General features: G+C 35.6%; 5 protein-coding genes across 7 annotated transcripts in view; 4 read left to right on the top strand and 1 right to left on the bottom strand.

Moving 5' to 3' along the window:
* Window positions 1-22,045: 22,045 nt before the first annotated feature.
* LOC125682027 (uncharacterized) lies at window positions 22,046-39,809 on the top strand. The gene is made up of 15 exons (XM_048922403.2): window positions 22,046-22,301; window positions 22,940-23,086; window positions 24,831-25,983; window positions 26,093-27,296; window positions 27,381-28,705; window positions 29,278-29,983; window positions 30,081-30,197; window positions 30,279-30,592; window positions 32,624-32,722; window positions 32,890-33,046; window positions 34,843-35,026; window positions 35,111-36,702; window positions 37,018-38,376; window positions 38,749-39,279; window positions 39,375-39,809. The coding sequence occupies exons 1-15, from the start codon at window positions 22,099-22,101 to the stop codon at window positions 39,644-39,646; spliced, it is 9,363 nt and encodes a 3,120-aa protein (XP_048778360.2). The 5' UTR covers window positions 22,046-22,098; the 3' UTR covers window positions 39,647-39,809.
* Window positions 39,810-41,029: 1,220 nt separating this feature from the next.
* Window positions 41,030-99,714, top strand: LOC125678195 (uncharacterized). 2 transcript variants are annotated; one of them, XM_056155676.1, is made up of 21 exons: window positions 41,030-41,207; window positions 45,983-46,150; window positions 46,280-46,390; window positions 50,152-50,268; window positions 50,391-50,528; window positions 51,902-52,021; window positions 52,527-52,784; window positions 52,986-53,136; window positions 87,469-88,627; window positions 88,758-89,964; window positions 90,191-91,521; window positions 91,621-92,326; window positions 92,404-92,520; window positions 92,645-92,958; window positions 93,107-93,214; window positions 94,660-94,816; window positions 94,906-95,089; window positions 95,389-96,974; window positions 97,191-98,546; window positions 98,625-99,155; window positions 99,258-99,714. In XM_056155676.1, exons 1-21 carry the CDS (start codon window positions 41,138-41,140, stop codon window positions 99,527-99,529), a joined length of 10,161 nt encoding a protein of 3,386 aa, XP_056011651.1. In that variant the 5' UTR covers window positions 41,030-41,137; the 3' UTR covers window positions 99,530-99,714. The 2 variants fall into 2 exon arrangements, with proteins under 2 accessions (XP_056011651.1, XP_056011650.1); XM_056155675.1 differs by lacking the exons at window positions 41,030-41,207; window positions 45,983-46,150; window positions 46,280-46,390; ... (3 more) ...; window positions 52,527-52,784; window positions 52,986-53,136 and adding exons at window positions 76,618-76,728; window positions 80,400-80,567; window positions 80,812-80,925; ... (3 more) ...; window positions 85,706-85,963; window positions 86,705-86,855.
* LOC125678196 (uncharacterized) lies at window positions 56,933-65,928 on the top strand. The gene is made up of 11 exons (XM_056155677.1): window positions 56,933-57,803; window positions 57,903-58,608; window positions 58,686-58,802; window positions 58,927-59,240; window positions 59,388-59,495; window positions 60,942-61,098; window positions 61,188-61,371; window positions 61,595-63,180; window positions 63,398-64,753; window positions 64,835-65,365; window positions 65,468-65,928. Exons 1-11 carry the CDS (start codon window positions 56,973-56,975, stop codon window positions 65,737-65,739), a joined length of 6,162 nt encoding a protein of 2,053 aa, XP_056011652.1. The 5' UTR covers window positions 56,933-56,972; the 3' UTR covers window positions 65,740-65,928.
* A 3,785-nt stretch (window positions 99,715-103,499) lies between the features above and the next one.
* Window positions 103,500-118,648, bottom strand: LOC125678723 (mitochondrial import receptor subunit TOM40 homolog 1-like). The gene is made up of 7 exons (XM_048917374.2): window positions 118,283-118,648; window positions 109,705-109,871; window positions 107,392-107,493; window positions 107,183-107,285; window positions 106,780-106,911; window positions 106,340-106,525; window positions 103,500-104,346 (listed from the first exon to the last, which is right to left on the bottom strand). Exons 1-7 carry the CDS (start codon window positions 118,488-118,490, stop codon window positions 104,198-104,200), a joined length of 1,047 nt encoding a protein of 348 aa, XP_048773331.2. The 5' UTR covers window positions 118,491-118,648; the 3' UTR covers window positions 103,500-104,197.
* A 12,956-nt stretch (window positions 118,649-131,604) lies between these two features.
* Window positions 131,605-138,011, top strand: part of LOC125678722 (coatomer subunit delta-like) — a 12,622-nt gene continuing 6,215 nt past the window's right edge. Inside the window, exons 1-4 of one of the 2 annotated variants that reach the window (XM_056155678.1) lie at window positions 131,605-131,751; window positions 133,058-133,097; window positions 134,800-135,023; window positions 135,187-135,366. In XM_056155678.1, the coding sequence (XP_056011653.1) occupies window positions 131,749-131,751; window positions 133,058-133,097; window positions 134,800-135,023; window positions 135,187-135,366 (447 nt within the window). In that variant the 5' untranslated portion in view covers window positions 131,605-131,748. The remainder of the gene's footprint in view (window positions 131,752-133,057; window positions 133,098-134,799; window positions 135,024-135,186; window positions 135,367-138,011) is intronic. The other variant, XM_048917373.2, reaches the window with a different exon arrangement.

The raw sequence follows: 138,011 nt of genomic DNA, 5'->3' as shown, positions 1-138,011 counted from the left end.
CATACTGTAAGTAAAGATCAAACGGCATACACCAAAGATAGATTTATTGGCACAAATGCTCGGCTACTGTTGGACACCTTTGAAAAATTAAGAGGGTATTCTTTTATTTTTAGATTTTCAAGAAGCTTTTAACTCTATAGATTGGAGGTTTTTATTCAAGACGTTAGAAAAAATAAAATTTTAGTCTTCATTTAAGTGAATAAAAATTCTGTATGAAAATCCGGTCATTCGAATAAAAAATAATGGTTGGATCTCTAAAACATGCTTAATGAAAAAGGGAATAAGACAAGGATGTCCAATTTCAGCAATCCCTTTTCTGTTTTGTTATGAAAAAAATAATGTCACTAAAGATTAGTCCTCTTAAAATTTAAAAGGCTTCACGAGCGACACCATGGACACGGCTAAAACTACTACGACAAGCAGAGGATGCCATCATTAAATGTAAAACGTATGGAAAACGCTATATAGGTTTAATCAACTTCAGTCGAGCTTCAGCCATGCAATTAAACATGAAGAATAGAGAAGGAATTTTACTTAAACCCCTTAAAATAGATATGAAACTTTACACGATGAGAAAATTACAAATGACCCAGTCTTATGTCTTGGATATTGGCCATGATCTTGAAAAGTGCTAGGAGGAAAACTGAAATGATAAGGTGATGAAATTGTGTGTGTTGGGGGGGGGGGGTAACATGTGGAAAAACAATAACCTTACTCTCTTTGGCAAATGCATAATAATGAATACATTAGCACTTACACAAATATATTAAAGTGCCACGATTCTGAATTACCCTACTGCAGAAACTTTGAAGACTATCAAAATAGGGGAAACATGGTAGGATTAAAAGTAATACTTTACTTGGGATATCGGCTGATGGTGGAGTCGAGGATGTCGATGTGGAAAGTAAATTCAAATCGTTAAAAGCTGTGTGGATAAATCGCGTATCCAAAAAGAATTCTACAATTGAAACCTTTTTTGAATCATGTATAAGTAAAAGAAATCAATAGATTTAATTTATCTGATGAAAACTACATGTTTGTGATCTAAAAAACACCTGCCAACTTTCTACTGTAAAGATTTGTGTGCTTTTAATGAATGCAAACTTAAGGAAAAAATATATCTCTCAGCAGAAAAATCTTTATCTGGTTTAATGAAAATTTCCAAATAAAAAAAGGAAGGATTCTATAATAACAAGAGGCCCATGAGCCACATCGCTCACCTGAGTCACCTTCGCCCATATTCAAAAATTTTCCCTATATATTCGCATGTAAAACTTGGATCCCTTTTGTGCCTCAAACCTACCGCCAGGGGCCATGATTTTTACAAACGTTTTTCGCTCTTTTATTTGCAATATATACACATAACAAAACAAATATTAAACATTAGATTTTTCTGTCACATGACATGAAAGTATACAAATCATAATGTATCGCACAGAATAATGTTCGTAATAAATAATAAGATTTTTTAGGAGAGTGTACAACTTTTTTCCCCTGGCTGACCTCCCCCTTTCGAAAAACGATGCTACGTGCCTGTTTTATTAGAATGTAAAATACAAGTGAAAGTAATATTTTGTTCCAAGTTTTAGGCGGCTGAAGCTTAGTTTACGATATCAGTGGGTGGGGTCGCTTAATGACGTAAAAACCAACAATCGACGTAAAGAAATATGACACCTATCAGCGAAAGCAGCGTCTAAAGAAAACAGAGAAACCCTACCCCCATAGCAGTATCCGACAAAGCTTTCTCACGGATTGGTATGGATTTGATTGGACCATTAAAAAGGTTAAAGACAGCTTATTTGAATTTCAGGGGTATACCATTTTGAGTTCATATTATATCCTATATTGATTGACTCAAAATTGTGTGTGTGTGTGTGGGGGGGGGGGGGGGGGGGGGGGGGTAATCCAAGGAACGTACACAATACATGTATTATCAGTTTTCCATTATTATTATAGATTAAAAAATTATTATCTAGCATCACTGGAACTCATGGAACTACTAGGATATTTTTTATCATTTGAAGATCGTCACTAATATCTATCATAGCGCGCATCAATTGATCGACAGTAAAAGTTCCAGCAGGCGATATCTGTCATCATCACTACCAGATCCTAGTGGACTTCGTTCAGATGTCGTTGATGATAAAATGAGTTATGTATGCGAGACTACTTTCTGGATCTGTTACTCCAGGTACTAGCGCCTATGGCCAGCTCCCTTATTATACCCCCCCCCCCCCCCCCGCGAACTAAGTTCAGGGGGTGTATAAGAATCACTCTGTCTGTCTGTCCGTCTGTCTGTGCAGATTCGTGTCCGGGCCATAACTTCTTTGTTCTTTGACATAGGCATACTCTATTTTGGATCACCATGAGACGATGTGTCGAGTACCTTCATGACCTCTATATGACCTTGACCCTTGACCTCAAGGTCAAAATTAAAGGTTGTTTTACAATGGATTCGTGTCCGAGCCATAACTTCTTTGTTCTTTGACATAGGCATACCATATTTGACACATGAGTGTATCAACATGAGACGATGTGTCGGGTACCTTCATGACCTCTATATGACCTTGAACTTTGACCTCAAGGTCAAAATTTATTATAGGGTTTTGACATAGTCATACCATAAGACATGGGTGTGACTTTTAATAAAATTACTTGCACTAATTAACAAAATCAATTGATCAGATTCCCAAATTATGAAAATATGTGATCTCTTAAGCCCTTAAAATTTCTTATCAATTTCAGTAAGTTTTAACCCAGTTAAATTCCAAATGAATAAATAAACTTACATCTTAAAAATTAAGTTAAACCCCACAAGTTTCTATAAAACCCAAAGTTGCAGACTAACTTTAAATCAACAGCTTCGTCTTATCTGTACCCCGTTAAAATCCCTTTAACCAAATCACTCAAAAATTTCGTCTGCTAAAAACAGATTTCATTTACGGAAAACGTCTCGTGCAACATATTTCCATTGTTGAATCTAACAAATGATTACAATTAAACAATTTAGATACTACTTTTCATTCAACATCTCATGTATCAACCTAAAAATATATTTGATTAAGAATCCTGGATTTTTGCATGATAAATAGACTTGCTCACCTACCTCTCTATGTTTAATAATCAGTGCTCTCTTTAATACTTTTTTTTTTAAAATGCCAACCATAGATGTGGTAGAGAGGAGATAAATTTGGACGTAATAAAAACAACAGAGAGACTTGAGCAAGTCTATATCACACAGATACAATACAAATCGGTAAATGAAGTTAGGTTATAGACATACACTATCTACATACACTATCTACATACACTATCTACATACATTTAATGACATGAAGAACTATCGTCAGGAAATGTGACAACTGAAAACAAAAACAAATCTATGTTTTTGATTTCCAATGTGAAAAAAATTCTAAGATAAGCGGATTTAAAAGTTTCCAATGTTAGGTAATATCTTAAAAATTCTAGCATATTATTCCATAACTGTGAATTGTAAATTGTAAAAGATCGTTTAAATATTTTAATTGTCTTTGCTCTCTGGATATGAAATGAATTACTTTGAATTACTTTGACTTGATGTGGTAGATCTACTGCTAAATCCTGAAAAATATAAGTAATCGGGAGTTAAACCATGCGAAACTTTGAAGACAAGAATGGTAGTTCTATATACCAAATAGTCGGACAGAGGCATCCACCTAAGTTCCCGTATCATTTCTGTTGTAGGTGTGTAATAATTTGTCAAGACCGTCCTTTTTCATATTGGCCCAGACAGTAATTGTATCAGAAATTCTCAGTAATCAAATGATCTCATGGGGATCCGGGTTAGAATAGGTCCTCAGTACCCCTTGCTTGCAGTAAGAGGCGACCAAATGAGGCGGTCCTTCGAATGAGATCGCAAAAACCCGAGGTCCCGTGTCGCAGCAGGTGTGGCACGATAAAGATCCCTCCCTGCTCAAAGGCCATAGGCGCCGAGAATAGGCCTAGACTTTGCAGCCTTTCGCCGCAATGGTGACGTCTTCATATGAGTGAAAGATTCTCGTGAGGGACGTTAAACAGTATACAATCGATCAGTAATCAAATGAACTAGACAGCACACCTATTTTGCTAGCAAGCTACCACGTGAGACATCTGTCATTATAAACACCAATTACATATAGTTGTGTACATATCTTTACGATGTAGTCGGATTATATAGGATAGTTTTCTACAATTTCTTATCCTTTGCTCTGTACCAATTATTACGCACTGTGTTTTTTTACAATTGAATGCAAGTTTGTTTTAATCCATCCATTGCAAAGTTATTTTTAAGATCACTATGTACTAGTCATTTGTTTTCTATAATATCTATACTTTTATCTGAAACATCTCAGTTGTATCGTCCGCAAGGCACTTATAATAAGATGTATTTATATATATAAAATTATTTTTCTTCTTTTTCCTATTTATATCTATTTATTGATTAAAATTCAAATACTTGTGCTCATATAGATCAAATTCGAAAACTTTATATATATAATCATAATCACCCGCTCATGTCTGTCGTTAATGCATAAAAAAAATAGTTACTAATGAAGGTTTGTATACATATCATATAAAGTAAGATAACGGACAAAACATACAAGGATTAAAAGTTAAATTGCTGTATAGATAACACAATAACTTATTTACAAGTGTTCTCATCTTACTTCTATCTCTATAGCGTTACCCTATCTGTGTTGCATTCAAAACTGACAATAGAAAGATCGGTAAAGTTGGCTACTAGTAACCAGCTACTAGTAAATGGCTACTTAAAAAGAGAAAAGTTGGCTACTAGTAGCCAGCTACTTAAACCAGGAAAGTTAGCTACTAGTAGCCAGTTACTAGTAGCCAGCTACTAAAAGTAAGAAAAGTTAGCTACTCGTAGCCAGCTACTACAAAATATAAAAGTTATAATTACTGATACACCAGCTACCAGATAAAGGTTAATGAGTTTGAAAATTATTATCTATCAGATTTATTTCTAAGAGAAGAGGAGTCGTGTGATATTTCAAGCTCATTATCCCCAATTACATAACGTTGCAATGCAAAATACGAATAAACTTTAAAAATGATACGGATGAATTTCAGACCTTCATTCATTTGATAAACCATCCATTTTGAGATATCTTCTACTTTTACAATTTGATTCGAGTTACCCTGAAATTTCAACATTTGTGTGAATACCGTAAGAAACTTTATGTTTGTATTAGATATCTGACGAATTTTACGACTATACATATGGCAAGGAGTGATAGATGGTGTTTTGATACGCCACGAATTTTCAGATATCGCTCTTTAGGAAATCAGTTACTTATACATTTTGATTATCGGTACAATGAAATTTCAAGATCTGTGTGAATACTCCGTGTTTATATCATATATTTAACTAACTTACAGCGATACGTATGGCGAGTAGTGATATTGGGTATCGTGATATGTCATGATTTTTCAGATATCACGCTTAAGGAAGTCAACTACTTATACTTTTTCATGGCAGGTAACCTGCAAATTTCAAGTTTTTCGCAAAATATCTTAAGGCACGTTATGTTTGTATTAGATATCTCATTAATTTACCAATATTCATGTGAAGAGGAGTGGTATTAGATATCTTCATCAGCCATCAATTTTCAGATATCCCATTAAAGAAGTCAGCTACTTATACCATTTTGATTCCTGGTAACCTGAAATTTCAAGATTTTCGTAGATATCTTAAGGAAATTATTGTGTTTATATTAGATATCTGACTAATTTACAACTATCAAAGTGAAGAGGAGTGATACTAGGTATCTTGATATGCCATCAATTTTCAGATATCACCCATAAGAAAGTCAGCTACATATACCTTTTGATTCCGGGTAGTCTAAAATTTCAGGTTTTTCGCAAACATCTTAAGGAACTCTGTCCTTGTATTAGATATCTCATAAATTTACCATCTCACATATGACAAGGAGTGATATTAAGTATCTTGATATGCCATCAATTTTCAGATATCACGTTTAAGGAAGTCGGCTACTTATACCTTTTGATTCCAGGTAACCTGAAATTTCAAGTTTTTCATAAATATCTTAAAGAACTCCTTGTTTGTATTAGATATCTGACTAATTTACAACTATCCATGTGAAGTGGAGTGGTATTAGCACAGGCACTCGACGTTTTAAATATCTATAATTAAAAAAAAATTGTCTTCCTGTAAACATAATATTGACAATATTATGTTTACAGGAAGACAATTTTTTTATTATAGATATTTAAAACGTCGAGTGCCTGTGGGTATTAGGTATCTTGATATGCCATCAGTTATCAGATATCACCCTTAAGGAAGTCAACTACTTATAATTTTTTATTGCAGGTAACATGAAATTTCAAGATTTTTATCAATATTTTAAGGAAGTCTGTGTTTGTATTAGATATCTGACTAATTTACAATTATCCACGTGAAGAGGAGTGACATTAGGTATCTTGACATGCCATCAGTTTTCAGATATCATCCATAAGGAAGTCAGCTACATATACCTTTTCATTGCAAGTAACCAGAAAATTCAAGCTTTTAGAAAATATTTTAAGGAGCTCCGTGTTTGTTTTAGATATTTGATTAATTTACCAATACACATATGACAAGATCTGATATTAGGTATCTTGATATAACATCAATTTTGAGATATCACGCTTAAGGAAGCCAGCTACTTATACCTTTTGATTCCAGGTAACCTGAAATTTCAAGTCTTCCGTACATATCTTAAGGAACTCTGCGTTTGTATTAGATATCTGACTAATTTACAATTATCCACGTGAAGTGGAGTGGTATTAGGTATCTTGATATGCCATCAGTTATCAGATATCACCCTTAAGGAAGTCAGCTACTTATAATTTTTGATTGCAGGTAACATGAAATTTCAAGATTTTTATCAATATTTTAAGGAAGTCTGTGTTTGTATTAGATATCTGACTAATTTACAATTATCCACGTGAAGAGGAGTGACATTAGGTATCTTGACATGCCATCAGTTTTCAGATATCATCCATAAGGAAGTCAGCTACATATACCTTTTCATTGCAAGTAACCAGAAAATTCAAGCTTTTAGAAAATATTTTAAGGAGCTCCGTGTTTGTTTTAGATATTTGATTAATTTACCAATACACATATGACAAGATCTGATATTAGGTATCTTGATATAACATCAATTTTGAGATATCACGCTTAAGGAAGTCAGCTACTTATACCTTTTAATTCCAGGAAACCTAAACTTTAAAGTTTTCAGCAAATATCTTTAAGGAACTCTGCGTTTGTATTAGATATCTTATTAATGTACCTATGCACATATGACAAGGAGTTATATTAGGTATCTTGATATGCCATCAATTTTCAGATATCACGCTTAAGGAAGTCAGCTACTTATACCTTTTAATTCCAGGAAACCTAAAATTTAAAGTTTTTAGCAAATATTCTAAGGAACTCTGTGTTTGTATTAGATATCGTATTAATTTACCAGTGCACATATGACAAGGAGTTATATTAGGTATCTTGATATGCCATCAATATTCAGATATCACCCATAAGGAAGTCAGCTACTTATACCTTTTGATTCCTGGTTACCTGAAATTTCAACTTTTTCGTAAATATCTTAAGTAACTCTGCTTTTGTATTAGATATCTGACTAACTTACAACTATCCACATGAAGAGGAGTGATATTAGGTATTTTGATATACAATTAATTTTCAGATATCACCCTTAAGGAAGTCAGCTACTTATACCTTTTGATTCTAGGTAACCTGAAATTTCAAGTTTTCCGTAAACATCTTGAGGAACTCTGCGTCTGTATTAGATATCTGAATAACTTACAACCATCCACGTGAAGAGGAGCGATATTTGGTATCTTGATATCTATTATCACACCTCTTCACGTAGATAGTAGTTAACTAGTCAGATATCTAACACAAACAGTTCCTTAAGCTATATACAAAAGAATTTAAATTTCAGGATGTCTGGAATCAAAGGGTATAAGTAGCTGACTTCGTCGAACGTGATATCTGAAAATTGATCGCATATCAAGACACTTCATATAAAGCCCTGTAATATCGGCAAAAACAATTAGTCAGATATCTATCTGAAAATTGATGGCATGTCAAGATACTTGATATCACTCCTCTTCATGTGGATAGTAGATAATTAGTCTGATATCTAATACAAACACACAGTTCCTTAAAAGATATCTACAAAACATTTGAAATTTCAGGTAACCAGGAATCAAAAGGTATAAGTAGCTAACTTCCTTAAGCGTGATATCTGAAAATTGATGGCATATCAAGATACTTGATATCACTCCTCTTCACATGGATAGTAGATAATTAGTCTGATATTTAATACAAACACACAGTTCCTTAAAAGATATCTACAAAACATTTGAAATTTCAGGTAACCAGGAATTAAAAGGTATAAGTAGCTAACTTCCTTAAGCGTGATATCTGAAAATTGATGGCATATTAAGATACTTAATATCATTCCTTGTCATATGTGAGATGGTAAATTAATGATATATCTAATACAAACGCAGAGTTCCTTAAGATATGTACGGAACACTTGAATTTCAGGCTACCTTGAATCAAATGGTATAAGTAGCTGATTTTCGTAAACGTGATATCTGAAAATTGACGGCATATCATGATACCTAATATCACTCTTCTTCACGTGGATAATTGTAAATTCGTCAGATATCTAATACAGACAAGGAGTTCCGATATTTATGAAAAACTTGAAATTTCAGGTTATGAAGAATCAAAAGGTATAAGTAGCTGACTTCCTTAAAGAGGTTCGCACCTAGCATTTGGAGTAATGTCAATTTTTTGGGAAGTGTATTTTTGATTTCTACATTGAAGAAGAATTTGGAAATTAAAAAGAAAAAAATGGGGTTGCAACGCTTGTTATTGAGCTATAGTGTTCTAAACATGACCTTTTTGCACTTAAAATTTATTCAATTAAACTTGATTTTTCTGTTGGTGTCAACACAACATAAGCAACACAAATCAATCATTACATAAAATAGATATATAATTATGTCCTTTAACACTACAGATAAAAAAAAAAGAAATTAATACTAGTAAAGGAAATAAACAATGACCTTTTTGCACTTGATATACGAAAAACTTCTTGATATCAAAATTGAGAGTTTAAAAGGACATATTAGGAGTAATGTCAATTTCTAAAATTTTACATAATTTTCAAGGTCTGGTCTTCCAATTTAAAATGCAACTTTAAAAAGTGGGGGTTGGAGATCAAATATTTTAATTATTGGCGAAAATACTGAATTTTTGTACAAAATTTCGAGTAAATTAATTAAAACTTTTTTAAGAATCGGTGTTTAGTTTGGAAAAATATATCAACCAAGTTAATAAATTACAACATTTGAACTAGTTTGCGAAAAACCTGAAATTTTAGACTACCCGGAATCAAAAGGTATATGTAGCTGACTTCCTTATGGGTGATATCTGAAAATTGATGGCATATCAAGATAGCTAGTATCACTCCTCTTCACTTCGATAGTTGTAAATTAGTCAGATATCTAATATAAACACAAATAATTTCCTTAAGATATCTACGAAAATCTTGAAATTTCAGGTTACCAGGAATCAAAAGGTATAAGTAGCTGACTTCTTTAATTGGGATATCTGAAAATTGATGGCTGATGAAGATATCTAATACCACTCCTCTTCACATGAATATTGGTAAATTAATGAGATATCTAATACAAACATAACGTGCCTTAAGATATTTGCGAAAAACTTGAAATTTGCAGGTTACCTGCCATGAAAAGGTATAAGTAGCTGACTTCCTTAAGCGTGATATCTGAAAAATCATGACATATCACGATACCCAATATCACTACTCGCCATACGTATCGTTGTAAGTTAGTTAAATATATGATATAAACACGGAGTATTCACACAGATCTTGAAATTTCATTGTACCGATAATCAAAATGTATAAGTAACTGATTTCCTAAAGAGCGATATCTGAAAATTCGTGGCGTATCAAAACACCATCTATCACTCCTTGCCATATGTATAGTCGTAAATTCGTCAGATATCTAATACAAACATAAAGTTTCTTACGGTATTCACACAAATGTTGAAATTTCAGGGTAACTCGAATCAAATTGTAAAAGTAGAAGATATCTCAAAATGGATGGTTTATCAAATGAATGAAGGTCTGAATTCAATCCGTATCATTTTTAAAGTTTATTCGTATTTTGCATTGCAACGTTATGTAATTGGGGATAATTGAGCTTGAAATATCACACGACTCCTCTTCCTCTTTAGAAATAAATCTGATAGATAATAATTTTCAAACTCTTTAACCTTTATCTGGTAGCTGGCTATCAGTAATTATAACTTTTATATTTTGTAGTAGCTGGCTACGAGTAGCTAACTTTTCTTACTTTTAGTAACTGGCTACTAGTAACTGGCTACTAGTAGCTAACTTTTCCTGGTTCAAGTAGCTGGCTACTAGTAGCCAACTTTTCTCTTTTTAAGTAGCCATTTACTAGTAGCTGGTTACTAGTAACCAACTTTACCGATCTCAATAGAAATGCTTGTTTTACGTTTCGTTGAATCAAGGTGGTCGATTCCTTATCGTGATTAATAGTGCTTTAAAAACAGCACATCTTAAATAACATCAAAAGTAAGCAAACAGTGCTAAGATACTTGTATCGGCATTTTAACAAAATATATAGCAGGAAGATTGATAATGCTAGCGCTCTGTAATTTCATTGGTCAGTTACAATTCCATATTTAACAGTGTCCTTAAACGTCTGGTATTCTATATAGTTTGTTACAGTAGTGCTTAAAGTTTCTAATGAAAAATGTGATGATGAGGACCTTTGTACCTATTCTCCGTGGTATTTTATTCTTTTCTTCATGTGAGTTACAATATACACAGTATGTTATGAATTTGAAGGAGATGAATCGAAACATAAGGGATATTCTTCACCTTTCAAATTTTATTCAAGAAGGAACCTATGCTACTATAGTGCTAAAGGGAATGGAATCGATTTCGTTGTCAATCAACATAGTAAATTCGAAATTATATATCATAAAAGAATACGACCAAAGTCCATTTACTATAGATATTATCCATTAGTTTTATTTGATTAGTCATTGTTGACAATTGATATTTTATTAGTCGTTGTTGACAATTGATATTTGATAAGTTGTTGTTGACAATTGATATTTGATAAGTTGTTGTTGACAATTGATATTTTATTAGTCGTTGTTGACAATTGATATTTGATTAGTCGTTGTTGACAATTGATATTTGATTAGTCGTTGTTGACAATTGATATTTGATAAGTCGTTGTTGACAATTGATATTTGATTAGTCATTGTTGACAATTGATATTTGATTAGTCATTGTTGACAATTGATATTTGATTAGTCATTGTTGACAATTGATATTTGATAAGTTGTTGTTGACAATTGATATTTGATAAGTTGTTGTTGACAATTGATATTTTATTAGTCGTTGTTGACAATTGATATTTTATTAGTCGTTGTTGACAATTGATATTTGATTAGTCGTTGTTGACAATTGATATTTGATTAGTCGTTGTTGACAATTGATATTCTATTAGTCGTTGTTGACAATTGATACTTTATTAGTCGTTGTTGACAATTGATATTTGATTAGTCGTTGTTGACAATTGATATTTGATTAGTCGTTGTTGACAATTGATATTTGATTAGTCGTTGTTGACAATTGATATTTGATTAGTCGTTGTTGACAATTGATATTCTATTAGTCGTTGTTGACAATTGATATTTTATTAGTTGTTGTTGACAATTGATATTCTATTAGTCATTGTTGACAATTGATATTCTATTAGTCGTTGTTGACAATTGATATTATATTAGTCGTTGTTGACAATTGATATTCTATTAGTCGTTGTTGACAATTGATATTTGATTAGTCGTTGTTGACAATTGATATTCTATTAGTCATTGTTGACAATTGATATTCGATTAGTCGTTGCTGACAATTGATATTTGATTAGTCGTTGTTGACAATTGATATTCTATTAGTCATTGTTGACAATTGATATTCTATTAGTCGTTGTTGACAATTGATATTTGATTAGTCGTTGTTGACAATTGATATTTGATTAGTCGTCGTTAATATTTTCGGGTATTACATTATTTTGTTTGTTTTATGTCCTTTCGAGAAGTTTTCACTCATTTTACCAGCTGTAGGTAAAATACACGACTTTAGACCTACAGTACCTGGCCATTTAAGTGATTCATCATTTTATTTTTACACTATATATTTCATTGAAAAATGATTTTTGAAAAAAAAAACTTATTGCAGCATTACTTGAAGATCATTTTTATTGATATGATATTTTTAAGAAATACAGAATTATTTGTAGTTTCTTCAAATCATTTAAAAAATAATAAAGAATTTTATCTGTAGGTGTTGCGGTGAAATCATGCGTCAAATGCAAAATTGAAATTTTACGGCACAAAGTTAAAAAATCATAATATTTTGAGGGTAAAAATTTTGCCTTGATGATTTCATAAACTATTCCTAATGACCATGATATCACAATTTGCTTAGCATCATAGGAAAAGAAAATTTGACAATTTTGCATGAGTGAAAAAATCATAACCTCCGTTTTTATGGTAATATCCGAAAGACTCATGATTTTCACTTCTAAATGCCGAGAGTTTGGCGAAGGAGCAATCACTATCTATGTTTACAACTTAGGTTTGACGCAACTATGGTACGAGCAGGGCTCGAACTCATGATTTCCTTATTACGAATCGAAAGTTCTTCCACTGAGCTTCCGGGACCGGTGTGGGTATTACATGTATCCGGTCTGAGCTTCCGAGACCGATGTGGGTAATACATGTATCCGGTCTGAGCTTCCGAGACCGGTGTGGGTATTACATGTACCCGGTCTAGTAGCTGAGTCAGCAAGAAAATGATATTTTGTAATTTAACATCACAATACCAGGTATTTTGGTTCGTAACCTGTCAGCATTTATCGAATTTCCTCCATCGCAATCACAGCATAGGGCTAAGCTCAAGGCTTTACGCATACTCTTTAATTCGTCTTCAAACTTTAAAATTACAGAATGTATGTGAATTCTCTTTTAAAATTTCTATAGGTTTGTGATAGTAAACTTGTTTGGCTACTAAACATTAATAACTTGAAAGAATGGCCTAGCCGTTAAATTCCAGGAAACAAAACAAGCTAATGGTTTTATATTATACATTCTAACCGAAGGAACCCGAATTCATCGTTCCTAAATATTTTACTTGATGAATCGATCAATTCCATTAAAATTAGACGATTGACAATTGCCGCTTTACACAGCTCAAATAAAATTTAACCTAGCATGCATTTGTGAACTAATTAAATGCACATTTTGGAAAAGAAATATATCGGTACTAAACAAAGGCGCAAACGAATAATGTGATGAATTTTGCAATTTTATTAACTTATATATATATATATATATATATATATATATATATATATATATATATATAATATAGCTTTTCAATTTTTGTATTCACCTGAAGATGGATGTTAAAATCCAGAAAGCGCTAGTGATTTAAATATATTTTGAAACTGCATATATTTTCCTGTCTTTTTATTGAATTATTTTGACTGTGTGATATCAACTCTTTCTATTTGGATTATATATGTGTGTGTGTGTGTGTGTGTGTGTGTGTGTGTGTGTGTGTGTGTGTGTGTGTGTGCGTGTGTACGATTGATAATTTGCTTTATTGTACTTTGTACTTAGTCCCCCCCCCCCCCGTTTGCACGAATAACAACATGTAGTGATCATAAATGTTAAAAGTGTAATTATTTTGAAAATTCCTCATCTCTTTTGTTTGCACCTTTGTTTAATATCAATTGATTTATTCCTAAATTGAGCATTTAATTAGTTCATAAAGCAAGTAAAGTTTAAAGGGTTTTTTAGAGCTGCACTGCGAATGTCTGTTGTCTTCGTGTACACCTTTCAACACCTTTAAAGTATTTGGGTTTTTCATCACAGGTACAGCTTACAACTTTGTGTGTAAATCGGGATGGGATTTTCAACATGAAGATTACTGTTACAAGAAATTTCTCCATACTTCAACCAACTGGAACACAGCTCAAAGGACGTGTCGGGGGAACGGGGGATATCTCGTAGGCATAAGAGATAGATCGAAACAAAATCACGTACAAGGTAATATACATATAGAATATCACACTCTAATGTTGATCTCGGACCTGGGATTGGCGCCGAGAGTTGATCTCGCCGAGATCACTCGAGGGGCAATCCCAGGTCTGAGATCAACATTAGAGTGTGATATTGTTTATATCATATGCCTAAAACACAACAAGTTGATCAACATTTTTTTTAAATGGGGGGGGGGGGTATTGACCCAAACATAAATACATGGTATACTGTACAACAATATTGGACTATTTTATTCCTTCAGTGAGTTTACTTTAATGGTTATGTTTCCAGTACTATTGGCATTGTGAAACATGCTAAAGTCGATCTGGGTTTTGTAGCTTTATTCCATTGCTGGACACGACAATTGGATGATTAATCATGGACATCCCCTCATGTGGTCTAAAATCTGGACGTTTCAATTAACTGAACTGCTTGGCTGAGAATGTGTATACTATTAAGCAGCTCCTAGGGGCTTGCTAATTAATACCAAAATTGGAAATAAGTGAATCTTTTTTCGGATTTACCAAACTCGCCCGTTTTCATTATTTCGTATAATTTGTAAGAGTTGTAGAATTTTGTTTACGTGGCGTCATCATATGAACGGGGATGTTTTCAGATCTGATGCTGCTATTTATTTGCTTCGGGAATGTTACCTTATTATACTAAAGTAAGTTTTTTTTTTACCGTTTCCCATCTGTTTAGCATCTATGCATGTAAGTCGTTGAAATACGTCGGAAGATAATGGTTCAACATTTTATCTCCATTAGGACCGGGAATTTCTGAAAATGCTTCAGTATCACCCTCCATAATCCTCCTACTGTTTTCTGTCGCCAAGAACGTTGATTGTTTTGCAATGAAGTTAAACGTGCGTTCTAAATAAACAATTGTTACTTGGGTTACCCCCCTTTGCTTAGATACTCGCTACAATTTAGCGCTGTTTTTGAAAACGTTTTTATTTAATTTTTCTGCTTAAATTAAATTTTGTCGTGAAAGAAAGTATTATATTTGAAAAAAAAATGTGTCTGACATCATTTTTTCATGTAGTTATGTTAGATTTCAAAAGATTAAAGAAGAAATAGCCATTTGAAATTTGAGGGCGAGACAACCCCTTGACAACGGGCCGAGACAGAGATATCTCGGCCCTTAGGGCGAGACAGCCCTACCTACTTGCAGCTGTCTCACCCTAGCCAAGATAGGTGTATCAGGGCTGATATACTACTAGGCATATGATATAAAATTATACATGTATGTACTACATCCATGCCTTTCCGTTAGTGATTAGTGGTTAATATGATATCATATACTGACAAAGAAAAGAAACGTAACTTCTAATTTTCGGTAATGTTTTCATTATTTTGTTCAAATATTGAGTTATTGAATTCCTATCAATGATGACCAAGTATGTTTGCGATCACTAGATCCCGCTCCGCACCATGATGCTACCGCCACCAAACCCGTCACATTACATCTTGCAGTATTCGGTATAATGTTCACCGCGACGTCGAAAAACATGCATGCTGACGCTCATCTGGGATGTTTTGATTCATCCAAGAAGGGTACACAGCGCTATCTTTGCATATGAAACACATTTGGACGGTGTCGTCGCAATCATTTGAGTCTGACCTCACCCTCATAAGTCGTTCTGAATAGCCAGTTTCTACTTTCTGCAAGCTTTTGAGATGGCCACTTGTGATACTAATGTAACGTGTAGCTGTCACCCAGCCAAGTGCTGATCACACTCGCCGTTGCTTAACTTGCGTTTTCAAGAAAATGACTCTACTACATCACTAGAAAAGCTAGCTCTATAGCGAGGCAGTATAACTTCCCTCTTATACTGTACGCTACACTTCCCCCCCACTCGGGGAAGCCTCGTCCCGAAGCTTAGCGTGAGTCCTCTCTGAGTGTTTGGTACCTGTTCAGCAACGGCAGACGACAACCAGTGTCAACCACCGTCGTTCCCGGACGAATCCATGTCCGTACGCAGAGCTCCGAAGAGACTTTACCTGAAGAAGACCCACCAAACACTAGAGTCACTACGCTGCCACGAATTTGTGCCGTGTAGTGGTCACCCAACCAATTGCTGATCATGCTCGCCGTTGCTTAACTTGAGTGATCAAGAGAGACTCTACCACTTTATTAGAAAAGGTAGCTCACTAGCGAGGAAGTACAAGTTCCCGCTTATACTGTCCGCTACACTAATATATGTAGTGGTTGACGCGGTGGTCTAGAGGTAAAGCGATCGCTCCGCATGCCGAAGGTCGGGGTTCGAATCCCGGCCGCGACAGACCTAAGTCGTTAGAAGAGGTAGTGATAGTTCCATCAAGGTTAACACGATTTGCTTTTATTCTTTAAAATTGTATAAAACGAATTTCAAACTTATGCTGTTGGGGTTTTTGTTTTTTTTTGGAGGGGAGGGGGTTGGATTATTTCACAATAGAATTGATAACATACTTTTGAAGTTGTTGTATAATCCACATCAACGTTCAAAAGAGCATTGAAATAGTTATTAATGAAGCCATAATGATGAATCAAATAATAAATGTAACAAAATATTCTGAGTTCAAGAGGTGTACACAGATCGACTATATCCCTATTACATCTTTTACAGAAACAACACCACGGTGCATAAAAATCTTTTTGTAATATACATTGTAAATATCGCGACATCCGTAATGTGCACGTTTCGATTCACACCAACCCATGATATGAGATCATGAAATCTACAATGTATCTCATTTGTACGGTGGTATATTTAGGACATGGATATATTTTTTTTCCTTCCTATGTTGGAAAATATTATCTCGTTCGCACGAAATATTATTTCGTTCGAACGACTTATTATCTCGTGCGCACGACTTATTATCTTGTTCGCACGAGATATTATTTCGTTCGCACGACTTATTATCTCGTTCGCACGATTTATTATCTCGTTCGCACGACTTATTATCTCGTGCAAACGACATCATTTCCTTATTATTTTTTTAAAAACTTTTATTTTGTGCAGTCTAGACTCGTTTTAGTTACCATGGTGTTAGCTGCAGAACTGTAACTCTCTGAAAAAAGTATTGTGAACAGCTACCAAGGTGTATGTATATTCCTGTTTTATTGGCTTCCAAAGTATTAAATACAGAAAATATGTTGTTTTGTGTGAAATCGTCGTATGAGGGACATAAACTATAACCTATCAATTGGTCAATCATGATGTTCACCACGAAAGTGCAAGTGAATTCATGCACATCTTTTATGCAGAGAATGAATAATTTTAAGGATAATTCAAGTTGCAGAATTTACACTCTCATGACATTTGTTTTTTAACTTTGACGCCACCACGCTCGCTCAAAGAAATCATAGAACATATATTTGATAGATATTTAGATGTGTACATGTACATGTAGTTCATTTCTTTTATTTTGCAATGATTCTTTTTTATCGAAGAATTAACTAGTTAATTCCATTTACACAAAGAGTACTATTAGAGGCACATGATTAAAATTTCAAACTTTTCCCTCATCCATATTATATACTGAAGTCAACTTCTGAATACTATAGACTTTGGTCAGTTAATTATATAGTAAGTGTAAAGTAAAAAAAAAAACCCCATAAAGTTATCTCGTGCGAACAACTTAATAAGTCGTGCGAACGAGATATTATGTCGTGCGAACGAAATATTATCTTGTGCGAACGAGATATTATGTCGTGCGAACGAAATATTATCTCATTAAAACGAGATATTATCTCGTGCGAACGAATGATGAACTTCGAATACTGTTGTTGTCCAGTAATTTTTACGACCGGTAGGGGACTATGTATTGCCATGCAATATTCTCAGAATGCTTGTACATTTCGAATATTATCTCGTTCAAACGAGATATTATCTCTTGCGAACGAGATAATAAGTCGTTCGAAGAAGATATTATGTCGTGCGAACGAAATAATATCTCGTTTGAACTACATAATATTTTTTAACGTAAGAAGGAAAAAAATATTTGCATGTCCTAAATATATCACCGTACATTTGCACCAAAAAAACGGTACATCTTTGATTTTTGAAATATTTTATTAGTCCCCTACCGACGAAGGTTTCATACCGATTGTTAAGCCGTTCTTGGCACACTGAATTTGACTGCGGATAACTCCGTTTACCTGATCAGGATATAGGGCTCACGGTGGGTGTGACCGGTCAACAGGGGATGCTTATTCCTCCTAGGCACCTAATCCCACCTCTGGTGTGTCCAGGGGTCCGTGTTTGCCCAACTATCTATTTTGTATTGCTTATGGGAGTTATGAGATTGATCACTGTTCGTTATCTTCACCTTGCATATCAAGATCGAATTTCGTCTCGGTCCGTTGATTTTTAATTAAATTATGGCCTTTGGACTTACAAAAATAGCATGAATTGTTATTTTACATCCAAGTTTCTTATCTTTGTAGATAAGAGTACTACACTCATTAAAACTTCTAGCGTAGAAATACAGCGATATAGCTAAATTATTCATGATCACCTACATATCACAGTTTATTGACTTGGTTAAAGATAATTATGAGTTTCTCTTTTTTCTTGGTCTAGTCTCTACTTGAATAGTAGTTGATTTCCAACCATTTCTATCCTGGTTCCCCAATTTTTCCTTTTTACCATAACCTACATAATGAAATTTGAATATTGTTGTGGTACAGTAATTTTTGCAACCGGTAGAGGACTATGTATTGTCATACAATACTCTCAGAATGCTTGTTTTCTTTATCTAACATTTTAAGCTAATTAATGACGTGTATTTTGTTCTGGACATACCGGTTTCAGCTTTACACGTTTTTCAGAATCAAAACAAGACGGTCTGCGAAGAAAAGTACATATAGGTGATGCCTGTTCACTACTGTAAAGAGTATAACAATGGTGATCCTTGATAATGAACGGTTCAGTTAAAACATGGGATAACATAAAGGAAATAATGAATACAATATCAGTAATAGGTCAACTGCTGCACATAAGCTGCTTGAGAATATACAAGTCTGGGATAAATTCCACAGGTTCTAATTCATTCAATGACAAGGGTAAAATACCACAAAAGACAGAATATCGTTGTGAATTCAGCCTGGCTACATTATGGACTATCTAGGTCACGTAAACTGCTTGCGGAAACAATATCCAAATAAAAAATCATAGATACAATTAGCATTTCATATCATAATTTGATACATATTGGTTGTCTTTGATTTCCAGGATTGGCGACTGGAGTTGGCCATCTCTGGACTGGCGGAAATGACATCCAGAGAGAAGGACAATGGTACTGGGATGAAGGCGATTCGCTCTCGCCTTTTAATTGGGATTCAAGTAAGCAAGGAAATATTCCTCCATTTTGAAGGGCAAAATAATACATCGAATGATGAGATCTCAAATGACGTGTGTAGGTCAATATCGGACGAAGAATATATCGTTTACAGTCGCCATTTCAAAACTGATGTTACGTGACATCACTCAAGTATTTTGCTACTAATAACACAACCGGAAGTTGTCTTGATTGGTTTTAATCCAGGAGCAAAAACCGCCAACTTTGAACGGGAATAACTTCCTTGTTGTCGATTGTAAAAGTTTGGGATATTGACTTTCATGTTATTCTGTACCAATTAAACTAAACTTTGACTTTGACTTGACGGAAACTTTAAGGAATATAATGTCGATTTAAGGGATACAATGTCGACATTGTAGAACACACTATTTTCATCTTTACGCAGCATTCTACTTATCATTGAATTGCTTTGAATAATTTTCAACATCTTTTCTCGCATAGATGAACCGAGCAACAGTGGAAACGAAGATTGTTTAGAACTTCGAAGCGAACATTCGTGGTTATGGAATGATGAATCATGTGGTCAAGAGAGACCTTTCATATGTGAATTGCATGGTAACATAAACTTTAGAAGTGATCTACCTTAATGCTTGTGTTGCTTAGAAACAGTAGAAAGCTACCGATTGACCAAATGTTCAAACTGCTTTTACTGAATGCTGTTGTAGCATGCCACCTTCCTGAGCATTGTGTAGCCACAACTTGTACTAGATCTGATGACTATCAATGTACAAAATGTCAAAGTGAAAAATCAACAGCACAATACTCAGTTTACTGGCCAAACCCCGACAAGAAAGTTTGCGAAGGTATGTTTTGTTTCTCTTCTTTATGTTCTTCTCTGTATCTATCTAACAGTGAACAATTAATTTAAGTAAAGTTTAATAACCCTGCTCATGACGTCTGATTTTCTTCTGTACCCAGCTACATGTTCCTGGAAAGAGAACTGGTGTTGGCCTGGAGTATGTGATGACTACTTGGCGAAGAACTGTAGGTGTAGTGACGGTTTCTTCAAGTCCTCCAGCGATCCCGCACTTTGTCAGCGTATGTAATGAAGACTGAAAGTTTTCTAAGTGTGCGATAGACGAATGCTATGGCGAGACCAATTATTGGGAGCGTGAAATTCAATAATGATGTTAATAATGATTCAATAATGATAATAGTATTAATGATGATAACATTTCAAAGTCAGACGATAAATGTTGCCATCATAGACTGATATTTTTTTCGCAGCACAAGAACACCAACCAAAATTTGTGGGTTCAGATCCCACTGTTTGAAGCGAAGACCAGTCCTTACGATGTGATTTCGTTTCACAGCAGACGTTGTATGGTACAATATCTTACTTCCTGCAAATTTGTAATTTCATCATTGGTTTACATCGATCACGTGAAGAACACAATCCTATACACCGTCGGTGGTAGTCATTAGTTTTTATACACGGTTAATAGACAAGTTGTTTCCCTTGTCACACTGGCTTTGGTTTCAAAGTGGCGGACTGCTTAGTAATACAGCTGAAAACTCCTGTCGAAGAAATGAATTTCCAAATGTTAAAAACGGAATGGGGACAATACATTGAACACAAATACGTAAGCTACGTAGTTTCTCGCGAGATATGTTGTTTCAGGTCATAGTGTATCCTACATGAGTGCTCAAAATCATGCAAGTTGTATTTCGCATACATCTATGCTATTTTGATAAAGGCAGTCATTGAGATATATTAGTTACATGGAATTTACTGATCACGAATACACCATATCGGGTATATCATATCCTCCATCTGTTAGGGTCCTACCATGATGCACTGCTCCTGTCGTGAGTGTTGCAGAAGTATGAGTGGCATGTCTATAGAGGGGTGTTGGTCATTATCATTCTGTATGAACACTAATCTGAAATACCTTCCGGACAACAAGAATAATCTATCATGAATATAAAAGTCATCGATAGCATTTTCATCATAGGGTATGAACTTCTTTGTCAGTGTAAAAATGCTCACTATTTAGTCTTTAGAGTGTGTAAATTTTTTATGTACCAGACAATTATGTGACTGGAGATGATACTTTTATCTACCACTGCTATATTGCATCGAACAAAATTAAACTCTGCAAAAAAACTCAACAACAGACCGAGAATAATTTTATAGTAATATAAAGGTATGGGATTTTAAGACTAAATTTAGTGCCAACACCCCCATGTTTTGTTTGGTAAGTTCAAAATCCGTCATTGGTATTTTGCAAATTTTGCAGAAAAGCACCAGCATTTCTCGAATAGGTGATAATGGAAAATTCATTCGATGTTGCAGTATAAACATTTTCCTTCCATAAACAAAAAGAGATTTCTAGAACAAAAATCTATAAAGTAGAAAAGGCTAAAAAGTTGTATACCTAACCATTTATATAAATGAATCGAAAAATTATATTTGGTATGCTAACATTTTGTTATACATTTTATTTTCTAGTGTCGAAAAAACCACACATTCTTACTTGTCGATTGGGCGCTGAAAGTGACAAAGGCGTGATGAGAAATTCCACTTCACATGGTGATTGTGAGAAAGAAGAGTCGACCTACATCAACTTTCAACCGAAATCACTGTCCTTCAAGTTTGTTATGCTATTTGAGATGCCAAAGAATTTACCGAACACACCAATACACATTCACGACTATCACTTTGGGGTTGTTCAATCCGAGGTCATTGTTTACAAGGAAAATCTACACCGTAAGTAAAGCATCAACTGGTGGTCATGCTTAAAAACACTGGACATAATTGTGACCAATCCAAGATGTCTGCCTTCACTTTGTACTCTGTAGTGCGTCTTTATCATGTTATTGTATTTCCCTTTGGAATTTGAAATTAACACACATGCCAGCTCACTTGTAACGAACGGATGATAAGTGGACGAATAGTATGAAAAAGAAAACGCCTATTCGGTCGACTGCTATTTTCGACATGCATATTTTATATAGAACTGACAAATTCAATACAATGTTTGCCGTAAAAACAACTGCATACAAGGTCTGAGAGCATTTAACCGAAATTTAAAGGTGGTGTGTTCGATACTTGATGTTCAATTTACCGTTCACATGACTACCTTTTAAAACCTTTGACCAAACTGGATTTTAAAACCTATGGGCAAGGGAATATGCTTTTTAGTAATCATACATAAAAATACATTTTCGATTCAATATTAAATATCATAACAGATAAAATAAAATATGATAAAATTAAAAAAACATGTTTCAATATTTCATTGGGGTGCCTGCCATCTTGAATCGATGAATTAACCCAGTTTAGAATCGGTTAAATCTATTCATGACCGAAGTCTTTCTGGTGGTACATGTAGAATATGTTTTCAGAAAGCAAATCAATCTTACACATGGAACATCTTACAAGTAAATCAAGGTGTACTGCAAACCTGGATGACCTAGACCCAAAACCTGACAGCCCTATAGAGTGTAGCTACGTTCTATTTAATCAATCTGCATGGTTCCTGAAAAACGGAGAACGGTTTGTATTACTTTAGTTTCATACTTCCATATTGATGACGATTGTTATAACAAATTTTAGCTCACCTGGCTGAAAGCTCAAGTGAGCCTTTCTAATAACATTTTGTTTGACGTCCGTTGTCTGTCTGTCCGTAAACGTTTCACATCTACAGCTTCTTCAGAATCACGGGGCCAATTTCAATCAAACTTTGCATAAATCACCCTTGCATAAAGTGTAAAGTGGATTCAAATTTGTTCAAATGAAGAGTCATACGCCCTTCAAAGGGCAGATAATGAAGAAAAAGTAAAAACAGTGGGATCATTTAAAAATCTTCTCTAATACCTTGGGGAAAGAAAAGGTGTTAACATGAAAGTCTCATGAAATCTTCTCTAGAACCTTGGGAAAGAAAAGGTGTTTACATGAAAGTCTCATGAAAGCTTCTCTAGAACCTTGGGAAAGAAAAGCTGTTAACATGAAAATCTCCTGATATAAAGTAGGTTCAAGCTTGATCAAATCAGGGCCTTGGGGGTAGGTTGAGGCCAAGATAGGAAATCAAAATTTTATATGTGGGTATAGAGGAAAATTCGTTAAACATCTTCTGGCGAAGAACAAGGCATGGTTAGTTATATTGAAATGCAATCATCCCCACGTAGTGTAGATTCAGATTTGTTCAAATTGTGGCCCCCGAAAGTAGGGTGGGGCAACAATATAAGGATCAACATTTTACATTGGAATATTAAAGTTTTCATCTCAAGAACAGCAGGGCCATGATTAGTCATATCAATTTACAAGCATCTCCAGGTAATGCAGATTCAGGTTTGTGTTTGTACAAAATAGTGCCCCCCCCTCCCGGAAATAGGGTGGCGCCACAGTACGGGGTCAAAATTTTACAGGTAAACATAAGAAATAATCTTTAAAAATTCTTCATCTCAATAACAGCAGGCCATGATAACATGATAAATCATATTAATATGCAGGCATCATATTCAAATGCAAATACAAACGTTTCAAAGTTGTTTGGATTCAATTTCTATTTCAATTCAAGTTATAAACCTTCAGCAAGTATACAGGAAAGAAAGTATTCTAAAACGTTTTCTTTTCCAGAACAGCAAGGTCATGCTAGTCATATTGGTATTGAGATATTCCCATGTTGTGTGAATTCAACTTTGGTTATGTCGTGACCCTTTGGGGATAGGTTGGGACCACAATATAGGGTCTAGATTTTTTTATGGGAATAAATATTTATGGTTGGTTAGTTGTTTCTTTGTTTTATGTCCAGTCGAGAATTCTTTTACTCATAGTGAGACGTCATCAGTTGTGGGTGAATACCACAAAGTTAGACCTATGCTTAGCGGTTACGACCGTAGCTGTGAAGGTTCTTTAACGTGTCAATACCGGTCGCGACACAGAACCTCCATTTGTCAAGGTCCTATCCGAAAGACCCGTAATTCTCATTTATAAATGCCGAGCATTTGGCGAAGGAGCAATCATTAACTATGTTTACATCTTGGGTTTGACGCGGCCATGACACGAGCAAGGCCCGAACTCACGATCTCCCGGATACGAAGCGAATGCTCTTCCACTGAGTTCCTGCAACTGGTAATAATGATTGAAAAAAATCACAACGGCTGAACAACAGCTTGGCCAGAGTAACTCAAGTGAGCTATGTGGCCCATGGACCTTTTGTTTACAAAATAAAATACTGTTATATTGGTTTTTACAAAATAAGATTACGTTATATTGTTATTTTATGTTATTGTTGAAGGCTCTGTCTCTCATACAAAGCAAACAGTGGGGGATACATGAGGTACAAAAACTTCGATGGTCACGTCTTCCCTCCAGTTACCTACAACAGAGTCACAGCTTCGAAAGATGTATGTCTTCTATTCGATTCCTCCCCACCTGTGCATTGTAGTGAAAATTCGTCTTGTCCCGGTATGGAGCCTATATTGATTTTACCTGGGAGATTGACAAGGGATGAAACTTTGAACATAAAAATGCAAGGATGGGAAGATCCCTATCTTGGTAGACCTGACCAAGCTTCTGGTATAAAGAGTTATATGATAACTGTACATGATACGAAGGAAGTTGACAATCTTACACTAACAATGGATGAAAAAGCTCTTCAAACTTATAACGTTTCTGATGGGGAAATCAATTTAACACTGCCGCGCCAGCCAGCTCTTTATGGCATCTCAGTGGAAATTTTGGATCATGCCGGAAATGTGAAGTCCGCAAGAAGATTTGTTATGTTTGACAATTCGTCTGAGATATTGATCAATCATGATAAACGCATTAAGGTTTATTCGGCGAGCTCACAGACAAATTTCACATGGCAGACTCGTAAAGGAAAGACATGTTTTTCTTGGAAAAACCGATACTATAATTCGTACAATCATGGATACAATCTGCTTCGTAAAATACAAAAGGATTATCACGGAGTGTATCAGGGTGTATACGAACAAAATGATGGGATTTTACCAGTTTCAGGAACTGCCAATATATTTGGAATAGTGTCATTTTTTTATTCGTGGTTTAAGGAAGGTAGAGAAATGTCGTCAAACGTAGTAATACCTAATTTTCCCACCCAGTACTTCTGTACTGATCTTGGAGTTCAGGATGGAGAAACACACACTATAACGCTGACTTCGAAAGACTTAATGAAGAATATGCTTTCTGAAAATGTTACCTTTTACATCGACACCAGTGTACCTGACATTGAATATATGTGGCTTAAAAAGGATGGGGTGCGTCAGTTGTTTGTTCATAATTCTACGGATCTTTCTAACATGGTTCTAGAATTTAAAACCTTTGATTCACACAGTGGTCTTCATTCCATAGAATATTTCCTTGGTACATCTCGTGGTGGGAACGAGCTTGCATACAAAACGACTGCAGTACAGACATCAGACGATAAGGTAATTCATATGTGTTTGGAATCTATTTCAACTGTTGTTTATTGACAAACGTCTCTTTTACAGTTATCAAATTGTTAATTAATTCATAAGCATCTTATTTTATTTTCAGACTTGCAGTTCCATACAACATTGCTACTGTCCAAGTGTTGGGCTTTGTGAAAATTCCGTTTATAACATTGAATTCAATCACCTGATAAAGAACAATACAAATATTGGACAGCACAATAGGGAATATTACTTTACAGTCAAAGTAACAAATACGGCCAGGTTAGTAACTATCCAACATGTGGATATTCTTTCTGATGATTCGCCTCCTGTTAAAGGCGTTGTCGTTGAAGGAGATGATGGATATCCAGATATTGATTACACTAGTGAAAAATCAGTCAATGTCAGATGGAATGGCTTCATAGACCATGAAAGTGGAATAATGAAGTATCGTGTAAGTATCGGCGACCACTGCCTTACACTTGACGAAATGAATGCCTATTCCCACGACTCACCGAAGATTCATGACACATATGAATCTTTAGAACAATTTTTAAAAATAGATCTACCATATGATGGTCTGTATTTTGTTTCTGTGATTGCCTATAACAACGCCTTGGAGCCATCTGATGTCGCTTGCTCTGATGGAGTAACACGAGATTCTTCACCAGCCAGAGTCACTGACGTTGTTTTACAAACATCAAGAGCAAAGTCTGTGATTGGATGCTATGATAACAAGACTTGGTTCATTCAAGAAAATTTAACAGCATTCGAGCTTGAATACACTGGAAAATGTAAAGAGATTTGTAACGGTAGCACATCTATGCCACTTGTCCAATACCTTCCAAAACGTAATCGTTATGCGAACCATTCTGCATTTTCTGAGAACATGTGCAGCAAATTTCCAATTTTCACAGAAAACTGGTTTATCTATCTTCCGTTTGATAAAATCACATTAACTTGGACTTTGGAAGAGCAAGAGTCACAGATTCATAGTGTGCATGTAGGATTTGGCTCCACTGCATCATCGAGTGCAATGCCAGATTTGATATCTTATTTAGAAACTGATAAATTGGATGAATATCACAAGATGCATTCGGGTTTAGATCTGGGGACGCCAGTGTTTGCTTTTATTCAAATTATTAACAAAGCTGACTTGAAAACTACTGTGCGTTTTGGTCCATTAATCATAGATGAAACACCACCGATGTATAGAGGTAAATTGAACGTCTTCACAGAACCCGAAGACGTCATTGTTGCGTGGAATAGTGATACCTTTTTAGAAGCAGAAGAAATAGAACCAATACACTCAATGCTCTTCCGTATTGGTAAGAAAATTTATAAATATTTGTGTGTATGAATGTTTTGTGATAATTGTACCTCAAGTTAATAATTACTGATTTATTTTTAAGGAGCTGGACAAACGATCCAAACGCCTTACCTAGAAGCTAGGATAGATAAAAATTGTCCAAGGAATTCTTCGGCTTGTTTTAGATACCCACTAAATCGTGTATACAGGCTTAACTCTGGAAACGATCTCAAATACTACTTTCAACTTTATGTCTACAACACAGCAGGACATTTTGTTGAAATTCGAACTGACTCGTTTCAAATACCAGCCCGGTATCCTCCTGCCTCTGGGACACTCATCGAAATGGATTCAGAACACTCTCTTAAAGCCGAAGACGTTGATTTCTTCTTTCAAAACAATAAAATATGCTTTGAATGGAACGGTCTTTGGCATACCCAGAATGTTTCTTTAGAAATAGGACTTGGTTCATCAACAAATGTCGCAGATGTCGTATTTTTCCATAATATAACAGAACATACTAAATGTCTTTATGATTTAAAGCTGTTGCCTTTCAAAAAGTACTACACATTCGCACGTGCCACCATTGGTCATCACTCAACTGTGATAGTGTCGGATGGATTTACTGTTATAGACAACTCAAGTATCTCAAATTCTCTCTCTGTTCAAAGTGGAACTCCATGCAGGTCGAGAGCCAACAAACATTCAGTCAATATTACAGGAACTCCGAACTCATTCTCAGTGGAAAGCATTCTGCAAGAGACTAAAGTTTATACAATTGTGGGAGACGTGAATTCGGTAGTTAGTAAAGACGTGGTATGGATAAATAGCTTACGGCACCAGTTCGTCCCAATTGTTCCCCATCCTTCATTTCATACAACTAATGTTAGCAATCTACATAATGTATCCATTTTGTCTTGCCAAGAAGGAAAACGTTTTCAGACGAGCAAACATACTTTTGACGTATTTTGGACTATTGATGATGACAAAGCTAACCTTATTACCCATTATAAAGGAGGTTTGTTTAAACTTAACAACGATGGATTAGAGACTCTCGTAGAACCACTAAAAGCATTGAGACATATTTCACATTTTCAATTTAATAGCCTAAATTTACAAGGAAACCAAGCTTATTATGCATATATTCAACCCTGTTTCCAGAAAACGTGCTTACTTGGAAAGTCGTCGGAATCTGTTGTAATAGAAGACTCTATCAAGCCTCTGAGAGTAATCGAAGCCTCTATGATCGTGAGAAAGAGTGACGAAAACCGAGTAGTTGATGTAAACCTTAAATTTGATACGTTAGAGTGTGGTGCATCTGGAAGAGCCTTACGATATGCGACAGCTTTGCTTGACACACACAAGCATAAAAACCAAATAACGCCATGGATTCCATTTTCTCCTGATTCTCTGTTGCATAGCATAAATGTAAGCGCATCAATTGGTTTCTTTAAGATATTGAAAACAGCTGCAGTACTTGTAATTTGTCATCTTATAAAATCGACATTATACTTTCTGTTCTGTGGTGAAGAAATCATAACCTGATTTGACATATTTCATATTACTAGAAGTTATCAGATTTAGAATGGGATGTCCTCGAATTCTAGTGTTTGATTTGGTTTGCAAATTGGAAAAAATCGAAGATATAAAAAAGCATTCCTGTAGACATAAATGTTGATAAAGCAAGAGCTGTTTGCTCAGTGATCTAGATATACCCAGTGGTGTTCAACCCAAGTTTTACAGTAATATTTCTGCATTGTTCAGATCTAAACAAGATGTAATATACGCATATAAATCGATTCCGTTTCAAACTTAAGATGAAAAAGAAAAAACAACAACAACGATAGCTGCAAATTGTCAGTACATGTCTTCTTTAATTTGTTAAATAGAAAATACATGTTGGTAAGATATAGTGTGTCTTTTCTCTTTAAGAAAAAATTACGTAACATTACGCATAGAATTAGTGCAAATTTTAGTAAATAATTCTTTTTTTTTTCCAGTACAATCTTACAATCGTATTGCCTGTTTATGGGTATAAGGAAATGGATATTTGTGTGAAGGGAATCTGTACATCAGGACGATCAACCACCTCCTGTAAACGTATGGATATACTATCAAATCCAAATGAATTTTCCGGATCCACCCTGTACGAAATAGATTTTAACTCTAAAAACTATCACGATATTGCAAAACTAGCAAACAGTCAATTTCTTGGAGATAAATTACAACTTGTTCACGATAGTGAGATTGATGTGACGTCAACTGATAGAAAGATATATGGGTTTCTCGGCGGGGGAGCGGGAAAATCCATCCAATGGTATCTCCTGAAGAAACCATCGTTACCGAAACTAACCTGTGAAGCTGATTTAGACTGTCTCCAGTCTTCAGAATCAACAGACGGGATAGGGAGGTTCAACACACAGCGGCTTCTACCCAACAAAAAATATTTCATATGTGCCTTTACCAAAAATTCAAGTATTAGTCTAGAACACACGCTGTCACATTTGAAAGGCGTTACCCTGTGTGGAAATGGTTTTGTTATAGATGATTCACCGCCTAATGCCGGAAAAATCGACATTCTAAGTAGTAATCAAGAATTTATAACAAACAACAAGGAGTTGGAAATACATTGGTCGGGCTTCTCTGATATTGAAATGAAAGTTAAAGATGTGGAATCTGGAATTCTAAGATACGAGATCTGCATAGGTAATGTTTCTATTCGAGAAACAACGAAGTAATTTATGAAAGCAAAGTTTAGTATAATGATGAATTTTATGAATTACCTAAGGAATTATTGTTGCAGGTTCTTTTCAAGGTGGTCAAGATGTTTTACAGTTCAGAAATGTTGGTTTGCAGACATCATTTATCAAATCCGATTTAAATTTGACTAATGGAATGACGTATTTTGCAACAGTCAAAGGTAATATAGATTGCAAGAATAATCTTATCATGAATTTTAACCTTTACATCTCTTTATCATGAAAATTTTCAAATTTAACAGCATTTGACCGGGCTGGCCATGTTACAGTCGTGTCATCTTCTGGGAAAACATTAGATATCACCCCACCGGAAATTGGGATGATATCAGTTGAATATCCTCGACCCAAAATAGGGGTGTTATCAACAAAGGATCTGTCAGTAAACTGGGAGGGATTTTTGGACGAGGAGAGTGGTGTAAAAGAATTTTATATGGGTGTTGGTTCCACGAATACTTCTACAGATATTTTGGACTTCATATCTGTGGATGGAGAGTTTGCTGAAATCAAACATTCGGATTCTATGGTCGATGGATATCAATATTATGTAATCCTGAAGGTAATTCAAATGAAAACAACCTGTATAGACAGGGTGTATTTTCATTATGTTCATTCATGGAGTGCAATTATATAAAGCTATGTGTCTTCTAAAACATAACTTATATATCTTTAAGTTGGGTGGTTGATTTTGAAGTCCCTAAGAGAAACATTCACTGTTGTAGAAACGCCAATAGCTTGAGGTGAAAAACCATTCTTGGACGCTGGTAGCCATAGCAATTAAGGTTCCTTATTGTGTCAACGATTACCGTTGCGCGACACATATATTTTAAGGTTTTATGAATGGTGGCACATGTCTGCCATACAGATAACCTGTGTTCTACAAAATTGTCTTGTGAAGTCACTATAAGTATACTGATAAAAAAGAAACGTATATTACAATTTCATAGTAATCATAAGACATGAGAAATATTTAAAAGTTGATTTTTCAATAACACAAAAATGATGAAAACGCTGGGTTAATAATCAAAGTACCACAACCACTAACGATAAATACAGTTCAAGGTCACACGGTTTCAATATCTAGTGTGCACCCACGAGCACCAATGACTGTCAGACAACGCCTTCCATTAGGTACAAGTCTCTAAAACGTGTAGGGATGTCCCACTCTAACTGCAGAGCTTGTGTCAGTTTTTGCAGAGTCTGAGGCTGCAGTTGTCTTGGTGGATTTGCCTGTCCAGTTCGTCCCATGTTTAATAGGGTTCAAGTCTAGTGATTTTTAAATCGTCAAGGAAGAACCTGGATATGACTTCCAAACCGATCAGCATCCTGGATGCAAGTTTGCCCAAAACGTCCATTTTGGCTCCAATACATTCTGAGTCTTCCATCAGGCTTCTGCAGTAAATATTGAGATTTATCGCTGAATTAAACTGCTCACCAGCGTTGCCGTGGCCATACTATGTGAGTCTGCGACCATTGAAGTCGGTTCCAGTGATATTTTTTGAGTCAGAACAATACCATGAACAGGTCTGAGTGCTCAAATACCAACATCCCGCTAGTTGATTGCGAACAGTCTTGTCTGACATTCTGCGAATCCCAGGAATGTAGATGACGTTGAACGTTGACGAAGATGATGCAATCGAATGACGTGATCCTGTGCAGCTGACGTCACGCTTGGTCTACCTGCTTTATGACGATCATTTGTTGAATCATGCTGTTGATATCTGCTGCAAAGACGAGACATGGTGCTTTGTGCAACATTGAAATATCTTGCAAATTGTGACACATCTGCTTCCATTCGTCCAACTGCGTTGTTGTGTCGAGTATCATGAGCATTTTTATGAATTCAGTTCTGCATATCTTGGGAAGTATACGAATTTTCGGGATGAACTTTGGTAGAACGTAGATTAATTAGGTGTTGATATACTAGAATACAGAGTAGAATTTTATATCATTTGGTTTATTGGGGGTTTTCTATCGGAGAACTTGTGTAATCTATATTTAGATTTCTATATTTTTACTCGTTAATAGTAAATTTGAAACCAAGCGATATATTTGCTTGTGAGTTAAATATACGATATGTTGGCGGATATTTGTTGTTTTAACCCATACCATCATTGTCAATCGTCAAGATAACGTAAGCCAATGAAACTGGGTTTAAATCTTGTAGTGTATCCTATAATTGATAAGATTATATTTTTGGAAAGACCACTTTCTTGAAAACGCTGATCTTTCTTGCTAAATCTCATTTTTCAATGCACATGCGAGTCTATGCCTGCAGTTCATTGGTATATGCATCAATAGATAGCATTTTACCATTCCCTCATGGACGAAATTCGATAAAACTTATTATGCGTGTGGTGGAAATATACCATCAGTCATCAGAAGGAACTGTAACTTTTATTTCTACTGCTAACCGCTTGTTGCAGGAAAATTCGCTACATGTTTAAAAACATACCTATCGTATCCTGGAATCGAACTCGAGTTCCTTATATTTTACCAAGATCAATATTAATTGTGTATTTGAATAATTGTACAATACAATAACCAATAAAAATGATAAATATGTGACTATATAACCGTTTCTTTGTAGACTATTAATCATGCAGACCTACATACCATTACATCATCTGGATCATTCATCTTTGACAGATCACCACCTCAACATGGGCTTGTAGAAGACGGTCTAGAGGTTGGTTGAATTTAATAATTCAATGATTGGTTACTTTTACTCAAATAAAATAGCCCAATTATATAATTGATTATACATAAAGATAAGGAAGAAAAGTTTTTTTATGATTCTGGATTTCGTTAGAATGTATTTATACTCAACCATATACATGTTTTGATATTAAATAGGATGATGTTAATTTTCAAAATGACACGAGGAAATACCTATGTCACTGGTCGGGTTTTGTTGATCCTCACACAGGAATTCAGTATTATGAAGTGTGCATTGGGACAAAACCAGTCATCTGCGATGTATATCCATCCACTAACGTCGGACTTCATACGGGTAGGATGTGAAACATTTTACGACGTTTATTTTAACAGAAAAAGGTGAGAATATTTGGACTTTATCAAAATTGTAGTAAGATGTGTCGCACATCAGAATCCTCTTCCACGCATTATCTTAAACTGAGTGGAAATAAAACAATACCATTTCTAATATAACTGCAGTATGTAAAGACTCGATTTGATGGACTAATTTGATCAACATGAAGTTCATCCGCATTTTAAAAGTTTGATTTAAATAGGACAATACATTTGCTTGAAAAATTATTCAGAGTATGACATAAAACAGTTCTTTGGTATAAAAAATGTAAGCCTGTCCACTAATTACCGGCTTGGTAGACTCGGCTGACAAACAACATTTACAGCACGTGGTATATGATCATCGGCCCTAAATGATTTTATATGCATATAATTATACATTGACAATTGTTCTGAATTGTTATTGGGTATCATTAAGGAGGGATTTCTAGGGAAAGCAGATTGACCTAACATTGTAGAGCAACTTTTGCCCCCCCCCCCCCCCCCCCCTCATCATATATCATAAGATTGGTACTGGTGATATAGTTAATCACAAATCAAAAATTATTCCCATTGAATGACAAATTAATTCTACATGCATGTTTCATATATGTGCAAGTATATTACTGTGGTATTTAGCGGGATCATTTGGCACGATAAGGTTACTTCATATCGCACATTTTTCATAAATGAACATTAGGTAAATTTAAATATTGTGTTCCCATTCTATTAAAAAAATCATTAATAGCCTGTACATGTTACCATAGTCGTATTTCGTATGCATAGGATAGGATTTACTTAATTACCGTTCTTTTGAAAAAAAAGTGAAGATAACGAGCAGTGGTCAATCTCATAATTCCTATAAAGAATACAAAATTAAGGAAAGGGAAAACGTGGATCCCAGAACACACTAGCAATTCATAGGAATAGATAATGCTCCGATGAACTGATGCATCTCAAGGTTACAGATATATTATATATGATATATCTGTGACTTGTCCGTGTTTAGTCCGCCTCCACACATTGAAGGCAATTAATAGAAACCATGCTTCTTATGTTAAGGGAAAATGATATAAATTACACAGTTAGCAAGATTGCTACGCGTAGCCATGTCCGCCACCACCGCAAAAAAGTTGAAGCACAAAATTTCCATACTGCCTGTAAAATTTGTAGAATCGAAATTGCGGAGGAATGTGATCAACTACATATCGTGACTAACAATCCTACAACATTTGAACAAAATCCGTATAGCAGTCTCTGAGAAGTTGCGCCCACAGTGTTCCCATAGTGTAGCTTGTAACAAATTCAACAAAGTCCCATAACTTCTTTACAATTTGTGGAATCAAAATGCCGGCGCAATATGATCAACTAAACATGGTGACTAACAAACCTACAAAATTTGAACAAACTCCGTTTAGCGGTTTCGGAGAAATTGCGTCCACAACGTCAAGTGGGACACCAGTATCTCTATGTCCCCGTCCGCGATACGGTGCGGGACAAAAAAGATAAAAAGACAAATTGTTTTAAAACACTACTCAGGATACAAGTATCAGAAGAGGACACAAATACACATAACATAACATGTGGGATAGCTAGCACAAGCAGACCATTAGATACATACGTTACTTTATTTTGTATACAACACGATCTTCAAAAAGCGTTTTAGTAATGTTGAGACAAGCCCTTACATTTTACCAAAAATTAAAATACACATTCGTTAAAACTTGATGAAGTGCATTGATTTATCATCTCTCATTTTAATATCTTCTAATTCTATAGATTTTACATGGAGCAGTGTTTTTGAACCTGGTCTTAAATACTTTGCTACCGTCAAAGCATGTAATCCTGGAGGATTGTGTAACAGTGTATCCTCGAATGGAGTCATCATGGACGATTCACCTCCGATCCCTGGACTGGTACATGTTGGATCAAGTGGATTCCACGAACCTTTTATACCTCATAAGTATGTATATCACCCATGCTTCTATAAGGTCGGTTGAGAATATCAAATACCGCAAGTATTCATCTCTCATCTTTTCTTTTATAGCAATTCAATTTCAGCATCGTGGGTTGGTTTTGTGGATTCTCATTCTGACATTAGCCATTTTGAGTGGTGTCTAGGTACATCCCCGGGACACTGTCAACTCGTAAATTTTGAAGACGTTATGCTGTCCAATAGAGTAACGAAAACGGGACTTCAATTGCCTTCATCAACCGACCTCTACTTCACACTACGAGCGTTTAATCGTGTCGGCTTATCAACAGTGCGTACATCTGCAAAATTTCAGGTTGATGTTACTCCACCAGTTTTGATCCAAAAGCCTGAATTTATTACCAGGTATCATGGACTATCACTGGTACAAGGGACACAATTTGACAATTCTTTGATAACAGTCCAATGGCGATTTCAAGATTTGGAGAGTTCCATAGTCAAGCATCACGTGGTTCTTGAGCTCACTGGCAATGGACATGTCGTGTTTAAAAATAAGGAAATCGGTAGTCAAACACATATTACGATAACGTCTCCAAATTCTACATTTCTGAGAGATGGGGATTCATATGTTGCTAAAATCACCAGCTGCAATGGCGCTGGTTTATGTATAACCGCAAAATCTGCTAAGCTTCTCGTTGATTCATCTCCACCATCACTTGGTGGATTTATGAATCCGATGTCGTGGCACAATACAGAAAATGTCACCATGGTTAGCTTAGCATGGTACGGTTTTACCGATATTGAGTCGGGAGTCCAAAAATATTTGATTAGTGTTAGCGAGTCATACTCCGGAGATGAATTGTCGAATGGTTTAATTTTTGTTGAGCATTCTAACAATTTCCAACAAACATTGTCATTGAATTTGTCAAAGAAACTCGATAGTAATGACATAATTGTGTTAACCGTAGCTGGAATTAATAAGGTTGGTTTGCAAAGTGCTGTTGGAAAGGTGTCTGTTATTCTTGTACCAAACAATAGTAATAAAACTCGGGGATTTCTTGCACTTCAGCGGTATTCCTGTGTCTCTCATTACTGTAGTAATGATTGTACTTGTGCAGTGATAGGTAAGAAGTGCATAAACAAAATCAATGCACAGTGTACAGAACTCCAGAATGTCACAAAAACCATGCTTAATATTTCTGTACATTTTGGACTTTATCCACTCTCTTCCGGAATGACTGCAAGTTCTTCTTGTCTATCAGGATTTTGGGAGAAAGTAAGGGAGTTGAAAAGAACAGTTATGCGCTACGAGTGGAGCGTAGGAGAAAGCGGAGAGATTCCAGGTAGTGGAATATTTGACCCAACTAAAGAAGTCGTATGGAATGACGTTGGCATTTCCCAAACTATAGTTTACTGTCTACCACATAATAAACGACTACATCATAGTCATCGTTACACACTATACGTAAAAGCATGGGTATCCGAAAGTGAGTTCGTTGTCTTTTCCTCAAAACCTATATTGGTTGACATAACACCTCCTCAGGCAAGACGTGGTCACTCAGTCATTGAGTCAGAAGATTCCTGTGTGAGCGATATCGATTTCATTCAAACATCAAAAAAGTTCAGCGTATGTTGGAAAGATTTATTCTCAGAAGGACAAGGGAAAATAGTTTCATATGAATTTAGTGGAGGAACAAGACCCTTCGGTAAATGTATAATATAAACATTGAAGGATAAGTAGTTGTCAATTTACTTTATTTTGCAAAGATAACGAATAACATTGTTTAAGAATATTAATACATCTGTATATACATGTATGAACCAGTACAAGTCCGTTAAGACATGATGCCAGGTATTAACAAATCCTGTATTTTGATTGCATATATATGTAAAAGGGCGAATTTTTAATTATTAATAGGCTAGACTGGTATACATCGACAATAAATTTTCTATCCTACAACCACTAAATATCATCATATATATTTTGTTATTAAACCTATCCTTAATTATCTTACTTGTAGGTGATGATTTTATAACAAGAACACCTGTGAATGTATCCACCTCTAAAGAAGTTAATCAGACAATGGTACCAGGAACTAGGTATTTCTTCACCATCGTTGCTAAGAACAATCTGGGCTTGGAAACCACTGCAGTGTCCGACGGGATACTTGTTGATAGTGACCGCCCTGTGCCTGGCACTGTGTACAACACAAAACATTTTCGGAACCTTTTATATCAGTCCTCAATCACTACACTTTCCACATCATGGCATGGGTTTGAAGATCATCAGTCTTCTGTTCAATTTTATGAAGTAGGTGTCTTTGAAAACGACAGTGATGTTATAATCCGAAGAGATGAATCGGTTTCCTTGTCAACTCAATTTACATTCAGTAACCTGACGTTGAAACATAATAGAAATTACCACATCAAAGTGCGAGCATATGATGCAATGCATCGATCATCTCCATATGTAAATTCATATCCAATCAAAATCGACAACACGCCACCATATGGTGTTCAATGTCAGTCATTTGAAGAATCGGTATTTAAGTTTTCTTCAATTTTGAAACATAGAGACGTGCATGGCTTACAGAATACTATCGTGACAGGTCTTTTTAAAGCTAGCAAGAATGATATTTACAAGATAAAAGTTAATATTCTCGGAGAATTGCACTTTAACACATTGAAATTGCACATTGGTAACGAAACGATGATGTTATTTATGACGCGAAATGTAGACTCAACATCCTCTGTAGAACATCAGTTTTTGTCCATTTATGAAGGATACGTTGACATAAGATTTACAATATCAAGCCGACAGAACATACCCGATGAAAGTATTCTGGTACTCCTTGAACACTGTAACTTATCTGCAATCAGTACATCTCCATTAATGGTACGTCAAATAGGTCCGGGACTCTTATATGTCTGCAGTTTTGTTTTCGATCCTGAAAGCGATATCCAAGATTCCTTAATTGGCGCTGGAACAACCAGAGGAGGATATCAAGTGAGACCCTTAGCTTCCCTTTCTAAATCAAACCATGGTGTGATAGAAACTGACGCTCCACATGGCAGTCGAATCCATCTCACAGCTATGGCAAGAAACTACGCCGGTTTGTGGTCAACGTTTCAACAAGAAATAACTTTAGATTATACTGCGCCAATTCTTGGCAATTTGACTGTAGATGTACGAAATATTCCAATAGGGGGTGATATTGAAATCCCAACAAACAGAAATGGAAGTGTTCAAGAGAATAACACAATGATTACCATACCTTCCGAATCGCTTGTAATCAATACGGTCTCCAAAACTGAAGTTGTAGTAACTTGGAATATAAAGGAAGAGGAAAGCGGACTCTTATCGTGTTATTGTACTTCTGGTAAGTTAGTACAGAAACATTCACCTTTGAATAGTAATATAGAAATTCTGATTTCATAGCATGTAACATAAAAACGTGTGGTAAACATTTGACGTGGTTACATTAAAGTATTGTTACATCTGGTCCACAACATTTGTTAGAATACATTCATTTGACACTCAAAGTCTTAACAAGATGCAACACACTTTTCATACAGGGCTTGGGATAATTCGTTATACTACACAAGTTACAAGTCTGTAGACCCATTCTTCATATAAATTGTGGATGACATATGATGAAATTCTTCTGATTCCAAATGATTACCTTATTACATATGAATACATGGTTGAAATGCAATTCGGTTTTAACAATGTTTTATTTCCATTGATTTAGGTCCTTTACGAAGTGTACGGTCGAGGGTATGGCAAATAAGTCCCGATAATGTGAAGTGTAAATTATCAAATATGACCTTTGAGCATGGTACAACAATATCAGTTTCCGTCAAATGCGTAAACAAAGTCCAGCTTATGGCAGAAGAAATGGCAGGACCTTTCACAATATATCATGAACCACCAAAGGTTACACATGCCTCACTCTCATTTTATCCGAACAATCGATACACGGTTATAGGAGAGGATGTAAGCGTTCGAGTTCAAGCCAATATGACGTTCATCAACTTTTACTGGGATGGTTTTGAAGATGTAGCAGGAATAGATAAGTACGAGACGCGGATTAGAAAAAATAAAGTTGTGATTGCATCGTGGCAATCGGTCGGTCTGAGGAACAGTGTATCACAAACAATAACGTCCGCCAAGGCAGCAGATATGATTTACGTAGATGTTAGAGCAGTCAACAATGGCGGGTTCCATAGTAACATTTTGAACGCCTCTTTTGTACTGGACAACAGACCACCTAGTTTAACAGGTAACATAAATACAGGTTTTTATCAAGTATAGGTTGGGGTATGGGTTTTTCCTCTTCTTTTTTTTTAATAACTTTTCATTTTAAATACTATATAGGGAAATCTGCATCCTTGATATCTAATGGTGGAAATCAATCCATACGGTGGTCCAAAGTGTTCTCAACTGGTCAATATGGTTCTACGATCTACCAAGTCTCTGCTGGTTCAAGTGCTGGAAGTTCAGATTTACAGTCGCCGATATCCACTCTGGTAGAAGAAATGCATTTTGAATGGACCCCTGATAGTTCCCAACATCAGATATTTGTTAATTTACTGGCTTTTGCACCAAATGGGGAATTCTCTAGATATCACACCATGTTTTATGTTTAATATGCAACCATTTTTGGACACCCCCAGAAGATGTACTTCTTGAACTAGTAGAATATAATCAATATGTGTATAATCTTAGGTTTGGAGTGATATTTCTTCTAGCTTGCTTATTACAGTTGCTGTTTTGTGTTTCAATTATTCAGAACAAATATATTTGCTTGCAAAATTCCTTGCACATTTACGTGTATATGATATTGTTCCAAAAATTTAAGAAGACTAGTTGATGTGTTATGACACTGAATCAAGGTCATTTCGCAAATATCGAGGTTGCTAAAATGGTAAGAGATATTGCCCTTGTAACAACTTTCAATGGAATATATCAAAATATGACCAGACTATTGCAATATGCCTTAACTAAATCAATGTCATCTGGAAAAAAGATTAATGTCACATTTATTTTCTAAAGATACTCTTTGTAATGGAAAGACATTAAACGCCCATATATGGCACAAACCGGCCAATATAAAAACAATGTAAACTTTTAAAAATGTATTTTTCCTGGACATGGCTTTTTCTTGGCAATTTGAAGAAGGTTAAAGCATGAATAACAGTACGCAGGCAATGCAGAGATCTTAGAAGCTCACACCTAGCACTAAATTACATAGATTGTGACCAAACAATAGGCCTGACTTGAATTAAAGATATTTTCCATCACAAACAAAATTGATGACATTGGATCTGATGACCGTTAAATTCCATAGGTTTGTTGAGTTTTTTTATTCACATATACTGGATATATTCATTTGTTCCGTTGAGTACATACATGTCAATCGTTTGAATTTTTAAAATGGTTTGTAAGATATTTACAAGGTATGAAAAGACGTATTGATTCCAACAAGGTGATCATACCGAGCAGGTAATTAAGGGATGTCACATTAGCAGCCTATACCGAAATTCAAACAGTATTAGAACTCTTGTTTAAGTTATTGTCACATGTGTACTTTACTGCTTTTTATGATTAAGGAGGTATAATACATCGTCATAATGGCTGACTTCCTTTTAAAACATGAATGGAAATATAAATGTCAGCAATATTTGTCAATTCCATTTAGATTCAATTGCATACCTGAGTGGCGTATTAGATTAAATCGCTGGTTCGTGTCCAGCAGGGATTTTAATCCCCCCTCCCCTAAATTACTTTCTACTAAAACTGCATTTTTTGAGTAAATTAAGTAAATTTAAAAGTTTTCAATTTCAAAATATTGTTGTACATATCCTCCACTTTTCGTCCACATCAAATTTCTCTGGTGTAGCATTCCTACTTTTGGTAAATTTGAAATATGTGATTGGCGTTGTCAGGTGGAAAAACTTTGATGAGATCTAAATAGATGACACCATTCAGGAAGTGAATTACAGACCAAAATCTTATTGGCAGTTTACTTTATCTCGGATTTGATGAGCTTATTTAAACATCCGATTGTTAACAGGTTCCTTTAAAGGGTTAAATGAAAATGCAGAAACTCGTGAAAGAATAGTATTATCTGGAACACTATGACAAGGGTAATAGGAATCATACCTGAAATACTTACCTGGACTGTGTTGCTTTATTCATCAAGGACTTGTACGTATCAATTCATTAAAGTTTGTCATGCTTTACATAAAATCAACGAATCTGTTAAATAATGATACTCTTTATAAACGTTTCTTTACCGTAAAAGGGATAAAAAATATTGATGATAAAAATAATTATGACAACGTTCCTGCAAGAATGATTCACATGCGCTGAAATAGTTATAAACGATGAAAAGGTGTTGCACAGGAGCGTGAGATTTTTAAATGTCTTTTTCACGGATTTTTTCGAGCATAAACAGGCATCCGCTATACGAAAGTTATCTTTTGTCCTGACTGAGAGACATTGCGATGTTATTTGTCTGTTTAGAAATTAATTTTGCAAAATTTAAACAATTTTCGTGAAATAGGTCGCAATCTAATTGGTAACAAGCAAATCCAAATTGTTTGCTTTGATGCCTTGTTTTGTAATTGGGATTATATAAGCTAGAAACATCACAGACAATATTTGACCACTTTATAAGAGCAGAACTTCAATTTCCCTGTGCGACAAATCGGCAAAGTACATGAAATGTAAAGATCATTTTCAATGCAGAATAGTATATGAATAAAACATCTTGCAGATAATTTTGTAATACAGAGATTTCCTTCATCTTTATACAGAATTTTGAAGAAAAACAGGATACCGTATTCTAAATATTGATGTGCTGACATACTGTTCTTTCCTTGTTAATATTGTTATTTTCTATTTAGACTGGGGTGGGTTGCGTACCTGAAACACCTTTTGATCATGACTATCAATTTGTTGACAAAGATTTGCCTATTTTATGTATGCTTATGAAAGGATATTGCTAAATGAATGTCTGCTGAAATTGTGTTTGTAAATCTAAAGTATCCCCTCCAGAATTTGACTCTGTAGAATTCAGATAGTACACATCTTCACAAACGGTATTTACACCTTCAGATCAAAATATGAAAAGATAAACTAAAATCAGTTCTTTTGCTAAAGTATGCATCTCCAAAACAAAATTTGAAACGATATATTCTTTTAAAAGATGAAACGAAGAACTGTATATGATTGCAAGAATTCAAAAGCAGTTGTTTTTATCAATTGACTAAAATGACTGAGATTCTGAATTATGAAATGTAAAACAACAGAGCACGCAGTTTGGGATTTATCTTCCCGGTACGGGAAAGACATATCTGTCCAATGCTGCACTCGGTCAATATTTTCTGATAGGAAAAAAAGTTCACAAAAGTAATATTTCAAAAATGAGAAATTGCGTAGCTTTCGATGCCCTGCGCTCCCAGCGACAATAATAGTTATATGATCGATATCGTTTATTTCTTCAGAATTATCAGGAAACCCTTCCGTTTATTAATTAATCGTCGAAATGAATCAAATTACACCGATTGTTGTTAATTCGTCCAGCATAGTGCATATATAAAATTAGATTCGAATTTCGACTTCAGACGTGCAACATTTTTGCGGAATATAACATCTGACGTGCAACACCCTCTTCATGCACCAAATTAAAACATGTTCCAACATTCAGAAAAATATATTCTTCGTTTAGAGTAACGTGAATTGGTTTATTCAATGCATTTTTTGTCCCTAAGCTAAATGAGCCTGCCGATTTACTAAGATATTGAAATCTTTGGTTTGTTAAACGGAATATGAAGGTCGCAAACACTGCAGAAAATTGCTCAATCAGCGTCAGCAGGTTATGCAATATTTTTTCTGCAATGTATGCAACCTTCATTTCCTATTTAACAAACAAACAAAAAAATACATTTTATTATCTATATCTATTTTTTCTGTATTTCTTATATATATATATATATATATATATATATATATATATATATATATATATAAGAAATACAGAATACTATATTTATCAAGATTCATACGCACATCGCTCACATTCATGTGGTATTGACTATCCTTTCAATTGGTAAAGATATCGAAGGTGAAAACATTGGAAATGTCAATATTGTGTTATACAGTGAAGATATTGACGCGACCTCTGTGAGAATTTATGCATACAGGGTCATCTGTTTCAACTACCTTGCGAGGGACGTATTATATTTGTGCTATGAAACCAACGCGAAACGTTTTATTTTACTTGTCAAGTAAAATCCACCAATAAACAGCATCTGAACATTTTCAATCTATCTGACAATGAGACAGTCCTCAAACAAAATAAATATTGAAGATTGATAAGAAAGTGGGCGATAAAGCTATGGGTTTGGTTTTGATTATCTGTTCCCAGTGAATGATTTTTTTGGGGTTGGTTGGTTGGTTTTTTTGTTTTCTGTTTTGTAGTTGTTAATTCTGATATTTCAGTAGGTGCTGCATGTATCCCCACGCTTGGGCCTGGACGAAAAGGTCAGAGACGATCCTTGGTCATTAGCCAATACACCAAATCTGTTCTTGACTTATAAAACATTTTCAATACAATCCATTGAGAGCTGTCCTGGGACCTGAGCACCCGATTAAGATGTTCATGAGTTATCTAAAATGCTTTCTTTGGTTTGTTAGAAGATTATGCAAAGTTCTCTGTAATGCTTGCGAACTTCATCTCCCGTTTAACAAACCAAAGACAGACATTTTATTGTTCATATTTTTTTGTATTTTTTTTATAAATACTTTCAAATCCACTGTACCTGATATTATTGACCTGTAAGTTATGTAAATGTAACAGCTGAAAGTCACCTGACCTTGACTTGTCTCCATATTTGGTAATGATATTCATATTTGAATGGTGGAAAAGTGAAATTGTACAAGAAGGTCAACTCTAAACGCACAAGATAAACATCGTATGGTATAGGTAAGTGTTACTCATGAAAGGTGAAGATAACGAACAGCCATCAATATAATAACTCCTATGAGCAATACAGAATATAGAGTATGGCTAACACGGACCCCTGGACACACCAGAGGTGGGATCATGTGCCTAGGAGGAGTAAGCATCCCCTGTCGACCGGTCACACCCGTCGTGAGCTCTATATCTTGATCACGGAGTTATCCGTAGTCATAATCAGTGTGCCAAGCTAAATTAAAATAAAAGGTAAAATTAAATTAGAAAACTTTTTTCAACAATTTCCACAAAATCATGAAATAGATCGCGGAGTTCGTGCAATGTGGCATGCATATTCACACGCGGGTAGACGGCACTACAAAATCGAACCTAATTGGATTGAAACAAAATGTATCTTCATAGTTGCCATGGACAAGCAATATATTGTAATAGAAATTAAGCAGAATGCATACAGTGAATGTAAATACATGTATATTTCTTTGAAACCTGTCCACTAGTAGAGATAAATACGTTTAAAGTTTGGAATAGTTTTTTACGATCTTGCCATAAACCAAATTCCCAATTAAGGGGAAAGGTAGGATTATCATACCATTTCGTAGACAATTTTGTTATTGTAAGGTCAACATTTTACTTTTCCTGCCCCCCCCCCCTCCCCCAAACCAAGATGCTTTAGATTGGGTTTTAAAATTGGTCACGTAGCTTCTGATTAGAAGACAAAAAATATCAAAGGTTAATGTACAAACAAAATCTGACACCTGACGAGTACCTGATAAGAAAGAGTGTTGTTCAAACGCGGAGCGGAAATAGGAATGCAAACCAAATAATCATCGGGATAACGTTATCGCTTAAGGTAGTACTCTACATCGTCATAATGGCTGACTTCCTTTAAAAACATGGATGAAAAAATCGATATCAACAATATTTGACTTTTCCTTTTCAATTTAAATACCTAGCCGAGTAGCTCAGTAGGTTTGAATACCGACTGCTGAACTGTAGGTCACAGGTTCGAGTTCAGCAGGGGTTTTAATTCAGATAACCTTCTACTAAAACTGTATTTTTTGACAAAATAAAGTGGATTTGAAAAATTTCAACTTCAAAATATTGTTGTACATATCCTCCACTTTTCATCTACATCAAATTTCTCTGGTGTAGCATACTTCCTTAATCAGGTTGGGAACACTTCCCCTACAGCGAGATATTCTCGCGAAAACGAGATTATCCCTCTTTAGCAAGAGTAAATATATCCCGTACAATCGAGAAAAACACCTAGGGGGTATACATCAAAGTAAGATTATGACAGACTAATGAAAACTCATATTTCCCTTTTATGTCAATACCTCTATTTCATTTTGATGTAGTTAAGAAATTATTACCCTAAATTACACGTAACCTATACAAAAAATGCTCTGACTTGCAGCCATTAATTCTCGGTTGCTCGCTTCAAACTCTCAAAACTTCGCTTTGATTTTGTTCTTATTTGGGCTAATCCGCACCACCCACACACCATCAAAGTACCGAGCGATGGGATTTAGACACTGCACAATAAAAACCCTGTCTGCCCTTCTTAAAAATCTACCTTTCATATGGGGCCATCCACCTTCCCTCTCAGCTACAGATCTTTTGCTGGACCATGCATGTTTTCACATGAGTTTCTTCAGCAACTGACCACGTGTCTTAGTTTCGTATTTGCACCCATCTACCTGCTAGGAATCATGGTGACACCTACATGTTGTTTATCAACATTTTTATTAAGCACTCAGCTACATTTGACATGCATCCTAAAATTATTGTTTACATTTTTACACATGTAATATCACTTCAAATATGGGTTATTTCCATTTTTGAGTCGGCTCGTGAAGCGAGATGCCCCTTGCTGTCAACGGCATGCGGATTTATCGCGGCTCACAAACTTTTTGTTTATTCTTACACCGACAGCAAATAAATCTAATATCATTTTATCTACATATTCATATATCTGAATGCAATTTGTTGATATTCGTAGGTTTTGGGTTGAATTTTGTTTGTGAGCCAGGATGGCGGAGAGCAGGAGAATATTGTTATCAATATCACGGAGAACATAAATCATGGACAGGTGCACGAAATGTTTGCAGGGGAAGGAATGGTTATCTTGTGAATATCAGAGACTATGGAGTTCAGAGGTACACCGAAGGTATGATTGAATTACATGCTTGAATATTTCATTGCTATAGTAACATATTTTTAGTTTTCCTACACATACTTATTTTCTTTTTGAAAAATGAAAATGCCATATTGTATACTCTTGTTCATTCCAACTCAGGAATAGTAAACGGATGTGAACACGTTTGGACAGCGGGACATAGAGGTTCTGGTTACTGGTTCTGGGATAGCCAACACAGCACGCGTATACAATGGTCAAACTGGGACAAAGGTTTGAATAATATACAATGTATTTTTAAAATGTAATCCGTAGACCAGACTTATTCCCCAGGTACAAAACTGGAAACAGCTCAGTGTTACAAGCAAACGGCATAGGGAAATAGGACAATGAACTGTCCTTAGTAAGTCTGGTCACAAACAGGTATTGATAATTTTGAAAATAACTCTTTTAACTGCCTAATGGAACATTTCCAAATTTCCAAAGTCATATTTTACAATATGACGCAATTCATGCAATAGATAACTGTTGATTTGATGTAAACCGTAGATAAATTCTTGTTCACCATTCAAAAAAACGATTCTCGTGTGATTTAATCCGTTCAGATTCTCGTGTGATTTAATCCGTTCAGATTCTCGTGTGATTTAATCCGTTCAGAAGAGCTCTGACGTTTAATGGTTTGTTTTACGTCTCTTCGAGAAATTTTCACTCTTTTTGATACGTCACTAACTGTTGATGAAGAGCTATGATACAAATTCGGACCTATGCGTGGTGAAGTCCATTACGGTGAGAATTCGTTAACTTGCCAACACCTGTTGTGACCACAAGCACTCGACTACTAGACTTAAATTTTTCCTTTTCATTTCACAAATATATCTATTTCCCCTTTTTATTCTCAATAAAATGCGTACCGTCGAAAGATATATGGTTGTCTGAGAGAAAAAGAAACCAATAAAGGTAAGAAACACAAACTGTCAATTCCTGATACCGCGATTGTGTTAACTCTATTATAGTAAAAATAGACATGTGGCTATGATGTAACATTAATTAATGCTTACAAAAGTATTTTATATGTATTTATATGATTGCAAACTTATGATGATGTTGTGAAAGTCAACATGCATAGTTTTCCAAAATATCATTTAAAAGTTTCGCCAAAAGACTTCTCTTCAAAATAGATTTACAAGAGAAAACCCCGTGCGTTCCGGAATAAAATACGAGAAAATGGCCAATGACATAGCTCGAAACATTAGGAGTTATTTGACGTGATCTGACCTCCTCTATGTGTGAATATGGGCTCTCTGTAGGATTACAGCACACATACAACCAACGGCCCACACAGGCATTAGATGGTTACCGGATCAGTACTTTGAGTTTATCCCGTCCGATTGTTTATAAATTTTAAAATTAGAGCGAAAACATTGAGGGTGTATCAGAAAATGGCAGTTTATGTTTCTTACCTTTACGGTTTTTTCTCAGCCAATCATAAGCGTTCAACGGTACACATTTTATTGAGTATGAAAGGTAAAAATAAATCTTTATAAAATACAACGGAAAAATTTAGATCCAGTGGTCGAGTGTCTGTGGTTGTGACACACAGAACCTCGATTTTTACGGATCTCATCATAAAGAACCGCATTTCTCATATCTATATCTATAATAGCTCTAAAACTTCATTGTTATTTCGGATTTCAAACATTTCAGTTGAGCATCACTGAAGAGACATGATTTGTCGAAATGCGCATCTGGTGCAACAAAATTGGTACCGAATAAGTTTTGCATTATGACCCCTGGGTCGAGGCCTCTGCTGGTGGACTGTTAGTCCCCGAGGGTCTCTACAGCCCAGTAGCTAAGTACTGCGTTACTAGCTGGAAAATACGGATGTATATTTAATTGCTGTTTTAAAATTTAGAAATTCATTTCAAAATTAAGGATTATCTCCCTCACGCATAGCTCTTATCCTTATACGAATTTGACTCTACTTTTTTGGCACACTGTTTTTCCCTATAATAGCTCTAAAACTTCATTTCGGATTTCAAATATTTCGGTTGAGCATCACTGAAGAGACATGATTTGTCAAATGCGCATCTGGTGCATCAAAATTGGTACCGTATAAGTTTTACATCTAAATGCCGAGCATTTGGCAAAGGAGCAGTCAATTCATATTTTCAAGACTTATTTAAACTGGCTAAGGTGTGGACTAGGCTGAATAAATCAAGTCACACCGAGCTAACGGTCTGGTTACGCCCGAACTTTTTGGAATCGTGGGCAAATATTATTAAGAGCGCACGACTGATCGCCAAAGTCGTGGGTGAGCAAAATCAGTCGCTGCAAGGTCGGTGATCATGTTCAAAACTTCGAACCTGCGATTTAAAGTCGCAGACAGGTCTTGCATGGTCGTACCACCAGATGCACATGGACGCACCACCAATCGTGCTCCACTGATCGTGCAGTATCGTGGGTCAAAAAGTAGCTCGATTAGTCGTACAACTGGATTTGGCACCTGGGGATTGGTGGTGCCAACTCTCGTACAACCTCACGATCAGTAGGTACAACCTCACGATCAGTAGTGCAACTACTTACGACCTAACCAGACTGGTTGCACGATCTTACTATTGGGGGTGCCATCAGTCTAGCTCGCAGTCTAGAAATTCTGGAGTGGCTTTTGGAGCTTTGGTCATTTTCTTCTTCGACGGTCGTGTATTGCTATGGCGGTACCAGTGCTGCTGATAATACTAGAAATTATATTGATTCACCTACAAATGCAGCAACAACTTGATGTCTGATTTTGGCTGTGTCTTCTTATGACCGTTTTTTTCTTGGGAGGCATGTCGAACGAGGTTGACAGTGTTTACTGTTCAAGAGCTAGATGACTACTGATGATTACGCACGATTGCAAACCTCATCGAACGACCACCACATGACTGCTGATCGTGTTGCAAGCCGTCGCAGGTGGCATCGATTGATCGTATAATCAGTCGCTGATCATCACCACTTATGGCACGATGCCCATGACTGATCTTGCGATTGATCTTTTCAAATCGTAGGTGATCGCACGACCATGCGTACTACAATGTACGATGATCTTTCACCAAATCGCAGTGTGCTATTGTAGGTGGAGATCGTATCAAACATTGCGGACTGATCGCACCTTTGCAAATTTGTCATCAATCCCACGATCCAGAAAACGCACGATCCAGTGTGACTGCATTGTCGGAAACCCACTGTTGATTACGCTTCGTTCCTCTCTCCATCACCCTTGGGTCCATTCATTCCTACTCGCTCGTTCTCATGAATAATTGATGAGGCAATTTGATTGGGCGATCATCGTATACCCTGAGCGAATTTGTCCAATCAACAAGACGCTTTCAGCCCATTTCGGTATACAATTTTTGTGATAGCAAAGTTAAGTTGATGCTACCTTTAGAAACAGAAGATTTCTGTTACTATAACGATGACTTTCATTGGACGATATTTTAAAATATTTATTCATGAGAACGAGCGAGTAGGAATGAATGGACTCACGGATGATGGAAAGAGGAACGAAACGTAATCAACTGTGGGTTTCCGACAATGGTGTGACTGAGGCTTAATGAGTCATTGCGACCGGTCTGCCGTTCAATATTCAAAACCTGATTGGTCAGAAATAGAACATCTTATAAGTGATAAAAAATGTAATGTTAGGTAAAATAATCTTTTATCAGTAACATGAATCCTTAAAAATAGACCTAAAGAACGAGTGGTAGATGAATACTACCGTATGAATTCAATATCCCGATTAAAAAGTTTCAAGTATTTTCGGTTTGGCAATGCTTTGACGAGGTTTCTTTACTAACGACCTAGAATACAACATTGTTCTAAATTCATTAGAATACATTATTTATCTTCGACGTCTCTATATGAGTGAAATATTCTTGACAGGGACGTTAAACAATATACAATCAATCAATCGTTTTTGTTACTAAAATCAGAATCCTGATGTAATATAGCTACGCCTTACCAACTCAAGTCTTACAAACATTCATACTTTGTAGGTGAACCAAATTACTTAAATCACAATGAAAACTGTTTGGAACTTAAGAAAGCGAAAGGATATAGATGGAATGATCTCAAATGTGACACGAAAATGGCCTTTGTTTGTGAAAAACACGGTATGGTTCTACATTTAAATAATAAACAATAACTCGTATCCTTCATTGTTTTATTAATTCTAATTTTATATGGAATGTTCAATCTTATATTACTATTTTTGTTGTATCGATTAATAATGCAGCTTGTCATCTGCCTCCTCACTGTACCCAGACAACATGTACTAATAGGAATGATTATCTCTGTCAACGGTGCGACCACCAAGGAACAGATGTATTTCATTCGCTCTTCTGGCTTTCGAGTGATCAGCGAAGTTGTGACGGTAAATTAATAAAAATTAACGAGGATTTGGGGTATTTGGGGGCTGTTTGTTTTTTGTTCTGTTTTGATTTGTATTCTCTCTTTCTCTCTCTCTCTCTCTTTCTCTCTCTCTCTCTCTCTCTCTCTCTCTCTCTCTCTCTCTCTCTCTAACTTCATAAATCTGAATATAAGAATTCAGATGTTTTACTATCAGATACAGTATATTTTGTTGGTGTCCATGAACTTGTTATAGTGCATTGGAATAGATTCGTTTTGAAGGTGCATATATCATTGAAAGAAGATATTTTTGCAAGGTATAAAAACATGCATTTCTGAAACAAAGAATTTGAAATTGGCATATTTTGGAGCATGACACCAATTTAAGGGAAATGCAGAATCTATTTTGTTTCAAGAAATCATTAGGACATACTGGTTTGATGGTCTAAATTGACGAATTCCTCTATCTACTAATTCTGAACATTAATCGCGATCTTATCATTACCAAATGATATTAAACCGCCCAATGCAATTTTACACAATATTGCTCTTGTGGGAGCTTTTCACGATTTTTAACGTCATTCCAGAAGACTAATTTCTACAAAGGAAGGGTTACACTTTTAGGGAAAATGATATTTGAGCAACTCTTTTGCATTGCGATGGCCTTTACCCGATACTAAATCACAGAAAGAAATGAAAGAAATTTTGAATGCATCTCCATAACATACTTTGAATTATATTTTTCAAAATGCATTCAATTATGGGCAAATAATTGTTTATCCAAATATAAGGTACAATTTGATTGAACTGGACGTAATTGTTAACGCACTTTGACATTTGTTTGTTTAAAGTGCATGAAGTTGGTCCCGATTTTCAACGCTTTTCGAAAATGAGTTAAATTATTCGGCAATCAAACTTTGAAGAATAAAATATCGCACTACGTCTTATTTCTTGCAAAGGTGTAAACTACAATAGAAGCATATATCATAAGGTATGCTTGTTTGCTGATGATACAGAAACTTTACATGATTTACACAAAAATCTTATAGCGGTGGTTATTTTCATTTTGTTACGTGTGATTGTGGAGAAATCATTCATGTCTGACCCTTAATCATATTGACTGTTTTAATTTGTTTGGGTTTTTTCCCAAAGTTTAAGTTGTTGAAATGTATTCTGTTTACAAAAAATATTTCGTGAAACGCGCTTCATGAAGTGTCGCAGTTCTTGTCCTCATGTATTTCAAAAATGATACTTATTTCTCAAATATGCAAGAAAAACAAGATGAATTTCAAAAGCAAATTTAACATGAAAAAAGGTAACTGATTCGCAAGTGTTGTAGGTCTTGTATTTGCTTTTATTGATGTATGTTAGTTTCTGATTGAGAGTTCCTCGTTTTAGCGACCTGTTCCTGGAAGGAAAATTGGTGTTGGCCTGGGGCATGTATCGCAAACTTGGCAAAGAACTGTAACTGCAGTGACGGTTTCTCCTTGGTTTCATCTAATCCTGCAAGATGCCAACGTAAATGAGTTGTTCCATAATATATAAGAAACCTTACTGATGCAGGCGTCAAATACGACTGCAATTTCTTGATCCATCAAAGTTTACTGTGTAAAGCAAAACACTGGTTGTTTGATGTCGAAGCTCATTTTTTGCATTCAGTCCTTTACAATATACATGTATAGCTCATTCTGGTAGGTTAAGAGTGTCGTTCATGTTTTAGATAATATTCCATTGTTTCAAGTATCCTTTGTCTCTAAACAAAAGTCGAACTAACGCTATGTAGAATGTAATTATGAAAAATAGCAATTACAATTTAGAAAAAAATATATTGATAATTCTTAAAATTAGAATTGTTATTTGCATTAGCCCTCTGTAAATAATGAAAACTGAATAGTTTTCAAAGACAAAATAAGAAAATCTGATAAATTTTGCTTTGATATGAATGTGTGTGGAATGACTTCACATTTCTAGAGCCTTGTATTGTCATTTTAAAAACCATTGAAACTGTATATTGTATTTTCAGTAACCAAGAAGCCTCATATTCTCACTTGTCGCTTGGGTGCCGAAAGCAATAAAGGAGAGGTTGGGAACTCGACAACCAATGGAGAATGCGAGAATGAAAGATCTACATATATAAATTTTCAGCCTGCCTCCTTATTCTTCAAGTTCACAATGATGTTTGAAATGCCACACAACTTACCTACCAAACCTAAATATATAACGGAGTATCAATTTGGAGTTGTACATTCAGAGGTGCAATTGAATAAGGAAAATTGGCAAGGTATAGATTTATTTAATTTCAATCCACGTGTTCTTCATAACTTAAAGCCACTATTTCCATGTGTTCACATTGTTCTGGGAATATCCTTAATTTAGTACTTCATATAAACCTGCAAATCGGTACTCTGTTGAGGTATTCACCTGCTTTTCATACAATAATATTTATATCAGCTACTTTTTACTTTTCTTTGTAATGTTTTAGGTGAAAAACGTGTTCTAGATATCACGGAATTAATTGATACCAGAACATGCACACATGGGATGAGCGATCTAGATCCAAAGGCAGACCAGCCAATCGATTGCAATCAGTTGCTTTATCACCAGAAAAACTGGTATATGCAAGATGGTGAAAGGTATATGTAAACATTTCTGTTATATTGTTCTCCTTAAGTTATGTCTTAATGATAAAAATGAGAATTTTAAAATTTTATAGAACATGCACTCCAATAAACTAAGTCATTGTACACACTTCCCACATTTATGTAGCAATATTCCATTATCACCTACATATGGTGTTCATATATCTCAACTGATTCGATATGCAAGAGCTTATTCTGGGTATAGTCAGTTTTTAAATCGAGGTAAGCTACTGACAAACAAGTTGATGGTACAGGGATTTCAACAGTCTCGATTGAAGTCAGCATTTCGCAAATTCTATGGTCGTTATAACGATCTAGTTCGTCAATACAACCTCGCATTGGGTCAAATGCTGTTTGACGTGTTTCATACCGATTGTTAAGCCGTTCTTGGCACACTGATTTGACTGCGGATAACTCCGTTTACCTGATCAGGATATGGGGCTCACGGCGGGTGTGACCGGTCAACAGGGGATGCTTACTCCTCCTAGGCACCTGATCCCACCTCTGGTGTTTCCAGGAGTCCGTGTTTGCCCAACTATCTATTTTGTATTGTTTGTAGGAGTTATGAGATTGATCACTGTTCGTTATCTTCACCTTGCATGTTGTAGGTTATGCCTGATCTATAAAACATCGAGCGGTGGATTCATGAAATATCAAGATTTTTCAAATACAGAATCCAGTCCTATCATATATGATAGAGTCAATGAATCAAATGAGGTTTGTGTCAACTTTGATTCTTCATCACCGAAGCATTGTAGTGAAGAGGCAACTTTTAAAAGAAAACAAGAACCAATAATTTTAATACCAGGACGGCTAACACGGATGGCGAATGTCAACGTTGAAATATCAGGTTGGGTAGATCCTTTTCCTCTACGGCCCAATCAAGCTTCTGGTATCAAAAGTTACACTGTTACCATCCATGACACGAAAGAAATAGATAAGAACACACTCATTATGGATGAAAAATCCATTCAAACCCACAACTTACTGTTGAATGATTCTGTCAGTATTCTACTACCACGGGAACCTGCACTTTATGGAATCTCACTGGAAGTACTGGATAATGCTGGCAATGTGAAGTCTGCCAGAAGATTTGTAATGTTTGACAACTCTTCTGAAATACGTATAAATGGTGAAAATCATTTAAAATTAGATTCAGCTAGTTTACAAACAAATTTTACATGGCAAACGCACAGAGGAAACAGCTGTATTTCATGGAAAGATCGATATTATAATTCCTATAATCGTGAACATAACCTCCTCCGTAAAATTCAGAGAGATTATCATGGACTTTACAATGGAGTGTATGAACAAGAGAGTGGGACTTTGTCAGTTTCAGGAACTCCCAATGTCTTTGGAATTGTTTCATTTTATTATTCATGGTACAAAGGGAAGAGAGAAATGTCGAGACAAGTGCAAGTTCCAGGTTTTCCTGCCCAGTGGTTTTGTGTTGATTTTGACGTAAAAGATGGAGACACTCACACTATACAGATACAATCTGAGGACATTATGCAAAATACACTTGCTGAAAACATCACTTTCCACGTGGACGCAAGTGTACCTTATATTGAAGATATCTGGCTAGAAAAAGATGGCATAAAACAATTATTTGTCCATAATTCAAAGGACCTCTCAAAAATGACCCTGGAATTCAAAGCTTATGACCCTCACAGTGGACTTTATTCTCTCGAATATTTTCTAGGTACATCGATAGGCGGAAATGAACTGGCATACAAAGCAGTTGGTGTACAGGTTTTAGGTAACAAGGTAAGGATTTTGTGGTGGACACTTTTTTAAATAACCATACATCGTCTGAATCTGGAATTGGAAATAATTTTAATTATTGTCATAACAGTTGATTTAAATCAAAATGTTATTGCATACATATATATTTCAGACATGCAAGTCGTTGGAAAATTGTTACTGCCCAAGTGTTGGACTTTGTGAAAGTTCCTTGTATAGAATTGAATTCAATCACCTGATAAAGAACCACACAAATATTGGACAACATAATAGGGCTTACTATTTTACGGTCAAAGCAACAAATGGCGCAAGGTTAGTAAATATTCAGCACCTGGACATTCTTTCTGATGATTCTCCTCCTGTCAAAGGCGTGGTAGTTGAGGGACCAAATGGACACCCTGATATTGATTACACCAGAGAAAATTCAGTCAATGTCAGGTGGAGTGGATTCATAGACCATGAAAGTGGAATTATGAAATACCGGATTGGTGTAAGTGATCATTGTCTTACATCTGTGCAAATGAACACAAATCTTCATTTCATATCTAAAAACAATACATTTTACGAAACCGCAAATGACTTCCTCGAAATAGCATTACCATACGATGACCTCTATCATTTTTCTGTTTTGGCTTTCAACAATGCTTTAGAACCATCTGACGTCGTTTGCTCGGATGGTATTACTCGGGACTCTTCCCCAGTTGTAGTGAAGGATTTCATTTTAGAGTCATCTAAAGCACGACCTACAATTGGATGTTTTAATGGAAAACCATGGCATGTTCTGGAAAATCTGACAGTCTATGAACTAGAAAACACAAAGGAATGTGAAGAGATTTGCAATGGATCTGCTTCTATGCAAATAATACAATATCTCCCCCAAATATACAGGTATAGAAATCATTCAGAATATTCTACAGCTATGTGCATCAAAATTCGAAAATATTCGTCTGGAGACTGGTTCATCTATATCCCTTCTGACAAAATGAAGTTTTCTTGGAAATTGATTGAGCAGGAATCCCAAATTCGAGGCGTCAAAATAGGATTTGGAACGACAGAGAGCACTTACAGGGCCCCCGATTTGATATCATTCATGAAAACATATAAATTTGATGGGTATCAAAGTATGCATTTAGGGTTAAGTATCGGCTCTCCAATGTACACATTCGTAAAAGTTATGAACAAAGCAGATATTGAAACCGTTGTGAAATTTGGTCCTTTTATCATTGACGAAACGCCGCCTATCTACAAAAGAAAAGTATCAATCCTTCAATATTCAGAAGAAATATTTGTGGGTTGGAACAATGATACATTCATCGAAGCCGAGCAAAAGGAATCCATGGACTCCATACTTTTCCGGATAGGTATTTATAAATCATAAATTTGTGTATCACATCTCAGGAATATTTTTGAAATGACAAACTAATAAAATATGGTAATGATATAACAATATTCCACTCTTCAAAGAGTATGCGTATGACACATACTTCCTTGAAAGAGCAAACATACACTTTAAAACGTTTAGGATATGTTGTTATTTTGTGTAATATACATGTAGATAGAAAGTTGAGTAATGTATATATCTTACAGGTACCGATGGAAAACTCCTTACTCCTATCCTAGAAGCAAAAATTAAAGAGACGTGTCCTGGAAATTACACAGCATGTTTCAATTTTCCCATTTATCGAGTTTTGAAACTCAATTCCAAAAAGGACTCAGAATATTACTTTCATCTTTACGTCTTCAATAGAGCAGGTCATTTTGTCGAAGTTCAAACAGACTCTTTCCTTTTACCTCCCCGATTTCCTCCGACCAGTGGAACAATAATTGAAATAGAATCAGATCGTTATTTTACAGGTGAGGACGTTGATTTTATTTTTCAAAACGATACGATATGCTTTGAATGGAGAGGTCTTTGGCATATTCAGATGGTGTCTCTAGCCATAGGAATTGGTTCCTCAAAAACAAACAACAACGCCATTGGTTTCCAGAACATATCTTTGGATACAAAATGTATTTACAATTTAGATTTAACACCGTTTAAGAAATATTATACGATTGTGCGGGCAACTGTTGGCCATCAATCTACCATGTCTATATCTGATGGTTTTACGGTTATCGATAACGAGACTGTTTCCAAAGCTCTCGATGTTCACACTGGAATTTCTTGTCGGACTCGACGGTATATTGAATTACTATCCTTAAACACTACAAACCCGCATTCCACATTTTCAGTTAGATATCCTCTGAAAACGTTTACGGTGTACACAGTGCTTGCAGATAGAAACAAATTGGACAGCAAGGACATATTTTGGATAAACAAATCGATGAACCAGTTCATTCCACTGATTTCGTATCCCATATTTTACTCAACAGATAGAAGTTCTCACACTAGTACTAATGTTTATATTTCACCTTGTCAAGAGGGAAAACATTATCAGTACAGTAAAAGTAAATTTGATATATTTTGGAGAATTAAACCTACTTTTGGATCACAGATAACACATTATCAAGGAGGCCTTTTTCTTGTTGGCCAAAATGGATCTAAAACAGTCGTCGATCCAATGAAAGTTTTAGGAAATGTTTCACAATATCACATCAGTGGATTGCAGTTGCAGAGAGGTCATGCTTACAGTGCACTTATAAGACCATGCTTTCAAAAAAAGTGCCTCCCTGGAAAATTCTCTGAGACAGTGGTTATTGAAGAATCTGAAGACGATGGAAACAGTATTCAAGCGTCTATCAGCACGAACAACAAAGAACAAAGAGAGACCAAGCTGAATATTGGTTTCAAAAGATTCCTGTGTGGTAAATCAGGAAAAGCCTTGGGTTATGCTGCTGCATTATTTGTCAATGTACATCGTGAACACCTAACACCATGGTTGCCAATCACCTTTGATTTAGACCTTCCATTTGTAAATGTAGGTAGATTGAAAAGAAAAAACATATACTAATTTGAAATGTGAAAATATGTACTATATGTATTTTATTTACGTATTCAAGATTTATTTCCATTTCAGAATACATTTCCGCTTAAGCTTTCCGTCTATGAACACAGAAAGATGGATGTTTGTGTTAAAGCAGTTTGTATTACTGGTCATGCAATTATTTCATGCCAAAATGTTAAAATGAAGTCAAATCCTAATGAATATTCATCGCAGATTCTTTACGAAATAGATTCCGAGTCAGATGCTTTTTCGACTATTGCGAACCTTGCAAGTAGTCAATATCTAGGAGAAAAGTTGCAACTTCTTCATGATAACGAAGTTGACGTAACATTACCTGGTAAAAAGGTCTATGGATTCTTAAACGGGAAATATGGAAGATTAATTACATGGTATTTGATGAGGCAACCGATGATACCACATCAAGATTGCGAAACTGATCTTAACTGCCTTCAGTCAACTACATCACATGATGGAGTTGGACGGTTTACCAAAATGTCACTGAAGTCCAGTGTAATGTATTACATATGTGCCCATTCAAACCCAACTTTTGTTCGTCTTGATGATGCAACAGTAGAACTTGAAGAATTATTTCTTTGTGGAAACGGATTTATAATCGATGATACACCACCGTTTCCAGGAGAAGTTGAGATTCTGAATGCACACAACAAATATCTCACAGATGATGAAGAATTGGAATTACATTGGTCTGGTTTTTCAGACTTAGAAAAGCAGATCAAAACAATTGAAAGTGGGATTGCCAGATACGAATATTGTATTGGTAAGCATTAACCAATGACCCTGAATTGTGCAGTCATAATTATGACCATTTGAATATATACATTTATGATATTTCAGGGTCATTTGAGGGTGGTCAGGATATCTTGCAGTATAGAAATGCTGGATTGCAAACGCCAATCAAAATTTCAAATTTGAATTTGACAAACGGAATGACATACTTTGCCACAGTCAAGGGTAAGAATGATGGTATTCATTAATAGAGATTATATTTGGTTTCCAGTTTGAAAGGAATTGGTTCTTACTGTTTCCGGTACCAAATCTGTAGCAATTTTTCTATCATGGCATGCTTATTTTTCAGCCATCGATCTTGTCGGTCATACTACAGTCGTTTCTTCCGTCGGAAAAATAGTAGATATATCGCCACCTAAAGTTGGAATAATTTCCATTGGTAATGGCGGGTCAGAAAACACAGTTCTTTCGGGAGGTATCATTTCATTTCAATGGGAAGGATTTACAGATGTGGAGAGTGGTATACAACAATTTCTTCTAGGTGTTGGTTCAACAAATGATTCTGTTGATGTGATAGACTTTAGGTCTATTGAAGGATCGTTTACTAGAATAAATCAGTCGGAATTAATGATTGATGGATATCAATATTACGGTATTTTGAAGGTAATTCAATACCAGACATGTGGTATTTATAAGAATATGTTTGTTTTCGGTTTTTTGAGTCCTTGTTTTACTTTTTCAGCCATGTCATTAAAATTTCAAATTTCCATCTCTTATTGAAAATTAACATTTATTGGGATTTTTGTTCAGGTTGTGAATAATGCTGGACTTCACATTGTAACAGCATCGGAGCCATTTATGTTTGACAAATCACCACCCCAAAAGGGAATTGTGAGAGATGGTGTGCGTTCTTTGATGGTGTGTGAATTTAATGTTTCTCCTTTTTTAATGACTTGTATACACGTTGAACTGTTTTCTGTATACATGATGTATTTTTCTCTCATATCTACGTATGTAAGATCCAGATATTCTATGAAAAAAAGGTATGTAAGATATTTCTATCTTTCATATTACGTGACGTTTATCTTACATATCCCGTGACGTCATAATCAATACACAACTAGCCTGCAACTTACCTCGATTGACGAACACTAAGCCTAGATTTTGAAAAAGTCTTGTTCAAAAAATGACAGATTGTAATGTCCATGATCATCTCCAGGTGTATGTGACCAGACACAAAAATACACATTCCTTGAACAATTACTGCTCACTCAACAACAGTCACAAGTTCCTCACACAAATGTTGTCGAGTTCTATGTCATCCGGTGCTTTATGCCAGTTCACAGAAACCCTGCCCACACTGTCTATTAGTTCTAGGCCTACCCCCACATTCACTCTGTCAACGTCTACTGTCCCTATATGTGTCTCAGGTGAAATAAGTGCCTTCAATATCCATGAGACTCGAGTCCTTGCACGCGTGGAAAACGAAAGTCTAGCCATGCCCATATCCACCAACAACAACCACTTGGAATATCTCTTCACACACTCGTCATTAAATAACTGCTCAATTAATATCAATGCAAGGTGAAGATAACGAACAGTGATCAATCTCATAACTCCCACAAGCAACACAAAATAGACAGCCGGGCAAACACGGACCCCTGGACGCACCAGAGGTGGGACCAGGTGCCCAGGAGGAGTAAGCATCCCCTGTCGACCGGTCACACCCGCCGTGAGCCCCACATCCCGATCAGGCAAACGGAGTTATCCGCAGTCAAAATATCAATGTTCCTCTAAGAAGAAACGTGCAGTTGTGGATTCATATTCTGATTAGGTCTGTCAAAATGTTTTGCGCTGATGGACTGTCGAGTTACGTCACGCATCACCCTGATTATTCATTTATTCAAAGAGGAATAACTCTAATACAATTCACTTAGACACTCGTCGGCCGATTTTTTATCGGCAACATAGTTGCCAAATTGAAGGTCGTAGATTTCGATTCTGGTGTTATTTTTAATTTACGGCGAAAAATTAAATAATTGGAAAATTCTCAAAATGGCGTCGCTAGGCACAAAGAAAACGGAAAATTTCTAGAAATGTGAGAGAAAAATATTCTCTTATAAGTAGCCATGAAATATTAAGATGATTCCACCCTCGGGGTTGCAAAAAAGCTGTAAAACCCTCAGCAAAGCCTCGGGTTTCACAGCTTTTTTGCAATCCTCGGGTGGAATCACCTTATATTTCATGGCTACTCATAAGAGAGTCTTATAATCTTTCACAATGAAGATTTTTGAAATAATTTCAAATTTAGTTCTCTGTGTCTTAGAGGAACAAATATCATTTTTTACTGGGTTCATTGTTTAGGATGATAATGACTTCCAAAATGATACAAGGATTTATCATTGCCATTGGACAGCGTTTCTTGATCCCCACTCAGGAATTCATTTCTATGAAGTAGGAATGGGAACGAAACCTTTCACCTTTGATGTATTTCCAGCTTGCAATGTTGGGCTCCTAAAAGGTATTTGAATATAAAATGAACGAACAACTTCATGTGTTATGCATAATTCTAACGGCATGTGTAAGTAACATACATATTTGTGATGGCAGAGTTTTCATGGCACAGCGTGTTTGAGCCCGGTGTAAAGTACTTTTCAACCGTGAAGGCGTGTAATTATGGTGGTCTTTGTACCTCTGTATCGAGCGATGGAATAATCATGGACGATTCCCCTCCAGTACCAGGACTTGTGTATGTTGGATTCAGCGATCAACACGAACCATATCTGCCTCACAGGTATTCAATGTATATATACATATAATAAAACGATGTAAGCTAAACATAACAGAGAGGAAGTCTGCAGCACACTGATATGTTTTAAATCTTTTGTTTTTCAATATCAGCTTTATGGGCGGAAGTCTGCAACACACTAATGTGTTTTAATTCTTTCACAGCAGTTCAATATCAGCCTTATGGGTGGAAGTCTACAACACACTAATGTGTTTTAATTCTTTTACAGCAGTTCAATATCAGCCTTATGGGTGGGTTTCGTGGATCCCCACTCTGATATCGATCATTTTGAGTGGTGCATTGGTATACGTCCCGGTAACTGTCAGATAAAACACTTTCAGAACATCATGCTGTCAAACCGAATCACAAGAACCGGACTAAGCCTACCCAATTCCACAAATCTTTATCTGACAGTGCGTGCATTTAACAGGGTTGGATTATTTACAGAACGCTCATCTCCAAAGTTTCAGATTGACAGCAGTCCTCCTACAGTGATCGTACGACCTGAATTCATTACTGATGGATTATCATTGGTAAATGATACTCAGTTCGACAATTCTGTGATCAAAGTTCGATGGCAATTTGAAGATTTGGAGAGTTCTATAATAAGACATCATGTCATTATAGAGGTCAATAAAAATGGACATGTAATACTCGAAGAGAATGATATTGGTAGTGAACGCCAGTTAATGATAACTTCTATCAATGAAACGATTTTAACGTCAGGGGATTCTTACATCGCAAAAGTGTCCGCCTGTAACGGCGCCGGACTTTGTACAACAGAAATATCTTATCACTTACTGGTTGACTCTTCTCCACCAACACTGGGTGGATTCAAGAATCCTATGTCATGGCATAATATCGGACACATCACCAGAGTTCACCTAGCATGGTACGGTTTTGACGATTTTGAATCTGGCCTTAGTGAATATCACATAAGTGTTAGCCAGTCCTACTCGGGGGATGAATTATCGAATGGTTCCGTAATTGTTAAACACTCCATCAAAGGCCAACAGTCCTTAGCACTGAATTTGTCGACAGAGATCAGCAATAATGATATCATAGTTTTATCCATCACTGCAGTTAATAATGTTGGTTTAAGGAGTACAACCGGGAAAGTGTCTGTGATTCTCATAGCGTCCGACGTAACGCATATGAGAGGGTACCTTAAACTTCAGAGATATTCATGTGTCTCCCACTATTGCAACAACGATTGTACTTGTGCTGTTATAGGACAAAAATGTGTAAATAAAATTAACGTTCCGTGTAGAGAAATAACAGATTCATCTGAACTTCGACCTACTATCTCAGTTCATTTTGGGAGCCTCGGAAAACCTGCAAAAATTACTTCCAGTTCTCGCTGCATATCAGGGTACTGGGAGAAAAACGGAAATTCGCTGGGGAGTGTTTTGCGATATGAATGGAGTCTAGGGGAAACTGGGGCTAGCCCAGGAAGCGGAATATTTGATCGAACGAAAGAAAATATATGGAATGATATCGGCTTAAACACTTACATCGTGTACTGTTTACCTAGAGAAAAAGTCCTTAATCATGAGCAACATTATACCCTTTATGTGAAAGCATGGATGTCTGAAAGCGACTTCCTCATCTTTTCATCAACACCCCTCTTAGTTGATTTGACGCCTCCAACGATAAAACGCGGTCGTTCAGTTATTGAATCGGAAGATAATTGTGAAAGTGATATAGATTTTATTGAGATCTCTAGACCTTTTCTGATATGTTGGAATGGTGTGTTTACAGAGGGACAAACCTACATTACGTCTTACGATTTCAGTGCAGGAACAAGACCATTCGGTAAGGAACTCCACAACAATACATCTATTAATAACAATTGTTACTTAATTATATACTTTTACGTTCCAGATAGAATAATCCTACTTGCATTAATATATTACTTTTTCCATATAGATGACTATTACTTCGAAAAAAGGATAAATCTATTACAAGATCGAAGAGAATTAAGAAGTTCATGTAGTGTCATTAGCAATCCCACTTTCACTTTTTACTTTAGCTGATGATTTTATACCACGCACGACTGTGAATACATCTTCCGTTGAGGTTATTCAAACAATGATACCAGGAACTAGATATTTCTTCACCATCGTCGCTAAAAACAATCTGGGCTTGGAAACCACTGCAGTGTCCGACGGAATACTTGTTGATACTGACTTCCCTGTACCTGGCACTGTGTACAATACAAAACATTTTCGGAACCTTTTATATCAGTCCTCAAAAACTACACTTTCCACATCATGGCATGGGTTTGAAGATCATCAGTCTTTTGTTGATTCCTATGAAGTAGGTGTTTATGAAGAAAACAATGGTGCTGTAATCCGGAAAGTTGAATCGGTAGCCATGTCTTCTCACTTTACATTTAATGACCTTAACCTTAAGCACAACGCAAGTTACTGCGTCAAAGTACGCGCATACGATGCAATGCGTCATTCCACCCTATATGTTAGTTCACATTCAGTAAGGATTGATAATACACCACCCTTTGGAATTAAATGCCAAAAATTTGAAGAAATCAAATTTAATTATTCCACGAACATAATGCACAAAACTATGCATGGCCTAAAGAAAGTAATTGTACAAGGTAGCTTTACCTCCATAAAGAATGGCATCTACAAAGTTGTAGTGGATATTCCAGGGGATGTGCAGTTCAACAAACTGAAATTGCACATTGGAAACGAAACAATGCTTTTACACATGTCACAAAATGCACTCTCAAGTTCCTCGACAGAACATCAGTATTTGTCAATATATGAGGGAAAAGTTGAATTGAGATTCGAAGTTTTAAGCCGACATCATATACTCCATGAAAATATTCAAGTACGCCTCTATCGTTGTGCTTTGTCTGCACTCACCACATCCCCTTTGATGGTACGTCAAGTAAGTCCTGGATTACTATCTATCTGCAGTTTTATATTCGATTCTGAGAGCGGAGTTCAAGATTTTCTAGTTGGAGCAGGGACAACTCGAGGAAGTTTCCAAGTGAGGCCACTTGCTCCTTTCTCCAAATTGAATCACGGTATAATAGAAGTTGACGCTCCTCATGGCAGCCGCATCCATTTGACAGCCAGAGTAAGAAACTATGCTGGTCTGTCGACAAAATTCGAACAAGTAATAATGCTAGATCATACACCACCAATTGTGAGTAATTTAAGAGTAGATATACGGAACATTGAGGCAAAGGAAGACATGGAAATCATCAAGACCATGAATGGAAAAGTAACAGAAAATGAAACGCTTTCAACAAATTTCACAGAACCTGTCGTGAATACTAGTATCGCCAAAACTGAAATAAAAGTCACCTGGAATGTGAGCGAGGAGGAAAGTGGAATTTTATCTTGTTATTGTTCCGCCGGTAAGTTAACATTGAAGCATGCCTTTTACATAAATTATGTATAATTTATTTAAGATACAAATCCCAAACTGTGTATTTCAGGTTCTTTGAGTATATTAGCATCGAGAAGTTGGCAAAGGAGTCTTGATAATTCAGAGTGCAAATTATCAAATCTGATGTTTGATCATGGAACCATGGTATCAGTATATGTCAGATGCATAAATAAGGTTCAGCTTTTGGGAGAAAGAAGGGCAGGGCCTTTCATAATCTACCACGAACCACCAAAAATTGAGCGTTCGTCTCTTTCTTTTTATCCAAACAATCGCTTTACTGTTTTAACTGATGAACCAAACGTTGAAGTACAATCAAACCTGACCTACATCGACTTTTCTTGGAACGGCTTTAAAGATGAAGCTGGTATATCCAACTACGAAACTCGAATACGAAAGAACGAAGTAGTCATCGCACCATGGAACTCGACCGGCCTGCGTAATAGTGCATCACAAAAAATAATACACGCAATTGCAGAAGATACCATCCACGTTGATGTTCGAGCAATGAATAAAGGCGGGTTCCACAGTCAAATCATAAATGCCTCTCTTGTTCTGGACAACAGACCACCCAGTTTAACAGGTAAAACATGCGGCAACTGTGTGCAGCTCTTCATTGATTAGAGAATGTATCCACTGAACGAATACGGAATATATAGGTTACGTTTATTTTTCTATTCTACAGGAGGATCGGCATCAATAAATTCTAAAGAAGAAAATTACTCGATTCGCTGGATCAACGTTTTCTTGCCTAGTCAGTATGGTTCTACTGTTTACCAAGTCTCAGTCGGTTCAAGCGATGGCTGTTCAGATGTGCAGTCTCCGGTGTATACCCGGGCAGAAGAATTACATTTTGATTGGATTCCAGATAACTCTCAGCATCAGCTATTTGTTAACATACTGGCTTTTGCACCAAATGGGGAATTTACTCGCTTTAACAAGAAATTTTCCGTTTAAAATCATATACCTAAATCAAGATTTTCTCACTATACAAGAAAGTGTTGTACCAGAAATATATAGTCTTATATAATTCTTCTTTATTTGATATACTGGGAACTCCGCCCACACACATTTATACTTAATGTTTTGATGTTAAGTGCTGTTGATATACTATTCGGAATAAATGTATATCTGCATCAATATAAATAATCAGACTTCATGAATGCATGCGTTATCGGGAGCGCTCAAGCGTAGATGCGCTTTAAAAATTATGTTTTGAATTCTACTCCCAGATATATACTCAAGAATGAATGATAGAAAGTAGCGACAAAAAGTGGGGATACATTTGATTCCACACACAAGTACCCTGAAGTTGAAATAAAAAAAATTGCTAGTTTCTTACTGACAACATCTTCGTGGTCTTTGGTGATCACGTCTTCCAACAGTCTGTTAGAATTCTCATAGACACGAATTGTGCTCCTTTGTTACCTGACCTGTTTTTATATTCATATGAAGCAGAATTTACTCAAAAACTGCTGTGGCCTTCAATATATCGATGTGTTATCTATTAACAATAATAACTTTCATCCGTTCTTGGCACACCGATTTTGTCTGCGGATAACCGTTTATCTTATGAAGATATAGGGTCCATGGTGGGTGTGAACGGTCGACAGGGGATGATTACTCCTCCTAGGCACCTGATCCCACCTCTGGTATGTCCAGGGGTCTGTGCTTGCCCAACTATCTATTTTATATTTCTGATAGGAGTTACGAGATTGATCACTGTGCGTTATCTTCACCTTTCATTTGTGGAAACCAGAACAGGAAGTAGAAAATCACATTCATTTTTACGATACATCCGGGTACATCTAAACACGTGTTTATGATACATGGTTTGTGTTGTCTGTACCCATCTATCTAAGAACTACATCAAGCTTTAAGACCACCGTAATTTTTCTATTTCTCTTGCGATAAAGAGCGTTTTGTAATGTGGGTTTAATACTAAACACATAAAAGGAGATCATTTATTTCATGATAGCGGGAAATTGTGTGTGAACTGGTTTCCAAACCTAGACTTGCTTCAGACTTGTTTTCTAGAAAAGTTATCCGATGAAAGTTATCAAATTGTGATGAGATTATTTGAAATCATCTTCTGTAAATCTTTTATTTTTCAAATAATTCAATCCATGGGGTCTTTCTTTTATCGTGTTGCTCTCTTATCATGCTGATTGTAATAGTCTGAATCTTGCACCGTTTGAAAAGCACAATGTGGCTTTGATAACCAATTTACGATTTATTTTTTTTACAAGAAATCCATTTTATAAAACAACCCCTGTGGCATATATTATTTGGACTAAACACAGAGAAGGGAATCATTCATATTATTCTCACAAATAAAATTCGTATATTTTAAAAATTCTTGTAGAAGTTTTCCATCATTGACTCCATTAACCACTTCGCATTAGAAGTTGTTACCGTTACCGTGCGTAAACATTTAATCAAGGACTCCGATATAAATTGTCAAAATTTCACTGCACAATAAAACCCGACCGCACAATTTAAACACACCAAAATGTAGTACAGGACTGTCGAACATGGTATACATATTCTACTGGAAGAAAGGAAGATATCTACTATTCTTAAAAGTAAGCATTCAAAGATCCATAGTAGTGAGATGTTGTATCACTGAAAATGTCATTTTAAAAACACTTCCCCAAGACACAAACAATATCATCTAGCACAGGATAAACACTTATATAGACACCTCACAGGCAAGATATAGACCAAACCACCACTACATACCAGATCAGCACTCTGAACACCTTGTAAGCAAGATACAAATAATCAAGAACATGATCAGCACTCTGAACACCTTGCACACAAGATACAAAGAACCATCATTACTATGGTCCTAAGCACCATGTGTGGGTTAAACTTTGTGGTTCTTCACTTACAACTAGTGATGTTTCTACACGAGGTTGTAATACTCGAATTGGTTGTACAATATGGAGGGTAATCGTGTTCAAAAATCCAAGCATGTAAACTTGTTATCCAAACTTACAACTGTGTTCACAATTCAGCTTCAGCTATGTATATATGTAACTGTGTACGTTATGTTTCTCAGAAATGTATACCTCAGTGTTGTACTCTTCATTTATGTAATCGTTTGATTTCTTATCTTACATTTCTCTTTATAAAAATGCATCATTGTTTCCTAAGTTATACGCGGTCATCCCTACAGTATTTCCGTTTGTAGACTTAGTATTTACATAGCTGTAGGGTCATCCGTGGCCGAGTGGTTAGAGCATCGCGATCAAAATCACACGGCATCTCACCTCTTTCAGCGCGGGTTCAATCCCGCTCGCGCCGGTAAGTGAGAAAGTTTCCCAGTTTACTTTCGGAAGGTCGGTGGTCTCTTCCCAGGTGCATTGTATCTGGGTTCTCTCTTCCACCAATAAAAACTGGGCGTCACCAGATAACTGAAAAATTGTTGAGTGTGGCGGAAAACATCAAGCAATCAATCAATCAATCAATACCTTGTCCTTTACAGAAATCATTTTTATATGGATTTTCTTAAAAACAATAGCGCATAGCAAAATCCTATGGAGAATTATGTTTTGTAGCCATTGTACATAAGATATAGATGTCGTTCTATACATACTGACTTTGACTACGGATCACCATGTTTAACTGATCAAGATAGAGGGCTCATGGCGGGTGTGATCTTTAGACGGGGTGTGCTTACTCCTTGTAGGCACCTGATCCCACGTCTGGTATGTCCAATGGTCCCTGTTTGTCCTACTCTAAATTTTGTATTCTTTATAAGAATTATCAGATTGATCACTGTCCGTTATTTTCACTTATTCATATTGGATAGCAGAAGATAGAAGATACGAGTGGCCTTGTTTATTTTATAATTACTGCCATTCAGTATTACCAAAATAGGCCAATATTATTATCCCGCCAAAACCTTTTCGTCAAAATTTGCTGATTCGGTGTCAGGTGCTGGTCAACTATAGAAGCAATGTTGAATGTAGTCTAGGTTTTCTTGATAGCAGTGTGTATCCGTATTCGGGACACGACATTAGAATAAACAAAAACAAAAAGTCGTTCCTTATTTATGTGCACAACTTCAAAGCTTAGTTTGAATTGTCACGAGATTGATCATTGTTCATTATCTTCTCTCTTTTTCTTGTTTTTTTCGTTGGGTTAATCACGTCATAAAAGATAAAAACACTTATCTTAATGAAGTATAAATCCTGGCTTCGGTATATAACATGTAAACATTTTTTTCGGAATGTCTGATAATGTAGTTTAATTTCTTTGTATCTGTTTTGCATATAAAATATCCATGAAGAAAAATATCATTTAACAAGTGTCAATACTGGTATAATATAAAATCGCATTCTTCTTTACAGAATCTGAAAAATCAGTGAAGACTAGAAAACCATAGGGTTCTGTAAATCTAAAATATCTACATCTAGCAATCCATCGCAAGTATGTTTTCTACACACACTTCTTCAAAATTCATTACATATTTGTTATTACACCTAAAGTTTTTCTCTTATCCTATCTTATCTTATAAGAGATGATTTGAAATCATTTCATGACAAACTCCCTGATTTGATAAGCTTGATTCATTTGACAGGTTGTGTACATAAGATTTGAGATTAAAACAAGTCTAGGTTTGGAAACCAGTTTACAAACGATTTACTGTTATCATGAAATAAAAGATTCCCTTTGATGTGCTGATAGAAAAACATTATTACACAAAATTTCTTCACTGCTAGGGAAATAGAAAAATACAGTGGTTTTTAACGGTAATGTTCAAGTTTAAGATAAATGGGTCGAACGTACAGACCACACACCATGCATCATAGACACTTAGGTTTGTTATATATAATCCAAGTAGAAAGAGTTGATATCACGTTATACATATAACAATGTGTAATACATATTCACACGCTATACATATAACAATGTGTAATAAATAATATGTTTATCGATGTTATTATTGTTTTCAAATTCCACTGAAGAGGCGTAGAGCTAAAGCGTGTTGGAATAAATGTGAAATCTTCCAACTCACTGTTTTGCTATAGTTTGCATATACTAAAGACTTATTTTACTCTGTTATATATATATATATATATATATATATATATATATATATATATATATATATAAGTTCCAACAACATCCGATACCTACAAGTATCGGATCAAAAAGGTGGATACAAGGTAAAATACAAAAAATTATACAAAGCATAAAATGACCAACAACACGAACAACCAGATTATATACTAGTGGAAAAAAGAAACTGTGCATTATAAAATTTAGTATATTTTTTCTATATTTATTATTTATATTTATAAAATCTATCAGTCGATAAAGGTGATGTTTTTTTAACAATATCGGATAGTACCCGACTCAGATGCACGGACTTTTTCATGGTTAGTGAACACATGTTGTTTATTAAAGTGTTCGTACGCACGAGTTTTACTGACCAATACTGTTTGGAGTAAGAAGTGTAAAAGGTTTGTTTGGACACTATTCGTTAAGGAAAGGTTTGACAAAATTTACCCTTCTGTCATGCCACGACTTAGCAAAAACCAACGCAATTGTGCTGTTCGGATGCTTCACGCTGATATGGCACAAAATATGGCACAAAATATCGTAGCAAGACACTTTGGAGTTCATCAGAACACCATCCAGTCATTATGGAGATGTTTCCAACAATCTGGTAACACTCGGGACCGACCACGTTCTGGGCGTCCTCGTGTGACGTCTCGTCGACAGGACAACCACATTAGACTTGTGCACCTGAGAAATCGTTTCCAGATAGCAAGTTTGACTGCTCGTAGCATTCCTAGACTTCGACCAATCAGTCCAATAACTGTGCGTAATCGTCTACGCGAGCACAACATCAGACCAAGACGTCCAGCGGTGCGCCCAATACTGCTTCAACGTCATCGTATCGCTAGAATAGCGTGGTGTAGACGACATCTGCGATTCAGAATGCAGGACTGGGCCAATATTTTGTTCACTGATGAATCCAGATTTAATTTGGATAGCAGTAACGGCTGTTGTAGAGTGTATCGTCGCGTTGGGGAGCGGTAACAGGACGCTTATGTTGTGCAACGTCGACAATTCGGTGAAGGTAGCGTTATGGTGTGGGGTGGAATAACAGCATGTGAAAGGACCCCTCTACAAATTGTCAAGGGAAATATCACCGGCGTACGCTATCGAGACGAAATTATTCAGTGCCAAGTGATACCCCTCATACAGAGACAGCAAAATCACACCACTCTGCAGCAAGACAACGCAAAGCCACATCTTGCACGTGTAGTCAGGGACTTTTTTGTTCAACAGAATCTCGATGTCTTGCCTTGGCCAGCTGTTTCCCCCCGATTTATCGCCGATCGAGCACGTCTGGGATGACATGGAACGACGTCTACGCCGTTTACCAAATCAGCCAGTGACATTGGCTGATTTAGGCCAGTCTTTAACCAACATCTGGAACAACATCACTCAAGCATTTCTGAACACTTTAGTGGCATCAATGAGGCACCGTTGTCAAGCATGTGTGAATGCAAATGGTGGTCACACGCGTAATTAACTTTGTTAATTCAGGTTCGAATACCACTGTCTTTCGAGTGTGCTGCAATTCACGTTCTTCGACGTTAACATTAACGGATTATGAAATGTTGTAACGAATACATTTGTTAACAGTATTACAAAAAATAAAATTTGTTCATTGTTATTTTTATTATTTTTCATATATTAAATAATGCAGTATGAAACAGATCAGACAGCACTTGACCCAATGATAGTTTGTATTGGCAAACTACATCGTTATAACGACCAAAGAATCTACAAAATGCTGACTTTAAACGAGACTGTTGAAAACACTGCAACATCAACTTGTTTGTCTATAGCCTACCTCGATTTAAAAAAGTGACCATACGCAGAACAAGCTCTTGTGTATCGAATCAGTTGAGAGATATAAACACCATATGCAGGTGATAATGGAATATTGCTACATAAATTGACGATGGAGAGGCTAAAATCATCCCGTTTGTCATAAAGTTGAGTTGTTAGTTTGCTGTTAATATCTACTTTCAATAAAATATGTAAGTATAAAGCAGAAGTGGACGACTCTGTGGTGTCTTTTATTTCGATTTCACAGGGATTTATCGAATCGACATAAATGAAAGTTATTATTGTTAATAGATAAAACGTCGTCGATATATCTAAATGTCGAATTGAAGGCAAGAGCAAGAGGCAAGAGATTGTTTTCTTCTCACGTAGAAATTTTGAATAAATTCTGCCTCATAGGAATATTAAAAAAAGGTCAGCTAACGAAGGAGCACAGTTCCTACCCATGGGAATTCCAACAGACTGTTGGTAGACCTGATCACCAAAGACTACGAAGATATTGTCAATGAGAAACTCTAGCATATTTTTTATTTCAACTTCAGAGTACTTGTGCATGTATGTATAAATATTTTTTCTCTTGAACAGCAAGATCGTGATTACTCATCAGTTTAACTGATAAAGCTCAAGTGAGCTTTTATGATCACTTGTTAGTACGGCATCTGTCTGTCAGTTTGTCTGCCCATCCATCATATGGACCATGGTTTAAAGGTGGGGCTAGAATTGGAGATAAAATTATACAGTATATGATACATAGATGCAAGGTGAAGATAACTAACAGTGATCAATCTCATAACTGCTATAAGCAATACAAAATAGATAGTTGGGCAAACACGGACCCCTGGACACACCAGAGGTGGGATCAGGTGCCTAGGAGGAGTAAGCATCCCCTGTTGACCAACAAGGTGTTTCAGAAGCAGTGCGCGCTTTAATCTCTGTGACGACGGTGTTACTCATCTCCTAATGGAAGGTGGAAAAAGAACTTCATCAAAACCTATAATTATGGAATCTGGATAGAGACACGTAGTTCACTATCGCACCATCGAGGTTCGGGTCGATGGTGCGATGACGCGATTATGCGATAACGATGGTGCGATGGAGCGATACTGCGATGGTACGATGGCGATAATGCGATAACGCTACATCGTCATCGTGCCATCGCGCCAGCGGCATCGCATCATCGCTATCGTACCATCGCGTCATCGTAGTATCGCTCCATCGCATCATCGTTACCTTGTTGAATTTGCTCACTTAAAAATATAGCGACCACACTTGACCTTGCAGGAAAACTCACTATTTCTTTAGAAATATATGGAATCCGGATAGGGCCACGTAGTTCACTATCGCACCATCGCACCATCGAGGTTTGGGTCGATGGTGCGATGACGCGATAATGCGATGGCGATAGTGCGATGACGATGACGCGATGGTGCGATACCGATGACGCGATGACTGTATCGCGTTATCACATCATCGACATCGTACCATCGCGTCATCGCACTATCGTTCCATCGCACTATCGTTATCTTATTATCGCGCCATCTTACCATCGTCATCGCGCTATCGCAGCATCGCGTCATCGTCATCGCACCATCGCGCCATCGTCATTGCATTATCGCGCCATCACACCATCGACCCAAACCTCGATGATGCGATGGTGCGATAGTGAACTATATGGCCCTATCCGGATTCCATAGCTATTCGAACAACGCATCTGTATGGAATCCGGATAGGGCCACGTAGTTCATTATCGCACCATCGCACCATCGAGGTTCGGGTCGATGGTGCGATGACGCGATTATGCGATGACGATGGTGTGATGACGATGACGCGATGGCGATGGTGCGATGGAGCGATAATGCGATGGTACGATGGCGATAATGCGATAACGCGATACCGCTGGCACGATGGCACGATGACGATGTAGCGATGCTTTATAGCGGTATCGCGTTATCGCATCATCGCCATCGTACCATCGGGTCACCACAGTGTCGCTCCATCGCACGATCACACCATCGGTATCGCATTATCGCGCCATCGTACCATCGTCATCGCGCTATTGCACCATCGCGCCATCGTCATCGCATTATCGCACCATCGACCCAAACCTCGATGATGCGGTGGTGCGATAGTGAACTGTGTGGCACTATCCGGATTCCATAAATAGGTCACTCTACAGCTCGGTTAGAACGTGAGTCAAGGATAGCAGGCATTGTGGAAGCCAGTTAGTTTTAATATATATATATGTGTTGTTGGTGTATTTATATGGCGGTTGGGATTGGTTTGTGTGTTTAATAAAAACGTTCTAACGAACAGCATTCCAGTAATCATCCCCTGTATAAAATTAGAGTTCATATGGTCAAAGGCAAGGGTTAAACTGGACATAGTAATATGTTGTCTCCTATATTTTAAGAATAATTTGCTTGATTGACACCAAACTTGGCATACTGGTACAGCATTGGGAGTAGATAACCCCTAGTGAGTTTAGGTCACATGGTCAATCCACTCTGGACATAGGAATATATTGTCTGCTCAATATATTGAATTGGTTTGGCAGTACTATCAATTAAATGATGCATGTGTATAACCCTTTTCAATTTTGCACCTTGGGGGCATATATGTTTTTACAAATATTTCTTCATACATTCTGTTCTATAGATCACTACCAAGTAGATAATGGGTTTATGATCTCATGCATCACCATTCTCGCTTACCATTGTGATGTCACTCAAGCTAGCTTTCGACTGAAAGTTAGACATCTAGTCAAATTTTATCATGCATAAAGAATTATTAATAAAACTTACTAATTTTTCTATATTTAGGAAAACATGTAAATACAAGTTAAAACTGTCTGGTTTGGGGGTAACGAGTTGATAAAGTGATTGGCCCACATGGTAATTGTATGTATAAATGCCTTCAGCGTTTCTGCCAATTACCATGTGGTCCAATCGCTTTTAATATAAACTCATAACCCAGCCAAACAAGACAGTTATTCCTTATTTGTTCTGTGATATTGTACGTTTAATTTGTGTGTGTTGTGGTTTATCGGTGAATGTTTCACCTTTAGTTAATACTAAAACTCACTATGAATGAGCTTATTGTTACACACTGAAAGCACACAACCATTCAAACTTTATTAATATATAGGCAATAAGGGATGGCTAGTACTAGTATAATTACTTGTCATACTTTACCACGTACTGAAATAAAGTTATTTATATTTGAATGTTTAGATATCCTCCATTTCACCTGTGAATCGTAGTTTGTCAACCAAAAAAAAAAACATAGGCGCTTTTTAGGTACTTGATGGCTGCATTAAAATTTTGAATGCATTTCTGCTAGGCCCAGTTTCAGGAATTGCAATTACTGGGGGCGCCACTTTGTGAGACAGTGGGCCCAGCCTTGGTGGGGGTCCAGGGGGCGAAGCCCCCGGAAGCTCTTGGATTTTACAGATTTTATGGGGCTTGAAATATTTCTCCTATTTAGTCATTTGTACTATTTTCTATCATTTTAATAAGGTGAAATTAATGAAATGACCCAAATTTTAAGGGGTTTGTGGAAAAAATTAAGTTCTCCCAATAAAGTAATTCAAGAAATCAAAAGATTTTGTCATTTATTTCTCCGGGAGTGGAAGAAATTATTGCTTCTTTTATGGTTTAGTACATTTTCCGAAACAAGATACCGCGATTTACCTTAAATTTGAAAATTTTAGGAGGGGGGAGGGCTGCCACTGGTTTCAACTTAGACTGCTGGTTACCCAAGTCCCTTACACTTACAGTGGCGTATAATTTTGTCAAAGTCCGTCAAGACAATAATTTGATCGCGTGGAATGGCCAAGCATGATTGATTGATTGATTGATTGTATCTTGCTTAACGTCTCACTCGAGAATTTTTCACTCATATGGAGACGTCACCATGACCGGTGAAGGGCTTCAAATTTAGGCCTCTGCTCGGCGCTTATGGCCATTGAGCAGTGAGGGTTCTTTAGCGTACCACACCTACTGTGACACGGGTCATCCGTTTTTGAGGTCATCTCCGAGGACCCGTGATATTCACACCTGATGCCGAGCGTTTGGCGGTGGAAGTCTCACTACCTGTTTTAACGACTTAGGTGTGTCGCGGCCGGGATTCGAACCCCGCATGCAGGGCGAACGCTCTAACCTCTCGGCCACCAAGCATGAAGTGTAGAATCAAAGTGTAATCTGTCAACAACTGATGACCTCCGAGGTCAATGCACATCGAAGATAACGAGCAGGAATTACTCTCAGGAAGACAATGATTCATGAATCGACATAACCTAGCTACTGATGTGATAGGTTTATGAAGTATATTCAATCACATATATGTTTTTCAATTTATTTACCGTCAGTTACATCACGTGTTGTTTTAGATTGAAGGTCACTGCAAACGTGACCATGTACTTGTCCGCCATGTTGAATTTTTTATTAAATTTCGATCTCGATAAAAAAAAAAAAAACTATCTCGGAGTAGCCATAAAAAATTGAGTCGCGATGTTTTGAGTGGGTCGGTCGCGTTACGGCAAACAAACATTTTTTTTAAGGATGACCCGTGTTGTATGAATTCCAATTAGGTAAATCATTAACCCCGTTTTGCCTAGGTGACGACATTTTATGGGTTTAAACGTTTTCGTGGGAGTAAATAAGGTAAACAATCTTTTTTCTAAATCTTTTGATGTAGAACTGCAGGGCCAGTTGACGTTAGTGAGCGTTGTGGTCATGAGCCTCTTGTTTGCTTTAAGAAGTACATTCCACCTGTTTGCAACTCATAGATTGTAAAAAAAAAAAAAAATTCAAAACACAAGGAGGAGTCATTGTGTAATCTAGGATTTAAGATATATACGACAATTTGCGCGTGGAGGGAAAGAGCTTATCGCGAAAACGTACCATATTGGCTGAAAAAGGTAATACCGATGCAACCACGTAGCTTCTATATCTTTAATTTGCTTTTCTAGTGATCAAATCTTCAACTCTGTTCGGTTTGGCATCATGTTTACCGGTATCAGGTGCTTAAATAATGAGACGGTATTCTACTTTATTTTACTTTTTTCCCCGTGTAAGTATTCTAATATTTCTCTTTCAGTTTGATTGTATATTTATTCATTTTCAAAACTAAAATTATATATATATATATATATATATATATATATATATATATATATATATATTCATTAGCTTATCTAACTACGTTCTAGTAAAGTCGAGCAATATTCGGGATGGTTTTACTCCTTGTTAAAATTTTCATTATTCAATTTCCTCTGAATGTGTATGACAACACTTTTAAAAATCTCTCCAGTCGAGAAGCCTTTTTACTATACATGGAATGGTATGATTGACGAGTAGCTAATTCCAACAATCTGTATGCATTGTTGTGGGATATAGCTAAATCACGAACGAGAAACGTAACTAAAACACAACGATCGAGGAATGAACGTTTTTATGTGAAATTACATGAGTGAAAATCCGGAATATGAAAAGTAAAAAAGGTAAATATGTAGGTAGATATGTACGTACGCACCTGTTCAAAAATAGGGAGGGGGTATAAAAAAAATTAAGAATTCATTCTAAAAATTTAAAATTACTGCATAACTACTATTGCCATTCAAACAAAAGCCATCTTCGCAAGACAAGTGTCCGATTCGCTTACCCTATTCTCCCCTATTGTGATTTTAGTTACATTTCGAAGTCTTCAAAATATCGCGCTTTGACTTTCCAAGGCATCCAATGAAATCGCGCAATACATGCAGTTTCGTTTGAGTAATGGCGGCCACTATGTCTAGTTTTCGCGTTGTCGCCTTTGCCATGGCATTTTGTGTACAAATTAAAAAAAAAAAAAAACACGGACGATTTTCGGAGAAAGTTTCTGGGTTTATGATCAACTTCTAAAGATAATCGATCATGCACCTCACCCAAATGACGATAAAGGACGATACATACGGGAATGAACTTAACAAACTTAACAAAACTGAGTACAATATCAAAACAAAGGTAGAAACGTTGAAATCTGATAGGCATGCTTTGATACGTAATTTACGCCTTGTAGAAACCGCTAATGATACAATTACGCTTAATGATTCAAACTATATATATTAAGGGGTGCAGTTGCAACACTTAAATGATACAATTCCCCTAATGAAACAATTGCATCATTAATCGTTCCACTTGCAGTGTTCTTGCGACGCTTAGTGATACAACCAAAAATTTGCAGTCCAAACCGCTAATGGTATAACAAGTTGTATCATTAAGTGTCGCAATAGCAACGCTTAATGATACTTTGAATTAAGATATATGTGAAATCTAATTTTGATTTTCAATTATTCTGTTGACAATATCTTTTGAAATCATTATAGTCATGTTGACAGTTATTTTTCCTTCTATACATGCACTTTTTCCTATTGAAAGGGGAAATGTTGTTATTTTTTAATTATCAAGAGGTGTCCATAAGAAAAATAAATAAATTGATGTTAGGAGAGGAAGTCTCACATATAGAATGTAATTAACAAGAATCAGAGACAAACGAACACACATACCGGTGATATATAGTGAGACTTTCCCCGTAGTGAGACATCCCCCTAACGATTTGCTATATAGTGAGACCCCCTACCCCCCCCCCTTCTGATGAGTGGCTATATAGCGAGACCCCTCCCCCGGAAGACTGACTATATAGTGAGACTTTCCCCCGGAAGACTGGATATATAGTGAGATCCCCCCGGAAGTCTGGCTATATAGTGGGCCCTTTCCCGGGGACGTCTCACTATATAGCCAGAATTCCGGGGGGGAGGGGTCTCACTATAAAGCCAGTCTTCGTTTATAGTTAATTATATAATTAAAGAAATCTGGTGTTCTATCATGGTGCACAATCAGGTTCAGTTTAAGAGGGGTGGGGGACGGGACTGGGCGTGGACCAATCCTCATAGGCAATGGGTCTAAAGAGTCCGCCACTCCGCCGTTATGCCTTCAGTGTGTGCATGACCGGGTGTTTGGGTAGCGCAGAGGTAGCGCTCTCGCTTCTCACCTCTGCGACCCAAGTTCGATCCCCGTGATCGGCAGTGGTTGTATGTGAGAGAGTATGGCGGTCGCCCGCTCGGACACGTGGGTTTTCTCCGGGTACTCCGGTTTCCTCCTACATAAATGACCCCCTAGCGCAAAACATCCGTACATCAAAGGACCCCATTGAAAATAAGCTTTCGAACTTTCATGGGTTATCCTTGGTATTTATGTATGTATAAACCTAATAAACATATATGACTATAAGCACTGGTGGGGGCATGGGATGACGCCTCTGATGTTATAGAGTAGACTCTTTTTCTGGAAAATCTACTTTATGCCTGGCGATTTAGTATTCCTTTTGGAGAATTTAGGATAAAAATAGGATCCAAAGGGGTATTTACGACCAATGATAATGTTGAAAATTCAAGTTATTCTCTGTTCACGATTTGCTTAATCGTCTATTAATCAAGCAATGATTTTCTCCTCACCAGAAGGGGATCCGGGATTTCAAGAGGAGGGGGTAGTAGGTCGTTGGGCGAAGAAAGTCCTAGCGGGGGTCAGGGATGAAGCTCTTGGATTCTAGTGATTTTGTAAGACAAGAATGAAATCTTTTAAATTGGCATTTTGACCATTTCTTTTAGTCGTGCATGATTAATGATGAACGTAATAAAATTTATCTTAAATATGACATTTTTAGAGGATCGCGCGCTGCATGCGTTCCAATCATAATTCCGCAACTGTTCATCTCTCCATTTTTAATTTTTTCTAGACAAACAACGAAGTAAAACATGTATAGGGATTTACAGAAGTAGAATTTATTCCGTTTCCAATTCCAGGGTTTTTTTTCTGGGTAGTTTTCAGAGATATTGATTAAGTTAATCATCGCTAATAAATTATATTCCTATTTGAAAACTTCCTTTAAATACAATGTGTATGATATTTAAGCAAAGAGACAATTCTCACTCGACCCGCGTCATTCATTTACCAGTATTAACACATGATTATTATATAGAAACATAGATCTGAAACAGATGTATTACCGGTGTTATATAGTGAGACTTCCCTATACTGAGACTTCCCCAGGAAGAATGGTTATATAGTGAGACCCCCCCCCCCCCCCCCCTCCATACGTGCTTGGTCTGGATTTTATTTTTAAGACTGGCTATGGTATTTAGTGAGTCATTTGTAGAGCGCCAAATTAATATAAACTCAAATAATTGAAGATGTTTCTGATTATTTGAAGACATCATCAGTTCAATTATTGCGCGCATCAATTGATGACAGCAATACTTGATTTGATGCGCACATCAATTCAATTGATGATAATTATTACAGGCATTAATTGAATCTATTCGCGCATTAATTGAATGTTTGCTCTCTTCAATTTAATTTTAGCACGCATCAAATGAATTGATGATATCTTCAAATAATTAAAGATATCTTTAATTATCGTAATTTATGTAAATTTGGCAAATCATCCCTCTTAGAGAGGTGGCTATATTCCTAAGCCACTAGTAATGAATATTTCCCTGCAATACATATACGTGGTTGGTTGCAATTTTATCAATAATCTTTCATGTACATGTGTTAATTGAACGGATAACTTCTTTTCTCAGTCGTTCAACTACTAAATTCAATGAGTTTATCAAGGATCAATTTTTGAATAAGATGTATTTTCAAAGGAATTTAAACCGAAGTGTTCCCCCATTCAAATAAAGCTTATTTATGTTTCATTAGGTTTTGCTTTGGGTTTCTTTTGTGATAATGGTTGGCAAAAATACAATGATAAATGTTACCGCCTATATCGAGAATCAAAGACATGGGCCGACGCAGGAAGTTTCTGTAGAGGGCAAGGAGGATATCTTCTAAATATAGAAAATCTCGAAGTCCAATCCTTCATTCAAGGTATTTCAAAATGATGCTTCATACACTAAGTCTAGATAATGGGCAAAATTTATCAATACCAAAGATTTATTTAATATAATTTTCGGATATGACTTATCTTAATAATTATACTATTACGCTTAATTAACACTGTATACTCATATATTATTTCCAATTACCTCAGTACTAATAAACCTTACATGTTTACTACATGTGTATATTCAAAAAAGACAAAGTGACATTTTTCTGCAATTCTTTCAAACAGGTCTGGTCACTGGTGAGAAGTTTGTGTGGACTGGAGGAACTAATCTACGTAACTCAAACTGGGAATGGGATGGATCTGGATCTACTGCTATGAGCTGGAAATACTGGAGCCCGTGTTTGTATTATAATCATGTGCTTAGATTTTATTACAAGTGTCGTAATTTTTGGAATATAAAGTGTGCTTTATCTTCCTTTATGCGAATATCAATACTTTTAAAACTAAACTTCAAATATTTTTATTCCCAATCATTCAATCAATATTTTCACTATTTTTGTTATTTCTTCTTTCCAATGTGGGATGAATCAAATTCTATTCATTCAGAAAACTTGGATAATGTACGCCATGTGCGATAGAAGACTGGATCATTAGCCCTATAATTCTGCCTCTTGTTCACCATTTTCAATTTCTTTTTCTAAATAATAGTCATGCAATGAAACATTTCACAAATTCAATTTCAAAATTGGTACCGACCAAAAGCAATTTCATATGGAGTTTTCATGCAATAATTAAGTAGTAAAGTTCACGTATTCATGGATGTCGCAGGATAACCACCGAGGTCGGGAAATGTTGTTTTAAAATGTAAAAGTCGAGGAGTTAGTCTAGGTTTTTATATTGAACCTTTTACAATGTGTTTCATGCCGATTGTTAGGCCGTTCTTGGCAAACTGATTTTGACTACGGATAACTCCGTTTACCTGATCAAGATATAGGGCTCACGGCGGGTGTGATCGGTCGACAGGGTATGCTTACTCCTCCTAGGCACCTTATCCCAATGGTATATCCAAGGGTCCGTGTTTGCCCAACTCTCTGCTTTGTATTGCTTATAGGAGTTATAAGATTGATCACTGTTCGTTATCTTCACCTTTCATTACACCACCAAATATGTCATTTATAACAATGTTCATTTCACTGTATGAAAATCTTCAAACATTTTGCAAAGCATACTTTTATTTCCTACATACTGTAAATGACGATTTACAAACCAAATCGTAGAGAAAATTGGGGTTTGTGTGCTTATTGTTGAGTTGGATGGCATTGAATTTGATCTTAATATTAAAATTCAACAATTAGCCGTTTAAATATACACTTGTTGTAATTAGCATTCAAATTTATATGCAAGCATTCTAGTGTTGTGTTTGTTTATTTGGAGTTTTAATCCGAAGTGGTGATATCGGCTTTGAGTTGAAAGTTTTTAGGTGGTCGTAGTGGCACGTAATGACCCTACCCTTTAGTAGAACACAACCACGATAATCTATTGTGTACCAGAGGGGTTGTGATCCTATCTGACGATCCATGAATATAATCATTTTTATACACAAAATATGTAAAAACGTAAATGTATCAAAACTATGGCATGCCAAACGTTGCAATATTTGATCTTTTCCATTTGTATTGTATAATTTTCCATTCGTATTCTATGTTTTCCATTTGCATTGTATAATTTTCATTTGCATTGCATAATTTCCATTTGTATTGTAAAAATTTTCATTTGTATTGTATAATTTTCCATTTGTATTGTATAATTTCCCATTTGTATTCTATATTTTCCATTTGTATTGCATAAATTTTCATTAGTATTGTATATATTCCATTTATATTGTATAATTTTTCATTTGCATTGTATCCCATGGATTGTTTATTTTGATTTGTTACGAAGGATTTCATTAGTTAACGTTGCTTTGAGAATTGTTCACTGATGTACCACAAACATGTAGACATGCTTAGCGCACAGGGCCGTAGCAATGACGGTTCCTTATCGTGCCAACGCCTGCAGCGACATGGAATATCTGTTTTAAAGGTCATATCGGAAAGACCCGTGATTCTCACTTTTAAATGCCGAATGTTTGGCAAAGGAGCAATCATTGTCTTTGTTTATGTCTTAGGCAATGGCAGGAGCGTTCTCGAACTCACAACCTCCCGCCCACAAACCAAGCGATATATCACTGAGCTACCGCGATCAGGTCCATACAGGACTAGTTATTTTTAAAAATACGTAGCTAGCTCTAGCAATGACACCACCCCCCACCCCCTCAAATAATGATTTTTTTTATAGAACTGTCCAGAAAAGCATGCACATTTTATTTAGTCAGAATTCAGAAGATTCGGGTGACTTCGGCCCTTGGGTCCCCACCAATTGTTAACATCGAGTTTGGTTTGTTACAACTATTCAATGGATTTATCTTTTAAAAGTTATATCGTTTATCGAATTTGGTAATGCGCGAGATGTTGAAGAGGTCAAGTTCAGGAGCCACGTTTCGCAGGAATGTACCGTATTTGCTAAATGCAATGGCGTAACACCCCCAAATTAATGTATCGCTTTTATGCGCCTAATGTGATCAGCATATTCAAACTAGGCACGTGCTTAACCACTGGCTGATCTAGGTATAATTCTGAACGAAAGGATGCAGTACTAAACTGCTGTATGTCTGGGGACCTAGTGTGTCCAGGGCAAAGCCTGGGGGGGAGTCCCCTGAAACAAGTGCTTTCTGACAAAATAAAACGTACATTAATGCTTTTGTTTTTCGATATTTCTATACAAAATAAACAAAATATCATATTTTGTGAAGGGAGGAGGGGGTGTCTCCCGGCGCAAGATTCGCCATTGCTAGCTACATGCATGTTCAACTAGTCCTATATGGAACCGGTCGCGGTAGTTCAGTGATATACCCTTTGGTTCGTAACCGTGAGGTCGCATGTTCGAGTTCTACTCGTGTCATGGCTGCATCAAACCTTAGACGTAACTATAGTTAATACTTCCCCATACGCATGGCTATTTAAAAGTGAGAATCACGGGTCTCTCTGATAATGTGACATTAAAAGCAGACATTCCGACAAGCGTTGGCACATTAAAGAACCCACACTGCTACGCAACTGTATGCTGAACATAGTAAGTCTATTTGTGGTACGTCACATGTGACGGCTAAATATAAATGGGACCTAAACTAATGAAATCCTTCGTAACAAATCAAAATAAACAATCCCTCGGATGCAATACAAATGAAAGATTTTGCAATGCAAATGGAAATTATACAATGCAAACGAAAAAACCATATAATACAAATGAAAAATATAGAATACAAATGAAAAATTATACAATACAAATGGAAAATATAGAATACAAATGGAAAATTATACAATGCAAATGGAAAATTATACAATACAAATGGAAATTATACAATGCAAATGAAAAATTATACAATGCAAATGGGAAATATAGAATACAAATGGAAAATTATACAATACAAACGGAAAAGATCAAACATTGCAACGTTTGACATGCCATACAAAACATATTGAATCTTCTATGAAATTCGGCCTAGTGCAAAACTTTTAGAATGTTTAAACTATATGGCTGATCCACGTTCACATTTCGCAAGCATAATAAACAGGAAAGATAATTTTGAAAAATAGTAAAGCTTTTCTGTAAGGATGGTACGTTTAAAAATCAAATGCCATTTGTATAGCCTTGACTGTAAATAGTGTTGCTTGACCTGGAATTCGAATTGAAAAAATGTAATGAATTTGAGCAGCATCACCCACTTTTACATTATCTTTTGAAGCATCGGAAAATGTTTAACCGTTTGACCTTGTGATTGTATGATTTTGTTAATTTTTGTTGGATCATTCATTCTGACTTTGTCAGGAATATATAAACTAAAATTCCCAGTTGGTATGACGGAAGGAGACAAAGGCTTAACAGAATCTTATTCATTTTATGCATTTCGGGGTTTTCTAGTTTATATCTTTGTATTGAGGATGGGATATCTATTCATAAACTGTGTCATCAGTATTTGATTCAATTTGAGAACCTGTATTTCAATATTGTGCAATGGACATGGATTGAAGATATTCGAACAAAATGTTTCAATATACTTTTTCGGTGAAATGAGAATACTTTTAGTAATTCATATTTACGAAAGAGTTATCACTCCTATCATACGACATTAACTCAGCAACAATACTATTACCTTTCTTTCATAATGTGTACAGTGGAGCCAAGTAATGGAAATGGTAATGAACACTGTGTAATCCTCTGGAACAAATACGGGTATAAATGGAACGATGTAAAATGTGATATGACTATACCGTTTATTTGCGAAAAACAAGGTTTGTAATAGAAAAGAAAGTTCTTCTATGCTAAGTCAATAAAGTTTCTTTGTTGGTTATTTCATTAAATATAGCACAAAAAGCATATTCTTTAAAATAACAAAGGATTTCTGTATGAATAGTTTCAGGTCATGCATCAACAGCAGAAGTAAACTTCTATATCCTACTGAATACTTTTTCAGCTAGATCCTGTCCCCTTCCACCCCATTGTTTGTCATCCAATTGCACTTCTCGGTTTCATTATCGGTGCCTAAAATGCGAACAACAAGGAGCAGCGACTCAGTCTTCACTTTACTGGCCATCGCCTGATCAAAAGAAGTGTGATGGTATTCTTCTCTTTCTTTGTCACTTTCTTTCTCAAGCCAAAACAATGTCTTTAACAAGGCCCAGAGATCTATGCGCTGCTCACACTCTTCTAGAAGAATTCTTCCCACCGACAATAGGTTTAAGATAAATGATTAATCTCTTTTTTGTGCTAGTATACACTCATCTTTTTTAGCGACATGCTCCTGGAAGGAAAACTGGTGTTGGCCAGGTACTTGTGGTGATAATTTGGCAACGAACTGTAGGTGTAGTAAGGGATTTTATAGGTCTTCGTCAAACCTTGCACAATGTCAACGTAAGTTAAATACCAGTCTTATACATGCCAATTTTAATATGTTTATATCCATCAAGATAATTTGTTTACGGTACTTAAAATTAATTTGTATCTATATTCTTTTGATATAATTGTGCAAAAGTTCTAAATTTCATGTTTCATTTTTCTACTGAAGCTGTAATATTTTCAGTAACCAAAAAGCCTCATATTCTCACTTGTCGGTTGGGTGCTGAAAGCAATAAAGGAGAGATTGGGAACTCGACAACCAATGGAGAATGCGAGAATGAGCAATCTACATACATAAATTTTCAGCCTGCGTCCCTGTCCTTTAAGTTTGCAATGACGTTTGAAATGCCAAACAGTTTACCTAGCAAACCAAATTATATATATGAGTATCAGTTTGGTCTTGTACATTCAGAGGTGCAACTAAACAAAGAAAATTTGCAAGGTAACGAAAACCCGTTCCACGTGTTCTTGATTATTTAATTCACACGTTAACAATCCACTCTCCTGTGACGTCATAAGATTTCGCAAAGTCAAAGATTTGATAACATTTATGAATGGCAGGAACATAAATTTGCTGGAGTCTTTTTCTGTAGTTACTGTAAAATATCTTATTGTCCACAAAATATTTCAAAAGTCTTAAGTTATATATGAATTAACAATTATTTGTTTTAAGATATTGAATCCAAGGGCAATAACTCTGTTTTCATTAAATTATCAATGAAGTCCATTATGCGATAGATTTCCTTTATTTTTCACAAACATTCTGTATATTTTTAAAGAAACAGTTTCATGAAATTCTTATGAATTATTGTATATCGTTATAATTTTGATAATGTTGTTTAAGGAAAATTGTAATCTTCTGACGTTGATAATAGGTATATGTGTGCTAATTGATAACAGTTTTATTAATACAGCAAAATACTTATTTTATCATTTTTATTTGTTACTAAAATATATTATTTGAAGAATTAACAATGAAGTATAAGATTGAATCTATAATTCTAGAAGGGTGGAATTACCTTAACATCCTACAATGTTAAAGGAAAGGATCTTCATGAAAATGTCATGTCTAAATTAAGCATTATAAAGAAACCTGAAAATAGTACTCTTTACCTATTCATCTGCTTTGCATGCAAGAATGTTTAATTCAGTTCCTTTCCCCTTCCCTTTCTGATTTTTACAGGAGCAAAATATGTGCTAAGTATCATGGAATTAATTGATGAAAGAACATGCACAAATAGAATGAGCGATACACATCCAAAAGCAGATCACCCGATCGATTGCAACCAAACAATTTACAAACAGACGAGCTGGTATATGTTAGATGGAGAAAGGTAAACATTTCTAATATTGTTTTCTCTTCAAAATTATCCATTAATGTCGAAAATGTGTTTCCTGCGTATAGTCAGTTTTTAAATCGAGGCAAGCTACTGTTGATGATGCAGGGGTTTCAACAGTTTCGATTGAAGTCAGCATTTCGCAAATTCTATGGTCGTTATAACGATCTAGTTCGTCAATACAACCTATCATTAGGTCAAATACTGTCTGACTTGTTTATATAATAATAATAATAATAAAGCCTTTATTTATCCAGGATTACATATTTAGCGATAACGCTAGTTTTAAGCTAAGTATGAATAATTTCATACCAATTGTTAGGCCGTTCTTGGAACACTGATTTTGACTACGGATAACTCCGTTTACCTGATCAGGATATGGCTCACGGTGGGTCTGACCGATCGACAGGGGATGCTTACTCCTCCTAGGCACCTGATCCCACCTCTGGTGTGTCCAGGGGTCCGTGTTTGCCCAACTATCTACTTTGTATTGCGTATAGCAGTTATGAGATTGATCACTGTTCGTTATCTTCACCTTCCTAAACTATGCTTTTTAATCTTTTTCATCACATGCTTTCGATTAAAGTAAGTCATTATATATATTTGATAGGCTATGTCTGACCTATAAAACATCGAGCGGTGGATTCATGAAATACCAAGATTTTTCAAATACAGAATCCAGTCCTATCATATATGATAGAGTCAATGAATCAAATGAGGTTTGTGTCAACTTTGATTCTTCATCACCGAAGCATTGTAGTGAAGAGGCAACTTGTAAAAGAAAGAAAGAACCAATAATTTTAATACCAGGACGGCTAACACGGATGGCGAATGTCAACGTTGAAATATCAGGTTGGGTAGATCCTTTTCCTCTACGGCCCAATCAAGCTTCTGGTATCAAAAGCTACACTGTTACCATCCACGACACGAAAGAAATAGATAAGAACACACTCATTATGGATGAAAAATCCATTCAAACCCACAACTTACTGTTGAATGATTCTGTCCGTATTTTACTACCACGGGAACCTGCACTTTATGGAATCTCACTGGAAGTACTGGATAATGCTGGGAATGTGAAGTCTGCCAGAAGACTCGTAATGTTTGACAACTCTTCTGAAATACGTATAAATAGTAGAAATCATTTAAAAGTAGATTCAGCTAGTTTACAAACAAATTTTACATGGCAAACGCACAGAGGAAACAGCTGTATTTCATGGAAAGATCGATATTATAATTCTTATAATCGTGGATATAACCTCCTCCGTAAAATTCAGAGAGATTATCATGGACTTTACAATGGAGTGTATGAACAAGAGATTGGGACTTTGTCAGTTTCAGGAACTCCCAATGTCTTTGGAATTGTTTCATTTTATTATTCATGGTACAAAGGGAAGAGAGCAATGTCGAGACAAGTACAAGTTCCAGGTTTTCCTGCCCAGTGGTTTTGTGTTGATTTTGACATAAAAGATGGAGACACTCACACTATACAGATACAATCTGAGGACATTATGCAAAATACACTTGCTGAAAACATCACTTTTCACGTGGATTCAAGTGTACCTTATATTGAAGATATCTGGCTAGAAAAAGATGGCGTAAAACAATTATTTGTCCATAATTCAAAGGACCTGTCAAAAATGACCCTGGAATTCAAAGCTTATGACCCTCACAGTGGACTTTATTCTCTCGAATATTTTCTAGGTACATCGATAGGCGGAAATGAACTGGCATACAAAGCAGTTGGTGTACAGGTTTTAGTTAACAAGGTAAGGATTTTGTGATCGACTCTTTCTTAAATTACCATATATCGCTTGAATCTGGAATTGGAAATCATTTCAATTATTGTCATAACAGTTGATTTAAATCAAAATGTTATTGCATACATATATATTTCAGACATGCAAGTCGTTGGAAAATTGTTACTGCCCAAGTGTTGGACTTTGTGAAAGTTCCTTGTATAGAATTGAATTCAATCACCTGATAAAGAACCACACAAATATTGGACAACATAATAGGGCTTACTATTTTACGGTCAAAGCAACAAATGGCGCAAGGTTAGTAAATATTCAGCACCTGGACATTCTTTCTGATGATTCTCCTCCTGTCAAAGGCGTGGTAGTTGAGGGACCAAATGGACACCCTGATATTGATTACACCAGAGAAAATTCAGTCAATGTCAGGTGGAGTGGATTCATAGACCATGAAAGTGGAATTATGAAATACCGGATTGGTGTAAGTGATCATTGTCTTACATCTGTGCAAATGAACACAAATCTTCATTTCATATCTAAAAACAATACATTTTACGAAACCGCAAATGACTTCCTCGAAATAGCATTACCATACGATGACCTCTATCATTTTTCTGTTTTGGCTTTCAACAATGCTTTAGAACCATCTGACGTCGTTTGCTCGGATGGCATTACTCGGGACTCTTCCCCAGTTGTAGTGAAGGATTTCATTTTAGAGTCATCTAAAGCACGACCTACAATTGGATGTTTTAATGGAAAACCATGGCATGTTCTGGAAAATCTGACAGTCTATGAACTAGAAAACACAAAGGAATGTCAAGAAATTTGCAATGGATCTGCTTCTATGCAAATAATACAATATTTCCCCAAAATATACAGGTATAGAAATCATTCAGAATATTCTACAGCTATGTGCATCAAAATTCGAAAATATTCGTCTGGAGACTGGTTCATCTATATCCCTTCTGACAAAATGAAGTTTTCTTGGAAATTGGTTGAGCAGGAATCCCAAATTCGAGGCGTCAAAATAGGATTTGGAACGACAGAGAGCACTTACAGGGCCCCCGATTTGATATCATTCATGAAAACATATAAATTTGATGGGTATCAAAGTATGCATTTAGGGTTAAGTATCGGCTCTCCAATGTACACATTCGTAAAAGTTATGAACAAAGCAGATATTGAAACCGTTGTGAAATTTGGTCCTTTTATCATTGACGAAACGCCGCCTATCTACAAAAGAAAAGTATCAATCCTTCAATATTCAGAAGAAATATTTGTGGGTTGGAACAATGATACATTCATCGAAGCCGAGCAAAAGGAATCCATGGACTCCATACTTTTCCGGATAGGTATTTATAAATCATAAATTTGTGTATCACATCTCAGGAATATTTTTGAAATGACAAACTAATAAAATATGGTAATGATATAACAATATTCCACTCTTCAAAGAGTATGCGTATGACACATACTTCCTTGAAAGAGCAAACATACACTTTAAAACGTTTAGGATATGTTGTTATTTTGTGTAATATACATGTAGATAGAAAGTTGAGTAATGTATATATCTTACAGGTACCGATGGAAAACTCCTTACTCCTATCCTAGAAGCAAAAATTAAAGAGACGTGTCCTGGAAATTACACAGCATGTTTCAATTTTCCCATTTATCGAGTTTTGAAACTCAATTCCAAAAAGGACTCAGAATATTACTTTCATCTCTACGTCTTCAATAGAGCAGGTCATTTTGTCGAAGTTCAAACAGACTCTTTCCTTTTACCTCCCCGATTTCCTCCGACCAGTGGAACAATAATTGAAATAGAATCAGATCGTTATTTTACAGGTGAGGACGTTGATTTTATTTTTCAAAACGATACGATATGCTTTGAATGGAGAGGTCTTTGGCATATTCAGATGGTGTCTCTAGCCATAGGAATTGGTTCCTCAAAAACAAACAACAACGCCATTGGTTTCCAGAACATATCTTTGGATACAAAATGTATTTACAATTTAAATTTAACACCGTTTAAGAAATATTATACGATTGTGCGGGCAACTGTTGGCCATCAATCTACCATGTCTATATCTGATGGTTTTACGGTTATCGATAACGAGACTGTTTCCAAAGCTCTCGATGTTCACACTGGAATTTCTTGTCGGACTCGACGGTATATTGAATTACTATCCTTAAACACTACAAACCCGCATTCCACATTTTCAGTTAGATATCCTCTGAAAACGTTTACGGTGTACACAGTGCTTGCAGATAGAAACAAATTGGACAGCAAGGACATATTTTGGATAAACAAATCGATGAACCAGTTCATTCCACTGATTTCGTATCCCATATTTTACTCAACAGATAGAAGTTCTCACACTAGTACTAATGTTTATATTTCACCTTGTCAAGAGGGAAAACATTATCAGTACAGTAAAAGTAAATTTGATATATTTTGGAGAATTAAACCTACTTTTGGATCACAGATAACACATTATCAAGGAGGCCTTTTTCTTGTTGGCCAAAATGGATCTAAAACAGTCGTCGATCCAATGAAAGTTTTAGGAAATGTTTCACAATATCACATCAGTGGATTGCAGTTGCAGAGAGGTCATGCTTACAGTGCACTTATAAGACCATGCTTTCAAAAAAAGTGCCTCCCTGGAAAATTCTCAGAGACAGTGGTTATTGAAGAATCTGAAGACGATGGAAACAGTATTCAAGCGTCTATCAGCACGAACAACAAAGAACAAAGAGAGACCAAGCTGAATATTGGTTTCAAAAGATTCCTGTGTGGTAAATCAGGAAAAGCCTTGGGTTATGCTGCTGCATTATTTGTCAATGTACATCGTGAACACCTAACACCATGGTTGCCAATCACCTTTGATTTAGACCTTCCATTTGTAAATGTAGGTAGATTGAAAAGAAAAAACATATACTAATTTGAAATGTGAAAATATGTACTATATGTATTTTATTTACGTATTCAAGATTTATTTCCATTTCAGAATACATTTCCGCTTAAGCTTTCCGTCTATGAACACAGAAAGATGGATGTTTGTGTTAAAGCAGTTTGTATTACTGGTCATGCAATTATTTCATGCCAAAATGTTAAAATGAAATCAAATCCTAATGAATATTCATCGCAGATTCTTTACGAAATAAATTCCGAGTCAGATGCTTTTTCGACTATTGCGAACCTTGCAAGTAGTCAATATCTAGGAGAAAAGTTGCAACTTCTTCATGATAACGAAGTTGACGTAACATTACCTGGTAAAAAGGTCTATGGATTCTTAAACGGGAAATATGGAAGATTAATTACATGGTATTTGATGAGGCAACCGATGCTACCACATCAAGATTGCGAAACTGATCTTAACTGCCTTCAGTCAACTACATCACATGATGGAGTTGGACGGTTTACCAAAATGTCACTGAAGTCCAGTGTAATGTATTACATATGTGCCCATTCAAACCCAACTTTTGTTCGTCTTGATGATGCAACAGTAGAACTTGAAGAATTATTTCTTTGTGGAAACGGATTTATAATCGATGATACACCACCGTTTCCAGGAGAAGTTGAGATTCTGAATGCACACAACAAATATCTCACAGATGATGAAGAATTGGAATTACATTGGTCTGGTTTTTCAGACTTAGAAAAGCAGATCAAAACAATTGAAAGTGGGATTGCCAGATACGAATATTGTATTGGTAAGCATTAACCAATGACCCTGAATTGTGCAGTCATAATTATGACCATTTGAATATATACATTTATGATATTTCAGGGTCATTTGAGGGTGGTCAGGATATCTTGCAGTATAGAAATGCTGGATTGCAAACGCCAATCAAAATTTCAAATTTGAATTTGACAAACGGAATGACATACTTTGCCACAGTCAAGGGTAAGAATGATGGTATTCATTAATAGAGATTATATTTGGTTTCCAGTTTGAAAGGAATTGGTTCTTACTGTTTCCGGTACCAAATCTGTAGCAATTTTTCTATCATGGCATGCTTATTTTTCAGCTATCGATCTTGTCGGTCATACTACAGTCGTTTCTTCCGTCGGAAAAATAGTAGATATATCGCCACCTAAAGTTGGAATAATTTCCATTGGTAATGGCGGGTCAGAAAACACAGTTCTTTCGGGAGGTATCATTTCATTTCAATGGGAAGGATTTACAGATGTGGAGAGTGGTATACAACAATTTCTTCTAGGTGTTGGTTCAACAAATGATTCTGTTGATGTGATAGACTTTAGGTCTATTGAAGGATCGTTTACTAGAATAAATCAGTCGGAATTAATGATTGATGGATATCAATATTACGGTATTTTGAAGGTAATTCAATACCAGACATGTGGTATTTATAAGAATATGTTTGTTTTCGGTTTTTTGAGTCCTTTGTTTTACTTTTTCAGCCATGTCATTAAAATTTCAAATTTCCATCTCTTATTGAAAATTAACATTTATTGGGATTTTTGTTCAGGTTGTGAATAATGCTGGACTTCACATTGTAACAGCATCGGAGCCATTTATGTTTGACAAATCACCACCCCAAAAGGGAATTGTGAGAGATGGTGTGCGTTCTTTGATGGTGTGTGAATTTAATGTTTCTCCTTTTTTAATGACTTGTATACACGTTGAACTGTTTTCTGTATACATGATGTATTTTTCTCTCATATCTACGTATGTAAGATCCAGATATTCTATGAAAAAAAGGTATGTAAGATATTTCTATCTTTCATATTACGTGACGTTTATCTTACATATCCCATGACGTCATAATCAATACACAACTAGCCTGCAACTTACCTCGATTGACGAACACTAAGCCTAGATTTTGAAAAAGTCTTGTTCAAAAAATGACAGATTGTAATGTCCATGATCATCTCCAGGTGTATGTGACCAGACACAAAAATACACATTCCTTGAACAATTACTGCTCACTCAACAACAGTCACAAATTCCTCACACAAATGTTGTCGAGTTCTATGTCATCCGGTGCTTTATGCCAGTTCACAGAAACCCTGCCCACACTGTCTATTAGTTCTAGGCCTACCCCCACATTCACTCTGTCAACGTCTACTGTCCCTATATGTGTCTCAGGTGAAATAAGTGCCTTCAATATCCATGAGACTCGAGTCCTTGCACGCGTGGAAAACGAAAGTCTAGCCATGCCCATATCCACCAACAACAACCACTTGGAATATCTCTTCACACACTCGTCATTAAATAACTGCTCAATTAATATCAATGCAAGGTGAAGATAACGAACAGTGATCAATCTCATAACTCCCACAAGCAACACAAAATAGACAGCCGGTCAAACACGGACCCCTGGACGCACCAGAGGTGGGACCAGGTGCCCAGGAGGAGTAAGCATCCCCTGTCGACCGGTCACACCCGCCGTGAGCCCCACATCCCGATCAGGCAAACGGAGTTATCCGCAGTCAAAATATCAATGTTCCTCTAAGAAGAAACGTGCAGTTGTGGATTCATATTCTGATTAGGTCTGTCAAAATGTTTTGCGCTGATGGACTGTCGAGTTACGTCACGCATCACCCTGATTATTCATTTATTCAAAGAGGAATAACTCTAATACAATTCACTTAGACACTCGTCGGCCGATTTTTTATCGGCAACATAGTTGCCAAATTGAAGGTCGTAGATTTCGATTCTGGTGTTATTTTTAATTTACGGCGAAAAATTAAATAATTGGAAAATTCTCAAAATGGCGTCACTAGGCACAAAGAAAACGGAAAATTTCTAGAAATGTGAGAGAAAAATATTCTCTTATAAGTAGCCATGAAATATTAAGATGATTCCACCCTCGGGGTTGAAAAAAGCTGTAAAACCCTCAGCAAAGCCTCGGGTTTCACAGCTTTTTTGGAATCCTCGGGTGGAATCACCTTATATTTCATGGCTACTCATAAGAGAGTCTTATAATCTTTCACAATGAAGCTTTTAGAAATAATTTCAAATTTAGTTCTCTGTGTCTTAGAGGAACAAATATCATTTTTTACTGGGTTCATTGTTTAGGATGATAATGACTTCCAAAATGATACAAGGATTTATCATTGCCATTGGACAGCGTTTCTTGATCCCCACTCAGGAATTCATTTCTATGAAGTAGGAATGGGAACGAAACCTTTCACCTTTGATGTATTTCCAGCTTGCAATGTTGGGCTCCTAAAAGGTATTTGAATATAAAAGGAAAGAACAACTTCATGTGTTATGCATAATTCTAACGGCATGTGTAAGTTACATACATATTTGTGATGGCAGAGTTTTCATGGCACAGCGTGTTTGAGCCCGGTGTAAAGTACTTTTCAACCGTGAAGGCGTGTAATTATGGTGGTCTTTGTACCTCTGTATCGAGCGATGGAATAATCATGGACGATTCCCCTCCAGTACCAGGACTTGTGTATGTTGGATCCAGCGATCAACACGAACCATATCTGCCTCACAGGTACATATAATAAAACGATGTAAGCTAAACATAACAGAGAGGAAGTCTGCAGCACACTGATGTGTTTTAAATCTTTTGTTTTTCAATATCAGCTTTATGGGCGGAAGTCTGCAACACACTAATGTGTTTTAATTCTTTCACAGCAGTTCAATATCAGCCTTATGGGTGGAAGTCTACAACACACTAAGTGGGTGGAAGTCTACAACACACTAATGTGTTTTAATTCTTTCACAGCAGTTCAATATCAGCCTTATGGGTGGAAGTCTACAACACACTAATGTGTTTTAATTCTTTTACAGCAGTTCAATATCAGCCTTATGGGTGGGTTTCGTGGATCCCCACTCTGATATCGATCATTTTGAGTGGTGCATTGGTATACGTCCCGGTAACTGTCAGATAAAACACTTTCAGAACATCATGCTGTCAAACCGAATCACAAGAACCGGACTAAGCCTACCCAATTCCACAAATCTTTATCTGACTGTGCGTGCATTTAACAGGGTTGGATTATTTACAGAACGCTCATCTCCAAAGTTTCAGATTGACAGCAGTCCTCCTACAGTGATCGTACGACCTGAATTCATTACTGATGGATTATCATTGGTAAATGATACTCAGTTCGACAATTCTGTGATCAAAGTTCGATGGCAATTTGAAGATTTGGAGAGTTCTATAATAAGACATCATGTCATTATAGAGGTCAATAAAAATGGACATGTAATACTCGAAGAGAATGATATTGGTAGTGAACGCCAGTTAATGATAACTTCTATCAATGAAACGATTTTAACGTCAGGGGATTCTTACATCGCAAAAGTGTCCGCCTGTAACGGCGCCGGACTTTGTACAACAGAAATATCTTATCACTTACTGGTTGACTCTTCTCCACCAACACTGGGTGGATTCAAGAATCCTATGTCATGGCATAATATCGGACACATCACCAGAGTTCACCTAGCATGGTACGGTTTTGACGATTTTGAATCTGGCCTTAGTGAATATCACATAAGTGTTAGCCAGTCCTACTCGGGGGATGAATTATCGAATGGTTCCGTAATTGTTAAACACTCCACCAAAGGCCAACAGTCCTTAGCACTGAATTTGTCCACAGAGATCAGCAATAATGATATCATAGTTTTATCCATCACTGCAGTTAATAATGTTGGTTTAAGGAGTACAACCGGGAAAGTGTCTGTGATTCTCATAGCGTCCGACGTAACGCATATGAGAGGGTACCTTAAACTTCAGAGATATTCATGTGTCTCCCACTATTGCAACAACGATTGTACTTGTGCTGTTATAGGACAAAAATGTGTAAATAAAATTAACGTTCCGTGTAGAGAAATAACAGATTCATCTGAACTTCGACCTACTATCTCAGTTCATTTTGGGAGCCTCGGAAAACCTGCAAAAATTACTTCCAGTTCTCGCTGCATATCAGGGTACTGGGAGAAAAACGGAAATTCGCCGGGGAGTGTTTTGCGATATGAATGGAGTCTAGGGGAAACTGGGGCTAGCCCAGGAAGCGGAATATTTGATCGAACGAAAGAAAATATATGGAATGATATCGGCTTAAACACTTACATCGTGTACTGTTTACCTAGAGAAAAAGTCCTTAATCATGAGCAACATTATACCCTTTATGTGAAAGCATGGATGTCTGAAAGCGACTTCCTCATCTTTTCATCAACACCCCTCTTAGTTGATTTGACGCCTCCAACGATAAAACGCGGTCGTTCAGTTATTGAATCGGAAGATAATTGTGAAAGTGATATAGATTTTATTGAGATCTCTAGACCTTTTCTGATATGTTGGAATGGTGTGTTTACAGAGGGACAAACCTACATTACGTCTTACGATTTCAGTGCAGGAACAAGACCATTCGGTAAGGAACTCCACAACAATACATCTATTAATAACAATTATTACTTAATTATATACTTTTACGTTCCAGAGAGAATAATCCTACTTGCATTAATATATTACTTTTTCATATAGATGACTATTACTTCGAAAAAAGGATAAATCTATTACAAGATCGAAGAGAATTAAGAAGTTCATGTAGTGTCATTAGCAATCCCACTTTCACTTTTTACTTTAGCTGATGATTTTATACCACGCACGACTGTGAATACATCTTCCGTTGAGGTTATTCAAACAATGATACCAGGAACTAGATATTTCTTCACCATCGTCGCTAAAAACAACCTGGGCTTGGAAACCACTGCAGTGTCCGACGGAATACTCGTTGATACTCAGCTCCCTGTGCCTGGCACTGTGTACAATACAAAACATTTTCGGAACCTTTTTTATCAGTCCTCAAACACTACACTTTCCACATCGTGGCATGGGTTTGAAGATCATCAGTCTTTTGTTGATTCCTATGAAGTAGGTGTTTATGAAGAAAACAATGGTGCTTTAATCCGGAAAGTTGAATCGGTAGCCATGTCTTCTCACTTTACATTTAATGACCTTAACCTTAAGCACAACGCAAGTTACTGCGTCAAAGTACGCGCATACGATGCAATGCGTCATTCCACCCCATATGTTAGTTCACATTCAGTAAGGATTGATAATACACCACCCTTTGGAATTAAATGCCAAAAATTTGAAGAAATCAAATTTAATTATTCCACGAACATAATGCACAAAACGATGCATGGCCTAAAGAAAGTAATTGTAAAAGGTAGCTTTACCTCCATAAAGAATGGCATCTACAAAGTTGTAGTGGATATTCCAGGGGATGTGCAGTTCAACAAACTGAAATTGCACATTGGAAACGAAACAATGCTTTTACACATGTCACAAAATGCACTCTCAAGTTCCTCGACAGAACATCAGTATTTGTCAATATATGAGGGAAAAGTTGAATTGAGATTCAAAGTTTTAAGCCGACATCATATAGTCCATGAAACTATTCAAGTACGCCTCTATCGTTGTGCTTTGTCTGCACTCACCACATCTCCTTTGATGGTACGTCAAGTAAGTCCTGGATTACTATCTATCTGCAGTTTCATATTCGATTCTGAGAGCGGAGTTCAAGATTTTCTAGTTGGAGCAGGGACAACTCGAGGAGGTTTCCAAGTGAGGCCACTTGCTCCTTTCTCCAAATTGAATCATGGTATAATAGAAGTTGACGCTCCTCATGGCAGCCGCATCCATTTGACAGCCAGAGTAAGAAACTATGCTGGTCTGTCGTCAAAATTCGAACAAGTAATAATGCTAGATCATACACCACCAATTGTGAGTAATTTAAGAGTAGATATACGGAACATTGAGGCAAAGGAAGACATGGAAATCATTAGGACCATGAATGGAAAAGTAACAGAAAATGAAACACTTTCAACACATTTCACAGAACCTGTCGTGAATACTAGTATCGCCAAAACTGAAATAAAAGTCACCTGGAATGTGAGCGAGGAGGAAAGTGGAATTTTATTTTGTTCTTGTTCTGTCGGTAAGTTAACATTGAAGCATGCCTTTTACATAAATTATGAATTTATTTAAGATACAAATCCCAAACTGTGTATTTCAGGTTCTTTGAGTATATTAGCATCGAGAAGTTGGCAAAGGAGTCTTGATAATTCAGAGTGCAAATTATCAAATCTGATGTTTGATCATGGAGCCATGGTATCAGTATATGTCAGATGCATAAATAAGGTTCAGCTTTTGGGAGAAAGAAGGGCAGGGCCTTTCATAATCTACCACGAACCACCAAAAATTGAGCGTTCGTCTCTTTCTTTTTATCCAAACAATCGCTTTACTGTTTTAACTGGTGAACCAAACGTTGAAGTACAATCAAACCTGACCTACATCGACTTTTCTTGGAATGGCTTTAAAGATGAAGCTGGTATATCCAACTACGAAACTCGAATACGAAAGAACGAAGTAGTCATCGCACCATGGAACTCGACCGGCCTGCGTAATAGTGCATCACAAAAAATAATACACGCAATTGCAGCAGATACCATCCACGTTGATGTTCGAGCAATGAATAAAGGCGGGTTCCACAGTCAAATCATAAATGCCTCTCTTGTTCTGGACAACAGACCACCCAGTTTAACAGGTAAAACATGCGACAACTGTGTGCAGCTCTTCATTGATAAGAGAATGTATCCACTGAACGAATACGGAATATATAGGTTATGTTTATTTTTCTATTCTACAGGAGGATCGGCATCATTAAATTCTAAAGGAGAAAATTACTCGATTCGCTGGATCAACGTTTTCTTGCCTAGTCAGTATGGTTCTACTGTTTACCAAGTCTCAGTCGGTTCAAGCGATGGCTGTTCAGATGTGCAGTCTCCGGTGTATACCCGGGCAGAAGAATTACATTTTGATTGGATTCCAGATAACTCTCAGCATCAGCTATTTGTTAACATACTGGCTTTTGCACCAAATGGGGAATTTACTCGCTTTAACAAGAAATTTTCCGTTTAAAATCATATACCTAAATCAAGATTTTCTCACTATACAAGAAAGTGTTGTACCAGAAATATATAGTATTATATAATTCTTCTTTATTTGATATACTGGGAACTCCGTCCACACACATTTATACTTAATGTTTTGTTGTTAAGTGCTGTTGATATATTATTCGGAATAAATATATATCTGCATCAATATAATAATCATTTTATAAAATAACACTTGGGGTATATATTATTTGGACAAAACACATAAAAGGGAATCATTTATATTATTCTTACAAATAAAATTCGTATATTTTAGAAGTTCTTGTAGAAGTTTTCCATCATTGACTCCATTAACCACTTCGTATTAGAAGTTGTTACCGTTACTGTGCGTAAACATTTAATCAAGGACTCCGATATAAATTGTCAAAATTTCACTGCACAATAAAACCGGACCGCACAATTTAAACACACCAAAATGTAGTACAGGACTGTCAAACATGGTATACATATTCTAATGGACGAAAGGAAGATATCTTCTATTCTTAAAAGTAAGCATTCAAAGATCCATAGTATTGAGATGTTGTATCACTGAAAATGTCATTTTAAAAACACTTCCCCAAGACACAAACAATACCATCCAGCACAGGATAGACACTTATATAGACACCTTCCAGGCAAGATATAGACCAAACCATCACTGCGTACCAGATCAGCACTCTGAACACCTCGTAAGCAAGATACAAATAATCAAGAACATGATCAGCACTCTGAACACCTTGTAAGCAAGATACAAATAATCAAGAATATGATCAGCACTCTGAACACCTTGTAAGCAAGATACAAATAATCAAGAACATGATCAGCACTCTGAACACCTTGCACACAAGATACAAAGAACCATCACTACTATGGTCCTAAGCACCATGTGTGGGTCAAACTTTGTGGCACTTCACTTACAGCTAGTGATGTTTCTACACGAGTGTAAAATACTCGAATTGGGTGTAAAACAATATACAAACTTTGTGGCACTTCACTTACAGCTAGTGATGTTTCTACACGAGTGTAAAATACTCGAATTGGGTGTAAAACAATATACAAACAAAATCAAGTACAGGATCACAACTGTGAACACTTGGCAGACAAGACAAAAACTAAACAATCAAGTACAGGTTCAGCACACAAGAAAATACAAAACTAAACCAATCTCCCTAAAGCCGGAAATCACAATAATAACGTAAATAGAAGTCCGACTGAAACAAACTATCAAAAACAGGAACAGAGTGATACAAACCAAACAATTAAGTATAGCCAACATCTCACAGGTAGATACACACCAAAGAATTAAGTATAGCCAACATCTCACAGGTAGGATGCACACCACACAATTAATAGCCAACATCTCACAGGTAGATACACACCAAAGAATTAAGTATAGCCAACATCTCACAGGTAGGATGCACACCAAACAATTAATAGCCAACATCTCACAGGTAGGATGCACACCAAACAATTAATAGCCAACATCTCACAGGTAGGATGTACACCAAACAATTAAGTATAGTCAACATCTCACAGGTAGGATGCACACCAAACAATTAAGTATAGCCAACATCTCACAGGTAGGATGCACACCACACAATTAATAGCCAACATCTCACAGGTAGATACACACCAAACAATTAAGTATAGCCAACATCTCACAGGTAGGATGCACACCACACAATTAATAGCCAACATCTCACAGGTAGATGCACACCACACAATTAATAGCCAACATCTCACAGGTAGATACACACCAAAGAATTAAGTATAGCCAACATCTCACAGGTAGGATGCACACCAAACAATTAATAGCCAACATCTCACAGGTAGATACACACCAAACAATTAAGTATAGCCAACATCTCACAGGTAGGATGCACACCAAACAATTAAGTATAGCCAACATCTCACAGGTAGGATGCACACCAAACAATTAAGTATAGCCAACATCTCACAGGTAGATACACACCAAAGAATTAAGTATAGCCAACATCTCACAGGTAGGATGCACACCAAACAATTAATAGCCAACATCTCACAGGTAGATACACACCAAAGAATTAAGTATAGCCAACATCTCACAGGTAGGATGCACACCAAACAATTAATAGCCAACATCTCACAGGTAGATACACACCAAACAATTATGTATAGCCAACATCTCACAGGTAGGATGCACACCACACAATTAATAGCCAACATCTCACAGGTAGATACACACCAAAGAATTAAGTATAGCCAACATCTCACAGGTAGGATGCACACTAAACCATCCTGTACAAATACACCATATTAATGAGTACAGCAACATCTCATGGACAATATATAAAAACCGAACTATCCAGTGCACGATTAGCAAATTCCCAATGAGAAACTTGATCGCTGTATAAACGATCAACATATGCTAATTGCTTATTTCAAACCCCAAAATGATCCACTTCATTTCATTCAACATTATCAATTATTTCCATTCTAACTATTTCAAATATATGATGCATAACTTCAGGGATTTTCCACCCTGTTGTAGGGGGCCGAAATTCGGCCCCATTCCCAATGCAAAATAGTAGTATTTTTTCCCATATTCCCATATTTCCCATATAGTATTTTGTAGTATTTTCTACAAAATTTCCCAATTCAAGTCAAATAAAAAATTGTCTTGTTTTGCAATATTGTCATGGGGAAAGTGGAATGATTCAATATAATTCAGCAGCACTACCATCATAGTTCATTTTATAAAATACTCCAGAAATATCGGCAACTGTTCGATAAATCCGAATTTCCTCCATTTTTTTCTTTGATTAATACGTGCTATATTGTTGCTTCACTTATTGTACCCACTTCCTTAACCTATCTGAGAGTTATTATGTAAATATCATATATATTTAGAATGTATTTTCAGTGTACTTTGTGTGAAAATAATGTTTTAATCTCTGAAGCAGCACACTTCGTTTGGAGAGTCTACTCACCAGAAATTGTGATATTGTATGCTGCATTGTATAAAGCAGCATTAGTTCAAATTTAGCTTACTTTTATCATTAATATTAACATATGTACATTTAGAGATATATTTACTTTACAAAATGATTTCATTGGATATGAAAATATAACTTCCCAAGCCTGGTGCTTTTCCTACTGATTGAAGAAGTATATTGGCATAGATAGTATCACAGAGAGTTTCATGATGAACTAGATCATGATTTGAAAAATAATTTATATATGGTTAGGCTGTTTATGTCAAATTTCAAAGCAATACAATATGTAATTGAAACTCCATGATTAAATCTAAATTTAATTCAACTGTAATTGAAAAAAAATCCATCTAGTATTCAAAAGTATAAATACACAATATTATTAGCAATGAATTGCAAGTAAAATGGGGAAAATGCTGTCTATTTTCTCTTCCTGACATTTTTGAAGAACCATCTGAGAACTGGAAGCTAGGGTCACTTGGAAATTTGAAAGCTGGTGTTCCGTCAGTCCATGCATCATTGAAAAATAGGTTAAAGTGTCATTTAACCCTGATTGCAATGAAAAACAGAATGTTATGATAAGAAAAACTTCTATGAATGAAGAGAAAATGTTCCATCTTTTTATTGAAAAAAAAGCGTATTTTAAGAAATATGTTGCAAAACTGTGAATTTCTAAAATTCCCAATTTGGACAAAATGGCGTTAAAATTCCCAATTCTAAAGGCCCAGGCCCCATTCCCAAAATGGTGTGGAAAATCCCTGAATTAACTACAATTTTTATTCGTAATTTTTGCAATGTGTTGCTTGCAATAGTATATTAAAAAAATTATGCTTTGTTAAAAGTGGTTATTTTCTTATAAAATGGCCATGCATTATATTTTCATATAGATCTATATAAACAAGAACATTTTTGGAATGCTTTCAGAGTTTTGTGACAAAGTCTGTAATCCTGACATTTCAATGGAAGCAGAAGTCTACAAACTGATGAATTTAAATACATTTATTCAGTGTAAAGTTAGCAATGCAAAGACCATGTCCGATGAAAATCTAATGGCAGTGATGATAAAACTTGACAGATGCCCTGCTGATTCTGAACACTTCTTTTACAAGCTATGTGTTTTATATACTCTATTATGAAAAGTAATTCACATGATGTAAAAATTTTCGAAAATAACATATATCAGATATAGCACTATTTTCTTCATAATGTCTGTTTAACCTGATTTTTAAACATGTAAAAATCAACATGCAAATAATCTTAGACAACGAATGTAAATTTTTGTACACTCTAATGCCATTATTTCAATTATATAAACTCGTAATGCCATTCTTTGGCAATATCACATGTCTTGATTACCTTTTTTAAAATGGTCTATATTGCATATATTTCCACTGTTTGATATATACGTACATACCACACAAAGCTACCAGTTAATGATTATCACACTTACTACGTACAGCTTAATTAAATTTAAACTGACATTCATATAAAACATTGACTCTTGAAGAGAATTATCAGCAAACTACCCGGATGATGTCACTCATCTAAAGATGAAAAGCTGGTGGCCATACGCCACAAGAAATCCAATCTTTGTCTCCAGGTATAAGTCAGTTAGGTCTCACATCTCCCAGTGAAGAGATGAATGAATGCTTAAGATCACAGTATACTCTTGCTTACAACTCTCAGCCAAGAACTAATCCTATTCCAAATCTATATTGGCTTTTCTGAATATTGGCAAAATTAGCTGTCCCACTTAGCTGCAGAGTAAATGGTAAAGGCATCAGTTTCTTTTCTAACACACCTTCTACAGTCCAATTTGAATCTACAGAACCTGGAAAACGAAATATGAAATTAGAGACAATAAGTCTGAAATTATCTTAAACTCTACACTCTTATTTACTTAAAATGTCTTTCAATTTCTGTAATCCATTTAACCATGTTACTAAAATTCTGCAAGATAAACAGATATGTAGTAAGTTGATTTAACTTCATTTTCATGTTCTCTAAAATTTTAGCTGTCTTATTTGGCGATGCTTAGAATCAGCAAATCTATCATTATGTCGAGAAACTGTCCAATTCCCGTGAATAAAAAGCAAGATCAACAAGCCTATTGTCATTCATAGTAGGCCTGCTCCAATGCTTAAGACATCTCGTGATAGAAAATGATCTTTACAAGGCAAAGAACTTCACTGATTGAAACCGATCTCCATACAGGCAGCATGATGAAAGAGAATTGTTTGTTTAATGTGCATTATTTTACAACAACATCATTGAGTGTTTGCGTTACATACAGCATTTATTTGGGGGGGGTGGGGGGGGGGGGGGGGTGTCATTGTGAAAAATCTAGTGAAGCATTGAACCAATAGTCAAAAAGTTATCAGACCATGTCTTGTAGAAATCTGAGTCAATCTTCTCTGCTATTCCAAAGTTGGCATTCCTATCGTATGCCTCAAGTACGTTGAAAAAAAATACACCACTGTTTTTTTTTAATGTATGCTCAAAACTTCAAAGACAATGCTTGAATGTAACATGCAGTGTTGAGTATTGAATTACCTGTCAACAAGTTCTTTCGTCCGACCTGAGATTCTTAAATTCATTTTTAAACTAAACTCAATCATAAACCATACTTGTAGTTCTTCTTTTAATATAACTCAACTGTACCGATTGAAAATATAAGCAAAGAAAAATATTGTTGAACTTTACTGCTGTTATCTTGCATCCAATGTCAACAAGATTTCTTGATCTGGGACAAGTATAGTTGCCTAGCGGGAACAGGGGAATGCAACTCGCTACTATTGATTTTATAGTTAAGGAGTACTTATTTTATTATTTTTCCATTTTTTCTTTCTCGTGAAATGATTTTTTTAGCATGTCTGTACCACGAACACAAAAAAACTTAAACCTAAATAAAATGAATATGATTTTACTGTTACAAATTTTAGGGCTGTGCGGTGCACCGAAAATTTCGGTGCACCGCGATTCATACCATTCGATTCGATGCACCGATTACAAATTCCGGATTTCGGTTCGGTTCGGTTTAGATTTTACATACACCAAAACAACAAATATGGCGTCCAAGTGATGTGCAGAACATGTGGGTTTTTTATGCAACAGAGATTAAATCATTACTGTGTTGAAAGTTAGCATTTTCACTACTCAGATACCAACAGAATATGGTCAGTAAGATCATTGCACTTTATCTTTACATGTCATTTAGCATTTCTGTCAGTGGTGGATAGTCTGGTCCCCCTTCCCACAATGTAGAGAGTGCGCGAACGGAATTGTGGGAAGGGGGACCAGACTAAGTGGTGGAGTGAAATCAACACCGTAGGTAATGACACAGATTTGACACTTAATATGAGAGAAGTAAATCAATAAAGGAAAGATTTTAAAAGACTCCCAATTGAAAGAATTGTTGAATTTTTACATATCAATGAAAACAATATCATATACATTTTAGATTCATTATAGATTTGTTCAATAATCCAAAACTTATGCAGCACATTAATGTAACAAATTTTAATAGACTGTCAAAGTTTTCTTTTTTCTATCAAAGTTATAAAATGTCATTATAAATAGATATGATGTTTACAAATGACGACATAAAGTTATATAACTTGAATAAAATCAAATCAAATATGCTACTCATTAAAATTGTTAATTTTTGTGCTGTCAGTAGATAAATTGGACCTAACATGAACCGAATCGAAAATAACCGAACCGTGCTGTTCTGAATCGAAACCGAACCGAATCGAGCTAACCCTGAATCGTCCCAGCCCTAACAAATTTGCTTTCTCTGAAAATGTTACAACTGTGTGACTAACCTTTAAACGTTGCGTTGCCACCTGGTATCTCCAGCTGGTAACAACCTTTGCCCACGCTCTCCTGTGTCATCAGACTGGACTCCACTTCAGCTCCAATGTGTAATTGTTCATTTACTTTGTGATAGTAGCAACAATGTGCTGCAATTGCTGATGGGCAAATGTTGGCAGTGAATTGCCAGTTTTCACCTGAAAGCATACATTACAACAGCATGTTCTGAACTATACAAGTAATGATGCAATGATCTAATAATACACCTGACACATAAACACCATAATACTGAATTTCAGCCTCATATTCGAAAAGCAAATCTAGTTTTCAAAATTTCTATCCATGTCTATGGCTAATACTTTCTTCAGATGCCCTCAACAAACACTGTCACAATGACTTTTAAGAAATGATTCTTTGTGATCATTAACGTAGCAGTCCAAATATTCCTTACCTGTAATTTTAGAGGCTAGAGAGAGAACAGCAATTTCTCCTCCAGGAACCCTAGGCCCCCGTTGATATACTAATTCGGCTCCTAATGCTACCCCCGGAGTCACTCTTTGTAGGTAATGTCCCACCATGACACCTAGAAAAGGTAGCTATATAGCACACACCAATCGGATGAATTTTCTTTCAACATTTCAATCACTTAAACCAGTAGGTTATAAAAGTAAACACGAAATCATTGTGTCTCGTCAGCCTCTTAAGACACCTACTGAAAAATGTTGATCACATCAACCAAAAAATATTCTAATTTTACATGCATGTCAAATGGGTCCAAAGAAATATAACAATTATTACAGTTTGTATTTTTCACAACTCAATATTTTTATCTCTCATTCCCTGCACCTACTCACCCGTTTTATTCATTATATCGATATTTCCCAAGGTCATTGTGGAGGTAAAATCATCACCTAAGTAGTCTATTGAACCCTGACCCATAAATTTTCCTTCTTGTACCTATAAGTAATATCAGACAATTTATTATAATAGAAATGCCAAATCTACACTATATACAATAGGATAGAATTTTCTATCATTAGTTGGTTTTAAAGCTTAATCTTACCGTAGACTGAAGCTTGGCTCTAACTTTCTTAGTAAATGCATGTATGATATGGGCATTTAAATTCAATGATGGATCAATGTCTCCCATCAGCACTGGATATGCCTGAAGAACAAATTGTGTTAAGTTATTGTTGAGTATTATACTTCTAGTTTAGATATATAATGAGATACTGTATATAATCTTCTCTCTTCTTTTTCACAAATAGCTACATAGCCTATTTCTCAAATGTTGTGCTGTGATTCAAATTCAATCCAAGGCATGATATTGTGCTGTTTTTAGTTCTACTGTCAATGCTGACAAAGTAATGGAAAATATGCAGAAATCTAAAGCATGAGTTCGTCCATTCTTCAAGGGGAAAAAATGTTCAAATCTTAAGACTTAAAGTAATTCCACCCTCCTGTGATGTCATCAGATTTTGCAAAATCAATTATCTATTTAGATTTATGCATGATAGGAACATAAATTTTGTTGGAGTATTTTCCGATACTTATTGTAAAAAATCTTGTTAGAAATAAACTATTTCAAAAGTCTAAGTTATAGAGGAATAATCAATGATACATGTCAAAATATTGAATCCAAGGGCAATAACTCTGTTTCTATTGATTTCTTTATCTAGTCTATTATGCGATAGATTTCCTTTATTTTTTACAGACATTTTGTATATTTTTGTGAAGATATAGTTTCATGAAATTGTTATGAATGATACCATATCGTCATAACCAGCTTTTATGAAAATTTTATTACGTTGTTTACGGAAAATAGCAATTTTCTGACGGTGATATATGATTCTGTTTATGTACGTCTCTCATCTTAAAAAGTGTGATGACCTATGTATTTTATTTGATAATTTGTTAGTTTTAACTCTAATGAATGGAAATAAATACACTTTTCAAACTTGTATCAGATAAAACTGCGAGTATGGAGTCACCTTAAGATTTAAAGATCAAGTTTACTGTAATACCAGGGCAGTGATTTTTCAACATTTTTCAAAAGGGTCCTGTGGCTTTCGAATTTGGAAAAATTGTCAACATTTTTATCAAATTGGTAAAACCTAGACATTATTGTTAACAAGCTAAATATATCATATCAAACAAGAAATCAAACACAACTTGATGTCATTTTTCTTTTATTTTACATATTGAACTTTCTTTTCTTTCAGCTCTTAAAATTTTTGAATATTCTTTCTAAATCATATAAAATCGATGCGTCTTTGTCATGTCGTACATAAACTATTCACATTAAACTTATTTTTAAACAAATACATTTTTCACCAGTTTTCATTATTGGGAAAAGTGCAAGTTAAATTGGAAAAAACTGGTATTTTTTGGGAGGAGAAAGAGTCGATATTCGGACCTAAAATGGGTCTTAAAAATCACTGAATACTGTTTTGATATAAAGTGTTGAAAAGGAGGGAGGAGGGGTGTCTACAATCCCATAGAATTTCAGTCTTAGTCCCAACTGTCAGAGAGACTAATTTTCCTACTACTGAAATTTCAACCTTTTAATATTTCTGGAGAAACAAATAAATCTAGGACATTTCAAAAACATCAAAATTATTGTCACAGTAAAGCAGATACCTTTAGAAATATTCTCTCTGTCTTGACAAACTGTTTTATAAACAAACATGTTTCCCAAAATAAAGTAAATCAAACCAAAAGATACCATGTAAATCAATGTATATAATCAGACAATTTGCAGTGTTCATGGTTACTGAGAGCACACATGTACATTTGATTATCATTAATACATATACAGTCAAAGAATGTACATGAAGTGTCATTCATTGAAGCTATCAAATGATCTGTGTGAAGATTTATATTACTAAAGGGATTTACCAGCTTAATTCAAGTTTCTTGAATTTTGGAAAATTTTATCAACAATTTTACAACATTGGGAACAAAATAACAAATGAAGTTATGAATAGTGTATTAAATTCTTGTTGATTTTTACATCATTGCCATAAATTCATTATAAGCCTGAAATGAAAAGAAAACAAAATTGGTTTCATATTTTATTTTTACAAATAATAATTGGGAAAAAATGAGCCTATTTTGTATTGAGAATAGGGCCTTGAGATACTGATAAATCCCTGTACTACAACTCTATATGAAAATATCCAGGTTCAACATATCTTTCAAGTACAAGTATGAAAGCTATAAAATTCCACATTTCAAAAACACCTGGCTGCTTATATTTATCAGACGTTCTATGCAATGTCATATGGTACCTAAACACCATACCAATTTCAGAGAATTTGACAGAGATTTCCTGTGATTGACAAGTTCTGCTCTTGTGTATATCTTCACTGCCTACCTCTGAGGGACTGAACTGTTTGGTTCCTATGTAAGTAGCTCCAAACTTGTATCCTGAGTCTTGTGGAGACACCTGGGACATTGTGAGAGTGTGACTGACTTGAAAATGACTGCTCAACCCTTTGGACACCAAGAATCTTCCTCCCTCAAAAGTCTGTGGAAAGAGCTCTGCAAGAAACCATACAAGAATTCTTCTTATCCGGGAGATAGAAAAATAATTCTTTTAAACAAGAGACCCACAGGCCTATCGGTCACCTGAGTACTAGTAAAAAGTATCACTATTCCCAAAGGCTATGAAATCTTAAAAAAAAATTCTTGTTCTGCCTATCTAAGCTAAATTCTAATGTTCAGCAACAGTATAAAACAAGAGGTGTTCTCAAAACTCAATTCCCTCAAAAGTGCATAGTATTACACTGATGAACAATCTAATTGAAATTAGATGTTAGATCCACTTGCATACTCGCTACACAAACATCTAACAACATTCCGTAGAGGGTCACGTCAGAGGTCAAATTCGATTGACCAATGATATCACCGCTGGCAAAATCATTGAATGTTTGTTGAAGCCGATAAGTCTAGAGTGATACCAAATTTGACCTCTGACGTGACCCTCTATGGGATGTTTTTAGATGTTTGTGTAGCGAGTATGCGAGTGGATCCAACATCTAATTATGTTCCCCAAACAAAGTTTGGGAACATATTGTTTTTACTCTGTTTCTTATTAAGGTCTTCCGTTTCCAACGGAAGACCTTCTAGTGATTCTACTGTTTATTATTATTTTTTTTTTTTTCCCTTTCGTCTCCGAGACCGTTGGATGGATTTTCCTGAAACTTTCACAGATTATAGAGAAGGATGGTACCTCGAGGCATTTTTTTCATTTTTTCAAAATTCACTTCCGGTCGCAAGATATGTCCAATTTCCGTCTTTTTACAAGACATCTTGTCCAGCGTTTTTCTCAGAAACGGTAAAAGATAGAGTCACCAAATTTTCAGAGTTAATAGATCTCACTTTGTAGGCGTGCAGTAGGGGGTTAACAATGTCGGCCGTCACTTCCAGTCGTCACCGGAAGTGATTAAAGGAAACATGAATTTCAAACTTTTTTCTTTCAAATTGAAACCTATTTTGGTCTACGATATCTCGTTGTAATTCTCAAAAAATGTTGACCCCACCGGAAGTTGAATCTCCAACTTCCGGTTATATCAAAGAAAGCCTATTCATTCTCTCATTTTTCAGTGCCATAAATCTCGGTCATGAAACTAGTTAATGAGTTGAGTTTTACATATATTATAGTCACTATAAATGTCTAGAGTAACGTCAAATATTTTTGTAAAATTTACTTCCGGTCGGCAAATACGGCTTATTAGGTGTTTTCATTGTCCAGCGTTTTTCTCAGAAACGGTAAAAGATAGAGTCACCAAATTTTCAGAGTTAAAAGATCTCACTTTCTAGGCGTGCAGTAGGGGGTTAAGAATGTCGGCCGTCACTTCCGGTCGTCACCGGAAGTGATTAATGAATCATAAATTTCAAACTTTTTTCTTTGAAATTGAAACCTATATCGGTTTACTAGGTCTCGTTCTAATTCTTAAAAAATGTTGACCCCACCGGAAGTTGAATCTCCAACTTCCGGTTATATCAAAGAAAGACTATTCATTCTCTCATTTTTCAGTGCCACAAATCTCGGTCATAAAACAAGTTAATGATTTGAATTCTACATATGTTATAGACACTATAAATGTCTAGAGTATATTTAAATATTTTTGTAAAATTCACTTCCGGTCGTGAGATATGGGGTGGACATATTCAAACCTTGTTTTTTCAGTTTCTCAATAATGAATATAGATAGACGCTTGAAACTTGTAGAGTTGATCAACTAACATTAGTCCATTGTACACATACATTCAATTTTTTCGTCCGTCACTTCCGGTCTATACCGGAAGTATTTGAAAAAATGTCGATTTTCCATTTCTTCGAGTGATTTCTCAGAGATGGCAGGATATATTTGGTTGAATTTTTCAGGAATAATGTCTTATGAAATGACCTTGCTATAAATATTTTTGTTTTTACAAAATTCACTTCCGGTCGGAAAATATGACCGATTTTCTGTTTCTCAAAAGGAATTTTGCCCAGGATGTTTCTTGGAAAAGGTAAAATATAGGTTCATCAAATATTCAGGGATGATCAATCTCCGTTTGTAAGCGTGCAGCAGGGGGTTGAACATGTCGACCGTCACTTCCTGTCGTCACCGGAAGTGATGGAAAGAATCGCAAATTTCAAACTTTTTCCTTTAAATTGAAACTTATACTAGTTTATTAAGTCTCTTTCAAAGTGTCAAAAGAATATTGACTCTGTCGGTAGTCAAAACGACTACTTCCGGTTTCTTGATAAAATATCTTTTTACTTTTCGTCTATTTGTCCCCATAAATCTCGGTTATATTTGAAGTCTTTCATATGATTTTCACATGTCTTAATAAAAGTATCAACTTCTAAAGTTTTGATAATTTTGTTTTTCAAAATTGACTTCCGGTCGGTAGTAACCTACTACGTCTTCTTTCTTTAGTCTACTTCTTTTTGTTGAGAAGTCTTTCAAATAGAGACGTGAAATTTTCAGGGAATATAGACAGTAAAGAGTCGCTGTCATTTATAGGAAAACGCATCTGAATAGTACTTCCGGTCGTCACCGAAAGTTACGAGAAAGGAGTAAAAAATTCGAAAATACATTTCTCATTCATTGTTAAGGCAGATTTTCAAATATATTTAAATGGTTTTCGTAGGAACAGAAAGCTCTTTACCGGAAGTGGTCGAACGGAAGACCTACTCATTACTAGTAATGAGTGTCTAGTTATTATGTTCCCCAAACAAAGTTTGGGAACATATTGTTTTTACTCTGTTTCTTATTATTATTATTATTATTATTATTATGTTCCCCAAACAAAGTTTGGGAACATATTGTTTTTACTCTGTTTCTTATTATTATTATTATTATTATTATTATTATTCTTTTTCTCCGGTACTTTTTTGTCCGGTAGTGTTCTCAGAAACTACAAAAGGGATCGATATGAAACTTTCCAGGATGATAGTATAGCGTTTGTAGATGTGCATAGTGATAGTCATTTTGTTTGCACGTGCATGCACGCGCGCGCACGTGCATTGCAATTTTGGTACAAAAAATGGAAAATCAGAATATTGAAGGAAGCGATATAAAACCTAAATAGGATGATAGTATATCATTTGTACATATGAAAAATAATAGTTATTTTGCCAGCACGCGCACGCATGCGCGTGCACGCGCATTACAAAATTTGTACGCTAACTTTGGAATCAGTCTAACTTTTTTGTTGTTCATTGAAATGGCTTGAAATTCATATCATAGGTAGATATTGAGACCCTTAACTGATTTACATGGTCAAAATTACCAATTTGCACGCGCATGCACGTGCGCTTCATTTTGATTGGATAATGCTAAAACGTTTGTAACTATCTTATTTATGAAGCGAATGAGATGATATTCACAGCATATGTAGACAATATGTGTATCTATATGTTGGTGTAACAAAAAATGCCAACGCACACGCGCATGCGCGTGCAACGTTTTTTAAATGTTCAATTTTTAAAGGACGATAACGTTTTTGTTTTTCATCAAATTCTATTCATATTAGGGGTTTAGATGTATCTTGGTACTCCTTACAAATTGCTGTGGTTAGAATTACTGCTCAGCACGTGCATGCACGTGTGCTGATTTCTGATTGGACGATTTTAAAATCGCTATAACTTCCTTATATTTGGTGGAAACGTTATGAAATTCATACTGTGGGTATATGATACAAATGCCTGTTGAACGACATCAACAAAAATTCGGAATCATACACGCGTGCGCGTGTATGCACGTGCAACGTTTTCTTTCATTTCTTGGTACTGAAATGACCATATTGAACGTACTACATGTAATTAAAGGCTAAAATAAAATGATTTTTTCCTATAGATTCACAAGGACATCACTTTTTAATTGGGGGAGGTTTGGGGAACATCTGTAACGGTCCCCGTTACAATTAGAACTAGTTATTATTATTATTATTATTCTTTTTCTCCGGTACTTTTTTGTCCGGTAGTGTTCTCAGAAACTACAAAAGGGATCGATATGAAACTTTCCAGGATGATAGTATAGCGTTTGTAGATGTGCATAGTGATAGTCATTTTGTTTGCACGTGCATGCACGCGCGCGCACGTGCATTGCAATTTTGGTACAAAAGATGGAAAATCAGAATATTGAAGGAAGCGATATAAAACCTAAATAGGATGATAGTATATCATTTGTACATATGAAAAATAATAGTTATTTTGCCAGCACGCGCACGCATGCGCGTGCACGCGCATTACAAAATTTGTACGCTAACTTTGGAATCAGTCTAACTTTTTTGTTGTTCATTGAAATGGCTTGAAATTCATATCATAGGTAGATATTGAGACCCTTAACTGATTTACACGGTCAAAATTACCAATTTGCACGCGCATGCACGTGCGCTTCATTTTGATTGGATAATGTTAAAACGTTTGTAACTATCTTATTTATGAAGCGAATGAGATGATATTCACAGCATATGTAGACAATATGTGTATCTATATGTTGGTGTAACAAAAAATGCCAACGCACACGCGCATGCGCGTGCAACGTTTTTTAAATGTTCAATTTTTAAAGGACGATAACGTTTTTGTTTTTCATCAAATTCTATTCATATTAGGGGTTTAGATGTATCTTGGTACTCCTTACAAATTGCTGTGGTTAGAATTACTGCTCAGCACGTGCATGCACGTGTGCTGATTTCTGATTGGACGATTTTAAAATCGCTATAACTTCTTTATATTTGGTGGAAACGTTATGAAATTCATACTGTGGGTATATGATACAAATGCCTGTTGAACGACATCAACAAAAAATCGGAATCATACACGCGTGCGCGTGTATGCACGTGCAACGCTTTCTTTCATTTCTTGGTACTGAAATGACCATATTGAACGTACTACATGTAATTAAAGGCTAAAATAAAATGATTTTTTCCTATAGATTCACAAGGACATCACTTTTTAATTGGGGGAGGTTTGGGGAACATCTGTAACGGTCCCCGTTACAATTAGAACTAGTTATTATTATTATTATTATTATTATTCTTTTTCTCCGGTACTTTTTTGTCCGGTAGTGTTCTCAGGAACTACAAAAGGGATCGATATGAAACTTTCCAGGATGATAGTATAGCGTTTGTAGATGTGCATAGTGATAGTCATTTTGTTTGCACGTGCATGCACGCGCGCGCACGTGCATTGCAATTTTGGTACAAAAAATGGAAAATCAGAATATTGAAGGAAGCGATATAAAACCTATATCGGATGATAGTATATCATTTGTACATATGAAAAATAATAGTTATTTTGCCAGCACGCGCACGCATGCGCATGCACGCGCATTACAAAATTTGTACGCTAACTTTGGAATCAGTCTAACTTTTTTGTTGTTCATTGAAATGGCTTGAAATTCATATCATAGGTAGATATTGAGACCCTTAACTGATTTACATGGTCAAAATTACCAATTTGCACGCGCATGCACGTGCGCTTCATTTTGATTGGATAATGCTAAAACGTTTGTAACTATCTTATTTATGAAGCGAATGAGATGATATTCACAGCATACGTAGACAATATGTGTATCTGTATGTGGGTGTAACAAAAAATGCCAACGCACACGCGCATGCGCGTGCAACGTTTTTTAAATATTCAATTTTTAAAGGACGTTAACGTTTTTGTTTTTCATCAAATTCTATTCATATTAGGGGTTTAGATGTATCTTGGTACTCCTTACAAATTGCTGTGGTTAGAATTACTGCTCAGCACGTGCATGCACGTGTGCTGATTTCTGATTGGACGATTTTAAAATCGCTATAACTTCCTTATATTTGGTGGAAACGTTATGAAATTCATACTGTGGGTATATGATACAAATGCCTGTTGAACGACATCAACAAAAATTCGGAATCATACACGCGTGCGCGTGTATGCACGTGCAACGCTTTCTTTCATTTTTTGGTACTGAAATGACCATATTGAACGTACTACATGTAATTAAAGGCTAAAATAAAATGATTTTTTCCTATAGATTCACAAGGACATCACTTTTTAATTGGGGGAGGTTTGGGGAACATCTGTAACGGTCCCCGTTACAATTAGAACTAGTTTTAATTAGATTGACTAATGAAAGGCTTTACATAATATATATGCATTAAAGGGACTGGTTCAAATTTTATGAAAGAAATGTTTTTCATTTTTGGTGTTAAAAATTAAAAATATAGCTCATTTAATGTTGAGAACCAAAATTTGGACCGTCTGATTGCAAAGATAAGAGCATTAATTTAGCTCTGATTCTGTGTTATGTAAACAAAGACTCAAGTCTTTTTATGTAAACAAACCAACCAGTGAAATGTTAATTTTATAATTTAAAACATCTTCATTTTGTACAATCACAAATTTTTTAACTTTTAAATGACACATTTTACCTAAAGTATACTTGAGATGTGATATATGTAATAAACTTGGACCAATATCCATTTATCTTTAAAACCCCGTAAACAATAACACACCTCAATCTTTGTTTTCAAAACAAATAATAAACTCTTTATAATGAGCTTCCATCATAAATAACCTTAATTTTTTGGGGGTGTGAAACCTTCTAAACATATTAGACTGTAGATTTTGATCATTCAAAGTGAAAAATAAAATTTTGAGGAAAATCGTGAATCAGTCCCTTAAAAAAATTAAAAGATATGACTAATTTGGACCCATCCTTGAGTCAAAACCCTGGGTTGTGAAATTCACATTTTTTGTACATCCTTTTCTGCTATTCTTAAATATGCATTTAGATTATTTACAGTATCAACAAACTTAAATAAGTCCTTCAAATCATCATAATTTTGACACCATCTTGAAACCTAACTTTTACTACACCAAGGACCATGGAATTTATAATTTTGGTAAAGGACTACATACTCCTTCTAAATATCTATTTACTAGTTTCAATTTAATATCAATATCACTAAATAAGATGTTATTTAAACTGTAAATGTTCTACACATAAACACTATATATTGGCCCCACCCTGGGGCCAGAATCCTTACCCTGGGGATCATAAAATTTACAATTTAGGTAGAGAACTTCCTGCTCTTCATCGCTACATGCGCATTTAGTTTTCCTTACACATGTGCGGTTCTAGAGGAGAAGATTTTTGAAAATTGGTCAATTTGGGACAGTTCTTGCCCTGCCTCTAAGGCCCCAGGGGTGCAGGAGTTCTGAAATTTACAATTTACAGGGTTCGACACTATCGTTAGTCCGTTAGTCTCAGACTAATAAACTTAATTCGGATTAACAAAATCTGTGCCTAGTCAGTCCAATCGGACTAATAAAAATTCTGCTAAACAACTTGTATAAATTATCGATGTATGATTGTCGACAATTTACTGGAAAACCCTGAATGTAATTTTAGCTATCTAGCATGGCAGGTAGTCACGTAATTACCAGTCAAGTCAACACTTGATTGATTTTAGATAAGTAAAACATTTCAGTGATCATGATTAGTTTGACACATGCCGCAAGAAGAAGCTGTCGGACTTTTTCAAAGCAGATACAGAGAGTATTAAAAAGCGAAAGGTAGACATAAGTATTGAGAAGAAAGAACGTGATCGGGAGTATGATCGGACTCGCCGATCACAAGATTTCCTGGAATCTTGGATGAAAAATGGAGACTGGTTTATATTTGGAAAAAAAAAGCACAGGACTTAATGTTCTGTACTATTTGTAAAGAACACACAAAAGAGGCTGTAAATAAAGCATGCTCTTTTGTCACTGGGTATGCTAATCTTAGGATAGAAACAATATTAAAAGAAAAGTTAAAATTACTATTATAAGTACATTGTATTAGTTATAAATTATTTTTGTTTTTAAATTACACATTTATTTCCTTATTTATGACGGACAAATAAAATTCCCTGCGGACTACGTCTAGTAAAAGTAATCAAGCACTAGTCCTGCTGGACTAATGTCTAAAAAATTTAGTGTCGAACCCTGATTTATGTCCCCCTTGTTCCAAAGTTGCTTCATACCAAATTTGAAAAGAATTAGAATGGTAGTTATCAAGATGAAGTTAAAAATTTCTATTCTGGCACACATTTAATAACTGAAGTGTTTTTGTACTTGTATATATCTGCAATTGAATGATATTAAAGTCTGTTGCACTTGCGCATGCAAGCTCATCCTATATAAGTGTTTGAGTTTATTTCATAAATATTTTATGTTCGTTTGAACTGGTGAATCATAAAATTTTGTACAAGTGTCCTTCAGTAAGTGTTTTACTATCAAATGATTCAACCTACTAAACTTGACACGAACGTCTTTAACATATATTGACTTCATCATATTCTATTGTCATTATAGATACACACATTGTTTATGATGCAAACATTGGAAATATCTTAAAATTTAAGTTAAATATGCAGAGCTATTTCACCATTTGACCTTGGACACACTACTAAAATTCTAACCTTTGCACTTTCGGTGCATCTCTTCAAATGTGCCTGGGTTGGTACTAGTTTCTTCTTTGACGTCATTTGGAACTTTTACTTCTGGTGCAACGACCGGTGGTGGCGGTGTCAAATTGGAAGGTTGTGAAGGAGTAACAGGTACTGTAGGTGATGGCGGCTCTACATTGGTTGGCGCAGGAACAGCAGGGGTAGATGATGAATTCCCCATTTTTCAAATAATGCCTTACTAATGCCCTTGAGTACTTTAAGTTAAATAAAGACTATCCCTGCATTATGTAAGAAAAAACGATGAAATTATCTCGTGGTCGCGGCCATGTGTAATGGGTAACTACCGGCGTGCGCCCGTGCAACTTCCTGTTACCCAAATCAACTCGTACGCTACCTTATTCGCAACTTGTTAAATATTCTACTCTATAAATGTCAAATTCATGATATGTTTATACTATGTACATTTGATCATATCATCATATAAATTATATGCTCTGAAAGATGAACGAATCTCCGTAAGTTGGTGAATATTGCATGTTTTCTCTTTTCTTTCTGTTTTATTGGGGGAGGGGGTAACTTTTTGTAGATTATCCTACTTTCACAGCTATATAATCTAGCATATTGTATCGAAATATAAGTATACATCAACTTAGTTATATAAAGATTATGCAAATAATCATTAAACATGTACACGATTTGTATTAACAGAGGCGGATTCGGAAATTTTAAAATGGTGACCATGGAATCTCACATTTTTTGCCTAAAAGAGTTTCCTAACGAAGATGTGGTGGGCGTTTAACACTCGTATAAGTCCTAACAAAACTTTCACCGGTATCTATCTCAGAAACACCCGGTATCTCTGGCCTGTAATTGGTCAATATTCTATCATGATACGAGCTGCTATAGCCGGGGAGTTCCCTTGAAGTTGGGGAACAGAATGAGAGCTGACTGGTTAAATCATTCGGATTTTTTACTCGACATAGTTTCATCTCTTCCATTGCAGTAAACTGTAAAACTATTATGTAATCATTATGAATAGACGATTATTCATTGCACCATTCTTATTCTTGAGTCAGGCACGATTGGGAGGGGGTCTACCCCCCCCCCCCCCCCCCCCTGTTTTTACACTTAACATTCTCTGTTATTTTTATACATTGAGTGACTGATCCCCCCCCCCTCCCCCAGTATAGTGAATGAGGAGAATGTAATCTTAAAAGTTACGAAATGAGCCCATGTACGTAGATCTACATACATGGGCTAATTTCGTAAGTGTGAAGGATAATAATAATAATAATACCATATTTATATAGCACCCTTTTCATACACTATGTACGGCTCAAGGGATAAATTAAACCTTGGGGGAAACCCTAAATCCCTCACCCCCACCCACCCCAAACCGATTAGAATTTTGAAGATCGGGGAAAATCGGGGGGGGGGGGGGTGTTGCGTGCCGTGTTTAAGGAAAGCAAGCTGAACCTAGAAGATTGACTAAATTCAGAATATCATTCCACCAGTTGCAAATTCAATAAGACACCAGGGTTACCCCATCTTCGCTAGCCAAGGGTCTTTGGTCCACTCCGCTCCCCATAAATGGCCGAAAACCCTTGGCTAGCGAAGATGGGGTTATCCCTCAACTTAGAATATGTGAAAACTGTAGTTTTGGCGAAGTGGGGGATGAAATTCACTTTTTATTTTGTTGTGTTAAGTATAAAGAAGAAAAAGAGTATTTACTGGAATGTATTTCAAAATTGTGTACTGACCTTTTCAAGCTGAACCTTCAAGAGACATCTGTGTGAAGGTAGGGATATTCTGGATAAATTATGTAAATTCTTACTGAAAGCTGCAGCTAATTTTATGTAAACATTATAAGGTTTATATCTATAAATTTGTTGAATTTGCTTATATTTTTGCATTAGACGCAGGAGTAAGATTCAGCACCGTTCCCTCTGGTGTCTTCTGCACATTTGTTATCAGATTTAATATATTATATCTAAAATTACATTCCTGCACTGGAAACAGGGATAATCCTCTGTAAAATATGATATTAAGAATTTCTCAAGCATTGTTCCCGGCTATCCTTTGCCGTTTTGTGATAAGCCCTATTATGAATATTCATATGTCATGACATGCAATTGTACACGTATCGCACTACATCTAGTCGTCCGCATATTCTGGTCTCCTTTTTAGCTCACCTGAACTGAAAGCTCAAGTGAGTTATTAGATGATTACCCTTTGTCTGTCGTCTGTCCGGACGTCCTTCCGTCTGTTCGGACGTCCTTCCGTCTGTTCGCAAACCTTTCACATTTTCCTCTTCTCCTCTAGAACCACTGAACCAATTTCAATCAAACATAGTACATATCATCCATGGGTGAAGGGGATTTAAACTTTTGTTCAGCTGAAGGCCCATGCCCCCTTCAAAGGGGAGATAATAACGAAAATGCAAAAACAGAGTAGAGTCATATAAAAATCTTCTCAAGAATCACTGGAACAGAAAAGTTGAAAATTACATGAAAGCTTCCTGATATAGTGCAAAATCAAGTTTGTTAAAATCATGGCCCCCCGGGGATAGGGTACGTGGAGCCACAATAGGGAATCAAAGTTTTATATGGGGATATATAGGGAATATCTTTTAAAATCTTCTTCTCAAGAACCACTGAGCCAGAAAAGTTGAAGAAAAGTTGAAATTTGACAATCTGATTAAAATCAGTTCCTCGATCCGTTCCTCTGCTTTTAATGTCGCTACACGAGGATCGAGAGCTGATTTTAATCAGATTGGAAATTTACAAGAAAGCTTGCTGACATAGTGCAGATTCAAGCTTGTAAAAATTATGCCCCCAGGGGTAGGATGGGGCCACAATATGGAATCTAAGTTTTACATGCGAATATACAGGGAAAATCTTTTTTTTAAATTCTTCTCAAGAAACCCTGGACCAGAAAAGTTTACATTTACATGAAAGCTTGCTGACATAGTGCAAGTTCAAGTTTGTTAAATCGTGGCCCCAGGGGGTAGGATGCGGTCACAATAGGTATCAAAGTTTTATATACAAATATAGAGGGAAGATCTTCTCAAAAACCACTAGGCAAGGAAAGTTCAATTTACATGGCAGCTCATAATCACTGGGGGTAGGGTGGGGCCACAATAGATCTCAGGATCAAAGCGTTATATTTTGATATATAGGAAAAAATCTTAAACTATTCAACGTTGGGCTTTCATATTTTGTATAGATAAGATAAGTTTATTCCAATTTTGGGCCCAGGGGGCATAACAGTAAGACAGTTTATAAAGAAGGAAATTCAAAAAAGAAAGAAAGTTTACAACATTAACTGCAGGTTACATAGACTGCAAACTACATGTGGATGTAGCATGTTGGGGAAACAAGTACATACATATACGAATTGCTAATCATGTATATACACAAGTAGATGGACAGTATCAGTATTATACCAATATATGAATAATAAACTATAATGATTTTTGCAGTTTTAAAGCATCACTTCTTTTTCTGAAAGTTTGCACTAAATATTCACTCAATTTGACAATTACTGGTTTGTCTTCGTTAATCATCAACCAAGTAAATTTGTCCTTATTTGTTAGATAGATAAAAAAAATTGTTGAGCTTGTATATACCATTAAAAAACATATTTCTCTCTTCAACATAGAATGGACAATCAGTAAGGAAATGAAATTCATCTTCAACACAATTAAGGTTACATAATTCACATATTCTTTTGTTTCTTTCTAAAGAAATCTTCTGGCCAGAATTGGTTTTTATAAATTCATATCTTCCTCCTTCAATTCGAAGGTCATGTGCACTAATTCGAAATCTACATAGAGTTTTTCTTAATTCTAGGGATTCTAAAAATATATAACTTTCCATAGTAAAGTTTTCTTTATACGAAAAATATGTTGTGAGTTTTCCTGATTTCTGACCCTCTTCACGTCGTTTTGACCAGTAAAGTAAAAATTGTTTCCGTACGTGATTCTTCATTTGTTTTTTGAAAAATGAGAATTTGAGATTTTTACAATTGGGTACCAAAATGCCCATTTTTTCCCTAAAATAATTAACGTTTTTGTACCAACAATTTATATTATATGAATTCAGATTGATATTCTCTGTATAAGCACTGTATAACAGGGATGATTCTGGACAATTCTCAAGTCTATGCCAATATAGTAAAATACTTTGGATTATAGAGCAGAACATAGGATATCTACCCAATTCAGAGATTATTGCAATATTAGTACTTCTTTTACTGGCACCCAGTAGATGTTTACAAAACTTAATATTCAGGTTTTCTACCTCCCAATTTGTAAAGATATCATATAAATCTCTGTCTTTTTCCAGCATGCGTGTTGAAAGTGTTCCCCATATCTCGCAGCCATACAAGGCGATGGGTTTTACCATATGGTCAAAAAGATGCAAAAATGTTTTAATTGGTGGATCGATAGATTTGATGTCTTTATAAAGTTTGAATGAGGCCTTAAGAGCTTTATTGTATAGATCAGATTTTGCTTCCTTGAATGAACCACAGGAGGATAATATTACTCCTAGATATTTATATTTGTTAGTACATTCAATACATATGTTACCGAACACAAAATTTTCTTTAATTAGGTTTTCGCTTTTATTAAAAATGACTACTTTTGTCTTATTGGTATTAATTTCTAAGCACCAATCGTTGTAATATTTTTCAAGTAAGTTTAGTTTGTTTTGTAGTCCATTTTGGTTTTCTGAAAGCAGTACAAGATCGTCCGCATATAGAAGAGAGGTGATTTTCTTTCCAGAAAGATTGACAGAGCCAATGGTTTCTTCATCCAGTAATTTAGAAAAATCGTTCAAAATATTTTTAAAATATTTGGGCTTAAGACATCACCTTGTCGAACTCCTATCTCTGGTGTATATGGAAGGGTTAACTTGTTCCCTACTTTTATGAAAATATTGTTGTGCCTATACATACTACATAATATGTTGTAGAATAAACCATTGATATTTAATTGTAGGAGTTTTAGTTGGCCTTCATGAATGACGGCATCAAATGCCTTGTGAAAGTCTACAAAACATGCATAGAGTCGTTTATTGCCAGTGTTAATATATTTGTCAATTAAACATTTAACTACAAATAAATGGTCTGATGTCCTGGATTTTTTTGAAAATCCTATTTGACTCTTGTGTATTATTTTGTTTTCAGTTAAGAATGTGTATCAAGCCTGCCGTTTAATATGATATTAAAAAGTTTCGCTATGCTGTTTGTTATAGTTATTCCTCTATAGTTTTGGGGGAGCTTTGGATTATCCGATTTAAAGATGGGTGTTGTATAACCTTCTAACCATTTTTCTGGATAGATTCCTGATGTTAAGACCATATTTAATAGTTTTGAGATACAAGGATTTATATATATTTGAGCTGCTTTTATCATTTCATTTGAGATGTTGTCTAAACCAGGACTTTTACCCGACTTTAAAGTAGATATGGCCTTTTGAATTTCAGACAAAGATATCTTGAAATCCAATGTGCTAAACGACTTGCAGGTCTGGCTGTTTTTTAGTTTATTAATTTCGGCTTCTATAGTCTTAACTCTGTCCTTGTAATGATCTGGTAATTTAGACAGAGAAGTAAAATAGTCAAACCATGTATCCCCATCAATACACTTCTCTAAATTGTCTTTTTTCCCTTCATTTTCACGAAGCGATTTGACTAATTTCCAATATTCTTTAGGATTAGTTTCATTCATTTGATCTAGTTTATCTAGAATACCCTGCCTGAATTCTCGCTTTTTACGTTTCCGCAACTTGGCATATTCCTTATTTAATTTGAAAAAGGAACCTCGTAAGTAAGGGTTATTGGGAAATCTTGAAAGTAATGTTGCTTTCTCAAATAAGTATTTTCTCTTTTTTGTAAGGTCGGAATCAAACCATTTTTTATTGGTTGTGTTTCTATGTTGTGTTTTTCTTTGTAAAGATAGTTTAGCTACTTTGTTTAGGATTTTGTGAATGTCGTTGGTGGCCTTGTTTATACTTTGTTCATTATACTCTATCGGTGTGTTTAAATAAAGCTTTATATCATTCTGGACGGTTGGATGCATGAAAAAAATTTGAAAGTTTCCTACAGATAAACTATCCCAATTGTATCGTTTGGGCATCTCCTGCATGTTGTCGCATGTATACTCCCTTTCAAATGATGATAAAAGTTTCATAGAGATTTTACAATGGCAGTCAGATAAAGGTAAAAAATCAGATACATGTACATACAAGACATCTTCTAACAACTGTTCAGATACAATGAAGTAGTCTACCACACTGGAACCAGCATAATTATGACATGTAAATTTCCCATATATATCACCAAATGTTCTACCGTTGGCTATTCTAAGCTTGTTTGCAATACATAATTCTAATAATTCTTTTCCTCTACTATCTAAAGTCTTATCTCTACTGTGTCTTTCCCCAACTGCTACATCCACATCATAGGCATCGTCATTAACTGGAATGTGTGAGGCAGAGTCCCCTTTTATATAGTCTAACTCCATACCTGTTCTTGCATTAAGATCACCTGTTAATATTATATCACCTAAGTTTCCATATTTGTTTATTATGTCTTGTTCTATCTGCTCAAGTATATCAGTGTTTTGTTTTTTATTGAAACTTGAAGTTTTGGGGGATATATATGCTAAACATAAATAAATATCCTTATTAAAATGAAAAAACTCCTTTTTTAGTTTTAACCTTTGATATTCTGTGCTCGTATTTGGTAATATTGCAATGCCTTTTCTAACACCTCTCTTCACTAAGATTCCTAATCCACCAAAAAATCTATGGTTTAATGATTTTCCCCTACAAATTGGGTAATACAAAAAATCTGTGATTTCAATACGAGTATCATATTCGATATGGGTTTCAGTTAGTAAGACTATGTCGTGATTGTTCACTTGATCAATGAATAGTTTCTCTGTTGATTTATTTATATAGTCTGAGATCATGCCTCCCACATTCCAGGTACAAATGTTCAAGCACGTTTCTATTCTACTCATTATAGAGTTTTGTGCAATTGTTGTTCAAAACGTTAGGATAAAAGAAAAAATGAAAAACGATATGAAAAAATGTTGATAACAATAATCAGACGTAAGTTTAAATGGAAATTTAAATCTTATTGACTAAATAAAGTTGTGTATTTGCTCTGCTAACGCCAAGTTCCACCGTGGCCAGTTCTTTGGTAAGCACCTCTCCTTTCATGAGGACTTCCTGAGTATCCTTTCACATAGCGACTCCTGTAACCTTCATCCAAGTGTCTTGTAATGTCCTTCGTGGCGATTTCTATAATCATCCTGGAAGTGATTCCTATAATCTTTGTGTCTTGCTCTGCGACTAGACATTTGTTCCTGTCTTCTGTGAGAAACGTTACAAATATTGTCTACTAGTCTCTTCATATTCGCTGCCAGAACAGCTGTTCCTTCTGCTGATAGATGAATGCCATCTGGTTCTATTAGTCTTGGTATGGGCCTACCCTGATCTGCTAAATTGCTGTTGTCACATAGATGGATGTTTTTTACTTTTCTATAGTTGTGTTTCAGTAATGCATTTATAAGTTCGCCTTTGGCATTCCAATCCTCACTGTCCTTCCTTGGTGTCGCTAGGGAGATGACAATGTTGGTGTCTGGGAACTTTTCCATGGTTTTGTCAATTAGTGACGTCATCTTTTTAATACATCCATCTGCATCTAGAGACTTGATATCGTTTATTAGTGAATGAAAAATTGTTACAACGGGTTTCTGCTCAGAATTGTAATTTTCTATTTTGTCAAGGGCATTTTCAATTTTGTATGCTGTTTCCTTTTGTGTTATGTACTGTTGCCATCCATGTGGTTCAATGTGCTTGATATTTGATGTTCCTATCACTCAGTAGGAGAGGAATTTTTCCATTTCTTTGTGTTGTGTTTTTCTTCCCACTATTGTAAATGGCTGCTTGATCTGGTGAGATACTTCTGGTGCTGGTAATTGGATTGGATATTTGTTCCATTGGGTTGACACCAGTTTTTTCCGTTGTTGTCTTGTGGTTGCGTTCCGTTTTATTTCTGATCTCTGAGAAGCCGCCTGCATTTGTGTATATGTATATGTACATTCTTTACGAAAAGACCTTTCATATTTTATATGTATATTTCTTATGACAAGACAGTTGATTTCATATCATGACCTTTGACCCTGTGACCTTGAACTCGACATTTGACCTATTTTAAAGAAAACATAACATACTTTAGGTAGGGCTTTAATTTTTTTCTTCTTTTGTTTGACTTTGGTCTGGACGTATTTAAAGGGACTGATTCACGATTTTCCCCAAAATTTTGATTTTCACTTTTAATGATCAAAATCTACTGTCTATTGTGTTTGAAATATTTCACCTGAAAATTAAGGTTATATATTATCACAGAAGCTCATTTTAGAGAATTTATTATTTGTTTTGTAAACAAAGATTGCGGTATGCTATTGTTTACAAAAATTTCAAAAGAAATGGATATCGATCCAAGTTTATTATACTTTTCACATTTCAAGCATTTTTAGGATAAAATGTGTCAGGTAAAAGTTAAAATTTGTGACTATGCAAAATTAAGATGCATTATATTGCAAAATCAATATTTCACTTGTTTGTTTACATAAAAAGACTCGAGTCTTTGTTTACATAACACAGATTTAAGACTAAAATATTGCTTTTATTCTTGCATTCAGAAGGTCACGATTTTGGCTGTCAACATTAAATGAGTTATATATATATATTTTTTTTTTATTGGTTTTTGTACACATAATAAAGTACATGAATACAACAAAGTCATATATAATTATCATTATGTGCATGGAGAGAGATAGTGAGAAAGAGAGAAAAAGAGAGATGCATGTTTTAAGTAAATATTAAGTTCCATCTGTTCCATTGAGTATCAAATTTTTTCTTTTCACCGTTCTTATATGCTATATATTTGTGTGTTTCATAAAATAATTTCATTTGTGATATTGCAGCGGGCAAGTTTAAAAGTTTCTTAGTGCATCTTGCAGTATAGACATAATACTTCAGAAATAAAATAATAATGTTTTGTATATCACTATCATTTTCAATACAAGCTAAAATAAAGGATTTCTTTGTAATTGTAATCTGTCGTTCAGTCTTGTCTTCTAAAAATTGTTTGAATTCTACAAGAAATAATTGTAAACAATTACATTCCCATAAAATATGTTCTATTGTTTCCTCTTCAGAGTGACAAAAGTTGCAATATTTAGAATCTATTCTTTTTATTTTGAACAATAATGAATTTGTTGCTAAAATTTTGTTTATAATTCTGTACTGAAACCAGTGGAGCTTACAGTCTTTTGTCACTCTGAAGGGTATTTTGTGGATTATTTTCCATTCCCTGTCGTCTACATCTAAAAGCTCACTCCATTTCTTTTTGCCAGCTGAGACAGAGTTATTTTTATTAAGAATTTCATTTAAAAAAAATTGATTTGTAACATTTCAAAATTGTGTAAGTATTTGTCATAATTAATGGACTTGTGAGCTTCATGATGTTTTTTCCAGGGTCTGAGTTTTTCATCCATGCTCTTACTGCATGGATAATGCTGTTGTATTCTAAAAAAATTATCCTAATGTTTGTATAAATATCACAAAAATGTTGAAAACTAAAAAGTGAACCATCTTCATTAATAATATCATTAATCAGTCTGATGTTGCTGTCAAACATTTGTTTATTAAAAAATGGTTTTCCACCAATATGAATATGTGGGTTATAAAATAGAGGTGAATCAGCAGCAACAGTGGACTCATCAATAAGACTATGTAATGTAATGTACGACTTGAATACATCAATCCAAAATTTATTTTTCAGTGTTTTTAAAAGAGTGGTGATGTATTCAACCCCACAGTTAATGAATTTGCTCAACTCAAAATTGGGAATAAACATTCCCATACCTCTGCTGGAAAAAAATAAGATGTCTTACCCAAAATAATTTCATAGAAGCTATAAAAGACATTAGATTTACCATTTTCAATCCTCCATCTTCATATTTTTTAACTATTACTTCTTTTTTTTACTCTGTGAGTTGAATTATTCCATATGAAAGAAAAAAATAATTTTTCTAAATTTTTACAATATAACTCAGAGGGTTTTGGGATTGACATCAAGATATGGTTTAATAAGGGCAAAGCCAATGTTTTAATAACTGATTTTTCCAATGGGAGTCAAAAATCTTTTCTCCCAATGTTTAAGTAAAGATTTAATCTGTACACATTTTGGTTCATAGTTTAATTGCATCATTTTCTTAAAATTTCATTACTAAATCTTTTGGATCCAATCCATACTATATGGGTTTTGTCAAAATTAATATAAAGTCCAGACATTTTTGAAAATTGTTGCAGTGTTTCCAATGTTTCTAAGAGAGATTCTTTACTGCCATCAAGAATAAGTGAAGTGTCATCAGCCAACTGGGAAATCTTCTTTTCTACATTGTTTACAGTAATACCTTTAATACTTTTGTTTAATCTAATCTGAATAGCTAATATTTCTGCACAAATTAAAAAAAATATACGGTGATAAAGGATCACCTTGTCTACACCCTCTCTGAATATTGATTTTTTCAGAGAGATTACCTTGATTTACTGCAGATGTAATATCTGCACAAAATAATGATACCCAGTTCCGAATAGAGTTGCCAAAGTTAAAGAAAGTTAGTGCTTTTTGAATAAATTCCCAAGACACTATCAAAAGCTTTTTCAAAATCGATAAGTAATAATAAACCAGGTATATTTTCTTCCTCAGTGTAATGCATAATATCATAGATAAGCCTTGTATTTTCTCCAATATACCTGTTGGGAATAAAACCTGTTTGATCAGGGTTGATTATTTTATCTAGATACCGTTTTACTCTACTAGCCACTGTACCTGATGCAATTTTATAAACAGTATTCAACAAAGTGATAGGCCTCCAGTTCTTCAGATATTGTCTTGGCTTGTCACCTTTCGGTAGCAATGTGATGATACCATGTCTTTGTGTAACTGACAAAATACTACTTCTATATCCATAATTGATAGACCTTACAACAAAAATACCAATATATTTCCAAAACATTTTGAAGAATTCGGCAGAAAAACCATCAGATCCTGAGGATTTATTAGATTTCATTTTGTAAAGAGTATTGGAAGCTTCGTCAATAGTAATTTCCCCTTCTATTGATTCTGATTCTTTATTAGAAAGTTTCGGAATATCTTTAAAGCTTGGCTCATTGTTAAAATCAAAACTATTATTTACTTCAGTTTTCTTGTATAATTGTTCATAAAAAGTTTTTGTTTCCCTTAAGATTTCAGATTGTTCATATATTACCTCCCTTCATTATTCTCCAATCTAGGGATTATTTTGCTCGTAAAATTTCTGGATTCCAAAGCACAAAAATATTTTGATGGTTTTTCGCCTTCTTCAACCCATTTGGCTCTACTTCTTACATAATTACCCTGTAACTTGTGTTTTCTTATGTTTTCTAGATCTTGTTTTTTACTAGACAGTTCATCAATATTACTGTCACAAACATTTTCTTCCAATGTTTTGATATTTTCAATTAATTCTTTTTCCTCCTTTCTTTCTTTTTTTTTTTAATATATGAAGCATAAGAAATTGTTTTACCCCTCATTTCTAATAATAAGGTTTCTAAAAACAGTTGATCATTAATAGTGAAGGAAATGTCTGCATGAGGGACATTGTGTATGTTACCAAACTTATATACAGGAGCTGCATATTGCTTCTTAACTTCTAATATAACACCTCTAACACAATCTAAATAATTTTCATCATATATACTGTAATAAAGAATTGTTGAACTTCCATAATCCTCTACCTTTCTTGAAGTTATTGAAAGCAATGGACAAGGATATCATAGAATGGTCTGATCTATAACTAGACTCTATATTACATTTTTCTAAACCAGACAAAAGTGTCTCAGATATTAAGAAGAAATCTAAACGACTTTGTTTAAATGGGTTTTTTTTCCCTCCACGAGTATCTACAGTATTTTCGTGTAGCTGCCTAAAAGGATCAATATAACCATTACTTTCCATTAACTCGAAGACCTTGTCCCTTGCCTTTGGGTTATTAGTACTTTTATAATTGTAATAATCTAAATCTGGGTTTAAGACAAGATTAAAATCACCACACCAAATAATATTAGAACACTGCATATCATCAATGCATTTTTGTACATTATCAAAAAAAGGCGGTTTGTCATTATTTGGACCATAAACATTACATATCAACACTTCATGACCTTCAATACATGCTTTAAGTAGTAAATAGTTTCTTCCTAAATCATGATGGTATATACGCTACAACTTCCAGGGGAAAGGGGGGGGGGGGGTGGGTTGACCCATCTCTAGATCCTTGCACGGTAGGGACATATGTAGCAGGTAAAACGGGCTTATGCAGTCATTTAATTAGTTTCAAGTGTATAGCTAAACACCAGGTGATAAAACGATTTTATCGCCAAAACTTTAATACGAATTTGGTTGTTATCATAATATATTTTTAATGTTTAACATCAAAAATGAAAAATATTTTTATCAAAAATCGTGAACCAGTCCCTTTATTTTAAAGTGTCAGTGAAGCCGTTTTCAAAGTGATGAACTAGATTTTTCATATATGTTTGGTCAAAACACAGGGGCTCGTCACACATTGACCCTCTCTATTCTAGATTTGCGTAAATGTAGAAGAGACGGTGTCTAATTTTAATAAGACAATTTCGTGACGAGCCCCTGTGGTCAAAGTTATTGATGATTGCTAAAAATAAAAAAATAAAATTTAAAAAAAACAGTATTTCAACAAAATCATCCGTATTCGATCATTAATGACGTATATTCAGTATACATCTACACAGTTATCGAAAAATGTATCAAAGACTTTTCAAGCATTTGCGCAAACCGTCCAAAAGCGGAAACACGTGACGTCAACGATTTGAGGAGAATCGTCCGCTAACCATAGTAAGATTTTTCCATGCCGAAAGGAAATTAAAAGTTTTAAGACCTTGTTTCATCCTTTTGTGTATGCATTGTACAATAAAATAACATAAAGAAATCTGAATATATGCTTGATAATTCAAATGTAAAAATCCGGGGAAAAGTTCATTAGCAGTTGAGATTTAGTAGTATACCAATGTTTGTTCATATCCGGCAAATAACCGTGATACTCCCAACTCAAATAAATAATATGCATGCTTTCCTATCATTCATCTATTTTATTCTTTAACCCGAGTATATTCGATATAGAATGATTCTAAGAAATCCATTTCCTTGTTGAAAAAAGTAATGCACCCCTAATAATGACATCCGCAATGTGCGGAAGAATATATATCATATTGACGTGGCCGACTCGCTGGAACTTCCAGCTCGACAATAACAATACTTTACCAGTTGTTTCTGCATTTTCCTCGTCTCGAGTTTGGTTATCCTAAATATTCCAACATGGTAACGTATTTTGTTATTTTAATGTAGTGAACACGATATATTTTGATAAGATTTTAATACTTATCAATACTGAATTGTCAACATGAACTTGATGAAGCATTGCGTTTTTCTGCAATAAATTGACAATCGAACTTTGCCCAGAATTTATAGCTGAAAATGATAACAGTTCTGTTAAATTTATACAAGGGAAAATATTATTTTTCATTGACGACATCAATATTCTTTTCAAACACTACGTGCAATAGCGAAATTCCACCTTATTGGTGCGATTTACATTTATCTCGAATTGTCTCTGGTTCCAATGCCGGCACATCAAATAGATAATTTCATTACCAAATTGAAGACTTACAATCAATTTGAAGATCTACAAATATAAAGGCTAAATACAACTAAACTCATAAATTTTCTGACTCAACATGTACATGTCTCAAATTTATAGTAAACATAAAAAAGTTATAATAAAAATAATTTTTAAAGAGGTTTGAAGGATTGTCATTTTTTTGTTGTTGGAAGTATATTTTTGATTTCTACATTGAAGGGGAATTATGAAATTATGAAGAAAAACTAATTTTAGTGCTTGTTATTGAAAGTACAGTCAATTTTCAATTAGGACTTGGTTCTTTTACCAGGTTGGGAACACTTCCCCTATAGCGAGATATTCTCGCTAAAACGCGATTATCCCTCTCTAGCGAGAATAAATATATTCCGTACAACCGAGAAAAACACCCGTGGAATACATCTCTTTGTATTTCACGTGAAAAGAAGAAAAAGTGCTAAAATGTGTGATACTTCTGCAAATATATTAAATCAAAACAAAAACACTCACGATGTGTATTGGATTTCAGACTACTTCCCTTTTACGCAGCAACTTTGACATGCAATTTCATGACTATGTTGTCAATTTCATAGAAACAATTCGCATCATGTTGAGTGTGTGTCGCATTTATTCAGCGTTGCACGGGATTTGACATTATTTTCAATGAAGACGCAAAAACACCTGTTTGTGGTAATATTTATTTCTCGCTAAAGAGAGATAATCGCGTTTTAGCGAGAATATCTCGCTATAGGGGAAGTGTTCCCAACCTGTTTACAGGACCCGCATTCAAGGATACTAAGTCCTGCACTTAATAAATATTATGTTGGTAAAATTAATGAAAGATGGCTTTATGAATTTGCATGTGCTGGCCATTTCTGTATGTCACATTTTTATAAGGGGACAATTTATGGTTGCCGAAGGATATATACATTCTCCATCAAATTACTCTGTAATACATTTTAATTATATTTTTGTTTATGTCCCTTGCAGGTTCTGCTTGCTGCAGCAGTCTGCAACAAGACAGGCAAAGGTAGGTTAAGTTTGGACTGTATATTTAGCTCACCTGATTTATAAGCTGAAGTGATCTTTTCTGATCACCTGTTGTCTTGTCTGTCTATCCTTCCATATGTAAACTTTACACAATTGGACCTCTTCTCCAGAACCACTGGGCCAATTTTAACCAAACTTATCATGAAGCATCATTGACTAAATAGATTCAAAATTGTTCAATTGAAGGGTCACGCAGGGGCCAAGTGGGCCCCTGAATAAGAAATCCTGTTAGCCCACATGGAATTTTAGTAGCCCACACATAACATGAAATTGAATAACATGGGGGGGGGGGGGGGGGGGGGGGGGGTCACAAGAAAGAAACATCAAGTCACATTGCAATTTATTTAAAAAATTAAAATATCAATATTTAAATTCTGTTTCCTTCTCCGTAATTCTTTCAAATACCTCAATAAATACAAATTTCCACTCTCATTTCATCAACCTAGCAAAAATATCAGAGTTCATGGACTTTTATGATCTTTGCTGCGTCTGACTCACATTTCTTCAGACTTTTATGTTATTTCAAAATTTCTCAGCTTTACGATGCTGTCAAGTTTATAACTGGGCAAGCTGACACAACGATTGGACCTTTCGTGTCATGTTTTGTACACGCAGCACGTCATCCCCTTTTCGTCGTCATCAAGCCATATTCTCCCCTTCTTTCCACTTTGGTTAAAAGCAGAAGATTTCTTTTCGTTTGAAGTAACCCTAACGTTGTTCAACTTCTGGTTTAAATACATTTTGGAAGGTTTGATACCCCAGGAATGTCTCGCAAAGTGGCAAAACCTCAACCGGAAATTGAACTTCAATTATAATAGGACTCGAATCGGTCGGAAAGAAAAATGTTGATCGGACAACTACGGTCGCCAAGTGGGCGACGAGAATGGAAATTTTGGGTGCCCACAAGCAAAGTCTAGTCGCCAATGCGAGTGGGCGAGTGGTAATTTGGAACCCTGGTATGTCAATTCAAAGTTATTCAAGTCATGGTCCATTAGGGTAGGGTGGGGCCAGGATACGGGATCACTGTATTACAAAAAATTCCAGTAAAAAAATTTTACTCGAGAGTAACAGGGCCATGATTAATCACATTAATATGCAAATATTGTCAGGAAGTGCAAGTTCAAGTTTGTACAATTTGTGGCTCCCAGGTGTAGGGTAAGGCCACAGTAGGGGATCAAAATTTTACCTTGGAATATCTTTAGAAATCTTTTTATGAACAGCTGGGCCATTATTATTCATATTAGATGGCAAGCATTCTCAGACAGTACAGATTCAAATTTGTTAGATCAATGCCCCAGGGATAGGTTAGGGCTACAAAAGGGGAACAAAGTTTTATGTTGGAATATATAGGGAAACACTTTGAAAAATCTTTTTGTCAAGAGCATCAAGTCTATGATTAGACATTAAATCACCCAAGCTTTATTAAAGCTGAAAATATAGTGGCATCTTTTAAAAATGTGAACATTCCCAAATTAGAATCATCTATTTAATTGTGAAAGAAATTTATATTTGCATAATTGGTATCTCAACTGATTTATTTACATTTATTATTTTTATCATCTTATTCATTAATCTCTAAGCAATTCATTATGGTGGTATACATGTGTGCACTAAAATCAAAATGAAAAACTTAATTTTGAAATACTTATCATTCTTATGTTTTCATATTTTATTCATTGCAGCAATCATATCTCGGCAATTTGTTGAGATGACACGATCTCGAATTGAGGGACTGCTAGCAGCCTTTCCGAAATTGATGAGCTCTGGAAAACAACATACATTTGTGGAAACTGAGAGTGTTCGATATGTCTATCAGCCATTAGAGAAGCTCTATGTGCTACTAATCACAACCAAAGCAAGCAACATTTTAGAAGATTTAGAAACACTAAGACTTTTTGCAAGAGTTGTGAGTATTGTTAATGAATTTCTGTCACAGGACAATAGAAATTGATAATAGGTTGATAGCTGTAGAAAAAAACCCATCCGAAATACAAAATATTACTCAGCAAGGGTATTAATGCTGCAATTTACCATGGCTGTATATTTTATTTTTTTATTATTATTGACAGATTCCAGAATATTGCAGAAACTTTGATGAGCAGGACATTGTGGATCAGGCCTTTCCTCTGATATTTGCCTTTGATGAAATTGTTGCCCTTGGTTACAGGGAAAGTGTTAATCTTGCACAGATCAGAACTTTCACAGAAATGGAGTCACATGAAGAAGCTGTGTTCAAATCTGTCCGAGAGGTGAGGGGGTCCTTAATCCTTCTTTGTAATGTTGAGGGAGATTCATCAGGCCTGAGGTCAATTACATAGCATTGTAATCCATTATCATTACTACTACCCCTATGCATTACATTACACAATTACTTGAGAGTGCATTACATTATATTGCACATTACATAACATACTGATATTAAAGAAATGGCAGAAAAATTATTTCTCTATAATGATTTATGAATTCTAAATATACATTAACATAAGCACACAAAATATTCATCAATGTTAGGAAACACATCTACAATTTGATTATCATCAATGTTTCAAAAGTTTCATCTTTCAGAGAACATCTGTCTTAAAGAAAGAACAATTTCTGAAGACAATTCACAAGTCTACTTTGAAACCTCACAAATAGCCCTAGGGAAACATTCAATAAATTCTAAAGAAGTTATACATGGATCCTATCCAGTGTACACTGGCAGTCCAAAAATAATTTTGGTGATTAAAATCAGTGATGATTTGTTTTTCAGGTGTACTACAGTTCATTTTCATTCATGACTTCAAAGAGGAATAAATCTATTTAAGATAACAAAGCTGAAATAGTTCATACAGTTGGAAAGGAGTTAAAATACCAAACAAAAAATATTATTGTCAAAGGATATTTTGAAGTTATAGAGTCCATACATTTTAATAGTAACTAAACTTTGAGCATGATACAAATCAATTTTGTAATAGAGACATTGCAATTATGCACAAATATGTGCCACATCAGTTTTTAGCTCACCTGAACCGAAGGTTCAAGTGAGCTATTCTGATCACATTTTGTCCGGCGTCCATCTGTCTGTCTGTCCGTCTGTCTGTCCATAAACTTTTCACATTTTCGACTTCTTCTCCAGAACCAATGGGCCAATTTCAACCTAACTTGGCCAAAAGCATCCTTGGGTGAAGGACTTTCAAGTTTGTTCAAATGAAGGGCCATGTCCCTTTCAAAGGGGAGATAATCACAAAAATGCAAAAATAGGGTGGGGTCATTTAAAAATCTTCTTCTCAAGAACCACTGGGCCAGAAGAGCTGAAATTTACCTGAAAGCTTCCTGACATATTGCAGATTCAAGTTTGTTTAAATCATGGCCCCCGGTGGTAGGATGGGGCCACAAGGGGGGATCAAAGTTTTACATACAAATATATAGGGAAAAACTTTAAAAATCTTCTTCTCAAGAACCACTAAGCCAGAAAAGCTGAGATTTACATGAAAGCTTCCTGACATAATGCAGATTCAAGTTTGTTCAAATCATGGGCCCCTGGGGTTGGATGGGGCCACAATAGGGGATCAAAGTTTTACATACAAATATATAGGAAAAATCTTCTAAAGAACCACTGAACCAGAAAAGCTGAGATTTATATGAAAGCTTTCTGATATAGTACAGATTCTAAATTGTTAAAATCATGGCCCCTGGGGGTCGGATGGGGCCACAATAGGGGTTCAAAATTTTACATACAAATATATAGGAAAAATCTTTAAAAATCTTCTTCCCAAGAACCACTGAGCCAGAAAAGCTGAGATTTATATGAAAGCTTCCTGATATAGTACAGATTCTAAATTGTTAAAATCATGGCCTCTCGGGGATCGGATGGGGCCACAATAGGGGGTCAAAGTTGTTTTTTTGTTGTTTGTTTTTTTTTTGTTTTTGTTTTTTTTGTTGTTGTTGATATAGTGCAGATTCAAGTTTGTTAAAATCATGGACCCCGGGGATTGGATGGGGCCTCAAGGGGGGCATCAAAGTTTTACATACAAATTTATAGGAAAAATCTTTTAAAATCTTCTCAAGAACCACTGAGCCAGAAAAGCTGAGGTTTATATGAAAGCTTTCTGATATAGTACAGATTCTAAATTGTTAAAATCATGGCCCCTGGGGGTCGGATGGGGCCACAATAGGGGGTCAAAATTTTACATACAAATATATAGGAAAAATCTTTAAAAATCTTCTTCCCAAGAACCACGGAGCCAGAAAAGCTGAGATTTATATGAAAGCTTCCTGATATAGTACAGATTCTAAATTGTTAAAATCATGGCCTCCCTGGGATCGGATGGGGCCACAATAGGGGGTCAAAGTTTTTTTGTTGTTGTTTGTTTTTTTGTTTTGTTTTGTTTTTTTGTTGTTGTTGATATAGTGCAGATTCAAGTTTGTTAAAATCATGGACCCCGGGGATTGGATGGGGCCTCAAGGGGGGCATCAAAGTTTTACATACAAATTTATAGGAAAAATCTTTTAAAATCTTCTCAAGAACCACTGAGCCAGAAAAGCTGAGATTTATATGAAAGCTTTCTGATATAGTGCAGATTATAAATTGTTAAGATCATGGCCCCCGGGGGTCGGATGGGGCCACAATAGGGGGTCAAAGTTTTACATACAAATATATAGGAAAAATCTTTAAAAATCTTCTTCCCAGAACCACTAAGCCAGAAAAGCTGAGATTTATATGAAAGCTTTCTGATATAGTGCAGATTCAGATTTGTTAAAATCATGGCCCCCTGGGGTAGGATGGGGCCACAATAGGGGATCAAAGTTTTACATACAAATATATAGGAAAAATCTTTAAAAATCTTCTTCTCAAGAACCATTGGGCCAAAGAAGTTCACATTTACATGAAAGCTTTCTGACATAGTGTAGA

This window comes from Ostrea edulis, chromosome 2 (genome assembly GCF_947568905.1).
Source record: "Ostrea edulis chromosome 2, xbOstEdul1.1, whole genome shotgun sequence".
Lineage (NCBI taxonomy): Eukaryota > Metazoa > Mollusca > Bivalvia > Ostreida > Ostreidae > Ostrea > Ostrea edulis.
Note: the sequence above shows the minus strand (reverse complement) of the source record. Positions and strands in the feature narration are given on the sequence as shown.

Bases quoted from the DNA above. Each gene is read 5' to 3' on its own strand.
- LOC125682027 (XM_048922403.2), top strand. From the start codon at position 22,099: ATGAGAAATTCCACTTCACATGGTGATTGTGAGAAAGAAGAGTCGACC. The intron at 29,984-30,080 runs GTAATGTTTCTA...TTATTGTTGCAG, and splicing joins AAGATACGAGATCTGCATAG to GTTCTTTTCAAGGTGGTCAA. The intron at 32,723-32,889 runs GTTGGTTGAATT...GATATTAAATAG, and splicing joins TTGTAGAAGACGGTCTAGAG to GATGATGTTAATTTTCAAAA.
- LOC125678723 (XM_048917374.2), bottom strand. From the start codon at position 118,490: ATGGGGAATTCATCATCTACCCCTGCTGTTCCTGCGCCAACCAATGTA. The intron at 107,494-109,704 runs GTAGGCAGTGAA...TTTGTTCTTCAG, and splicing joins AACAGTTCAGTCCCTCAGAG to GCATATCCAGTGCTGATGGG. The intron at 106,526-106,779 runs GTAAGGAATATT...GTATGCTTTCAG, and splicing joins TCTAGCCTCTAAAATTACAG to GTGAAAACTGGCAATTCACT.
- LOC125678196 (XM_056155677.1), top strand. From the start codon at position 56,973: ATGTCTATATCTGATGGTTTTACGGTTATCGATAACGAGACTGTTTCC. The intron at 61,099-61,187 runs GTATTTGAATAT...TTGTGATGGCAG, and splicing joins CAATGTTGGGCTCCTAAAAG to AGTTTTCATGGCACAGCGTG. The intron at 65,366-65,467 runs GTAAAACATGCG...TCTATTCTACAG, and splicing joins CAGACCACCCAGTTTAACAG to GAGGATCGGCATCAATAAAT.
- LOC125678195 (XM_056155675.1), top strand. From the start codon at position 76,662: ATGTTTACCGGTATCAGGTGCTTAAATAATGAGACGGTATTCTACTTT. The intron at 76,729-80,399 runs GTAAGTATTCTA...ATGTTTCATTAG, and splicing joins TATTTTACTTTTTTCCCCGT to GTTTTGCTTTGGGTTTCTTT. The intron at 85,964-86,704 runs GTAACGAAAACC...TGATTTTTACAG, and splicing joins AAACAAAGAAAATTTGCAAG to GAGCAAAATATGTGCTAAGT.